General features: G+C 40.6%; 1 protein-coding gene across 1 annotated transcript; it reads left to right on the top strand.

Annotated features, from left to right (window-relative positions):
- Window positions 1–76,653: 76,653 nt before the first annotated feature.
- On the top strand, window positions 76,654–138,711 carry mphosph6 (M-phase phosphoprotein 6). The gene is made up of 5 exons (XM_063067490.1): window positions 76,654–76,814; window positions 89,990–90,102; window positions 113,736–113,826; window positions 120,269–120,366; window positions 136,331–138,711. The coding sequence occupies exons 1-5, from the start codon at window positions 76,764–76,766 to the stop codon at window positions 136,464–136,466; spliced, it is 489 nt and encodes a 162-aa protein (XP_062923560.1). The 5' UTR covers window positions 76,654–76,763; the 3' UTR covers window positions 136,467–138,711.
- The last annotated feature ends 5,468 nt before the right edge of the window (window positions 138,712–144,179 follow it).

Here is a 144,179-nt window from a genome sequence, read left to right as displayed (position 1 = left end):
TCAAATACTTCCAAACTTCAGGGTACTTTTAAAGTAACAGGACTTTTTTCAATATTTATCTACTGACACATTCATTCAATGAGTACCACAGTAGAGACTCTATTGGCAGCAATCCATTCATAATCTTTTTAGAAAAGACAGGGTTTGCAGCAATGCCAGCAGCTGCATTCCAGCATCATTTATTTCTGCTCTATTAATCATGCTGCTGGCACGAGATGACAATATTTTTTCAACAGAGTTGCTGTCTTGAGAATTCTTTATAACAATGGCATATTAAACAAAACATTATGTAGATTGTAACATATTTCAGTAAAATGAAACACCCTTGAGCCTCTTCCATTTAGTAATCTGGATGTCCATGTATAATGTCTCAGGGTCCCATGGGTGGCTATGGTTTGTCTATTCAGAGATTACATCCAAACAGATAACCCAGATGATGCTCAAGAACATCATCTCTCTGACTGGGTTAACTTTAGACAGCTGCCCATAACCAATTAAAGGGGTGGGTCTGAGATAGCTAACTGTGCGCAATATCTGGAGGCCATCAAAGCTATTATAGGAGAAGGCTTTGTCCCTTCATGAAGGAATACATCAATTGCCTGAATCCGCACCCAGGTGACTGCAAAAATAAAAGTGCAATTGTCTGCCTGTAGCCCTACTGCGTGCAGAATCTTCTTTCTCCTGAGGAACAGCAGTTGATCTTGGCTAGTGCTTAGAATCCATTAAGAGCAGCAACCTGTTCACATGTAGCACCTTTTAGCTCTGGGAAGGTGTGAAGTTTTATCATGGTGGCATTTCCCTGTTCCTTTGCAGTTTCAGGGCACTCCATGTTTCATGAATGAGATGTATTGTTTGGATTAATGTGAGAGTAGAATCTGAATCAGATTCTGATTCTAACCTAATTTTGATTTTAATCAGAATCTGGTTTAACATCACTGGCATACGTCATGACATTTGTTGTTTTGTGGCAGCTTTATAGTGCAATAGATAAAAAATACTACAAGTTACAATAAGAAAATTTAAAATAAGTAAATAATTAGTGCTTAAAAAGAGTGAAGTGGTGTTGATGGATCATGGACCATTCAGAAACCTGACAGTAGAGGGGAAGCTGTTCCTAAACTGGCTGAGTGTGGGCCTTCAGGCTACTGAACCTCCTCCCTAAATGTCCCTAATGATGGATGCCTCTTTTTTGAGTCATCACTTTTCGAAAATGTCCTTGATGGTGGGGAAGCTAGTGCCCACGATGGAGCTGGCTATGTTTACAGCGCTCTGCAGCTTTTTCTGATCGTGTACATTGGCACTTCCATACCAGATGGTAGTGCAACTAATCAGAATGCTCTCCATGGTACATCTGTCGGAAGTTGCTAGATTAGAAAGAAGCAAAAAGACTTCACATGGCCTTCACTGCAACCGTCAACTGAACCAATAGGCACTGTGTAGTGCAATTGAATCATACTTGTGGAGTTATGTCTCTTGGCTGTATAGAACCACATGGAGAAGGACCCCTTCATGTTCCATATTTCATGCATTCAGACGGGCAATGACAACACAGTGGCCATTTCAATGTATGTTTCGATCAGCTTTCACCTGAAGGCATACCAACATCATTTTCATCAGAGTTTTCTGTGGTTAGTGCCCATATACATAGACCTTTCCATCAGTCAGTCACAACACCAGATCCTGAGTGCCTGCCTGAGTATCAAGTGAAGAGCTCTGTAATCTGCCATGTTTTATATAATGTGCTTTATTTTATTTTTCCAACATTTACTATATTATACTCCATTGGTCACACTCATTTAATCTATCCAGATCCTTTCCTAATGTCCTCTTTACAACTTATTTTTCTGTCTTTCATTGTGTCAGCAGAACTTTAGCAAGCATTCTATCAGTGTCTATATCCAAGTCATTTATCAAACTTGTAAAAAAGTTCAATTCGCAGCACTAATCCCCATGGCACACCACTCAGAACATCTTGAAAACTGGGAAATAAAGACCAACTAATGCCTTATTTCTATCTTCTGATTGCCAGCCAATCCTCTATCTATGGCAGTGTGTTACTTTCTACAACACATTCTTATGTATTCCGTAATAAGCTTTGATGTGGCACTTTATCAAATATGGCTGGGAATCCAATTGCAGAAAATTCATTGGTTCCCCTTTAGATGAGCAGTTTCCTTCAGTATGCTGGTAGCATAGCAGTTACTACGACGCTATTGTAGCACCAGTGATCCAGGTTCAATTCCCATTGCTGCCTGTAACGAGTTTGTACATTGTCCTCGTGTCTGCATGGATTTCTTCCAGGTGATCCAGTTTCTTCCTACAACACAAGAATGTAGGTTAGTAGGCTAATTTGTTACATAGGTGTAATTGAGCAGTGTGGGCTCATTGGGATGGAAAAGATTGTTAATGTGCTGAATCTCTAAATAAATAAACAAACAAACAATGATCACCATTTTCTTCATCTTCCTCATCCTTCAATACCCCTTTCCTGATACCTCTTCAACTCCCTTCATTGTAGTTTCCACTCTTGCCCCTCTTGCTCCTCCTGCTCTCCCTTCCACAGTGCCTTCCTGTTTGGGAAAAGTAAAAAAAAATATGCCCTATCTAGCTATTTTGCAAAGGCAGAACAGAAAATAGTTACTTTAGTAAATTACCGCCAAAACACCTTCAGCAGCATAGACAGTAATGAAAGTGTCTATTGTTGATCAAAAAAAACTGAGGTGCAAAGGGACTTGAAGTATAGGATTCCCTAAATGTTAGTTTGCATCTGTATTGAGCCTGTGCTAAGGAAGGCAAATGCAACGTTACTATTCATTTCAAAAGGACTAGAATATAAAAGCAAGGATGAATCTATGGAATTCTTTGCCACAGGTGACTGTGGGGGCCAAGTCATTATGTATATTTAAGGCAGAGGTTGATAGATTTTTGATTGGTCAGGGCATGAAGGAATGTGGGGAGAAGGTAGGAAATTGGGGCTGAGAGGAAAATTAGATCAGCCATGGTGAAATGGCAGAGCAGATTTGATGGGCCAGATGACCCAACTCTGCTCCTATATCTTATGGTCTTAAATCAGGGGGATGTGATAATTATAACAAAAACATTAGTGCAGATAATTGAAAATGAACTGCACTTAAGTATAATTGCTTTAGAGTTGGTAATCTCTTCACCTAGCAACTGCAGGTTGGTCTCCTCCATATGCTTACAACATTACATTCTGGAAGGTCTCCTTTCTGTGTGAATGACCTCCCTCTTCTCTCCCTCCTTTTCCTGACACTGAAATGGAAAACATGAAGGAACTGAGTTGGTTTTTCAAGATCATTCCTTCAGAGGGAGTGAAAGTGAATAGTGGAGTAAAGCCAAGGTTGGTGTTGTGGAAGGTGGGTTATGCATGAACTTCTGATATATTAGCAATGTGTCTGTGTGTGCAAGTATGCATACGTATAATATTTGTGTGGGTGAGATCATGAAAATCATGTCTTTTATGTTGATCTACAGTGCCAAGCATTATTCCTCCTGACCAACACTACACTAGATTTCTGTTCCTTTCCTCTTTAAACAGTGGCTCTGTCAATTCTTCTGGTTCCTGACTCCTTCAGAACACTGGCTTTCACTCCAGGCTTCATTTTGTGCACCAGGATCTCCCTATCACACCAGGTGGAAAATTACACTCACCCCCTTTCCCTTGATGCCTCGTTCCCTTCAATGCCATACATAATGCTGTTGCCATTGTCTGGCTGTCCTGATTAGTGTACGGTGAAGGGCAAACATCTTTCTATGATTCTTGCATCACAAAACAACTTGGTAAGCAACCATCTGCACAGGTTCAGTTTCAGCACAAGACTCTGAAAGTAAAGAACCATTTATTCTGTTTCCGGTGTCCTTCTGATCAATTTCTCAATTTTTATTGGGAAACTGGCTCCACTTTAGCACATCAATAAAAAAGCGAATCTATTTTCTTAAAATGTTCCTCCTGTTGTTCCACATATAGTGGCATGCAAAAGTTTGGGCACCCCAGGTCAAAATTTCTGTTACTGTGAATAGCTAAGCGAGTAAAAGATGAACTGATTTCCAAAAGGCATAAAGTTAAAGATGACACATTTCTTTAATTTTTTAAGCAGGAAAACTTTTTTTATTTCCATCTTTTATAGTTTCAAAATAACAAGAAAGGAAAAGGGCCTGAAGCAAAAACCAGTTCTATCTAAAAGGTTCAAAGGAACATCTAAACAAACCTGATGCATTTTGGAAACAAGTCCTGTGGACTGATGAAGTTAAAATAGAACTTTTTGGCCGCAATGAGCAAAGGTATGTTTGGAGGAAAAAGGGTGCAGAATTTCATGACAAGAACACCTCTCCAACTGTTAAGCACGGGGGTGGATCGATCAAGCTTTGGGCTTGTGTTGCAGCCAGTGGCACGGGGAAGAATGAATTCAATTAAATACCAGCAAATTTTGGAAGCAAACATCACACCGTCTGTAAAAAAGCCGAAGATGAAAAGAGGATGGCTTCTACAACTGGATAATGAACCTAAGCACACCTCAAAATCCACAATGGACTACCTCAAGAGGTGCAAGCTGAAGGTTTTGCCATGGTCCTCACATTCCCCAACCTAAACATCATCAAGACTCTGTGGATAGACCTCAAAAGAGGAGCGCATGCAAGACGGCCCAAGAATCTCACAGAACTAGAAGCCTTTTTCAAGGAAGAATGGGTGAAAATCCCCCAAACAAGAATTGAAAGACTCTTAGCTGGCTACAAAAAGCATTTACAAGCTGTGATACTTGCCAAAGGGGCTGTTACTAAGTACTGCCATGCAGGGTGCCCAAACTTTTGCTTCGAGCCCTTTTCCTTTTTTGTTATTTTGAAATTGTAAAAGATGGAAATAAAAAAGTTTTCTTGCTTAAAATATTAAAGAAATGTGTCATCTTTAACTTAATGCCTTTTGGAAATCTGTTCATCTTTTACTGCTTAGCTATTCACAGTAACAGAAATTTTGAACAGGGGTGCCCAAACTTTTACCTGCCACCGTAACTTAAAATACTTAATATTAAAAACAATTAGGTGGCTCTTTGAGATAGTGCCTTAAGTTTCAAATACCCCTTAAGTCTTGATAACAAGAACAAAATAGAATGTAAGTATTGTCTAACCAGGACACTCAATTTCAGCACATTTCTTGGTCTTCCATTACTTTGTTTTTATTTTTCAGAACCAACTGCCATGTGTATTTCTGTGCCCATCCTTGTTTATAGGAAAATGTTGTCATTTGATCATAGGATCAGACTAGATACGTATGACTTTCCTCAACATTTTCCAGACATTCCTGAATGAAATTTGGCTGCATTATAAAGAATCAAACATTTTGTAGAAATTCTAATTAGAGTTGCATTGATCTGCCTCAGTGTTAAAATCAGCATAGCCATTTTATGTGAAGAAGAAGAAGAAGAAGAAGAAGAAGAAGAAGAAGAAGAAGAAGAAGAAGAAGAAGAAGAAGAAGAAGAAGAAGAAGAAGAAGAAGAAGAAGAAGAAGAAGAAGAAGAAGAAGAAGAAGAAGAAGAAGAAGAAGAAGAAGAAGAAGAAGAAGAAGAAGAAGAAGAAGAAGAAGAAGACGACGACGGCCCTTAACTCCGAGTGGAGTCATCGGGACGCCGTCATGACAACGTTTTTTTGGCAGGCTTTCTTACTTTTACGAGGCTGAGTTGCTAGCTTGACGCTCAACACAGCATGGATGGAAAGTGTGCAAGGGAGCCGGCTGGATTCAAACTCAGGAGCCTTTGCTCTGAAGTCCGGCGCTGATGCCACTACGCCACCGGCCGGCTCCATTTTATGTGAGGAGTCTATTTTTCCCTTGAGCTGCATAATTTGCTTATTCTTCTTTATATTTTTTTAAATGCCATGCACTCTATCCTTCTGAAGCATGGCAGAGATCTTGAAGGTTATGACGTTGCCAAATAACATCTGGCAAAATTCTTTTAGGTGTGACGAGAATACACATAAAAATTAAGATGTTTGCTGGCCTGGGTTAGCATCAGTGACATCAGCAAGTGGTCTGCCACCTGCCCTCAGGGGAAGGAGAGATAAGGAACAATGGAGCAGCGTCTGGAGATGTGTAATGAAGGGACGTGGGAGAGAGAGAGCTGTCTCTAGCGGCTCCCCCCTTTGAACCTTGAACTGTTTGAAGTGATGGACAGGCGATGCCCCAGCAGGGGGATAAAAAGGGACAGGTTCGCTAAGGCAGAAGACACACGCCACCCGAGGTAACGAGACCCTGGAAGCGGTACGCTTCTCACGAGTGGGTGAGAAGTACCAGACAACGGCCAGGGTGGAAAGGTACGATCGGCGGGAACCCGGTGTGTGTCCACCCTTGCCTGGGTGCCGGGTTCACTGCAGAAGATCGACCGCATCTGGAGGAGGGGTCACAGTCGGTGACCTCAGGTGACATCACCAAGGACCCGCCCAAAAGCTGCTTGTGAGCCATCTCGCCGGTCTGTGAGTGAAGCAGTGTCTGAATGATCAGTTGTTCCTGTTCTATCTCTCTCTTCCCCCACGTTGTCCATCCATGGCAATGATTACTGCGAACTGAACTACTAAACTGGACTGAACTTTGAGTCACTTTGAAATTTGGTCATTTACCCCTAGACAACGATAGAGCTTGATTGATGCTGTTATCTTAATTCTGTGCACATGTGTGGTTATCATTGCTGAACTGTTGCATTTATTATCCTTTCGATTACTGTGTTGCTTGTTTCTTTAATAAAACTTTCTTAGTTCTAGTAATCCAGACTCCAACTGAGTGATCCATTTCTGCTGGTTTGGCAACCCAGTTACGGGGTACGTAACATAGGTCTCATAAATAGCACTCACCAATAATGAAAAAAAAGATAAAATCATAAATACCATACGAGTTATTCAAGACCCAGGTGATAATGCTTACACATCATGATAAAGAGCCTTCACAATTAGCACAGTTTGTTTTTTCTTTAAAGAGATCAATTATTCATATACAATATGAGATGTGTTTAGTAGCTTGAATAGAAAGAAACATTATCCTGATTTAATCACTACAATAGCATTGTGTTCTGGAAAATTCATAGTAGGTTTGTAGGTTTTATAGAATTAAAGATTAATCCCTGGAGAATGCTCCAAGAAATGCAGGAAAAAGAAGTTTTTCTAAATTTTTTCAAAACATTAATTTATTAGCTACAAATATATGGGAGATGAGAATACAAACACTTCTGATTCAGAAGGAGTGATACTATAGTTGAGACATGGACAAGTGTTACATGGCTGTATAAAAGTATGCAAACGGTCTTGTATTCAGTTGAACATAAAAGCAGTAGGAAAGGTACTTAGTTAGGAAGTGCATGGAATAATACAGGTATATTGCAGGTAAATGGGTTTAGAACATAGAACATGGAAACCTACAGCACATTACAGATCCTTTGGCCCACAATGTTGTGCCAGCCATGTAACCTACTCCAGAAACCGCCTAGAATTTCCCTAGCGCATAGAAATTTCCCTAATGCATCAGTGCAAGATAGTTATCATTCTCATGATCAAGGTAGGCTTAAAGATTCTGTTTCTGTGCTGAACACTTCTACAACTCTAGCAAATGAAACTCTGAAGGTGAAACATTTAAGCTTCTTGTGTTCAGGCAATGTCAATAAAGAAATAAAAGTTAATTTCTTCAACTTATTTCTGTACAGACACTGACTGAACAGCAGAACAATTATTCATGTTATTTCAATTATAACCGAGACAAAACCTACAAGTTTGTTGATATAAACCAACTGTAGCAATTTTTACTCAGTATCACATATGTGACACATTTGTGGAGAAGTGAATCCGATATCAACTTACATGATAATGTTGCTTAAAGTATGACAATATTTGCTCCTTGTGGTGTTCTGAGTTTATAATTGTGCTCTTTACATGAATTGCTAATCTTTTTGAAGGCAGACCAACAAAATACCAGGTAAAATGAGGTCAAGTATGTTTCATAAAGCTCTTTTGTTTCACAGCAGTTGAAGATGTAGGGCAAGTGTTGGATTCAATTTATATAATAAGTATAAACTTCCTTCATTATGATTCCCCTGCATCAATGTGTCTTTGAAGAGTTCTGCTGAAGTCTAAACTCCTAAGCCAAGCAAAACTTTGCCCTTAACAGCTTAGTTTGTTTAAACTTTTTTTTTAAACAGCACCTTCTGTTCCCAAACCAGTGGCAGGGCCTGTGCCAGACAACCAGTTCAGTGTTCAAGTTGTTGTGTGAGGTAATTATTAAGTACCAAGATAGGCTAAGCAAATGTTTTGTGTTAGCAAGGCAACTATAATGATTAACAAAGTTAACTGTTTTATTATCAAAGACTTCTGCACATTTTGATTTAAATTTCAAATATTTACTTATAACTCATGTTTAAACACCTCCCCTTGGAAAATGGTCAAAAGCACAGAGTTATGATACCATTTCTACAGTCCTCTGACCTTTACTCATGGACAGCAGCCCCATAACAATTCATTGTGAAATGGTTTGCCAAATGAGGGCTTACTGCTGTGAATGCGTAAATACTTGACGAAATGAATGCTTCTGCACTGCTGGTGGCAACCTTTTACCTACAAACAGAGGAATAATTTAGTAAAGAATTAAATTAGTTTACAGCACTGAAATAGGTAATTGGCTCATCTGTTATGAGTTGGTTCTTTGGCTAAACAATGTTAAACTATCACTGCTACTTTACTGTTTTCTCATGGTTCTGCATTCTCTGTAGTATCAAATATTTATCCAATTTATCTTAAAAAGAATCAAAGCTTACCACAACTATTCCCTGTAATGATACATTCCCTGAAACAAGACGTTATTCAATTTTTCATAACCTCTGTCCTTCCTCTCATCAAGACCCTTCTTCAATGATTTCCAAATTGAGAAAAGAAGTATTTATTGTTCATTCTTTCACATCCCTAAAGATAGAACCATAGAACCATAGAAACTACAGCACAGAAACAGGCCCTTTGGCCCTTCTTCGCTGTGCCGAACCATTTTCTGCCTAGTCCCACTGACCTGCACGCGGACCATATCCCTCCATACACCTCCCATCCATGTATCTGTCCAATTTATTCTTAAATGTTAAAAAAGAACCCGCATTTACCACCTCGTCTGGCAGCTCATTCCATACTCCCACCACGCTCTGTGTGAAGAAGCCCCCCCTAATGTTCCCTTTAAACTTTTCCCCCCTCACCCTTAACCCATGTCCTCTGGTTTTTTTCTCCCCTTGCCTCAGTGGAAAAAGACTGCTTGCATTCACTCTATCTATACCCATCACAATTTTATATACCTCTATCAAATCTCCCCTCATTCTTCTACGCTCCAGGGAATAAAGTCCTAACCTCTCAACCTTTCTCTGTAACTGAGTTTCTCAAGTCCCAGCAACATCCTTGTAAACCTTCTCTGCACTCTTTCAACCTTATTTATATTCCTCCTGTAATTTGGTGACCAAAACTGAACACAATACTCCAGATTCGGCCTCACCAATGCCTTATACAACCTCATCATAACATTCCAGCTCTTATACTCAATACTTCGATTAATAAAGGCCAATGTACCAAAAGCTCTCTTTACAACCCTATCTACCTGTGACGACACTTTTAGGGAATTTTGTATCTGTATTCCCAGATCCCTCTGTTCCACTGCACTCCTCAGTGCTTTACCATTAACCCTGTATGTTCTACCTTGGTTTGTCCTTCCAACGTGCAATACCTCACACTTGTCAGTATTAAACTCCATCTGCCATTTTTCAGCCCATTTTTCCAGCTGGTCCAAGTCCCTCTGCAGGCTCTGAAAACCTTCCTCACTATCTACTACACCTCCAATCTTTGTATCATCAGCAAACTTGCTGATCCAATTTACCACATTATCATCTAGATCATTGATATAGATGACAAATAACAATAGACCCAGCACTGATCCCTGTGGCACACCACTAGTCACAGGCCTCCACTCAGAGAAGCAATTCTCTACCACCACTCACTGGCTTCTTCCATCAAGCCAATGTCTAATCCAATTTACCACCTCTCCATGTATACCTAGCGACTGAATTTTCCTAACTAACCTCCCATGCGGGACCTTGTCAAAGGCCTTACGGAAGTCCATGTAGACAATATCCACCGCCTTCCCTTCATCCACTTTCCTGGTAACCTTCTCGAAAAACTCCAACAGATTGGTCAAACATGACCTACCATGCACAAAGCCATGTTGACTCTCCCTAATAAGCCCCTGTCTATCCAAATGCTTGTAGATTCTGTCTCTTAGTACTCCCTCCAATAACTTACCTACTACTGACGTTAAACTCACTGGCCTATAATTTCCCGGATTACTTTTCGATCCTTTTTTAAACAACGGAACAACATGAGCCACTCTCCAATCCTCCGGCACTTCACCCGTAGACAGCAACATTTTAAATATTTCTGCCAGGGCCCCTGCAATTTCAACACTAGTCTCCTTCAAGGTCCGAGGGAACACTCTGTCAGGTCCCGGCGATTTATCCACTTTAATTTTCCTCAAGACAACAAGCACCTCCTCCTTTTCAATCTGTACAGTTTCCATGGTCTCACTACTTGATTCCCTCAATTCCATAGATTTCATGCCAGCTTCCTTAGTAAATACAGACGCAAAAAACCTATTTAACATCTCCCCCATTTCCTTTGGTTCCGCACAAAGCCGACCACTCTGATCTTCAAGAGGACCAATTTTATCCCTTACAATCCTTTTGCTCTTAATATACTTGTAAAAGCTCTTTGGATTATCCTTCACTTTGACTGCCAAGGCAACCTCATGTCTTCTTTTAGGCCTCCTGATTTCTTTCTTAAGTATTTTCTTGCACTTCTTATACTCCTCAAGCACCTGATTTACCCCCTGTTTCCTATACATTTCATACAACTCCCTCTTCTTCTTTATCAGAGTTGCAATATCCCTTGAGAACCAAGGTTCCTTATTCCTATTCAATTTGCCTTTAATCCTGACAGGAACATACAAACTCTGCACTCTCAAAATTTCCCCTTTGACGGCTTCCCACCTACCAATCACATCTTGGCCAGAGAACAACCTGTCCCAATCCACGCTTTTTAGATCCTTTCTCATTTCTTCAAATTTGGCCTTCTTCCAGTTCAGATAATTGAAATTTTCCATTTAATCCCTTCTTAACCTTTATTCTTTCATGACGCTATTCATAATATCTGCACTCTCCTCTCATAACTACAATTTTGTTCCCAAACATCACCTTGGTGAATCTGGAATATAATGTTTCTGTGACCTTAATCTCCTTTCTATTGTGAGAAGTCCAAAATAGCATAGTGAAGTCAGGCTTCCAATGCTCATCTAACATTTACTTCTTTACTTTGTTACTGTGTGCCTGCATCTATCAGATCCAAAATATTATTGGCCTTTTGCAGGCTCTATCTACCCATACGTAGAGGAAAACTTGGTACATGCCGAGATTTGCAACAAATTCATTGCCTCGGACATTGTAATTAAATGTGATCAGGAAAGCAAGAAATGAAAACAGCAATTTGATTGTGTAAAATGAACAGAAATCTGTTGTCATGTCAACACTGCAAGAAATGAAATGTAAAACTGTCTGTCAAGGTATGACTGTGCTTTGAGAAAAGGAAAGTGATACTGAATGATGCTTTTATTACTAAAACTAAGTCTCCAGAAGCAAGGATAGTGTTATGTTTTTTCTGCCTTTTCAAAACTTTAGATTTTTAATAATGCAGAATGAGTAATATTGGCAATAACAGCATTTTGTGCTCAATCCTAATTACCCTTGAGAAATGGAGGTGAGGCATCTTCTTGAATTTATGCTGATTTTATGGCAGAACATTGTTGGAATTCCTCAGAGACAGTGCAGTGGGCCCACGTATCTTAATCTCATTCCCCTTCATCATACGGTTGGAAGTGATGTTCAATACCATTTGCAGCTACCAGGGAAATAAAGCTTTCTGCAACTGTATGCAGCAAAATCTGAACATTCAGGCTAAGTGTTGCTGACTGAAAAATAATATGCGACACTAAAAGTACCAATGAATGTTCGTCTTCAAGAAGGAAATATCAAACTACCTAACTCTGAGAATAAACTCTTCTCGGGCTTCAAGCAGGATATAGGTATTGATTATATGATCATGATCATTCCTGAAGAAGATGGCAGGGTTTGTCATCAAAAAGTTGGTTACAATCAATACCTGTACCCGACATAGGCCTGAGACGAGTTTATTCGTTATATATGTCAGGAAAGCATGAGATCCTTTTTTTAAAAAAAAAACTACCTTTGATTTTCTATCGTCTTACCATCATGTGGAAATATCAGTATCACTTGTTCATTCACAATCAATGGTTGACATATTTAAATTTCCCATTCAGGAGCAAAGTGGGATTACTGTTATCTCAAGGATTGTAATGGATGAATAAGGAGACTCACACTGCCACCTTCTCATGGGCAATTAGGGATAGATGATAAATGTTGGTCTAGTAACTGGCTCCCATATTCAACTAAAGAAAAGCTGAGCGGCTCACTGGGCAATGTCAGAGTGTAGTCAATCATAGTGCTACGGGTACTGGGTCACAAAAGGCCAGAATTGATAAGGATGGCAGATTTCCTTCCCTAAATGTCATCTGAGAATTAGAAGGAGCTTGATGATACATCACCAGTTTCACTACTGTGGCAAGCCCTTGTTGTTCAGATTTTACGTTTCAAGACTAATGCTCTGTAATTTCCTGCCCAATGCCATAATTTGTGATCATAGGATTATACTGCTATTTGTCAATGAATAAAATCTGTTCCATTTAACCATCCGACTAATATTCTCCACCAACCCCTGGGATTGCATTTAACATTGAAATTGAGTGCTGATTAGATCATAAGACTATAAGACATCAAAGCAGAATTAGGCCATTTGGCCCATTGAATCTGCTCCACCATTCCATCATGGCTGATTTATTAAACCTCTCAATCCCATTTTCCGTTACCTTTGACGCTGTTATTAATCAAGAACCTATCAACCTCCTCTGTAAATATACCCAATAACTTAGCTTCCACAGCTGTCTGTAGCAATGAATTCCACAGATTCACCACACTCCGACTAAAGAAGTTCCTTCTCATCTCTGTTCCAATTGGATGCCCCTCTATTCTGAGGCTGTGCACTGTGGTTTTAGATTCACACATTATAGGAAACATCCTCTCCACATCCATTCTATCTAGGCCTTTCAAAATTTGATAGGTTTCAATGAGAACCCCCTTCATTCTTCCAAACTCCAGTGAGCACAGGCCCAGAGCCATCAAATGTTCCTCATACATTCACCTTTTTTTTCCCTGAATTACTCTCATGAACCTCCTCTGGGCCCTTTCCATTGCCAGCATGTCTTTTCTTGGACAATGGGCTCAGAACCACTCACAGTTCTCTGACCAAACCACCATAAATGATTAACATTACACCCTTGCTTTTACAATCTAGTCCTCTTGAAATGAATGCTAACATTGCATTTGCCTTCCTTACCACTGACTCAACTTGCAAGTTAACCTTTAGGAAATCCTGCACCAGGACTCTGAAGTCCCTTTGCATCTCTGATTTCTGAATTTTCTCTCCATTTAGAGAATAGTCTATGTCTTTATTCCTTCTACTGAAGCGCATGGCCATACACTTCCGAACTCTATATTCCATCTGCAACTTCTTTGTCCATTCTCCTAATCTATCTAAGTCCTTCTGCAGATTCCCTGCTTCAGATCAACCAATACAACTGAAAACTATTTTAACTATGTTACTGATGCTCTATTTATACTACGGTACCACTACAAATATAGACAAGAGTGAGTTACTCCCAACAAATCATGTTTATATTATGGATTACAGATTTGACTTCCCTGTCACTCCTAATCTAACCTGATGACTATTGCACATCTCTGGTGATAATCTATTTATTCTCATCATCTTATAATCGAAGGAACTTCCTCGAAATTTGAGATCATCCAAAAGTCATCTTCTTTTGAACCTAAAAGAAATCAGAGTCGTCGTGAGCTACATGCACTCAGCAGCCATTGTATTAGGTACCTCCTGTACCTAATGAAGTGGCCACTGAGTGCACATTCATGGACTTCTGCTGCTGCTGCTGCCCATCCACTGCAAGGTTTGACACGCTGTGTGTTCAGGAATGCTGTTCTGCACGCCACTGTTGCATCATGTGGTTACTTGAGTTACTGTTGCCTCCCTGTCAGCTTGAACCAGTCTGGCCATTCTCCTCTGCCCTCTCTCATTAACAAGGAGTTTTCACCCACAGAAGATGTTTTGCTTTTTGTTTTTTTTTTTGGTGCTATTCTCTGTAAACTCTAGTGACTGTTGTGTGTGAAAATCTCAGGAGATCATCAGTTTCTGAGATAGTCCAACCACCCCATCTGGCACCAACAATCATTCCACAGCTAAAAATCACTTGGATCACATTTCTTCTCCAATCTGATGTTTAGCCTGAACAACAATTGAACTTCTTGACCATGTCTGCATGCTTATATAAATTGATTGCTGCCACCTGATCAGCTGATTAGATATTTGTATTAACATGCAGGTGTACAGGTGTACCTAATAAAGTGGCAACTCAGTGTACTATATTCCCCTCTGCCGCGTCCATCATATAATCAGTGCATGTCTGATCAAATCTTGGCTTAAACTTCACTTTCCTAGTTGTTCCCCAATTATCCTTTGGACATTCAGAAAACAAAGTATGTCTGCCTCAGCCTAGATATCTCAACTTACCCATTTCTTTATGGAAGAATACTCTGTGAAAGTTCATAGACCCTTGAGAGAAGGGATTTCTCCTCATTTCTATGTTAAATGGAAAATATCTTCCTCTGGGTCTATACCCCTTTAGGTTAGATTCACCTATATAGAAAATCCTCTCATCATCTACTCTCTCAGGATCCCTGAGATTCATATGCATTTCAATGAGATCGGATCTCATTCATACAAGCTCCAATAACAGGCCTAGCCTGCTGCACCTTCTTGAAAATGTGATCCCTTCATAAGCAGAATTGAAGTACCTCCATTACAAGGAACTCCATCTAGGTCACAGAATCATGGAATTGTACACAACAGAAATAGACCCATTGGCCCACCATATCCCTGCTGAATTTTTGCCTATCTACACTCACCCCCTTTTCCCATATTAGGACCATATCTTACGTTTTGCTTATTTAAGTGCTTGTCTCAATGCCTCTCAAACATCATAATTGTATCTGATTCCATTGCCTCCTTTGGGCATGTGTTCCGGATAACAGCTGCTCTCCATGCAAAAAACTTATCCTCACGTTCCACTTTAAACCTCCTACCTCTCATTTTAAAACTACACACTCTTGTTTTCGACACTCTTACCATGGGAAAAAGATTTTGACTATCTATGCCTCTCATTATCTTATATATTTCTATTAAGTCACCCAGACTCATTTACTCCAAGGAAAACCAGCCCAGCCTATCCTACTTCCCTATCTCTGTGAGCTTCTCAGCTCTACAACCATTTATGATAGTATGATCTCTTTGTTCATCCTCTATCTTAGAACATTACAGTCTAGTACTTGCCCTTTGGTCCATGATACTGTGCTGACCTGTTAACCTACTCGAAGATCAAATCTAACTCAACTGTACTACATTACCCTCCATTTTCCTATCATCCATGTGCCTATCTAAGAGTTTTTTTAAACGTCCCTAATCTATCTGCCTCTACCACCACCTCTGGCTGGGCATTCTATGCACCCACTACTCTCTGTCTAAAGAATTTATGACTGACATCCATGCTATACTTTCCTCCAATCACCTTAAAATTACCATTTATTATCCATTTCAACCCTTGAAAAAAGTCTCTACCTATCCATTTATCCACTATGTCTCTTATCACCTTGGTAACCTTAATCATAACACTGCTGCAAAGACAAATCTCTGGAATTCCTTTCCTAGTCCTTAATCCCCCCTGTTAAAATGCTCCTTGAAACTGACTTTTGCACAAGTATTTACATTTTTCAAAAATGCTTTACGTAGGCACTATTTCAACGACGAATGATTGCTTTAACAAGACATAAAAGTATATTGAAGTATTTGGGGGGAAAACAACTATGACTTGGCAGGATGTCAGGCAAAAAGGATGAGGCAAAAATGAGAGATAATTGATCTGAAGTGTTAACCCTTCACAGATGCTGTATGGCCTGTGCTGTATTTCCAGCATTTTTTAGTTTTACTGCAGATTTACACAAGCTGCAGTATTTTGCTTTGGAGAAGGCAAATTGGTAAGGTTATGCTGTACAAGCATTTCTAATGAAACATGACTTGCTTTTTATTTTCAAAAAGGATTACATCTTCCTCCTTTTTCTTAAAGTTCCAAAGGTACTCAAGTCTGCAATATCCATTAGTGGGAGCAGCAATGCACGTATTGCATAAAACCTACTGTAATCTATTTTCTAAGTTTGCAAAGCCTAGCAGTACTTTATGTAATGGTACCTGGTCTGAAGAGTAATGTGCTTCTACTTACAGTCATTGCCACTCTATTTTTGCAGGAGAGAAACATCTTCCAAATCTACGCAGGCCAGAAGTATTGAATTATTTTTCAAAATAGAAAAGGCTGAAAAGAACTTGGAGTGAAAGCTCAACTTGTTGCCTTGATAAAGCATGATGGAAGTGAAATGCCTTTGCTAATTAGCATTATGGATTTATAAAAGTAACAAAGCATGTTTTCTTGTAAGGCACTAAGGCCAATAATTTAATCCTGTGCTCAAGTGGGCTGCCTTATGGTATTGGCTGACTGCATAATGGGGGAAAAAATCATATGTCCTGCTGTTATTGTGCTAAATATAGTATCTGTTCTGCTTCACCTGTGTGAGAAATAGTTTAGACCCAGATTTCATCTGAAGATATTTTTAAATCTACCCAGCACTATAATAGCTTTCTTCCAATTTTGTCCATATTCCTTCTGTAGCAAATGGGTGTAAGAGTGTAGGAGTGTAAAACTATTGCATTTTCATTAAGGTTTTGGCATATTATTTTTAAAAGGGTACAATTTCAAATCAGTTTAATTTTTTATGTTTTGATTTATTTGGGATCAATTCTTTTTGCTGGTTTTGGAGACACCTTAACTCTAGCATATAGAAACTGGTGTACACCTTCTTTTAGAGCACTAAACATGTGCTAATGCCCAATCCAACCTGAAACTATTTTCAAAAATGGGTAAAAATGCATTAACAGTCGTGCCCTAACATTTAACACAGATTCCAATCCAGAACTGAGTCCTGTTCCATTGGGTCCTCAATGCGTTGCCATGATAACTGTTTGGAGATCATCACTGAAAGATCTCCTCCCAACTGAACCAGTGGCAGAAAAGGCTGTTATGAATGTGGGAAGAAATGTTATCGAGGAGAGACACAGTCCTCTTCAAAGTTTCAGTGACCTCTCACATGATGATTGGGCTGACCAATTCATGATCCAAATAACCGCTAGCCACTGCTGATCAAAGCACTAAAGATTACAGCAAGCTGTTAACAGCTAGTAAACACAAGAGATTCTGCATGGAATCCAGCTGGAAATCCAGAGTAATGCATACAAAAATTTTGGAGAAACTGATGAAGAGTCTCAGCGCAGGTGTCCAACCTGGTGAGACGAAGGAGGGGCCAGGTCCGGAGTCACCCCATAGTGCCTGGAACCTCCAAGTGTTGCAAACTAATCCCTCTAACATGAAGTCTAACAGAAGGCAGATCAACTGGCCTGCAGCTAACATGACTTCACTGTGGAAGCAGTTTGATGAAGATGTTAACCAAATTCTGGAGGCAACGGCGAAGGGAGGGGTTGATAAGAAGCTGCAAGCCATGCCCAGTGGAGGTTGGTTGTAGGGGATTCGTAGCCCGTTCTTTAGTTAGAGCCTTCAGCATTTGGGCATCGAGGGAGAGAGGAAGAGGAGAGCCATCCGCAGTACCACTGATGCGGCAGAGAGGGCCTCAAGATGCCTGTGGCTCAAAAGAGGGGAGCCATGGAGTCATAAGTAGCCAGCCATCTAGACACAATCTGGGGTCTGATCAGCCCCAGCTGGGTCACCTGGAGGAAGTTGTATGATGTTGAAAGACCTGAAACACCCAACGATTCCAGGAACATCACTGAAAATGTGTCCAGAAGCATCAATACATGTATGTACACAGCCTGAAATGTCAATTCTTTATTCCTCTCCATAGATGCTGCCTAACCTACTGAGTTCCTGTAGTATTTTGTGAGTTAACAGATATTTAAAGACAGGACATAATCAACAGATGGAGCTCCAATGAATTGTCTAACAAATAGTCAGGCAGTGAGAAGGGAGAATGGCAAAAATGTGAGGGTGCACGTCTGAGAATTGCTGACACGTTCCTGAATGTAGAGCATTGTTCTTGTGAAGGAGCACTGGAGGTTGCAGGATTCTCCCCATCATTCTAATTTCTGCCAGAATATTGGAACTGAGCACTCTGTAGTCCATGATTCAAGAAAATGTCAGCTACACCAAGGGGAATTGTGCATGGAAATGCCCTGGCCAATCTCCTGATATTTGCTAAAAAGGTTCAGCATGTGTAAGGTACTGTAGTTATTTGTATTAGTTGTACACAAAAATAAATAAATTGGTGCCAATTTCTAGGCATACATATTTTCCTGGACCTAGCACACCAATAACTAGATTATGCATTCCTTCACACAGAATCCAAAACAAAAACACCTTGTTTTTTTTATTGAGGCACCTTATTGCCACAGCAAAGGCAATGTTGAGGTTAATACAACAGCCAAAAATTTTGGAGATGAAAGGGAGATTGATGTGCTGTGTTTGTTTGCAGAAACATAATACCCAATGGTTTTATTTTGAGGAGAGGATGATGCTGCCAATTTTGAAGTGGAAGGTCAGTGCCTTGAAAAAAAATCTGTGTTGTTAACTGACCTGGAGCCAAGAAAACAAATTGGATAGTCAGAAGTTTGGTGTGAATAGCTTAGAAGAAAAAAAATGATAAATGCATAAAAGAAATAAGAAAACGCTAAGGAAAGATTGGATTTCAGATCAAGGATGGAAACAAGGAAGGACATTTGATTTTCTCATGAAAGTAAAAGAATGCTAAGTGGATCTTTGCAATCGTAACAGAAGTCTGTGAACACCTTATGCATGATTGCAGTTGTTACTGTAAGAGAATGGGCTAAATGTTTAAAGTTTTTTTATTAATGGAATCAATATGTTGGCTAATTATGCTTTCCAGATTATCTGAAATAGTGGTTCATTTGGATGGAATAGATAGTGATCAGATGTCTGAATGGACAATGAACCCATGAACACTTGTTCAGTATTTTCCCCCTCTTATTGTAAGATACAGTCTTTATTGCTACGTACCGCAATGTATTGCTGGCACAAAGCAACAAATTTCACAACATATGCTGGTGATATTAAACCTGATCCTGAGATCTGATAGTGCTGAATATGGTCATGCCAAAGCTGGATTGTACAACTAAATAAGCGTTTAAACAGAAAGCCAGGTCTTGTGTGTGTGTCTAGTTACCTCTTAAAGATTGATGTCATATCTGCTTCTAAAACCTCCCATGGCAGCATTTTCCAGGCACCTATCACTCTCTGTGTAATAAATAAATAAATAAATAAATAGATAGATAGATAGATAGATAGATAGATTCCTCACAAATCACCTCAGAATTTCCTCCCTCGCCTATAGTTCGTGTATTGTCATTCATCCGTATACATGCATGCCACCAAATGAAACAACATTCCTCCAGACCAAGGTACACAACACAGTACATATAACTCACCCACAACACAAAGTAATATTATTACAAATAAAAGAATATATTCCAGAAGATAAACAATTAGCATAAGATGTATTTATGCGTGTAAAGGGTTTCTTCTTTTATATTGCTAAGGCTAATAAAATGGCTTCTTTGTTATGTTAAAAATAAAATGGCTTCTCTGTGATGTGAACTGCTGAGACAGCAGTTCTCTCTCTAGCAGCTTGTTTGGGTTATAATTACTGATAACGAGAATTATATTCATTTGCTAACCAATTGGGATAGATGTTATTCTTTCTTGTGCGTCTGTAAGCTATTGTTTTCGCGGACTTTGGGGAGAAGGCGCGGTGGGGACAGAGAGAAGAGATGCGATGCTGTAAGCTGGGCGAGGATTCGACCCAAGAGGGAGTCCGAGGCCCAGGGCTTTTTGGGAGGAGAACTGAAGAGGAAGGACATGCTGGACGCGCTCTGGTCGACCACCGTGGTTGGTCCCAGGCGGCAGTTTGAGGAGGTCGGAGGGGATCGAACGGTGGAAAGAAGACTCCGTTAATTGAGCTCTAATGGTTGTGCATGAAGTGGTTGAACTTGTCTGGCGCATTTTACTTTCCTTTTATATTGTATCTCTATTAATTACATAGTTCCAGTAAGATCTATAAAGTGTAATCATTTAATCGCATATGGTGTACTGTCTGTTATTTGGCGTGGTGGGGTACATCACACAGCATCTACACAAACTTGATTACCCAGTTTGGCGGGGCCGAAGGCTGCTCCCACTAGACAAAAGCGAGCTGAGCGAGCCTGAGGCTTACCAGGGGGCTACGCGTGTAAGTCAAAAAGTAAACATTATAATGCTACTGGTGCTTCATAAGTGATGAGATTTGATTGGTGACAGGAATATACTCTGAGTTTGAATATTTTCACATTACAATAAAGATTCTGACTCTAACAATTGCACTATAATTTTATATACTTCTATCAGGTCACCCCTTTGTCTCCAGTGCCCCAGAGAAAACAATAAACAGAAGAGATTCTGCAGATGGTGGAAATCCAGAGCAACATACACAAAAAGCCTTAGGAACTTAGCAAGTCAGGCAGCAGCTATGGAAATGACCAAAACATGAACTACTTATTTCTTTCTGTAGGTGTTGGCTGACCTGCTGAGTTCCTTTAGCACTTTGTGTATGTCACACCAGAAAAAAGCAATCCAAGATTGTCTAACCTGTCCTTATAACTAATACACTCCATTCCATGCAAACGTCTTTTACATCTTTTTCAAAGCCTCTGTATTCTTCCTATAGTGTGACAAACAAAACTGTGCACAATACTCTAAATTTGGCTTAACCAAGGCTTTTATTTTTACAGTTGTGGCATAACCTGCCAACTTAAATACTCAACACCTGATTGATGAAGGTAAGCACTAAAGTATATTCCTTTTGTATGTGCAGTTAGCTTAAAAATCCCGGCTGGATAGCCGATCTTTGACAAAGGCAGGTTTATATTTGAATGTGTATAATTCCAGACAATCAAAAATGTTTTTGTGATTGCCTATGTAGCTCAGACCTGGTGAACAACAGTGCAAATTTCTTGTCCAGTGTCTGAGCTGAAAGTTTTTTTTTGGAGAAACAAGACCATGTTCATAGAATCTCTCAACACAGAAGGAGGTCATTTTGTCTAACATACCTGTGCTCGCTTTTTCAAAGAGCTGTCAAACTTGGGCATATGCTATGGCATAGCCCTCCAAAATATTTCCTTCAAAGAGTACATACAATTGCTTTTTACAAGTTGCCACTGTATTCATCCTTTCAAGTTACCTTATGTTCTGTGTAAAGCAAATTATTTTCATTTCTCCTCTAGTGATTTTGCAAATTATTTCAAATCTACCGTTACCAATCTGCACTGAGAATATTCGATACATGTCATGGTACACTCACGAAGGACAGGACCCAGGTGAAGAGGAACAGCAAGATCCCCAGGAAGAGATGGAAGCAAAAAGTTAAACATTGGAATCAGAGCCTCAGAGACAGAACTGAGCAACAGCACAAGAATTCATCCTCTCCAACACAATGACCCCACTAAGGCACCGACTGAGAGTCCTCTTTAAATAATCATAGACTGCGGGAAACCTGTGCCAGTCACAATTAACTTGGCAAGGTTTAGCCGAAAACACAAGGGCCTAACAACTCTAATTGAGATAGTGATTAGTAAATACAGGTACTCAAAAACCCTAGAAGTTCAATGCTGTATGGCAAGTCAGAAGCATCATGACAGTACAAACTCTCTGTATGCTCTATTAAAACTTCTTATAACTTTAAGTAGCTGTATTGGTAGACAACTTTCACAGGAAGTTCCTCATTCTTACTATCACACTGGTAAGTCTCATCTTCATCCTCTCTAGGGCATTGATCTGCTTCCCAACGTGCACTGCTCAGAAATTATACAATATTCTAGGTGATCTATATGACTTCCTTGTGATTGAAATTATCATGTGCTCTTCCTAGTGATGCATCTAAGGAACAAGTTTATGTAGCTCAGGATGAAACAAGGATAAGAAAGGTGAACAGGATTCATACTACAGCATTGGCATTTACTCCTACCAATGAACGAGCACAACTGCCTCGGCCTCCAAATGTACCAATAGTGTAACTTTGTCACTTGACGCAGCTGAAAGTCAGCCTCAGTGATGAGCCAGCTCTGCATTGAATTGTTATGCTTGTGTTCTCTAATACTTCACAATTGTGCCATGTACTTAGATAAGTCATTGTGTCCTTGAATTTATTTTCCAAGCCCACTATAAAGGTGTCCAACATACTACATTGGTAATTGGTAGCTAGTTTCTTAAAAAAGGTCTTCTTAGTCATAAAGAAGGCAAGACAGCAGCTATACTTTATTAAGACTTTGAAGAGATTTGGCATGTCAACAATTACATTGAAAAACTTTTATAGTTGTACTGTGGAGAGCATTCTGACAGGCTACATCACTGTCTGGTACAGAGGGGTTACTGCACAGGACCGAAAGAAGCTGCAGAAGGTTGTAAACCTAGTTAGCTCCATCTTGGGCACTAGCCTACAAAGTACCCAGGACATCTTTAGGGAGCGGTGTCTCCGAAAGGCAACGTCCATTATTAAGGACCTCCAGCACCCCGGGCATCCACTTTCCTCACTGTTACCATCAGGTAGGAGATACAGAAGCCTGAAGGCACACACTCAGCGATTCAGGAACAGTTTCTTCCCCTCTACCATCTGATTTCTAAATGGACATTGAAGCTTTGGACACTACCTCACTTTTTTTAAATATGCAGTATTTCTGTTTTTGCACATTTTTTAAAAATCTATTCCATATATGTAATTGATTTACTTGTTTATTTATTATGTTTTATTTTATTTATTATTATTATTATTATTACTTTTCTCTCTCTCTCTGCTAGATTATGCATTGCATTGAACTGCTGCTGCTAAGTTAACAAATTTCACATCACATGCTGGTGATAATAAACTTGATTCTGATTCTTATTGCTACATAAATCTGTCGTACAGTGAAAATCTTTGTTTTGCATACAGACCATTTCATCACATCAGTTCAAGGCAGTACAAGGGAAAAGCAATAACAGAATGCAGAATAAAGTGTTACGGTTACAGAGAAAGTGTACTGCAGGCAGACAATAATGTGCAAGACCATGGTGAGATAGACTGTGAGGTCAGGAGTGTACCCTATGTACAAGAGGTCTGTTCAATAACATGGAGAAAAAAATTGTCCTGAGCCTGGTTGCATGTGATTTTTGTCTCCTGCCCAAAGGCAGGAGGGTGAAGGGAGAATGTCTAGCATGTGAGGAGTCTGGAAGCACAGCAGATGAAATGATGGGATGGGAAGGAAAGCTGCTCTTCCTGCCAGCATCATCAGAGGAACCCAGATAGCAGCATTAGTAACTGTCATAGAGTAATGGGGCAGACTTCCTGTCATCCACTTTTTGCCTGGGCCCTCCTATGTTCCAATCCCCAGGAAAACATAACAGCAGACTTCTGAGACTGGATTGTCAGATGGTTTAAATGTTTCACAATGCACAATTAAGTATGTGGTGAATTATATATAAGGATCTTTATACAGAGGGACTCTACAATGTGGCCCAGGGTGTTCTTAGAATGAGAAATCTATAGCATAGAGATATGCTGATCAGGTCATCATGTCCCCACCAAATGAAAGACAGCTGCTCAGGTAAATTTCAACTTCCAACTTTTAATCCATAAACTGCAGCTTACTATATCCAGCGCTCATCCAAATTTTAAGTTTGATGACCATTCCTGGCTCCACCATTCTTTAAGGAGGGAAGTTCCTGACCTCAAATATCCTTTTGAGTGATTTTGTTTTTCTGTTTAATTCTTCCTCCTTAGGTCTATGGCCATGATTAGGTAAGCATTCCGCTAAAGGAAATTGGTCCTTCCTCCGTCGCTTATCTAGGCCTTTAATCATTTTAAAAACCCATGGTTAAATCTCCCTTTGGCCTCTTCTGCTCTGCCTTTGCAACATCCTGATAAATCTCCCCTCAATTATCTCTAATGCTGTCACATCCTTCCTTAAATGCTGGAACCTAACTGTACATAGTCTACTAGCTGCAATCTAGCGAATGTTTTCTACAGTTCCACCCAGACTCTGTTAAAACTTGATCCAAAATTTAACATCAGTCACTGAAGTACATTCTAGTAGCTGTCTAGCCCTGCCACTGAGTCCTTCCTCAGAAACAGATATCTGATTAACGCTGTGTTGATATTCATGCAGCAATATATAACACATGTACTACATGAAGTTCTTAACAATGCCTAAATACTCAAAGAATTTCCATTGGTTTCTCTGCATTTAGTGGTATTTCCTTACTTGGCATGCTGGAAATATATTGGAATGCCTTTTGCCACTTCACAAGAAGTTGTCATTGGTCCTTCTGAGTACACGATCTTGTCCATCTTGGGGAATGTTGGCAGTTAATTTAACACGCCCAGACACTGTACCAGCTTTCTGAGTTCCTACACAGACCTGCTTAATGTTATCGGTGTGAACAGCCGCTGGTTGTACGTTGATAGCATGGCAACCCTTTCCATCTCCAAATGCTGCCAACTCACGTTCCATTGCGTACGATGAGGCTCCTGTAACGAGGAAAGTCAGACACTGAAGCAAAGCCATTGAGTCCTCCAAGAGTCCTGGTCCACTCCTGGTGGCTATGCTTTCACCTACCTAAATTCAAAACATCCAAATTTTACTTTGAATCCAACATTTAAAAATATAACATATAATTCTGAGATTAGAATTTTCAAGTTAAATCAAGATCTGGATCTTGGAAAGCTAAAATATATTCAGAAAACATGGTAAATACTTAATAAATCAGACATGAAGTACTATGCAGCAAATCAAAACTCCTACCTTAGAGATAAACTGGATATGCTCTAATCTGTGTAACACTGTAACAGGTATCCCTAGGCTACAGGGGTCAGAAAACTGGGTGACTGGCAGGAGAGGGAAGGAAAATGCCCGGATAGTGGAGAACACCTGTGGCTGCCCCCCTTGGCAACAAGTATCTTGTTTTGGATGCTTTTGAGGGGGATGACCTGACAGGGGACAGCCACGGTGACTGGGTCTCTGGCACTGAGCCTGGTGCTGTTGTGCAGGAGGGAAGGGGCAGAAGAGGAATGCGGTAGTCATAGGGGATTCCATAGTCAGGGGAACAGGCAGGAAGTTCTGTGAGCCTGATAGAGATACCCGCATGGTGTGTTGCCTCCCAGGTGCCAGGGTACAGGATGTCTCGGATCGGGTCCAGAATATTCTGAAGGGAGAAGGCGAGCAGCAAGCCGTCTTGGTACATGTTGGTACCAATGACATAGATAGGAAAAGGGAGGAGGTCCTGCAGAGAGACTTCTGGGAGTTAGGAAAGAAGCTGAGAAGCAGGACCTCCAGGGTAAAAATTTCAGGATTGCTACCTGTGCCACGTGCTAGCGAGGGCAAGAATAGTAGGATCAGGCAGATGAATGCGTGGCTGAGAGACTGGTGCAGGGGGCAGGGCTTCAGATTCTTGGATCATTGTGATCTCTTCTAGGGAAATTATGACCGGTTCAAAAAGGACGGGTTACTCCTGAACCCGAAGGGGACCAATATCCTGGCGGGAAGGTTTCATAGAACTGTTAGGGAGGGTTTAAATTAATTTGGCAGGGGCATGGGAACCTGAATAATAGAACAGAGGAGGGGGAAAACAGAAATAAATCTAAGATAGTGAGCAGTAAAGATGTCAGGAAGGACAGGCAGGTGATGGGGCAAATTTGCAGCCATTGGGATAGGTTGCAGTGCAATCAAAGGAAAAAGTATCAAATACTGGACTTAAGGTGTTATACTTAAATGCACCCAGCACAAGGAATAAGGTGGATGATCTTGTCGTACAGCTACAGATGGCAGGTATGATATTGTGGCCATCACTGAGACGTGACTAAAGGATGCATGTCTCTGGGAGCTGAACATCCAAGGATACACGGTGTATCGGAAGGATAGGAAGGTAGGCAGAAGGGGTGGCGTAGCTTTATTGGTAAGAAATGATATTAAATCATTAGAAAGAGGTGGCATAGGATCGGAAGGTGCAGAATCTTTATGGGTTGAACTAAGAAATCGCAGGGGTAAAAGGACCCTGATGGCAGTTATATACAGGCCTCTTAACAGCTGCAGTGATGTGGACTACAAATTACAACAGGAAATAGAAAAGGCTTGTCAGAAGGGCAGTGTTATGATAATTGTGGGGGATTTTAACATGTGAGTGGATTGGGAAAATCAGGTCGGCACTGGATCTCTAGAGAGAGAATTTGTAGAATGTCTACAAGATGGCTTTTTGGAACAGTTTGTTGTTGAGCTCACTAGGGGATCGGCTGTACTGGATTGGGTATTGTGTAATGAACCAGAGGTGATTAGAGAGATTGAAGTGAAGGAACCCTTAGGTGGCAGTGATCATAACATGATTGAGTTCACTGTGAAATTTGAGAAAGAGAAGCCGAAATCCGATGTGTCGGTATTTCAGTGAAATAAAGGAAATTACAGTGGCATGAGAGAAGAACCGGCCAAAGTTGACTGGAAAGGGACACTAGCAGGAATAATGGCAGAGCAGCAGTGGCTGGAGTTTATGCGAGAAGTGAGGAGGGTGCAAGACAGATATATTCCAAAAAAGAAGAAATTTTCAAATGGAGAAAGGATGCAAACGTGGCTGACAAGAGAAGTCAAAGCCAAGCTTAAAGCAAAGGAGAGGGCATACAAGGAAGCAAAAATTAGTGGGAAGGCATAGGATTGGGAAGTTTTTAAAAGCTTACAAAAGGAAACTAAGAAGGTCATTAAGAGGGAAAAGATGAACTGTGAAAGGAAGCTAGCAAATAATATCAAAGAGGATACCAAAAGCTTTTTCAAGTATATAAAGAGTAAAAGACAGGTGAGAGTAGATACAGGACAGATAGAAAATGATGCTGGAGAAATTGTAATGGGAGATAAGGAGATGGCAGAAGAACTGAACGAGTATTTTGCATCAGTCTTCACTGAAGAAGAAATCAGCAGTATACTGACACTCAAGGGTGTCAGGGAAGAGAAGTATGCACAGTCACAATTACGACAGAAAAAGTACTCAGGAAGCTGAATAGTTTAAGGGTAGATAAATCTCCCAGACCAGATGGAATGCACCCTCGTGTACTGAAGGAAGTAGCTGTAGATATTGCAGAGGCATTAGCAATGATCTTTCAAAAGTCGACAGATTCTAGCATGGTTCTGGAGGACTGGAAGATTGCAAATGTCACTCCGCTATTTAAGAAGGGGGCAAGGAAGCAAAAAGGAAATTATAGACCTGTTAGCTTGACATCGGAGGTTGAGAAGTTGAGTTGATTGTCAAGGATGAGGTTACGGAGTACCTGGAGGCATATGACAAGATAGGCAGAACTCAGCATGGTTTCCTTAAAGGAAAATCCTATTGCAATTTTTTGAGGAAATTACAAGTAGGCTAGACAAGGGAGATAGAAACATAGAAACATAGAAAATAGGTGCAGGAGTAGGCCATTCGGCCCTTCGAGCCTGCACCGCCATTTATTATGATCATGGCTGATCATCCAACTCAGAACCCAGCCTTCCCTCCATACCCCCTGACCCCTGTAGCCACAAGGGCCATATCTAACTTCCTTTTAAACATAGCTAATGAACTGGCCTCAACAGTTTGCTGTGGCAGAGAATTCCACAGATTCACCACTCTCTGTGTGAAGAAGTTTTTCCTAACCTCGGTCCTAAAAGGCTTCCCCTCTATCCTCAAACTGTGACCCCTCGTTCTAGACCTCCCCAACATCGGGAACAATCTTCCTGCATCTAGCCTGTCCAATCCCTTTAGGATCTTATACGTTTCAATCAGATCCCCCCTCAATCTTCTAAATTCCAACGAGTACAAGCCCAGTTCATCCAGTCTTTCTTCATATGAAAGACCTGCCATCCCAGGAATCAATCTGGTGAACCTTCTTTGTACTCCCTCTATGGCAAAGATGTCTTTCCTCAGATTAGGGGACCAAAACTGCACACAATACTCCAGGTGTGGTCTCACCAAGGCCTTGTACAACTGCAGTAGTACCTCCCTGCTCCTGTACTCGAATCCTCTCGCTATAAATGCCAGCATACCGTTCGCCTTTTTCACCGCCTGCTGTACCTGCATGCCCACTTTCAATGACTGGTGTATAATGACACCCAGGTCTCGTTGCACCTCCCCTTTTCCTAATCGGCCACCATTCAGATAATAATCTGTTTTCCTATTTTTGCCACCAAAGTGGATAACTTCACATTTATCCACATTAAATTGCATCTGCCATGAGTTTGCCCACTCACCCAACCTATCCAAGTCACCCTGCATCCTCTTAGCATCCTCCTCACTGCTAACACTGCCACCCAGCTTCGGTGGATGTAGTGTATTTGGATTTTCAGAAGGCCTTTGACAAGGTGCCACACATAAGGCTACTTAACAAGATAAGAGCCCATGGAATTACAGGAAAGTTACAGACGTGGATAGAGCGTTGGCTGATTGGCAGGAAAAAGAGAGTGGGAATAAAGGGATCCTATTTTGGTTGGCTGCCGGTTACTGGTGGTGTTCCACAGGGGTCCGTGTTGGGGCTGCTTCTTTTTAGGTTGTATATCAATGATTTAGATTATGGAATAGATGGCTTTGTGGCTAAGTTTGCTGATGATACAAAGATAGGTGGAGGGGCCAGTAGTGCTGAGGAAACAGAGAATCTGCAGAGAGACTTGGATAGATTGGAAGAATGGGCAGAGAAGTGGCAAATGAAATACAATGTTGGAAAGTGTATGGTTATGCACTTTAGTAGCAGAAATAAACAGGTAGACTATTATTTAAATGGGGAGAGAATCCAAAGTTCTGAGATGCAACAGGACTTGGGAGTCCTTGTGCAGGATACCCTTAAGGTTAACCTTCAGGTTGAGTCGGTGGTGAAGTAGACAAATGCAATGTTGGCATTCATTTCCAGAGGAATAGAGTATAGGAGCAGGGATGTGATGTTGAGGCTCTACAAGGCACCGGGAAGACCTCACTTGGAGTACTGTGGGCAGTTTTGGGCTCCTTATTTAAGAAAGGATGTGCTGATGTTGGAGCGGGTTCAGAGAAGATTCACTAGAGTGATTCCAAGTATGAGAGGGTTAACATATGAGGAACGTTTGACCGCTCTTGGACTGTACTCGTTGGAGTTTAGAAGAATGAGGGGGGACCTCATAGAAACATTTCGAATGTTGAAAGGCATGTACAGAGTGGATGTGGCAAAGTTGTTTCCCATGGTGGGGGAGTCTAGTACGAGAGGGCATGACTTAAAGATTGAAGGGTACCCATTCAGAACAGAGATGCAAAGAAATTTTTTTAGCCAGAGGGTGGTGAATCTATGGAATTTGTTGCCACAGGAGGCAGTGGGGGTCAAGTCATTGGATGTATTTAAGGCAGAGATTGATAGGTATCTGAGTAGCCAGGGCATCAAAGGTTATGGTGAGAAGACAGGGGAGTGGGACTAAATGGGAGAATGGATTGGCTCATAATAAAATGGCGGAGCAGACTTGATGGGCTGAATGGCCACCTTCTGCTCCTTTGTCTTATGGTCTTATGGTAACACCAGCTATGATTTCTTTAGCTCTTCACTCTGCCCTGAAACATCAGGACAGCAGGAATTCCTATGTCAGAGTGCTGTTCATCAACTACAGCTTGGCATTGAACACAATACTGGCAGCTAAATAGGACCCTGGTCAGACCCCACTTGGAGTACTGTGCTCAGTTCTGGTCACCTCACTACAGGAAGGATCTGTAAACCATAGAAACAGTGCAGAGGAGATTTACGACGATGTTGCCTGGATTCGGGAGCATGCCTCATGAAAACCGGTTGAGTGAACTCGGCCTTTTCTCCTTGGAGCGACGAAAGATGAGAGGTGACCTGATCGAGGTGTATAAGATGATGAGAGGCATTGATTGTGTGGATAGTCAGAGGCTTTTTCCCAGGGCTGAAATGGTTGCCACAAGAGGACACAGGTTTAAGGTCCTGGGGAGTAGGTACAGAGGAGATGTCAGGGGTAAGTTTTTTACATAGAGAGTGGTGAGTGCATGGAATGGGCTGCTGGCAACTGTGGTGGAGGCGGATCATTTAAGAGACTTTTGGATAGGTACATGGAGCTTAGATAAATAGAGGGTTATGGGTAAGCCTAGTAAACTCTAAGTTTCAGCACAACTTTGTGGGCCAAAGGGCCTGTATTGTGCTGTAGGTTTTCTATGTTTCTATGTTCCTACAATTATCCTATTCAAACTCATCATCAGGCTTGGCCACCTAACCTCCTTCTGCCACTGGCTACTCGTTTTCCTCATTGGCGGACCTCATTCAGCACGAATTGGCAACAACACCTCCTACTTGTTGCTGATCATCAACATAGGGGCACCTCAAGTCTGTGTGTGCAGATTACACTGATCCTGGCTCCTGGGTGCCAGGGTCTGGGACATCTCGGATTAAGTCCTCAGCATTCTTCAGTGGAGGGTGAGCCACCAGAGGTTGTGGTCCATGTAGGTACCAATGACATAGGTAAGAAGAGCGACGAGGTTCTGCAAAATAAATTCAGGGAATTAGGCGCTAACTTAAAGGGTAGGACCTCCAGATTAGTGATTGCCGGATTGCTACGTGTACCACGTACCACTGGGGCCAGAAAAAGGAAAATCATACAGCTTAACACATGGCTAAGAAGTTGGTGTAGAAGGGAGAGTATCAGATTTTTGGATCATTGGGCACTCTTCCAGGGATGGTGGGACTTGCACAGAAGAGATTGTTTGCACCTGAACTGGAGGAGGCAAAAAATTTGCTATTGCTGCATGGGTTGGGTGGAGGGGGGTGGGTTAAACTAGATTTGCAGATGGATGGGAACCAGAGTACCAGAATAGATAGTAGAGAGGTTGTGGAGCCAGATGTTGTTAAGGCCTCAGACAAAGCCAGGAGTCAAAAGGTTGAGCATGGTGCGACTAATGTCCTAAGCTGTGTAGTTGTCAATTCAAGGAGTACTATAGAAAAAGCATAGATCAACAACTGGAATTATGGTATTGTAACCATTAGTGAGACTTTATTGCAGGAGGTGCAGGGCTGGTAGCTCGATATTATGGGGATCCATTGTTTTAGATGCAATAGAGTGGGAGAGTTTAAAGGAGGAGAGGTAGCATTATGAATCAGGAAAAATGTCACAGCAGTGCTCAGTCAGAAAGACTGCAGACCTCATCTAGTGAGGCTGCATGGGTGGAACTGAGAAGTAAGAAAGCTGTGGCCATGTTAATCGGGCTATATTTTTCACCATCCAACAGCCCATGGGATTTAGAGGAATAAATTTATAGAGATATCACTGACTGTTGCAAGAAGCATAAGGTTCTTATTGCTGGTGATCTTAAGTTTTCATATGTTGTCTGGGACTCCCATACTGTGAAGGGACTAGATGGGATAGAGCTTGTCAAATGTGTTCAGGAAAGTTTCTTTAATCAGTGCATAAAAGTCCCAATGAGAGGGTGTGAGATACTTGATCTGCTATTTGAGAATGACACAGGGCAGGTGACAGAAGTTTGTGTAGGGGAACACTGTGCATCTAGCCATCATAATGCTGTTAGTTTCAAAGTAAATATGGGGAAAAAGATAGGTCTGGTCTGATCCATGGACTGAGATTCTAAATTGGAGAAAGACCAATTTTCATGGTATCAGAAAGGATCTGGCAAGTGTGGATTGGGGCAGGCTGTTTTCTGGCAAAGGCGTACTTGACAAGTGGGAGGCCTTCAAAAGTGAAATTTTGGGAGTACAAAGCTTGTATGTGCCTGTCAGAATAAAAGATAAAGATAACAGGTTTAGGGAACCTTGGTTTTTAAGAGATATTGTGGCCCTGGTTATGAGTTAGAAGGAGGGGCATAGTAAGTATTGGAAGGTAGGAACAAATGAGGTGCTTATGGAGAATAAGAAATGTAAGAGAACACAAGAAAGAAATCAGGAAGGCTTAAAGAAGCTATGAGGTTTCCTGAGCAGACAAAGTCAAGGAGAATCTTAAGGGATTCTACAGATTATTTTAAGAGCAAAAGGATTGCAACGGACAAAATTGGTCCTCTGGTAGATCAGAATGATAATTTAAGTGTAGAGCCAAAAGAGTTGGTGGAGAGCTTTAATGGAGTTTTTTTGCATCTATACTTACTCAAAAGACAGACACAGAGTCTATAGAAGTGGGACAAAGCAGCAGCAAAGTCATGAACCCTGTACAGATTACAGAGGAAGAGGTGTTTGCTATCCTGGTGAATAAATCCCTTGGGCCTGACAGGGTGATCCCTCAGACCTGTGGGAGGCAAGTGCAGAAACTGCAGGGGTCTTAGCAGAGAAATGTAGATTATCCTTAGTGACAGGGGAGGTACCGGAGGTTTGCAAGATAGCTAATTTTGCTATGTTGTTTCAGAAAGACTCTAAAGTTAAACCAGTAAATTATAGGCCAGTAAGCCTGACATCAGTGGTAGGAAAATTATTGGATTGTATTTTAAGGGATCAGATATATGAGTATTTGGATAGATGTGAACTGATTAGGGATCGTCAGCACAGCATTGTGTGAGGTAGGTCATCTCTAACCAATCTTATAGACCTTTTCCAGGAAGTTACCTAGAACGTTGATGCAGTCAAAGCAGTGGACTTTAGCAAAGCATTTGACAAGGTCCTTCATAGGAGGTTGGTTAAGAAGGTTCAGTCACTTGGCATTCAAGATGAGGTAATAAATTGGATAAGACATTGGTTTTGTTGGAGAAGTCAGAGAGTAGATGGTTGCCTCTCTGACTGTAGGTCTGTGAATAGTGGTGTACTATAGGTCCATTGTTGTTGATTATCTTTATGAATGATCTGGATGTTAATGTGTTTAACTGGATCTACAAATTTGTGGATGACATCAAAATTGGTGGTGTAGAGGACAGGGAAGAAGGCTACCAGAGCTTGCAGTGGGATCTGGACCAGCTGGAAAAATGTGCTGATGAATGGCAGATGGAACTTAATGCAAACAAGTGTGAGGTGTTGCACTTCAGTAGTACCAACCAGGGTAAGTCTTACACAGTGAACCATAGAGCACTGAGGAATGTGGTAGAACCAAAAGATCTGGGAATACAGGTCCGTAATTCATTGAACATAGGGGCGCAGATAGATAAGGTCATAAAGAAAACCTTTAGCACATTGGCCTACATAAATCGAAGTAATGATTACAGGAAAGGGGATGTTATGTTGAAGATGTATAAGATATTGGTGAGGCTTAATTGGGAGTATAGTGTGCTGTTTTAGTCACCTACCTACAGGAAAGATGTAAATAAGGTCGAAAGAGTGCAGAGAAAATTTACAAAATATTGCTGGGACTGGAGGATCAGAGTTAAAAGGAAAGCTTGGAAAGGTATGGACTTCATTCCTTGGAATACAGAAGGTTGAAGGGTGCGTTGATAGAGGTATACAAAATTATCAGGGGTATTCCCTTGCCTTGCCTTGCCTTGCATCCTTAACTCCTGGTGGAGCCGTCGGGGCACCATCATGACAAGCTTCGCACCAGTCTGTTCTATCTGCAAGTAGGCATTTTTCCATTGAAGATGGGTAGGACTACAACTAGAGGTTATGGGTTAAGGGTGAAAGGTAACAAATTTAAGGGGAACATGAGGGGAAACATTTTCACTCAGAGGGTTGTGAGAGTGTGGAATGAGCTGCCAGAGCATGTAATGCATGTCAGCACAATTTCAATGTTTAAGAGAAGTTTGGGATAGTTACATTGATAGTAGGGGTATGGAGGCCTATGGTCAGTATGCAGGTTAATGCTATAGGCTCCTTAAATGGTTAGGCACAGACTAGATAGGTGGTTCTGTTACTGCTCTGCTCTCTGTGTAACTGTGTTGTTAAGCACAGCTACAATGCCATCTTCAAATCTGCCACTACTGTTGTTGGACAAATCACAGTTGGCGATGAGTCAGCTTAGCAGAGTGAGATAGAACACCTGGTTGAGTGGTGCCATAATAAATACATCTCACTCAATGTCAGCAAAATAAAGAGCTGATTGATAATTCAGGAAGAGGAAGGAGGGCAAAAATCATTGAGTCTACAGTGGGTGAATCCAAGGTAGAGAGACTCAACAGCTTTAAATTTCTGGATGTTAACCTATCGGATGATCTGTCCTGGGCCCAAGACATACTCTAAATAGAATCATAAGGAAAGTGTACTAATGCCTTCACTTTCTGAAGAGGTTAAGAAGGTTCAGCTTGTCAACAAAAACTTAAACAAATTTCTACAGATTATTGTTGAAATTGTCCAGACTGGTTGTATCATTGTAACTCAGTGTCCTCCAGCAGTTCTCTTCTGCCTTAACAAGGAGCATCTTAAACTAATCAGATGGTTTCAGAATGTGTTTACTTTCATCATTTTAGCTTCCTTCAATTCAGACTGAATTGATGAGTCTTTCTTGTTATACCATTTCATGTTATTTATACCTAAATTGTGAGTTATGTCTCCTTTAAGAAAAGGTTATGTTTTGTAACTCCAAAATATAAAACTAATCAAAAGAAAACCATGGGAAAACTGGGATGAATGTGCATTCTGCTGCATTCTATACATTTGCGAGACGTAATGGCATAATGACGTATGCCATTAACGTAATTTTGCACATAACCTATAATGGATTATGTCTGCTTAATCAAACAATATATTTACAATATTACTCGAATATTACTGAAATATTAAATACACAATACTCCTTGCTTAGCTATATAGAACACTTCTCAACATACACTATATACAGTATATAGTCATTGTATAGTATATATACAACTACTAAATAGACATCCACAGCATACTAAATTTTAAATAATCCCATTAAGGCCTAAAGATTTAATTGCTGTGGAGGATTTGTTACTCTTGTAGGGTGTCTTTCCTAACAACAGGTGTCACTCTGTTTGTCAGGTGAGACTTGTGTCTGTAAAATAATCTTGGGTTCTGGAACCTCATAGGAGTTGACTCTGAAATGGCAAGAAGTGGTCCTGACAGCTCTGACCACCTTTCTTCTTTGTTCTCCAAGATGCTCTGGACGAGATGGCATCCCAAACAGTTCTGATCTATCCCAGGCCAACAGACAAGGCTTTGAGCCAACGCTTTCATTTCGGCATGTACCTTCTCCAACACTTTAGTTCTCAGCTTGGATGGTACAACAACTCTCAATCCCCACATAAGGCAACCCTCATCAATGGCAAGTACATCTCGGTGCTGGTAAAAATGGGCTAGTTGAATTCCTGTTGCACATTCCAGCCACGTTGGATGGTCATGTAGACCTGAAACCAGAAAATATCAATGTCAGCGTTGCTATTGTTAATTGTCCTCCTGAGTTCGATCCTGTAATTGTGTCCTCCAAGGAATAGAACCCATTTCTGTATGTGTACTGTTACTGTTAGTGGGACACCCTACTGTGGATTGAAAATGGACATGAGTGTTTAATGATCAGTAATGAGGGTAAACTCTCTCCCATACATGTACTTGTTGAAATATTTTACACCCCAATCCGGACTCAAGGACTCTCTGTAAATCTGTGCATATTTTTTCTCTGCAGCAATAAGGGAATGAGATGCAAAGGCTATTGGGCATTCATTTCCATCACTCACAACATGTAACATGACTGCAGCTATAGTGTAAGGTGAGGCATGACAGGCAAGCTTCACTGGACGATGTGGATCATAATTTGTGAGTACAGTGTTTGACGTCAACAGTTCATCTACCTTTTTGGAAAGCTACCTCACATTGCTTTGTCCATTGTCACTTCTTCCTGATCCATAGTAATGAGTTGAAAGGGTGGAGCTCAGCAGCCAGATTTGGCAGGAACCTATTATAGTATTTGACAAGTCCTGAAAAGGACCACAACAGAGACGTGTACTTTGGCCTTGGAGCAGCCACCACTACCTGAATTTTCTTTGCATACTTGTGTAATCCTTGTGCACCAATGGTGTGACCACAGTAAGTGATGCTTACTTTAAAGAATTCACACTTGTTACATCGTGTTCTGAGCCCATAATCTTCTAATTGTTTTAACACTGTCTTGAGGACTCGAAAATTTTCCTTATCATCCTTACCAGTAAGAATGATGTCATCCTGGTAACACTAAGTGCCTGGACAGCCTTGCAGCACTTGGTCCATAGCTTTCTGCCAGAGTGCGGGTGTAGATTCTACTCCAAAATAAGCCTATTACAGTGAAAAAGCCATTTGTGAGTATTTATGGTGAAAAACAGTTTGGACTCTTCTTCTATCTTCATCTGTAGGTAGGCCTCAGCTAAGTCCACTTTAGTGAAGTGATCTATTTTCAGTACTGGGTTGATGGTGACCTTGAAATCACCCCAGATCCTGACAGGCACATTCTTCTTGGCTGCTGGAACTATTACCATTGCCCATGGGCTCCACTCAACCGTGGAAAGAATTCCTTCAGCCTCCATGCAATCTAGCTCACTGACTACTTTATCACGGATAGTATAAGGAACTGGGTGGGCTTTGCAAAACTTGGGTGTGGCATTTTCATTTAACACTATTTTACTCTTTGCCTTTGATATGTTTGAGGTTTTCAATGCCATCCTTGAACACTGTTGTGGCATCATCCAATATCTTTCTTAATTCACTTCCAATTGACTCTATTACAAGGGGTGTGGCATGCAAATGGTGGATGGATCTCCAATCAAGAAGAGCTGCCTCAGCCAATCACAACCCCACAATGTTGGTGCTCCTGTTTTTACCACATACAAGCCCAATATGGCTTGTTGATTGTTGTACTGTATTTCACTATCACAAATGTCATTCCCACGGGAGTTTATCTTTTCTCCAGTATAAGTTCTTAGTTGGATCTCTACAGGCTTCAGTTCAGTATCTTTGAAATGTTGTTTAAACTCATTTCGTGGAATGACAAAAACAGCCAAGCCAGTGTCCAATTCCATTTTAATTAATTTGCCATTCACTTCTGGTGTATGCCATATTGCTTATTTATTGTTAGTTTTCATATTGTAACTCTCAAGGTTTTTCATCAACAGCATGCAAATTAGTGCTCTTTTTGAAACTGCATCTTGATTCATTATCTTTGTCTCCTCCCTGTGTGGTCCATTCATTTTTGTCTATCCAACATGCTCCTCGTATGTATTCTACTTTGTTCCATGTTCTGCAAGTTTCACCCTTAGATCTGCATTGGTCTGATGTACATGAGCCCCTGCGACAATTTGTTAAGCCAGGCCAGCTTCCGTTTAGACATTGCAAATTTGTTCATGCTCACTTTCATTCCTGACTGCAACTCAATTGCATCTCTGTATGCTGTTTCCATTGATACAATGATTTCAATTGCTTTCTTAAATTTGAGTTGTGCTTCAATTTGGAGCCATTTTTGAAAGCTTGCTTGTAAAATTCCAAAAACTAAATGATCTCACAGTGCATCATTAATCCTATTACTGAACTGGCAGTACTCAGATAATCCCTTCAATTAGTCCACGTATGCTGACATGAATTCTGCTGCCTTTTGATTCTGCTTATGAAACCTAAAGTATTCTGCAAATAATAATGGTCTCAGTTCTAAATGTTCCTGCATTACTTTCATAATATCTAAAAAGCTAACTTTTGCTGGTTTGGTTGGAGCAGTCAAACTTTTAAGTAATTTGTGTGCTTTCAACCTATTACACTCAGCAAACTATCATTCATTTCTCATTGTCTATTACATGTTCTTCAAAATATTGTTCAATTTGCTCAGTATACAAAACAGCTATATGTTGTGCAATCAAACATGTCTATCCTTCTGATATAGCCAGTCATTTCTGCTTCTTTTTATTTATTACTATTATCATCACCAAGTACTCACTATTTATAATGAACTTCGTCAACTTTTTGCCTTTTTTAATTCGACCATCTTTCACTACCCTTTGAGAAGAAATATATGTGATGCACATTTTAACTCGAATGCCTTGCTGTACTTCAACAGGTACTGTAGGTGGTCATCTTGGTTTCATTTTAAAATTTCCTCATCACCACTGTTATGTTTTGTAACACCAAAACATAAAACTACTTAAAAGAAAAAACACAAAAAGATCAGGATAAACATGTCCTCTACATCAGTCTGGACTTTGGCAATATGCACTCTTATGAAATAATGATATGCCATTCACATACTTATACATAGAACATGTAATGAATTATGTAAACAGCAAAGAATGCATAATTAAACATTAGATCTACAATAATAAATACAGAACAGAAAATTAATGTGAATTCCTAGGGACGGATTTGCCCAGTTCTGTGATTTCCACACAATTGTGAAAATATAGAACCCCATCATGTAACAATAAGAATGTATCAGAAGTCTCTCCTTGCATTTATTCTATATATTGGAATCATTTTTATAGTGCTTTGGTACTCAATGTTTCTCCCCTAAGGAAGGAGCTCCAAAAATTATTTAAAGCCCGACTTATTTTGTCATTATGTCACATTCCTATTTTGCTACTAAAAACAGTCACTTCATTTTGAGTTAGGTAGCTCCACTGCCATATTAGCCGCAATGATTTAGCCCATTTCATCTTGAGTCATGCCTATCATTGAGTGCTCACAGCACCCAGCCTGTTTCAGACTAAATGGAAATCCATGACATAAACAAGAATCCAATCGCCATTTTTTGGAAGACAAGTGGAATTCAGACTCTTTAGCTGGAGGGATAATGTATGAAAACGGAGAGTTCTTGCCAAATGTACAGGTCTTTGTGAAACAACATCTCGAGTATGGTCCCTGAAGGGTATATTTGTTTTGGAGTCAGTACAGAGAAGCTTATCAAATTGATTTCTCAGAAAAACTGTTGTTCTTATAAGGTTAAATAGTTTTGCTTATACTCTGAGGCTAGGAAGAAGAAAAAAGACATTATTGGAATACATAGGAATCTGAAGAGTAAATGCTGTTTGGATGATTTTTCCCGATAAATGTTTCTAGAACTGTGGTTGGGAAGAGGCATAGTTCAGTAATACAGTAATAGGTAAGACATAAAAGACCAGGACTAGGAAAAACATCTGCTCCGAGAAGATTGAGCACCTTTAAAATTCTCTATGCCAGAGAGTTGTGGATGCTGTTATGTACCCCGTAACGGGTTAAAGAACCAGCAGAAATGGAACACACCTGGAGTCTGGTTTGGCTGCTAACTAATTCAATTTTATTAGTAACTACGTAATAAAGTAACATAAAACCAGATAAATCAAACAGGTTAGCAGAGTTTATGCATATATAGATGTGTGAATATAAAACCCAAACTTCTTCAAACTTAGGTGGTAATTGATATGGTCTTAGGATGGTATGTAAAAAAAAAAGTACAGTTCAGATGAACAGGTTGGTTAATGCAAGATGTTTGTAATCCAAAGGCGAATGATGTGAGAAGGCAATTACGTCGATATTCCACAGATTTCACGACAGCAATACAAAATAACAATAGTAATAGGTTTTATCTCCGCCACACACGAAATATCACCGACAGTGATCTTCAATGAATATCCTTTCAACACAAGTGGCACCACACCCGAATTCAGCTACAGAACATCTCAAAGTGGTGGCCACAGGATACTCCAACAGAATCCACGTATGGATTATCACCGACAGTAGCCTATCACTAAGGGGACCCTCTTCAAGGGAACCACCATCCAGGTAAGGGTCGACACGCCGGTAGATTCCACAAGGTTACCCCAAACACACAACGTGATAGCCACTTATCCAGTTCCATGACATATGAAGTAACTCTAACAGTGATTTATCACATGGGTGCCTTTCTTCAGTGAACTACCACACCCAAAGGGTAAATACATATGTGGTATTCACAAAGGTTTTCCCCTCACCAGAGAACCAACTCCTGTGGATTAACTAAGTGATAATCACACTTTTGAAGTCGAATGGAAACAAACTCACCCTCATGGACTACTTAGAGAGTGAGTCCAAACAGTGATCTTTTTGTCACTAGGTTTCTTCTGTTTCAAACCTATCTCTCCTCTTTTCCTGCAAACTTGTTCTAGTTGCAGAAAACTTGTGAGAGTCATTTATCAATACTCAGGATCAAATTCAACTCACCCCTTTTGGGATACTGAAAGTTTAAAGCAGCGACCGATTCACTGGTGTCTTCCATTGACCGAATCCATTTTGACTCAAACTGTGTGTGTTTGTGTGTCCTTGTATATTCAAAACAAGCTGTGGAGAAACCATAACATCGATTGCCCATCAAATAACTCCATCGCTCTTGCTCTCTCCCTGGAGCAAGCTCAAACAGTGTCCAAAAGTCAGTCTCATTCTCCTGGCATTTTAAAGTGAGAGTCCACAGAAAATACGACCCCTAGGGGTACATAACAATGCTGAGTCAGTATGTATATTCAAAGTTAAGACAGGTAGATTTTTGGATGACAGGAGAATCAAATGTAATTGAGAGTAGGCAGATAAGAAGAGTGGAGGTTAATGATCAGATTGACCATGTTCCTGTTGAATGGCGGAAGGGACTTTTAAAATATTTCTGTTTTTTTTTGGTTTATTTTTTTATATTTAGATTGGAACAGGTTGGAGATATTGTTGGCTCACAATGCATTTAGGATGTACAGTAGAAGAATAATCTAGTACTGTTAAACAGTGGAAAGATGGATGGCATTTGAATCCATAAAGTAATCGATTGATAACAGCAAAAATCATTGCTAGTCTTAGAAGAAATTTTGTGTTGAATTCAGTGCTGAGGAAACCAACAACTGGTATGGAAGTAGTTCAGCTTGTCTGCAATTCAGTAAATTGCAAAGCAAACTGCAGTCTTGAATAGCTGACCTTTAAGTGAGAGGAAAAATGTTATGTTTAAAAAATATACTTGTCATCGCTTAAGGCTGACAGTTATCTTACGATTGTACTAAGAAAGTCTGAGTAAGATATTGTACCTCCCTCTATTACAAGTCCCTTAGTTCCCATCAAAGTGGAGAAATGCCATGGGTCTAACACTTGTTACAGCATCTCTCAATTCCAAACACCAAGACACAATATAATTGTTTATGACAAAGCTATTCTTCAAACTTAATGTGTATCTGTATCATGCACTGTGTATTTTATTCATATTAAAAACAAATAAGTACATTTAATATGCAATCTACACAGTTTTAATTATGTATATCTTTTCATTATAAGTACTAATTGAAGTTCTGTTCCAATAAATTTTACTTTCACATTCCCTGGCAAGAAGGCATGTCAATTTCTTGACTTGAAGGTTGTCATGATGTGATTGGAATGTAATGGGCATCAAATCTCATTCATTGTAACTCCATTTAATAACAATCAAAGCAAATGAAACTGGAGTCATTTTTTAAAAAGTCTCAAATAACCTGTTCATGAGATTGCTGCTTGTACAACAACTTTAATAGTTCATTTATGGTTGATTAAGCATAAAGTTATGGAAGGCTCTGCATTATTAAAAATGTGATCTGATTACTTAAATCTGATTCTGAACTATGAAAAGAAACGTTGACTTTGTGACAAAGTGTTTCGTAAGTAAAAATTTGTTGTGCTTAAAAGAGCTGAATCACTGTCACAATAATAACATCATATATGATTACTGCACATGAACAATGTGGGTTATCCACCATATCTGTGTATTTAAAAAGCAGCTGTATTTGATTTGTAAATTAGAGTCATGGGAATAGTTTGACAAGAAACATAGAAACAAACCTAATTGTCATTTTAGGTTGGAACAAATCAATTGGATTATGCCAATCACAATATGAATGGAATATGACTTATATAAATCCAGGATGTAATAATTTGCTGAAAACATTATCAACTATTTCCACTATCAAGAGAGGCCTTCCATGGCATTTAGCAGTTGTATTGGAACAGCTTGCCTTTTATTGAGTTCTGTGTGTAGTGAAACAAACTGCAGATATTGAAGAAGTAACCTTTAAGTTAGTACAGTGCTTTGCAAGAGTCTTAGACACACACACACACACACACACACACGCACGCACGCACGCACACACACACACACACACACATACAGTATATATTTATAAATTCACTTTCCACTCCACATTGACAAATATAATACTGTGCAAAAGTATTAGGCACTGTAGTGTATAGGGTGCTGTATTTGGCAATGTGAAGCGGAGAGTGAGTTTGTAAATCTCTCAGGAGCAAAGGATGTTGGGAATGGCGAGGGTGGAGTGCCACGGGAGGGGTTGGGACAGGTGGCAGAGAAGAAATGCCAGCGGCAGGGGAATGCACAGATGCAGATACACACAGTCCTGAGACACCAGGCAAGGCCATTTGATTCCAAACAATTGGTTTATTAAACATTACAGAATGTCTCTCTGGTGCTTCCTGCTCCCTCTTCCCTTTTTCCCAACCATGATTCTCTTCTCCCAACCCCCTTCCCACTCTCAGTTCACAATAGCGACCCATATCAGAATCACAAGTCATGAAATATTTTATTTTTGCAGCAGCAGTACAGTGTAATAAATAAAATTGCTACAGTACTGTGCAAACATCAGAGGCACCCAAGATATATATATATGTGCCTCAGACTTTTGCACAGTACTTCATGAAGCATCTTATGTCCTAAAAAGTTACCCATCATTTAACGATTATCTTGACAACATTTGATGGTTGTAGAGTCAAACAGCATGAACAGGCTCTTTGGCATACCAAGTCCATGCAGACCATCAATAATCCATTTATTCTATCCTACATTAATCCCAAATTGATTCTACCCACATCAACTCTCCTAATTTTCTCCCGTTTGTCTACCTACTTTAGGACAATTTACAATCGCTAATTAACTTACCAACCTGCATGTCTTTGAGATGTGAGAGGAAATCAACGCAGTCACAGGGAGAACAGGCAGATTCCATGCAGGCAACATCAGGGTTCATGTCCCTGATGCAATAAGGCAGTGACTCTACTTTGTTGTGCTTGTGCACCATGCAGTGTTCACAGAATCCAGAGGAATACTGAGTCCCTGTTGTATCCTATGCGAAAGCTAAACGTGGTGAGGAATTGGGGTATTGCACAATTCTGTAAAAGTTTGAATGGGATACCAAGGAGTTAACAGGTTCAAAGGTTTACTTACTATCAAAGCATACAATTCTGAATTTTTTATTCTCCCAATCGCCACAAAACCAAGTGTGAGGGGATCCAGGAGTGTCCCTATTAAAAATTTGAAGAGAGACAGAGAGAGAGTTATTTACCACCGATATGTTGCTTTAGAAAAGAAAGAGAGAGAGAGAGACGAAGATTAACGGTTGGACTGTCACTTTAACTTTGGAAGTAACTTTGGATTTTTACTAAGTTTGGAGCTGGAGACAGCACCGAGCAGCTCGAAAGTTGCTATGGCGACCGAAGGCGGTGTTATTTAATGGACACACAATGTTATGAGTTTCAGCAGATTGTTGATATTTCTTCAATGACTTGTTGCCTGCTTGTGCATTTCCTTTACAGACAAAGGAAGGAGCGACTCTTTGAATGACAGGTGATGCTCAGCCTGGTGAGATAAATAGGAGGTCAGATGATACAGACCTCAGACACATGATCTGGACACTGAGTGAACATTGTGGTGCCCGCAGAGAAAGTGGGTTTTGGAGGATCGATCAGGCCGATCGATCCAAATTGCTATTCCAGTTTGAAGAGAAGGGGTTGACTGGTGGGGAGTTGTCTCTGTGTCCACCCTCGCCTGGGTGATAACTCCACCACAGAAGACCGGTCCCCCTGGTTAAATTCACAGTCGGTGACTTGTAAAGGATTTCAGAGGACGACGAGAAGATCGACAGCATCAGCTCACCTGAGGACTCATCTCTATCTCTATCTCTCTCTCTCTCTCCTCTCTCTCTCTCTCTCTCTCTCTCTTCTCTCTCTCTCTCTCTCTCTCTCTGTCTCTCTCTCTCCCCATCACTACTCCACTAAATACCACGAACTGAACTGAACTTTACTCAACATCGTAAGACTGTATCTTTTTACCCCTAGACTTAAAGAAGCTTGGTTTTTCATACATATATATTCCACACTTACTTTTATATATAATCATTGCTAACCTGTTTAATTTATCTACACTTATATTACTGTATTGCGTAGTTACTAATAAATATTAGTAGTTTATAGCAATACTGGACTCCAAAGTGGTTTCTATTTCTGCTGGTTTCTTTATCCCTGTCATGGGGTACGTGACACAAGAAAGAAAAGAACAGCAGCACCACCATCAACACCTAAATCCCTCTTCCCCACACAAAAAAAAACAAACAAAAATGGAACAGGCACTTTGACCCCTAAATCTCCCTCCCCTGCACACAAAAACCGAGAAAGATTAGGCAAAAACACAGAATACAAAAAACCGTAAGACTAAAAAACAGTCCAGTCCATGTCCACATCCAAAATGTAGAAAACCAGGGCAACGGTCTCCCTCTCTTTAGCAGAGTGATCTCACCAGTGATAAAAAGGCAGTCTCCCCCTCCGTAGCAGCACAGCCTCATCAGAGCTAAAAAGACAGTCTCCCTCCCTACAGCAGCAGAGTGATCCCCCAGTAATAAAAAGGCAGACAGCCTGCGTTTTAGCCTCCTGCACTGTTGTAATCAGTGAACAATGGAAACTTCAATTGGTGATATGGAGTTGAAGATCGACTTGCAGCCTTCTCGCTATGAGGTTCTCACATGCTGCCTCTGCCTCCCAGAATCCCCTTGGAGACTGCAGGGTGTTGAAACACCCAAACGACCTCCAAACTGCAAATCATAGTCTCCAACACTTCCAAATTCACATTCAAGAGGTAAAACAAATGTAAAAGGTATAAAAGAAGTGAAATATATGGTTTCATGATCTATCCAGAGATGTCGACTGAAGGAGCATTGTACGCAGGCACCATCTTGCCTAGAAGCACCAATACAGTATCACATTTTCTTTTCATGAGGTGTAATTATCCCATATCCATATAAAATGACATTTAAACATAATATTGAAAAGAGATAATTATATTATTACAAAAAAAATTCTGAACCCACTACCAGAAAAAACAGCTGTTAGGTTAAAAAAAAGGAAAAGATTCTTAACATATAGTAGAACATATTGTTTGCCAACATCTGTGCTTAATAGCAAATCAAAGATTATGAAAATAATTCAAACAAGGTTCCCATTATGTTAAAAAATCTTTCTAGGTTCAGAAATTGAACAACGAATCTTCTCTAAATTTTAGCAAGACGTGACATCATGTAACCAATGAGTAGGAGTAGGCGGAGTGGCATCCTTCCACTTCAGCAACAATGCCTTCCTGGTTATAAGAGAAAGCAAGGCCAAAATATGCAGATCTTGTTTCTCCAAAATAATATAATTTCCTCCAACAATACCAAATAAGGCCGTCAAAGGATTAGGTTTAAAATTTACTTTAAAAAGCACCGAAAAAGTTTGAAATACTTCCTTCCAATATTTTTCAAGACTCGGACAAGTCCAAAGCATACAGATTAATGAAGCTTCTCCGCTAATACATCTATCACAAAAGGAAGATATATCCGAATAAAGACGAGACAGCTTATCTTTAAACATATGGGCCCTATGAACCATTTTAAATTGTAGAAGGGAATGACGGGCATATAACGAAGAAGTATTAACCAGTTTAAAAATTTCATTCCAAGTGTCCTCGGAAATTGAAATCTGTAAATCTTGTTCCCAAAGATTTTTAATGTTATCTAAAGGAATATTTCTCATTCCCAACAACATAGCATAAATATTAGAAGTAGATTCATTTTGGAAGGGTTTCCAATTAAAAATTATATCAAGTAAATTTTTATCTGGACTTTTAGGAAATGTATGAACTTGAGAACGCAAAAAGTTTCTAATTTGTAAATATCGACAAAAGGGAGTTCTCGGTCGGCTATACTTAACTGACAGTTGTTCAAATGAAGACAGAGTACCTTCAACAAACAAATCATAAAAACATTTAATACCCAATCTATTCCACTCTTTAAAAACTACATCAGACATAGACGGTTTTAAAAAATAGTTAGAAAAAATGGGACTGAAAAGTGAAAAACTCAATAAACCAAAATATTTTCTAAATTGTACCCAAATCCTCAAAGTGTGTTTAACTACAAAATTATCAGTTAAATTACTTAAAGATAAAGGAATTGAGGATCCGAGAAGAGAAATAATAGAGAATTTATCAACAGAATTAGCTTCCAAAGAAACCCAGATCGGACAGTCCTCTTGATTTATATAATGTAACCAAAACTTAAGATGTCGTATATTGACTGCCCAGTAATTAAACCTGAAATTGGATCAGGCTAGACTTCCTTTCTTTTCAGCTTTTTGAAGATAAACTTTATTTAACCGAGAAATGTTATTCTTCTGTATATAAGAAGATACAATAGAATCCAAAGAATCAAAAAAGGATTTAATTATAAAAACAGGTATGGCCTGAAATAAATATAAAAATTTAGGCAAAATATTCATTTTAATAGAATTAATTCGGCAATGAATGATAGAGAGAGGGGTGACCAATTTGAAAGTGTCTTCTTAATTCAAAAGGGCAAAAAAATTTTCCTTAATAAGGAATTTATAATTCCTCATAATTGTTATGCCCAAATAAGTAAATAGATTCCTTACAATTTTAAAAGGAAGATTAGTATTAACTAATACCAAATTATTCAAAGGAAAAAGTTCACTCTTATGGAAGTTAAGTTTAAATCCAGAGAACTGACTAAAGCAAGAAAGTAAAGGAGGTAGAGAAGATAAAGAAGACTCCACATTAGAAATGTACAGCAAAAGGTCATCAGCATAAAGCAAAACCTTATGGGTAATACCCCTCCTTAAAATACCAGTGATATCATTAGATTCCTGGAAAGCAATAGCTAAAGGTTCTAAGACCAAATCAAAACGCAAAGGACTCAAGTGACAACCTTGTCTAGTTCCGTGATAAAGTTTAAATGGTTTAGAGTACTGAGAGTTAGTAAGAACCTGAGCGGAAGGAGATAAATAAAGTAATTTAATCCCATTGAATAAAGTCAGGCCCAAAGTTAAATTTTTCTAACGTTTTAAATAAATAATTCCATTCAACCTGATCAAAGGCTTTTTCAGCACTTAAGGATATCACACATTCCGAAATCTCTTAAGAAGGGGAATAAATAACATTCAATAAATGACAAATATTAAAATGGGAGTATCGATTTTTGATAAATCCATTCTGATCATCAGAGATGGCAAAATATTTTCAATCCTATGAGCCAAAAGTTTAGATAAAATTTTAGTATCAACTTTAGGTAAGGAAATAGGTCTATAAGAAGAACATTAAATTGGGTCCTTATTCTTTTTAAGAATAGGCGAAATAGAGGCTTCATAAAAAGATTGTGGCAACTTAACTAATTTAAAAGAGTCGGAAAGGACAGAATAAAAACAAGGTATAAGCAAAGAGGAAAAAGCCTTATAAAACTCTCCAGAAAATCCAACAGGACCTGGCGCCTTCCCCGAGTGCAAAGAATGAACAACCTTGGCAATTTCCTCATAGGAAATAGGTTGATACAACAATTTTTGAATATCATCAGAAAGTGTAGGGATGTTTAATTGATCTAAAAAAAATTCATTGGAGTATTATCTTTAGGAGGATCAGAACTATAAAGTTTAGAGTAGAATTCTCTAAAAGCACCATTTATTTCTAAATGATCAGATGTTTTATCACCATTAGCCTCACAAATTACTTAAATTTGATGTTTAACTATAAAGGTCTTTAATTGGTTAGCTAATAGTTTACCCATTTTATCTCCCTGAACATAAAACTGACTTTTATCTTTTAAAAGTTGCATTTCAATTGGATAAGTTAAAAGCAGATCGTATTTAGTTTTAATTTCAACACGTCTTTTATGTAAAACAGGATCTGCAGCCAAAGCATATTTTTGGTCTAATTGTTAGCTAATTCAATTCTCTTCTTATAAGCTTTTTTCCTAACACTAGCAGTAAAAGAAATAAATTGACCTCTAATATAAGCCTTAAAAGCATCACAAAAATAAGACTAGAAGTCTCTTCTAGCATATTCTCTTCAAAAAATAGAATAATGTGTCTCTCCAAAAATTTTTAAAAATCTTTATCTGATAACAGAGTTGAATTAAGACACCAGAATCTATTTATTTGGGAGATACCTGGAAGATTTGAAGATAAAAACACATGAGCATGATCTGAAACAGCAATTTCTTTATATTCACAGGATCAAACTAATGGAATCAATTGGCTATCAACAAAAAAATAATCAATCCTGGAATAAGTATGATGAACATGAGAAAAAAATGTGTACTCTTTATCTGTTAGAAGTAGAAAACACCAAACATCAACAAGATCATATTTCATTGGAGGCAGATCTATTACAAGTAAATTGTTTAGAAGAAGAACGATCTAAAATAGGATCTAAACAACAGTTGAAGTCTCCTCCTAAAATCAAAGAATATAAACTTAAATTTGGTAAAAACGAAAAAAAAATGTTCAAAAAAGCCTAGATAATCTATATTCGGGGCATACAAATTAGCAAAAACTATTAATTTATTATCTAATTTCCCTGAGACTATAACAAAACGCCCTTTGGTATCAGACACTACATTATGTTGAATGAAAGAAACCGAATTGTCTATAAAAATCTACAGTCCTCTTGCCTTAGCCTGAAAGGAGGAATGGAAAGATAAACCCTTCCACTGTCTGAAAAAAGGTAAATTATCACATTTACAAACATGTGTTTTTTGTAAAAAAAAAATTGAGACATTCAATTTCTTAATATAATTAAATATCTTATTACATTTCACAGGATGGTTTAATCCTTTCACATTAAAACTAAGTAAATTAGAAATCTGGTCCATTTTAAATATTGCTTAAAGGAGATGTTTGAATAAAAACTGCTGGAATATATATTAAATCCAAACAATGAGCTTTAAGAAAAAGTAACCAAGCAACAAATGAATCTAAGAGAACCAAACAGCTGATTGAAAAGAAGAAAACCTCCTCCCACCCCCCTGCTCAAAGAGAGAAAATAGACCAAAGGGCAGTCGACAACTAAACCTATCATCCCACCCAAAACAATCTACTGGCTGAGCTCCAAAAAAAATTTCAAGGCAAAACTGCTTCCAACAAGACATAGCAAAAAACAGAGCAAAATTTCATATATTAAACAAAACCTCGTGAAGAATTAGAGTATAAAAATATTAGAAAGGAATATGAAAGTTCAAAACATATTAACTTAGAAAACATTAACACAAAGAAAACTTACTAATACTAAATCCTTAATTTTCTAAGCAAGGAGATAAAAATACAAAAATAATTATATACGAATGTATACCAAGAGTGGAAAAAGCAATTGTTCATAAAAGAAAGTAACGAGCAGTTAAACTGCTGACTTTAAAAAAGGATTCATCAGGCAGACACAACATAAATTTGTGTAAAGAGTTATTGAACAGTTAAACTTCTGAAATCGATTCGGCACTCAAGAAATCCTGCACTTCTTCGGTCAAACGAAACAATCTGTGAGAGCCATTTTTCAAAATGATTCTAAGACAAGCGGGGTATCGAAGAGAGGGTTTTAAATCCTGTATTATACAGCTCAGGCATGACTTTTTAAAATTTGAAGCGCTCATTCAACACCTCGGGTGAAAAATCTTCCACAATTCTGAACTTGTGGTCTTCATAATCAATCATACCTTTCCAATGAGATTTATGAATTAAAAGTTCCTTTGTTTGAAAGTCATGAAGACAAATTATCACTGAACGAGGGCATCCTTCTGGAGGATGTCTTAGTAAAGGCGACCTGTGAGCTCGGTCTATCATAGGTGGAGATTATAAATATTCGGAAATAACTTAGCCAAAGGGTTTCCAAAAAATTCCGAAAGCTGATTACCTTCAAATGACTCATTAAAACACAGAATACGTAGATTATTCTCTCTGTTTCTATCTTCTAAGTAGATAGTCTTCTGTCTTAATGCTTCATTAACCTTTAACTGTTTATAACAGATCTGTTCCAGGTCATCAACCTTCGTGTTGAACATCGTCAGAATGTCTTTGTTCTCTTTTATCCATTTATTGTGTTCAATTAAAGTTTTTTGAATAGAATCCAATTTTCCATCCATCCATTTAAATTCAGCACTGAGTTGCTGGAACACCTCCAAAAGTTCATTTTTGTGCTTCCGAAGTGTCACCATAATCGATTCCAAAGTTACAGGAGGGTCCCAGGAGGGTCCTCTTAATTTTTACTAACTTTAGTACGACTCATCATAAAGCAATATTGCATTTAAAAGTAAGTTTTCAAAACAAGTTAGAGCAGTAAATTACAAAGAGGAGGAGCACCTATAAAAGCGCTGGTACTCCATCAACAGCCAGTAGAGAAGTCACAGTATCACTTTTTAACAATTTATTCTGAAGTTTGGGGTATTCCAGATTCTTTGTGGATATCCACATTATGTGCTATGTAATTTTATTTTGCTATTTGGTATACTATCTGTGAATATAGAAATGATATAGGAATGTTGAAATAACATGAACAAGCTTCATCCTGATAAGTTATATTCTTATATTACCACTACAGGGAAGAAGTGCATCTTCTTGGTCATAATATGTCACCTTGCTGTTAGGATTTATTTTATATAGGCATCTGTTAGTCTCGTGAGACAATGGATTTGCACCTTGTAGGGTTTCCAGGGTGCAGGCCTGGGCAAGGTTGTATGGAAGACCGGCAGTTGCCTATGCTGTAAGTTTCCCCTCTCCAAGTCACCAACGTTGTCCAAGGGAAGGGCATTAAGGCCAATACAGCTCGGCACCAGTGTCGTCGCAGAGCAATGTGTGGTTAAGTGCCTTGCTCAAGGACACACCCGCTGCTTCAGCTGAGGCTCAAACTAGTGACCTTCAGATCACTAGACCGACGCCTTAACTAACTTGGCCACGCACCAACTGTTGGGTTGTGATAACATCAGTTTCATCCTTTGTCATTGTGTTTCCTTGCAAACATAAATATAAACTCTAGGTTATAAATATTTCTGGACTGGGCACTAAAATGATATGTTCATGAAACTGTGTTTGGAATAAAAACTTATTTTTTATATCGAATGAACTGGTGCAAATTTGATTTCCTCCTCCCATTTATTAGCCAATTTAAAGTTTTCCTTCAGAAACTTTAACTTCTTGTCACTATTAAGGAACTTGTTTCTAATTTGAAAGGTTTGCATCATTCACATGACAATAATATCATATCTGAACTGCATAGAAACTTTACTTGCTTCACTGTTACATATTCAAAAACAATTTTAATCAGATACATTCATCACACTGAACGTAGAACAGCACAGTACCAGCCCTTTGGCCCACAATGTTGTGCTGAACGTTTAACCAACTCTAAAATCAATATTATCCATCCCTTCTACAGTGGTCTCCATTTTCCTATCATCCACGTGCCTATCTAAGAGTCTCTTAAATGTCCCTGATGCCACTTCTTTCAAACTGCAGAACTGATTTATAAAAAGATCGATACCAATTCAAGGATTATTGAAATAAATTGCCATGTCAGCCAAAATCAACCAAAACAACTTTGATAGTTTCATTTTAGGATATATAAGCAATAACAAAACCTCAACAAGATTGTGATACTCCAGAGCTTAAAATATTCAGTTTAGGGCAAGCTATCGTTGTCCTTCATATCCATAGGCTCAAATGACACCACAGATAATAATTTCTGTGAACACACTATATGAAATGGAATGGTCACACAAAATTGTTGCTTTGGGGTTTAAATCCAATGCAGCATCTCTCCTAACAAACAGTTCAATTGATCAAAAACACAAGACATCAACCTGCCATATTCAACAGAAAGGAACGTGCTAAATAAGGCTATAGGTCAGAGATCAACGGGTAAACTTGATTTATACGTACATACATATATATATATACACACACACATACATATATATAGCCTATTAAAGTGAAGAGAGCTGAAATAAAATTGATTTTGAAAGCTAAAAGTAAAAATCAATGTGTAAGATTAGCAGAAAATGAGACAATAATATGCTCTTCAGAAAGTGAATGATAAAGAATTTCAAACAATTATCTTCAAAAAGACTGAATGCAAAATTTTACCAAAGTAAGACCGTGCACATAATGGAAAAGCACGTGCACACCTAAGAAGACAGAAGAAAATTGTGAGATAGGACAGTAAAAAAATCTTCTACAATGAAGAGAAGCCAAATAAATAGAACAGTTGAGAAAATGTCAAAGATAAAAGCAATTATCAAAGGAAAAGGAAGAAATTATAATTGGAACTTGAACTTGAACTTCTGCAACTCCTTTAGTGTGGTTAAACTTACCAAAATGTTCAGTAAGCAGGTGTGAAAAAGATATACTGCCAAGCAGTGATATTGGGTTACACAAACTTTCTTATACTCAGTTAGGAGTGCATTTATTTCGGCACTCTTAAACAGTATCATGTTTAGCACTAAAGCCCAGTCGGGCTCCCAGAAAAAAAGAAGTCATAATATTAACTACATTTCAGTTTGCAGTGTTGTCTCAGAGGTTTATAGACTTAAACAACATGGTAAAACAAACAAATGGTAACATAGTGATCAGCACAATGCTTTTACAGCTCAGGGCATTGGAGTTTGGTGTTCTATCCTGGCATCCTCTGTACATCCTCCCTGTGGAATGCATGAGTCTTTTTCCAGGCGCTCCTGTTTCCTTCCACAGTCAAAAAATATACCAGGTAGATTTATTGGCCATTGTAAATTGTTAAGAGTTAAATTGGAGTTCTTGGGCACCTCTGGGTGGTGTGTTTCAAAGGGCCAGAAGGACCTATTCAGCACCGTATCTCGAATAAGTAAATAAACAAGTGCAGAAATAGAACCTGCCAAATTCCGAATGTGACCTCAGTAAGCTTTGCTCACATTCTGACATCCTGCTACACGGAAACTGAAGAAAGCAATGAGACACTTATTACAGAGAAATCAGGTGCATTGATGATTATTACCAGGTTCTCAAAATAAGGGGTTGGTCATTCAGTACAGAGCTAAGGTGACAGTATTTTTTCATTTTTCTCAATACAAGTGGGCTGTGGAGGCTCACTCACTAAGAATATTGAAAGCAAAAACATAGAATTCTGCATATTAAGGTAATCAATGGTAATGAGATTCATCTGAAGAGATGAAAGATCAACCATGAACTTATTGATTGGTGGAGCAAGAGCAGGCAACAGATGGCCTACTCCTGATTGTTTTTCTTATGCTTTTAAACAAACATCATAGCAACCACACAACGGTAACCAACACTATGCTGTAATGGAGGACACAGGGGCTTCAGGAGATAGGGAGAGATGCCCTGATTCACTGAGGCAACCATTTGACAGGAAGGTCATATTGCCAGGAGACCAGAGACTTGCCAGACCCGGGAAAGAAGCGTCAACAACACTCTCCTCCTGGAATGAGATAATAATAAAATAATGTTGGTTAAAATAAATTTGAGATCTCACATGACATTTCAAGGTGATGTGTACATTATACCACCATTAGAGTGGAGCTTTGCATAGAAAATGCACTCTTTGCAGAGCTCCGAGTTCTTTGTTGCACTCATGAGGAGATATCAAATATTCAAGTACCTTTGTAAATGGAAAAGGCATTCATTCAATGTAATATTCGGTGTGGGTGACAGATCTCAGTGTGAGGAGATTTTATATATCCCCCATTCTAGAAAGATGGTGCCAGTAACTGGCGACTTTGCACGTGCTCTCCCGAGCAAACTGCCCTCTCCACTATCCTATACCCGAGGAACCCTTCTAAACCTCCAATCTAGCAAGATCAAGATCAACAACACCCTGGTGAATCTACTGACCCAGCTGGAGACCACCGCGCCAGAATTGCTTCTTAAACTCCAGACCGCACCTGGACCCGACCAGCGAGGCCCACTACGTTCCCGGAGACCTGCGGTCTACTACCATGCCGGAGCGCTTGGAAACACGGCCCATTCCGACCAGCACCTCTCCAGAGCGGACGGCCACACAGAAGTGACGGCGGAGACCTCAAGGTGCCCCAGATGCTTCCCCGGAGCAACCACCATAAAGCCCCATTGGTGGATAATAATGAGTTATGATAATGATAATGATAATGATAATGATTATGATAATGGCCATCCACAGCTGCCGGAAGTGAGGCCTCCGCCACTGACCTCGGAAATCGAGCCCGAGGCTCGGCTGGAGCGGAGGCCTCCGCAACCGTGACTCGGCTTACGGATTCGTTTCAGCCCGGAGCCTGGCCATCTGGGATTAAGTGTCGGCTTCGGGGCCTGACCCAATCAACAGCCCGGGCCCCCAGCAGCTGGAAGTAGCAGCGGAGCCTCCCCCATTACTCGGCCCGACCCGGAGCGTCCAACAACACGACCCGCCGATTTATCCCCACGGGATGCATCCACCAACCTCAAAGAGCTGCCAACAACACACTGCATTGATGGAGACCTGGAAAGATGAACTATTTACCGAAGAAGCGTGGGAAAAGAGCTGGGCTGCTGGTCAGATTGAAGCTGAGAGGCTTCAGTGTCCCTATGCCCACAATCCTACTAGCTAATGTGCAAGCCACAGAGAACAAGATGGATGATCTTAAAGGGAATGATGAGTTTGAATACAGAGAGGAAATTAAGAACCTGGTGGCATGGTGCGAAGACAATAACCTATCCCTCAACGTCAGCAAGACAAAGGAATTGGTTGTTGCTTCAGAAGGAGTAGCGGACCGCACGACCCAATTTACATCGGTGGTGCGCAAGTGGAACAGGTCAAAAGCTTTAAGTTCCTCGGGGTCAATATCACAAATGACCTGACTTGGTCCAACCGAGCAGAGTTCATTGCCAAGAAGGCCCACCAGCGTCTTTACTTCCTGAGAAAACTAAAGAAATTTGGCCTGTCCCCTAAAACCCTCACTAATTTTTATAGATGCATCGTAGAAAGCATTCTTCCAGGGTGTATCACAACCTGGTATGGAAGTTGTCCTGTCCAAGACCGAAAGAAGCTGCAGAAGATCGTGAACACGGTGCAGCACATCACACAAACCAATCTTCCGTCCTTGGACTCACTTTACACTGCACGCTGTCAGAGCAGTGCTGCCAGGATAATCAAGGACACGACCCATCCAGCCAACACACTTTTCGTCCCTCTTCCCTCTGGGAGAAGGCTCAGGAGCTTGAAGACTCATACGGTCAGATTTGGGAACAGCTTCTTTCCAATTGTGATAAGACTGCTGAACGGATCCTGACCCAGATCTGGGCTGTGCCCTCCAAATATCCGGACCTGCCCCTCGGTTTTTTTGCACTACCTTACTTTCCATTTTTCTATTTTCTATTTATGATTTATAATTTAAATGTTTAATATTTACTAATTTTTACTATACTTAATATTTGTAATCCAGGGAGCGAGAAGCGTAGAATCAAATATCGCTGTGATGATTGTACATTCTAGTACCAATTGTTTGGCGACAACAAAGTATAACGTATAATGTATAAAGTACGAAGTACTAACCCAAATGATTGTTGCTGTATCATCTCGGATGTTGAAGGTTTGCAGGGAGGGGTGGGCGAAGGGGGAAATTGTCTGATTTGCCTGGGGTATTTTCATTTCCCAGCTTCCTTTGGGAAATCCCTTACAAATCCACGTGACCAATGCCAGCATCCTTTCCTAAGCTCGGAGAGGAGACTGAATAGAGATGTGCCCTGGGTAGACCTCTTGTTTTCTCTTGCCCTCTTACATCTTCATGTGAGTTATGAATGGGTTATCATATGAGGAATGTTTGATGGCCTGCGTCTGTACTCTTTGCAATTTAGAAGGATGAGGGGAGATCTTATTGAAACCTTTCAAATGCTGAAACGCCTAGACAGAGTGGATGTGAAAAGCATCACTGGGTTGAAAAGTTGAAGGGTCGAAGAAATTAAAGATGGGGAGCAGTGAGAGATGTGGATGTGGAAAGGATGGTTCCCATGGTGGGGGAGTCTAGGACAAGAGAGCACTGCCTCAGGATAGAGGAGTGTCCATTTAAAACAGAGATGCGGTGAAATTTCTTTAGCCAGATAGAGAAACATAGAAACATAGAAACATAGAAAAAATACAGCACAGTACAGGCCCTTCGGCCCTCAAAGCTGTTCCAAACATGTCCCTACCTACCTACGCTTTACCCATAGCCCTCTATTCTTCTAAACTCCATGTAGCCATCCAGGAGTCCCTTAAAAGACCCTATCGTTTCCGCCTCCACCACCTCCACCGGCAGCCCATTCCACGCACTCATGACTCTCTGCATAAAAAACTTACACCTGACATCTCCTCTGTACCTACTTCCAAGCACCTTAAAACTATGCCCTCTCATGTTAACCATTTCAGCCCATGGAAAAAGCCACTGACTATCCACACAATTAATTCCTCTCATTATCTTGTACACCTCTATCAAGTCACCTCTCATTCTCCATCGCTCCAAGGAGAAAAGACCGAGTTCACTCAACCTATTCTCATAAGGCATTCTCCCCAATCCAGGCAACAGCCTTGCAAATCTCCTCTGCACCCTTTCTATGGTTTCCACATCCTTCCTATAGTGAGGTGACCAGAATTGAGCAAGTGGGGTCTGACCAGGGTCCTTTCTAGTGGCAACATTACCTCTCAGCTCTTAAACTCAATCCCACGATTGATCAAGGACAATGCACAATATGCCATCTTAACCACAGAGTGAACCTCCACAGCAGCTTTGAGTGTCCTATGGACTCGGACCCCAAGATCCCTCTGATCCTCCACATTACCATTAATCCTATATTCTGCCATTATATTTGACCTACCAAAATGGACCACCTCACACTTATTTAGGTTGAACTCCATCTGCCACTTCTCAGCCCAGTTTTGCATCCTATCAATGTCCTGTTGTAACCTCTGACAGCCCTCCATACTATCCAGAACACACCCAACCTTTGTGTCATCATCAAATTTACTAACCCATCCCTCCACTTCCTCATCCAGGTGTTACGTACCCCGTAATTGGGTTGCCAAACCAGCAGAAATGGATCACTCAGTTGGAGTCTGGACTACTAGAACTAAGAAAGTTTTATTAAAGAAACAAGCAACACAGTACTCTAATCAAAAAGATAATAAATGCAACAGTTCAGTAATGATAAACACCGATGTACACAGAATTAAGATAACAGGATCAATCAAGCTCTATCGTCGTCTAGGGGTAAATGACCAGTTTCAAAGTGACACAAAGTTCAGTTCAATTGAATTCAGTTCAGTTCGCAGTAATCACTGCCGTGGGAGATGGACAGTGTGGGGGAAGGAGAGAGAGAGCAAAACGAATGAATATTCAAACGGCTTCCACACAGACCTTCGATATTCTTCGCAGTCAGCTTTCGGGCGAGCCCTTTGTGATGTCTTCTGAGGTCACCGACCGTGACCCCTCCGTTTCCGGATACGATCGTTTCTCTGCTGTGAACCTGGCACCCAGGCAAGGGCGGACACACACCAGGTTCCCGCTGATCGTGCCTTTCCACCCTGTGCGTCTATGGCTTGGTCCTGCGACCAGCCTTCCAAAACTTCCCACCGACTTGTGGGAGACGCACCGCTTCCAGGGTCTCGTTACCTCGGGGTGTCGTGTGTGTCTTGCCTAAGCGAACCTGTCCCTTTTTATCCCCCTGCTGGGGTATCGCCTGTCCATCACTTCAAACAGTTCAGGGTTCAAAGGGGGAGCCGATCTTGACAGCTCTCCTTCCGTTAAACTCTCCCATCCCTTCATTAACATCTCCAAATGCTGCTCCATTGTCTTCCTTATCTCTCTTTCTCCTGAAGACAGGTGGCAGACCAACTGCTGATCCCACTGGTGCCAGCACAGGCCAGTTAACATCTTAATCTATGTGTATTCTCATCACACAGGTCATTTATAAAAATCACAAAGAGTAGGGGTCCCAGAACAGATCCCTGAGGCACTCCACTGGTCACTGACCTCCATACAGAATATGACCCGTCTACAACCACTCTTTGCATTCTGTGGGCAATCCAGTTCTGGATCCACAAAGCAATGCCCCCTTGGATCCCATGCCTCCTTACTTTCTCCATAAGCCTTCCATGGGGTACCTTATCAAATGCCTTGCTAAAATCCATAGACACTACATCCACGGCTCTGCCTTCATTAATGTGCTTAGCCACATCCTCAAAAAATTCAATCAGGCTCATAAGGCACAACCTGCCTTTGACAAAGCCATGCTGACTATTCCTAATCATATTATGCCTCTCCAAATGTTCATAAATCCTGCCTTTCAGGATCTTCTCCATCAACTTACTAACCACTGAAGTAAGACTCACTGGTCTATAATTTCCTGGTCTATCCCTACTCCTTTTCTTGAATAAGGGAACAACATCCGCAACCCTCCAATCCTCCAGAACCTCTCCCATCCTCATTGATGAAGCAACGATCATTGCCAGAGGCTCAACAATCTCCTCCCTCACTTCCCACAGTAGCCTGGGGTACAACCCGTCCGGTCCCAGTGACTTATCCAACTTGATGCTTTCCAAAAGCTCCAGCACATCCTCTTTCTTAATATCTACATTCTCAAGCTTTTCAGTCCACTGCAAGTCATCCCTACAATCGCCAAGATCCTTTTCCATAGTGAATACTGAAGCAAAGTATTCATTAAGTACCTTCACTATTTCCTCCAGTTCCGTACATTCTTTTCCATTGTCACACTCGATTGGTCCTATTCTCTCACGTCTTATCCTCTTGCTCTTCACATACTGGTAGAATGCCTTGGGGTTTTCCTTAATCCTGTCCACCAAGGCCTTCTCATGGCCCCTTCTGGCTCTCCTAATTTCATTCTTAAACTCCTTCCTGCTAGCCTTATAATCTTCTAGATTCATATCATTACCTAATTTTTGAACCTTTCATACGCTCTTCTTTTCTTCTTGACTAGATTTACAACAGCCTTTGTGCACCACGGATCTTGTACCCTACCATCTTTTCCATGTCTCATTGGAACGTACCTACTCAGAACCTCACGCAAATATCCCCTGAACACTTGCTACATTTCTTCCGTACATTTCCCTGAGAACATCTGTTTCCAATTTATGCTTCCAAGTTCCTGCCTGATAGCCTCCTAGTTTCAATTATACGTTTCCCTAACTTGTCTGTTCCTATCCCTCTCCAATGCTATGGTAAAGGAGAAATAGAATTATGATCACTCTCCCACTGCGAGACCTGACACCTGACCAGGTTCATTTGCCAATCCCAGATCAAGTACAGTCTCTCCTCTTGTAGGCTTATCTACATATTGTGTCAAGAAACCTTCCTAAACGCACCTAACAAACTCCACCCCATCTAAACCCCTCACTCTAGAGAGATGCCAATCAATATTTGGGAAATTAAAATCTCCCACCACAAAATCTCCTGTTGTTATTACTCCTTTCCAGAATTTGTCTCCCTATCTTCTCCTCGATGTCCCTGTTACTTCTGGCGGTGAATGTGTAGAATTTGTTACCACGGCCAGTGTGGAGGCCAGGTCGTTGGCTGTATGTAAGGCAGAGATTGATAGGTTCTTGATTAGACACATCATCAAAGGTTGCGGGGAGAAGGCCAGGGAGTGGGATTGTGGAGGGACAAAAGGGATCAGCCATGATTGAATGGCAGAGCAGACTCAATGGACCAAATGGCCTAATTCTGCTCCTATGTCTTATGGCCTTATGCTCTGCTTCATGCTCCTCAGGATCAAGGTCTCCATGTTGTTCTTCCTCTGCCAAATGCAGCTGACTTCAATTGGCACATTGATGCAGCATGCAACAGGTAATGAGGAAGTCACATCAGCTCTTTAGCATGTATTAATTGGAGCCTGGACTGATGCAAGCAACAACGTTTCATCTATGGAAATACTAGGGCATTTCCACTATGACCAGGCATGTGCGTGGCTTTAAATGTCTGTGCTCCGTTCCCATGGGTTAACAGCACAAACTGTGAGTATTCAGAAGTACATCTTGCTGTCCATGACCCATCCCAATGCAGTAAAGGTCACACAGTATAGACTCGATTTCAGTGGAATGATCATTTATACTTCCTGGAAGCATAGCATACAACAGGATGAAGTCATCTCATAATCCAGCATGGTCTGCACATTGAGAGAATAGAAACCAGTGCTTCTCATGAAACAGATCCAGGCTATTAAGGGGAGCTCATATGCACATGTGAATGCCGTCACTGGCCGCCTGCCATCATGAGAAACATGCAGTGCTGGCAAATAATGAGAGGCATTGGTTGTGTGGATAGTCAGAGGCTTTTTCCCCATGCTGAAATGGCTAGCACGAGAGGCCATAGTTTGAAGGTGCTTGGAAGCAGGTACAGAGGAGATGTCAGGGCTAAGGTTTTTACGCAGAGAGTGGTGAGTGCATGGAATGGGCTGCCAGCGACGGTGGTGGAGGCGGAAACAATAGGGTCTTTTAAGAGACTCCTGGATAGGAGCTTAGAAAAATAGAGGGCTATGGGTAAGCCTAGATAATTCTAAGGTAAGGATATGTTTGGCATAGCTTTGTGGACCGAAGGGCCTTATTGTGCTGTACGTTTTCTATGTTTCTATGTTCCTAAATCCATGTGTCTGAGATGCCATCGATACTCCACTGATTCTCAAGGAGGTAAAAAAAACCTTTAGACTAACACTGATTGAGTGGCTTCCACTGAGCAGCCATGAGCAGCAATCAGTAAAGATAGCAGAGATCTGCTGTGACAGTGTAAGCATACCCTGTGTCTAAGAGGCTGAGAGATACCATGGTCTTCACTACAAGAGTTATCCAGGAATGAGAGTTGCCTGAGGTTTTCCTGCAGAATATTGTGTGCTGTATCTCAGTGATAAAAACCTTAGCCCATGGATATATTGTTCATCTGAGAGTCCAGTTAGGTAGATAACTTTTTTTAATTAAGTTGACTTAATTTCTTACATCCTTCACATACATAAGGAGTAAAAATCTTAACGTTACATCTCAGTCTGAATGTGCAATGTGCAAATTATAGTAATTTGTAATAAATAGTATGCACAGTAAGATATACAACAGAACAGTCAATATAGCTTAGAAATACAATTGTGTCAGTGTGAATTAATCAGCCTGTTGGCCTGGTGGAAGGAGCTGTCCCGGAGCCTATTGGTCCTGGATTTAATGCTGCGGTATTATTTCCCGGATGGTAGCAGCTGGAAAAGTTTGTGGTTGGGGTAACTCGAGTCCCCAGTGATCCTTCAGGCCCTTTTTATGCACCTGTCACTGTACACGTACTGAGTAGTCAGAACTTCACATCTACAGATGTGCTGGGCTGTCCACACCACTGTCTGCAGAGTCATGCGACCGAGGGAAGTACAGTTTCCATACCAGGCAGTGATACAGCCAGTCAGGATGCTCTCAATTGTGCCCTGTAAAAGGTCCTTAGGATTTGAGGACTCATGCCGAACTTCTTCAACCGTCTGAGGTGAAAGAGGCACTGTTGTGCTTTTCTCACCACACAGCCGGTACATACAGACCAAGTGAGGTCCTCAGTGATGTGTATACCGAGGAACTTAAAGCTGTTCACCCTCTCGCCCCAGATCCATTGATGTCAATAGAGGTTAGCCTGGTCACGATTCTCCTGTAGTCCACAACCAGCTCCTTTGTTTTGGCAACATTGAGGGAGAGGTTGTTTTCTTGACACTACTGTGTCAGAGTGATCACTTCTTCTCTGCAGGCGGCCTCGTTATTATCTGAGGTAAGGCCAATCAATGTGGTATCGTCAGCACATTTAATTAGCAGATTGGAGCTGTGGGCAATGGGTGCACAGAGAGTAAAGAAGGGGGCTTAGGACACAGCTCTGGGGGGTTCGTGTGTTGAGGGTCAGAGGGGCAGAGGTGAGGGAGCCCACTCTTACTACCTGCCAGCGATCTGATAGTAAGTCCAGGATCCAGCTGCAGAAGGCAGGGTGAAAGTTCAGGTCTCTGAGCTTCTTGTTGAGCCTGGAGGGAATTATGGTGTTGAATGCTGAACTGTAGTCCAAGAACAGCATTCTCACATAACCATCCCTCTTCTCCAGGTGTGTAAGGATGGTGTGTAAAGCTGTGGCTATTGCATCATCTGTCAATCAGTTGTGTCGGTAGGTGAATTGTAGGGGGTCCAGTGTGGGTCATAGCAAGCTGCAGATATAGTCCTTAACCAGCCTCTCAAAGCATTTGCTTATTATGGAGGTGAGTGCAACAGGACGCCAGTCATTCAGACATGTTACATTGGTCTTTTTAGGTACAGGGACAATGTGGTATCACTTGTGTGTGAGTCAGCTCTTAGCTTAAGGACATATTTTTGCATTCTGCCACAAGATCGTGGACCCACTCAGAGTGACCAAACATGGCCATAATACAGAATTGCCAGCATTAGTACCTCAATAGCTAATTGGATGGGGAAAACAGTCCCTAACCCTTCTGCACATTCTCTAGGCTTTGGAAAGTAATTGAAAAGTATTTGGAAAGTAACCTCATCCAATTACTGCTATCTTTGGACTACCAATGATAGACTTAAATAATTTAACCTCTTCATCACGAAGGATGATTGCATTTCTTACTTTAATAGCTAGAAGGTCCATTTTGCTGAATTGGAAAGAGATCAACCCTCCTACTGTATTTCATTGGTTTTCACAAACTATGGTGTGTTTGAATTTGGAGAAAATTAGAAGTGCAGTTTATGACCCTTCTATTAAGTTTGAAAAACTTGGAGGCCATTCATTCAGCATTTTCATTTGATGTAATTTGATCATTTCCAAACTTGTTTTATCTCCCTGTACTGTTGTTGGAGGGGATTGGAGTCATCGACACTAAGGTTTTCTTCTTTTCCATTTTTAAGTTGTTAGTTTTGCCCAAGTCTTTTAGGTTAGTTGATTAATTTTGTTTTCTTTGGGGATGGGTTTTTTTTGGTTTTGTTTTTTTTTTCTTTTTCATTTTTCTTCCAGTTTTTTTTTATTTTGTATTATCCGTGGTTAGTTCTACATGTTTGGGAGCTTTGTTAATTTCCACTACTTGGTTTTGCAATTAATTTTTTTATGTGTAACATTACATCTCCTTCTATTTGTATTATGGTTATGTTCTGTTTCTGTATTTTGAAATCAATAAAAAGATTGAAAAAGAAAGGAAAGTAATTGAGCACACTATGCTCACCTCTGAAGATGCCTAATCAGATATCCCAATACCAATGGAATGGCCCTTTAGGTAACATAAAAAGCAATGATGTGTCATGAGCACTTTGGATCAGTAGGAGGAGCCTGAAGGCACCAGACTTCAGTATTCTACTTTACCTGAATATCATTAATTTACCTAATTGTAGCTTGATTTACCTGTTAATTGCTCCCTGAAGTTTTATCTTGCTATTTATTGGTAACAATGGGTGTCTCATTCAGTCTTGTGCTATTAAGTGACCTCAGTGTTGAATTAGCCTTCCATAGCGACATCCATTCTGTGTGATCTGTGTTGTCTTCATTGATTTTTCAGTGAATAAACTCTAATTTGTGTTTTATACTCGGACTTCGTGCCGGGGTGCGCTAGCCTGAGTTCATCATTTTATAATGTGTTTCTAATCCTACTGACACTATTTCACAACAGTCCAACAATGGAGCTTTTTTTTTATTTCAATTTATAACCAAATGGTTAAAATGTGCAATATGCATAATATAATGGAAAAATACAGAACCAATGTTCTAACATAGATAATACAATCTAATTTCGAACCTAGTGCAATGTTAACTTCAAATGTCCTACAGTACAATCTACTCCAATTAAAGTTAAAACTGGATGGCATTGTAATATATTAAATGGCATTTTCAAGAAGCGTTGAGGGTGGAGGCTTTAGACTAGAATTCCAAACAATGGTCCTTGTTTTACATTTATGTAGTAGCCAGTGATTAAATAATTAGAATCAGAAATGTAGAAATTGCTTGAATTGGTGGGTTTAACATTTGGTATTATAGGGCTGGAGAAGGTTACAAAATTGGAAAACATACAAAACCGTTGTGTGAATTGTGAAGAAGAATATGAATTTTAAAACTAAGGTTTTACAAAGCCAGTTGCACATTGGAGAATGATTGTAAGGCATGAACCAGACAGTGTGCTTTAGGATATAGTCTGGCAGAGATTTAAATTAACTTAAATTTGGAATCAGAATCAAGTTTATTAAGATCAGCATGTGTGGTGAAATTTGTTAATTTAGCAGCAGCAGTTCAATGCAATATATGATAATATGGAAAGAAAATAATAAATAAGTACATCAATTACAGTAAGAATATTTATGTATATTGAATAGATTAAAATTGTGCAAAAACAGAAATAATATATATTTCTTAAAAAGTAAGGTCATGCTCATGGGTTCAATGGCCATTTAGGAATCATATGGCAGAGAGGAAGAAGTCGTTTCTGAGACTCCTGATTGTCTGCCTTTAAGGTTTTGTACCTCCTTCCTGGCAGTAACAATGATAAGAGGGCATGCGCTGGGTGATGGGGGTCCTTAATGATGGGCATCGCCTTTCTGTGGCACCACTCCTTGAAGATGTCTTGGGAACAATGGAGGCTAGTACCCAAGATGGAGTTGACCATTGATTCGAGGTGGTTTGTCAATCGGGAGTGTACTGGAATAATAATGTTTAGAGAGAATGGAGGTTTCAATAAGGCAGCAGCAGATAAAGTAAGCAAGACGATGATAACTGTTCTGGATATGGAAGTACTATTCATGGTAATGGAAGGAATATGTCTCGAGCTCAGTTCAGGGACAAGTTGGACGCTTCAGGATATGATATTATTGTCATGTGAATGACGCAAACCTTTCAAATTAGAAACAAGTTCTTTAATAGTGACAAGGGTCCTGACGAAGGGTCTCGGCCTGAAACGTCGACTGTACCTCTTCCTAGAGATGCTGCCTGGCCTGCTGCGTTCACCAGCAACTTTGATGTGTGTTGCATAAACAAAATAGCTTTGATTTTCCCAATACTTAATTGGAATAAATCTATGCTTATCTAACCTTAGACATGCAGAATGAGAACTCAGAGGCAGTGGTGAGTTTGAAAGGGCTGTGATAAGAAATAGCTGAGTGTCTTCAGTATATGCATGGAACTTGATGATTTTTTTTGGATAATGTAAATAAGGGCCCACAGAAAGAGAGAGGATGTGATTCAATAAATTTACTGTGAGATTTTGTAATCAAATCAACATTGCAGCAGGTGTTGCAAATTCTTCATTGACTGCAGAAGACCTCATAACATTCTATGAAGTGCCAGAAATAAAAAGTCATTTCTAAATATAACATGCCTAGAATCATTTTTTATCCTGAAGGAAGGTAATGCACATAATTATTTTTTTAAGTAATTGAATAAGTAGCCTAGTCACTTACTCATTCTTTTTAATACAGATGGAGTCATACAAACACTGATTGTAAAAAACATGTTCTCTTCAAACGGCTTTCCTGCAAATCTCTTATGAGCTATTTAATCATATTAATTGTTGGATATTTTCCACGTTCAGTAATTCCTTGATGCTTTATTTTAAAATGTACAATAAAAGTAACTCTTCTGATCACAGAATAACTATTAAATATGGCACATTAGGGGTTATTTGGGACTCAAATACACACCATTTTTCATCAGCTAAATGGAGCATGATTACCCGCATTGTCAGTCATAACATTCAAAGTGGAAACAATGAATAAGAACACACATCTCAACAATTTTGAAACCAGTAAATTAGTAAATCATATATGGAATATAACAGAGCACCAGTTGAGTCTTAAACTTAATTTCACATCTGAGAATTGGATCAAGTTTTGTCATCTACGTTCAAGGATGATTAGTTAACTGAAGTCTTCCCTCCAAACAGTATTACATTATCTATTCTGAACCACATTGACATGAGAGCACAAAAGAAAGCAACAATCTAGGAGGCTGCCTTATTGAATTAATCACAGCCTCATTTACTTAATATCATGAGATACACCAATCTATGAACTAATACATTAAATTAGGAAAGGTGGATGAAGCCAGGGTGAAGTTTATATGCTGGCTATAAATTATTATGGATGTTTCTTATAACTCTTTACCATCCACTACCTTTCCTAACTCAGTGAGGAAACTTTTCCTAATTTAATGAGGAACGATGAGCATAAAAATAGAGCAACAGTAATCTATGAACTAATACATCAAATTAGGAAATGTGGACTTTTAGCCATTCTATGCAATCGATCCATCGTTAGCTCAGACTTTCAGCTCCCATTTTGTCCAATTGTTATGCTCTCTCTTGCCTTCACACCAAATACTTAACCCTCCTCTCAATATTCTACTAAAATCAAATTGTTATTACTTCTCAAGTTCAATTTATCATCCAAATGAAAATAAAACAACTATCACTTAACAAAAATGGATGAAATAAACCAATCAGTTGCTGAATAAATCTCAATTACAAAGTCTTCATGATTCACACACATTGCTCTGAAATGGAAACTGTAAATGCTGCTACATAAAGAAGATAAAACTTAAGTATGATCACAGTACAGCACTGAAGCCTACATACGGAAATAGCTTGGATATTAAAAATGAAGGATGAGAATAAGAAAACAGAGTAACAGAAGGGAAGGAGCTGGGAGAGAAGAGGAAGGTCTAAGTAGAAGCAGGTAGAGGGCAAGGCAAAAAAAATATATGACAGAGAAAAGGACTAAGCAAAATAAGCAGAAGCAATAAAGGGTGAAACAAAGCAGCAACAAATGAAGAGAAAACAACAAATTTACCAGCTTTCCACTTCATTATTATCCATTCAAATGGAACACAAACAAAACTAGAATTTGATCCGGCACCACATTTGGGTAAGATCATCACTGATCTTCTTCAATAGTACTCTCCCAAAGTCCCTTTCCCTTTTGATTTCCCTAAATTCAAAAATACTATCATTATAAACTTTAAACATATGTGACAATGGAACATCCACAGCCTCTGGAATGGAGAAAGCTAAGGCGTCATAACCTTTGAGTGAAGATGTTCTAACTGCCTTCCATCCTAAATGGCCAACACCTTGTCCGAAGACTGTTCTCTCTCTAGTTTTAAATTCTCCAGGAAAATAAAACGTTCAACAATCACCCTGTCAAGCCAATTCAGAATCTTCGATGATTCAATGGGATAACCTCTGATTCGGTCAGTCCTAGGAGTTTATTCCATAGAATACATTATTCAATATTTCTGCATGGGAACAGACTTTGCATCCCAGGGATCAAGTGAGCAAAGCTTAATTGCACTGGCTCTAAAGCAAGCACATTCTTCCAAAGATAAGGAGATGAAAAACAATTAATAGTGCTCCAGAAGTTTTCTCACCAAAGCTGCTTACAATTGCAACAAGTTCCCCAATCTTGTATCCCAAAATTGCTTGTGATATTCACATACTAACATCCTGTATTTCTTTTGAATTCCTGACTGTAAAATGTAAAATCTAATAATAACTGACTGAAGGAGAACATTTTATCCATTTATTGAGTGAGGTCCTACTGGGACAGTAAGGGGTTTCAGTGAAACATCTTTTCTAGCACTATCCAACCTTAAATCTCCATGGATAAAAATGACATACTTGATTAGAGTCAATAGAGAGCAGCTTCAACAAATTCTTTCTGAATGAGGGTCTGTTCCTTTGAAGAGAGAGATTGTGTTATATCTGCCTATACTCAATTGGCCTTAGAATAATCAGAGTTGAGAGTCACACGACCTATGGACTCATTTTCAGATTCACAATATTTATTGTTTATTTATTTATTATTATTTGTATTTTTTCTCTGCTCACCTGGTAAAACCTGAGGTATGGGTATAGCCAAGAACTCCTATTTGTCAAATGCTAGGAACATTCAAACAATTCTAGTGGTGTTTAGTATTGTGGCTTTCTGAAGATTTGCATAGATATTATTGTGTAGCCCTAATTGTTTAATTCACGCTCATAGGACTAGATGTTTCAATCCCTTTAATAAACAGATTCTAACTCGGGTCATAGCATTGAGATCTTGAGGTGGGGCTTGGTGGGTGGCAGATGCTTCCCAGGGGTCATTAGGATGCTATTGTTTAGAGCCTTGGGATGACACCAGTTGTATGCCTTGCTTGTTTCTCCTGTATCATTATATCCAGATGGTTATTATGGATTGCCCTCTCTATAGTAACTGATAGGTCATAATATTATATATGGTATTCTGACTCTAAAACTGGATCAGTCTTGTATTTATGGTAAGGTGTGATTTCATTTATGAGTTTGTATTTTAAAGCAAGCTTCTGATGAATTATTATATCTTTTTTTGTATTTGCACCTTTTGTTTGTTGTCTTTTGCACACTGGTCTCTGTCTTGTTGGTGAGGTCTTTCATTGATTCTATTATGGTTATTTGGACTTATTGGGTATGCCAGCAAGAAAATGAATCTCAGGGTCGTATATGGTGGCATAAATGTACTTTGAACTTTGAACTGAAGTTCTGAGGCTGATTAACGGGATAGACACAGAAATGGTTTCACTAAGTACTAAATCCAGAGAAGCAAAGTTTCTAGGTAAGGGCTGATCATTTACATATACAATGAAGAGAAATTTCTTTATAAAAGAGATTGAAAGTCTTTGTTCTTCTCTGCCCTGAAGGCATACTCAGACATTCAATATATTCAGGGATTAGATCAACAGATTTTTTTCAACACCAAAGGAATCAAATAAAATAGAATGTGGGAGGGGAAGTGGCAGAAATGAAGAAAACAGGACTAGTTGTGCTCTTAATGAATGACAAAGCAGGTTCAAAAGGTAACTTGCCCGTTTCATATTTTATACCCTAACTTCTAATGTTCCACAAACAAAGTAGATTTAAGAATGTAGGGATCATTTTGGACTTGAACTTTTACGAAGAATGTCTTTTTTTATTATGTTTTTATTTTAACATTGCAGTTTGGGAGCAGCCTTTTAACTGGTAAGAGGTGTTAACAAGGACCCTGCCAATAGATCTTCCATGAACCAGACAGCAGGGAAACCTCTTTCTAGTTATCACAGGAAAACTTGCCAACTTTCATAACTGTACTCACAATTATGCCATATCTGAAGTGTCCCAATACAATCTTCTCTTCAGTTTGGACAATGAGATTAGGAATTCTTGACTGAATGCTTTTATCACTTTGTTTTAGTACTTTAGTGGGGATACTGAATGCTCCTTGCGATAAACATTTATTGACTTCATGCTGTTCAAGAATGGCAGCAAGACAGGGCCAAATAGTCTGCTACGGAATTAAGTCAAGGGCATTCATATCAATGACAGAGTCATGACTGAGGAGTTTTTCAAAGCTTTCCTTCCAGCAGGCATTGATGACTGTCTCTGTCATTTATGAGTTCACCTCCTTTCTTGGCTCTCAGTGGGGTGGTAGCTTGGCTGTTTGGGTTGAAGATGGTCTGTAGCTTTGAAGAAACCATACATATCATAGCGGTCAGGGAGATGTTGAGCCTCCTCCATCCACCACCTGTTCTTTAGGATATGTGGATTCTGATGAATCTCTCCCTTCAGTTGTCCAGGGGACTGTTTATCACTCCTTAAGGAAAGACGGAGCTTCCAATCCAGTCTCACTCTTCCTTCAGTTAGTCCTGACGAAGGGTCTCGGCCTGAAACGTCGACTGCACCTCTTCCTACAGATGCTGCTTGGCCTGCTGCGTTCACCAGCAACTTTGATGTATGTTGCTTCCAATCCAGTAATGTTTTTCTTTTGTATTAATTTGCTCCTCATTCCTCGAGTCATTCTTATCAATGAAGTCCTGGTTTTTGGGAGAGGGGTCAAAAGTTTTATTGCAGGTGCTGATTTTGGCCTCGGGCTACGTAGGCTGGGAGTGGATAGGTTGTCTGTGAGGAACCGACTGAAAAGAGCCATCTTTGTTTTCTTGAAAGCTTCAATGTCCATCTTTTTCGCAGTGTTTTAGGGTAATTTTCATTGGGGTAATGAAGTGAATTACATAGTAATCAGTCCAGCAGTCAGTACCTGCAATGGCATGGATGATGTGGTGATCTTTGTAGCCCCTTATTTGGGCAACTATATTATTTTAATAGCATCATGGCTCAGAGTGGAAAGTACTGGTATTCAGTATGTGCTTATTTCTCTGATAAAGCTATGAATCCCTTGAATGCAGACTAGAATTTATCAAAGTCATTTCTCCAGAGACATGATCTTCATTGAACAACAACTCCACAAGAAATGCAGAAACGTTGGCCTCTGTCAACCTCACGAAAGTCCTTGATGCCATCCACCAAGTATTGTGGAATGCACTGCTCAAATTTGGATGCCCACAGAAATGTGTCTCTTTAACGTTTGCTTATGATGGCATATGAGTCATGATCCTAACAACCGATTCACAAGAGAGCTAATCTTGGCTAGGACAATGCTATTACCGCACCAGTGACCTAGATACAATTCCATCTGTAAGGAACTTGTACATTCTCTCTGTGACTGTGTGGATTTCCTCCGAGTACTCCAGTTTCCCCCACGTTCCAAAGATGTACGGGTTAGGGTTAGTAAGTTGTGGTCGTGCTATGTTGGTACAGAAAGCATGGCAAGATTTGCGGTCTGCCCCAACACATCCTCGGACTGTGTTGGCCATTAACTCAAATGACACATTTCAATGCACGTTTCAATGTGACAAATAAAGCTAATCTTTTTCATCTTTAATTTCAGTAACACTGCTATCAAATAAGGCTGTGCCATCATTGAAATACTTTCTCAATCATTCACAAAACAAGTTTACTACCAAAGTACACCCAACTTTAAGGTCACTATGAGACCCTGGAAAATCTGGACCACTTCCTCTATCTCAGGAATCATCTCCTACCAAAGGGAGGCACTGATGGTGAAATTCACAACTGCCTTCGATGCACCAGCACAACATTGGTTAATTGAGGAACATGCAATTTGAAGATAAAGATCTCAGACTGAGCATAAAGGTCATGGTCTACTAGTCAGTAGTGATGTACGCCCTCCTGTATGCATATGATATCTGAACTAAAGACACATCAACAATGCATTTTTCACTGCAAATTCCACTGGATAAGAAAACCAAGATCAATGTCTTCTTCCAGCCCAAGATATCCACTTCTGTCACGCTGATTATATTCAGTTGACTACGTTGGGCAGGCCTTGTCATGACTCCTGAAATAAATATTATTTAAACCCTGCCAGGGTAACAGATTATTTCTTTAATCTTCAAAGTTTAAAGGAAATTTTTCAAAGATGCGCTCAAAGCTTCTTTGAAGTAACGTAACATCCTTACTGACATTTGGGAATCTCAGAGTGGAAAAGGTACATACAGGATTAGTTAGAAGATAGGTATGCTGAAGTGAGTGACTCCCCTTCCCTACACTCCAAAGCCATTCCACTACCCATAAGAAACAGCAGGAACATGTTGGAATGCACTCCATCAGCCTAGACAAAATAATCTCCGACAACACTCAAGCAGATCAACATCATCCTAGGCAAACAATCCACAGTATTTATGTGGCTGCATTTATCCATTTTGGACAACGGATTTTCAGACACTGGTGTTCGACAGGATATTGATAATAAGGGATTTGGCAATGTTAATGCCTTTGGATAAAAGGGTAGATAACTAGATTACCCCAAGTATAATTGCCTATCAATTTTGTGTCTTAAGTGTTACTTACCACTTCTCAGTCATGCCTGACCTGTACAAAAAGGACAGGTTACACTTGAATCCTAGGGGGACCAATATCCTGGCAGGGAGATTAGCGAGGGCTACTGAGGTGACTTTAAACTAGAATGGTTGGGGGGTGGGAATCAAATTAAAGAGGCTAGGCGAGAGGAGGTTAGTTCACAACAAGGGGATGGGAACCAATGCAGAGAGACAGTGGGGTGTAAAGTGAGGGTAGAAGCAAAAAGTACTAAGGAGAAAAGTAAAAGTGGTAGGCCGACAAATCCAGGGCAAGCATTAAAAAGGGCCACTTTTCAACATAATTGTATAAGGGCTAAGAGAGTTGTAAAAGAGCGCCTGAAGGCTTTGTGTGTCAATGCAAGGAGCATTCGTAATAAGGTGGATGAATTGAAAGTGCAGATTGTTATTAATGATCATGATATAGTTGGGATCACAGAGACATGGCTCCAGGGTGACCAAGGATGGGAACTCAACGTTCAGGGATATTCAATATTCAGGAGGGATAGACATGAAGGAAGGGGAGGTGGGGTGGCATTGCTGGTTAAAGAAGAGATTAACGCAATAGAAAGGAAGGACATAAGCCGGGAAGATGTGGAATCGATATGGGTAGAGCTGTGTAACACTAAGGGGCAGAAGATGCTGGTGGGAGTTGTGTACAGGCCACCTAACAGTAGTAGTGAGGTCGGAGATGGTATTAAACAGGAAATTAGAAATGTGTGCAATAAAGGAACAGCAGTTATAATGGGTGACTTCAATCTATATGTAGATTGGGTGAACCAAATTGGTAAAGGTGCTGAGGAAGAGGATTTCTTGGAATGTACGCGGGATGGTTTTTTGAACCGACATGTCGAGGAACCAACTGGAGAGCAAGCTATTCTGGACTGGGTTTTGAGCAATGAGGAAGGGTTAATTAGCAATCTTGTCGTGAGAGGCCCCTTGGGTAAGAGTGACCATAATATGGTGGAATTCTTCATTAAGATGGAGAGTGACATAGTTAATTCAGAAACAAAGGTTCTGAACTTAAAGAGGGGTAACTTTGAAGGTATGAGACGTGAATTAGCTAAGATAGACTGGCAAATGACACTTAAAGGATTGATGGTGGATATGCAATGGCAAGCATTTAAAGGTTGCATGGATGAACTACAACAATTGTTCATCCCAGTTTGGCAAAAGAATAAATCAAGGAAGGTAGTGCACCTGTGGCTGACAAGAGAAATTAGGGATAGTATCAATTCCAAAGAAGAAGCATACAAATTAGCCAGAGAAAGTGGCTCACCTGAGGACTGGGAGAAATTCAGAGTTCAGCAGAGGAGGACAAAGGGCTTAATTAGGAAGGGGAAAAAAGATTATGAGAGAAAACTGGTAGGGAACATAAAAACTGACTGTAAAAGCTTTTATAGATATGTAAAAAGGAAAAGACTGGTAAAAACAAATGTAGGTCCCCTACAGATAGAAACAGGTGAATTGATTATGGGAAGCAAGGACATGGCAGACCAATTGAATAATTACTTTGGTTCTGTCTTCACTAAGGAGGACATAAATAATCTTCCAGAAATAGTAGGGAACAGAGGGTCCAGTGAGATGGAGGAACTGAGCGAAATACATGTTAGTAGGGAAGTGGTGTTAGGTAAGTTGAAGGGATTGAAGGCAGATAAATCCCCAGGGCCAGATGGTCTGCATCCTAGAGTGCTTAAGGAAGTAGCCCAAGAAATAGTGGATGCATTAGTGATAATTTTTCAAAACTCGTTAGATTCTGGACTAGTTCCTGAGGATTGGAGGGTGGCTAATGTAACCCCACTTTTTAAAAAAGGAGGGAGAGAGAAACCGCGGAATTATAGACCGGTTAGCCTAACGTCGGTGGTGGGGAAACTGCTGGAGTCAGTTATCAAAGATGTGATAACAGCACATTTGGAAAGCGGTGAAATCATCGGACAAAGTCAGCATGGATTTGTGAAAGGAAAATCATGTCTGACGAATCTCATAGAATTTTTTGAGGATGTAACTAGTAGAGTGGACAGTGGATGTGGTATATTTGGATTTTCAAAAGGCTTTTGACAAGGTCCCACACAGGAGATTAGTGTGCAAACTTAAAGCATACGGTATTGGGGGTAAGGTATTGATGTGGATGGAGAATTGGTTAGCAGACAGGAAGCAAAGAGTGGGAATAAACGGGACCTTTTCAGAATGGCAGGCAGTGACTAGTGGGGTACCGCAAGGCTCAGTGCTGGGACCCCAGTTGTTTACAATATATATTAATGACTTGGATGAGGGAATTAAATGCAGCATCTCCAAATTTGCGGATGACACGAAGCTGGGTGGCAGTGTTAGCTGTGAGGAGGATGCTAAGAGGATGCAGAGTGACTTGGATAGGTTGGATGAGTGGGCAATTTCATGGCAGATGCAATTTAATGTGGATAAATGTGAAGTTATCCACTTTGGTGGCAAAAATAGGAAAACAGATTATTATCTGAATGGTGGCCGATTAGGAACAGGAGAGGTGCAACGAGACCTGGGTGTCATTATACACCAGTCATTGAAAGTGGGCATGCAGGTACAGCAGGCAGTGAAAAAGGCGAATGGTATGCTGGCATTTATAGTGAGAGGATTCGAGTACAGGAGCAGGGAGGTACTACTGCAGTTGTACAAGGCCTTGGTGAGACCACACATGGAGTATTGTGTGCAGTTTTGGTCCCCTAATCTGAGGAAAGACATCCTTGCCATAGAGGAAGTACAAAGAAGGTTCACCAGATTGATTCCTGGGATGGCAGGACTTTCATATGAAGAAAGATTGGATGAACTGGGCTTGTACTCGTTGGAATTTAGAAGATTGAGGGGGGATCTGATTGAAACGTATAAAATCCTAAAGGGATTGGACAGGCTAGATGCAGGAAGATTGTTCCCGATGTTGGGGAAGTCCAGAACGAGGGGTCACAGTTTGAGGATAAAGGGGAAGCCTTTTAGGACGGAATTAGGAAAAACTTCTTCACACAGAGAGTGGTGAATCTGTGGAATTCTCTGCCACAGGAAACAGTTGAGGCCAGTTCATTGGCTATATTTAAGAGGGAGTTAGATATGGCCCTTGTGGCTACGGGGATCAGGGGGTATGGAGGGAAGGCTGGGGCGGAGTTCTGAGTTGGATGATCAGCCATGATCATAATAAATGGCAGTGCAGGCTTGAAGGGCCGAATGGCCTACTCCTGCATCTATTTTCTATGTTTCTATGTTTCTATGAATGTTGCCTTGGTCTGGCTGCACAGAAGCATAATTGTCTCACTTGCTGAGGAGCTGCCGATGGAGTTATACATTGTGCAAACATCTCCACTTCTGTTTTTATAACTGAAGAAAGATCGTTCGAAGTAAGTGCAAATTGTTGTTGAAAATTTGAAAAAAAAATATCCAGGTTTGCTATGAAATTTTCAGAGGCGAGCAGTGTATTTCCCAGTCTTCTGTGTATCATGAACTTCATCACTATGAATCACTAACTTTTGAAACTAACCTCCCCTGGGATAAAGTAAATAGTGGGTTAAGTATTTCTAAGATCTTCTCAAGATATCATTCTAGTTCTATGTTAAAAGTGCCAAATTATTGCAAAATCTATTGTGGTGTGTTTGAGTCTTATTAGTATGTCCACCATTCTAAATCAAAGAGTCATACAGCATGGAAACAGGTCCTTCAACCCAACTTGTCCAGACCAACTGTGTTGCTAGTCCCACCTGTCTGCATTTGGTCCATAGCTCTCTAAACATCTCTAATGTTTGTTTTTCAATATCAAAACATTTTCCTCTAATGCAATACCAGTATAGATAAATACTTTATTTCTTCAATCCGTCATTACCAGTCATCGGGTGTATTTAAGGCAGAGATAGGTAGGTTCTTGGTTAGCCAGGGCATCAAAGGGTATGGGGAGAAGGCAGGGGAGTGGACTGGAAGAATTGGATCAGCTCATGATTGAATGGCGGAGCAGACTCGATGGGCTGAAAAGCCTACTCTGCTCCTATATCTTATGGTCAGTCCTGGCAATGGGAGTACCTTCGTCAGATGTACGGCAATTCAGAATTCATCACCAGCTTCTCAAGGGCAAAAAGCCTGGCTTTATCCTTATAGATATATACACACACATGTATTGTCTTCACTTGAAAGGAAAAAGGGGAGCCCTACATATTAGGACATCAGATATCAAAGATATCACTGGACTGCTCCTGTGGCACCTTTATGCTGTTGGATAATAGCTGATCTTGGACAGAGATTATTCATTAGACCACCGATAGTTGGCACTAACTCAGTGGTTCGTGGCAGACCGAACATTATTTGATTAAGTAAATCAACCTCTAACGCAGCAGATGCAAAAACATTTTTTAAAGTAAAGCAATATACTATGGATGTTGAAATTATTATGGTCAAGGAGAGGAGTCGAGTGTGTTTCAAGTAAAAGATCTTTAAATTTTTTATTTACTTTATTTTGGAAGTACGCTTTGAATTTAGGATTAAAAGTGATAGGAAGTGTGTATTCTGATTACCTGCGTTGCTCCTCTCAGAGGGACTGTCCATTTCCACTCCAACACTCTCATCTTCTGCGATCGATGTCTCGGGCTCGGCTGTTGCCGCTCGAGTGTTCGGCGAATCAATAGGTTGCGCCTGTTGCCAGCGTGTTGCCGAGGAGAGTGAAATTCGGTTTGGTTTCATCTGACTTCGGCGCAGTCTCTCTTACTTTTTATGAAAAATGGCGAGAGAAAACACAATGAAACTGTCAAAGAACCTGCTGAGAATGAAGGTACAGTGTTGCCTAAAGGCTCGGGAGGCCAGGCCGGTTTACAACCTGAGTGTCTGTAGGCCCGGACCCCGCACATTCGGCACATCACTGGGCCGCGGCCGGGAGCTTCAGACCTTACGGGGAATCGCACTCACTCATGGAGCACCTTAACGAATAGCGAATTGAGCTCCTTGTCTCATTAAACAGCAAGCATGATCTCTACATACAATAGCGTGTAATATCAAATATTTTTTCACATTTCAACAACTTGCACAACTGTCCATTTCTTAGAAATAAGAGTAGAACGTGGCCATACCTCTACCGTGGGTGAACATAGAACATTACAGCACAAAAACTGGCCTTTCGGCCCTTCTTGGCTGTGCCGAACTATTTTTCTGCCTCGTCCCACTGACCTGCACCTGGACCATATCCTTCCATACACCTCTCATCCATGTACCTGTCCAAGTTTTTCTTAAATGTTAAAAGTGAGCCCGCATTTACCACTTCATCTGGCAGCTCATTCCACACTCCCACCACTCTCTGTGTGAAGAAGCCCCTTCTAATATTCACTTTAAACTTTTCCCCCCTTCACCCTTAACCCATGTTCTCTGTTTTTTTTCTCCCCCAGCCTCAGTGGAAAAAGCCTGCTTGCATTCACTCTATCTATACCCATGATAATTTTATATACATCTATTAAATCTCCCCTCATTCTTCTACACTCCAGGGAATAAAGTCCTAACCTATTCAACCTTTCTCTGTAACTCATCCTTTCCTAACTTTTAAAAAAATATCTTTTTCCAAGTTCTGATGATGGATCTTTTATCTGAAACGTTAACTGTTGATTCCCTGCTGTGTGCACTCTTGTTTTTACTCCATCTGCAGTAATTTACAAATCTAAACTTTATTCTGTGCATAATGAACAAAACATATTATTGCAATTCCATAGAGCACATAACATTTTTTCTCTTACAGTTCCGGACTATATGGATAGTGGAACTTCTCGGAATGTACCAGCATAGCACCGGTACTTTTGCACCAAGTCCTACCAACTGGGCAGTTGCAAAAGTTTTTTGTAAAGTAGCCACAATCCCATTTCATTATGCAAGCTGTGCCCATTATTGCCGTTTTCTATCAGTGTATTAAGCTGACTGGTATTTCTTCTGTAAGGTAAAGTGTTAGAAGCTGTTTGTATCCTGCAAAAGATTGAGGAGATTTTGATGGTAAGGTTAATAGAGTAAATTAAAGATTTGATCAGAAATAAAGCATGTTTTGAGTGAGTAATTTGAAGGACTGTAGAAGAGAAAAGAAGCTAGGAAGGCAAAAGGATGACATGAAATGACCTTGGCAAGCAGGATTGAGGAGAATTCCAGAACATTTTTTATTAGTATATTAAAAGCAAATAGATAGCTTGGCCATATCAGATGGAGTTCTACGTGTAGAGCCATGAGATATGAATGGGATCGTAATTAAATACTTCTCATTGGTATTCACTAGGGAAAAGGATAGAAAGTTTGGGGAGGGGTATGCTGATATTCTAAAACATGTTTGAGCCATGAAGGAGGAAGTGTAATGCCTTTGGTACACATATTAAGGTGAATAAATCCCCAGAGTCTTTTGCTGTATAAGGAAGACAATATTTTGGAGTTCTGAAGATTTTCTGAAGTTACAGAAGGATTTGGACAGATTGGTAGAAGAAATGAAAGGGTTGACTATTTTCTAAATGGAGAGGAAGTACAAGAAAACTGAAGTGCAAAGGGACTTGGGAGTCCTTGTGCAGGATTATCTACAGGTTAATTTGCAGTGATGAGGAAGGCAAATGCAATGTTGGCAATCATTTTAAGAGGACTAGATTATAAAAGCAAGGGTGTAATGTTGAGACTTTATAAAGCACTGTTGGAGTACTCTGAGCAGTTTTGGAGCCGTTGTTTTAGAAAGGATATGTTGAAACTGGAGGGAGTTCAAAGGAGGTTCACGGAAATGATTCCAGGATTGAATGGCTTGTCATATGATGAGCGTTTGATGGTTCTGGGCCTTTGATGATGATGATTATGAAGACACATAGTCCTCTTTTATTATCATTTAGTAATGCATGCATTAAGAAATGAAACATTATTTCCTCCAGTGTGATACCACAAAACACAGGACAAACCAAGACTGAAAAAACTGACAAAACCACATAATTATAACATATAGTTACAAACAGTGTAACAATACCATAACTTGAAGAAGTCCATGAGCACAGTAAAGTTCAAAGTTTCTCAAATGTCCCACATCTCACGCAGACGGGAGAAGGAAGAAAAAGTCTCCCTGCCATGCCGATCACAATCTGACGCTGTGTCATCTGAAAACTTCGAGCTCTGATCAGCTCTCCGACACCGAGTACTGAGTGCCATCTCTGTCCGAACGATTCGACCTCTTCTCGGTCGCCAAAAGCAGGCAAGGCCGGGGCTTTTGAGGCCTACCCTCCGAGAGATTCACGACCACACAGTAACGACAGCAGCTAATGGGCGTTTCAGAAATTTCTTCAGATGTTCCTCTGTGCTTTTATGTCCATTCTCCATCAAATCAGAATTGTCCACAGCCCCTCTTTAACAGATACGATATCATTTTTCACCAGAGGGCTGCGCACGTGCGGTGCGCTGCCATCTTCTCCTCCCGCTATTATTCATGAGAATTCAGAAGAATGAGGGTGACCTCATTGAAATCTATCTAATGATGAAAGGCCTTGATAGAATGGATTTGTAGAGGATGGGAGAGTCCAAGACCAGGGGACACAGCTTCAGAATGGAGGTTCATCCTTTTAGAATGGAGATGAGGGATTCTTTAGCCAGAGAGTGGTGAATCTGGAATTTTTTGCCACGGGCAGTTGTGGAGTCACATCTTTATGTACATATTTAAGGTAGAGGTTGATAGATTCTTGATTGGTCAGGGCATGAAATGACACGGGGAGAAGGTAGGAGACTGGGCTGAGAGGAAAATTGGATCAGCCATGATGAAGTAGTGGAGCAGACTTGATGAGCCAAATGGCCTAATTCTGTTCCTATATCTTACGGTCTTATACTCAATTTCCAGCAGGTGTTGGCCAATTGCCTTCAGTGAAGTCATCATGACTTCAGTGTTTGACTTGATTTTTATTAGTAGGCTTCCATTTTCTTGTGCAGTGATGGACAAAAAAAAGTCCCTTGAACTGCAATCCCTCCCTTTAGCATAGGCTTCTAATTGTTTGTTGCACTAGTCATTGCCAGGAGGTTGTTTGAACTGTAATTCTCAACTATTGGCTTATCCAAATAACATCAAAAAGAATAATTCTTTAAAAAGGGATCAGGTAGAGCCAGAGAAGAATGTTATTGGCATAGTTTTACTGCAAGCCAGATAGACTGCAGATTTCATTATGTGGATACTGCTTGATAGATTATGAGTAATTGAAAAGGCCATATATACTAGTGTATGGTTCAATATTTTGTACAATTTTGGTCTGCTTACCTAACAATCTTCTTGCCAGGGAGGGAATACAGCAAAGATTAATTAAATTGGTTCCAGGGTTGGTGGGTCTGCTATGAGGTGGAGATGAGTAGAATGGGACTACTCTCTAGAGTGGGGTTTTCCAACCATTTTATGCCATGGACCCCTACCATTATCCAAGGAGTCTGTAGACCCTAGGTTTGGAACCCCTGCTGTAGAGTTTAGAAAAATGAGAGATCTCATTGAAACAAAAAAAAATCAGAAGATTTAATGAGCTGGACTCTAGTTGGATGTTTCCCTAGCTGAGAACTAGAGAGAGCACGGTTTTGAGAATTAGACTGATTAAAAAATGTCTTTAACTCAGTGTGGTGAACCTTTACCCTTCAGAGCTGTGGAAGCTCAGTTATTGTGTTCATTCAAAATAGACACCTGATTATTAAAGATATCAAAAGGTATGATGAGAATGCTGAAAAATGGTACTGAGATAGAAGTCAACTGTGATCCTGATGGTTTTAATGTCTGTTTTCTCGTGTGACTGCTGTGAATATAATGTTGTTTCTTTGTCTTTTTGCTGGAAGTGGGTTTTTCATTGCACCTGTGCAAATATGCACTGGTGCATGTCACAATAAACTCAACTTTAAATGGCAGAGCAGACCTGGAAAGCCATTTGGCCTATCTTTTCAGCAGATTTGTTTGAGAAAAATATGAGTTCTCAGTGGAGCTTCACTTTAAAAAAAATTGCTAAGTGAATTTGTTGACAGTGGCACCTCACACAAAATGCTGGAGGAACTCAACAAGTCAGGTAGCATCTATGGAGGGGTACAGACAGTCAACATTTCAGGTTGAGACCTCCTTCAGGACTGGAAGGAAGGGGGCAGAAGCTAGAATAAAAAGATCAGGGGAAGGGAAAGAGTAAAAGCTAACAGGTGAGACCGGGTGACGGGAATGGTGGGCATACCATTGCTACTTGTTACTAAAGTACAGAAAAACACTGCACCTAACTTTTCTGGAATTCCTGGTGTTAACTTGCTCTTGGACAAGCTCAAGATCCTGTATGATGATTATGGGGCTGCACAAAGAAATGCCATCACATTAACAGGTTGGAATATATATCAGCAATAAAATAGCCAGGAAAAAAAAGCTGCTGACAAGGTCTTTGAACATTTCTGAATGCATTAATCAGACTGCACTATGAGTACCGTGTGCAGTCGAATTGTTGAATTTATTTAAATTTTACATCCATCCCGTAACGTGAGGGAGTACAAAACTGTTATGACACCATCACAATGTACAGGCGTGTGAATTTATAAGTCTAATGGCTTGTAGAAAGAAGCTGTCCCGTAGCCTGTTATGATGGAAACAGCTTATGGTTGGGGTGACTGGTGACCCTGATGATCTTCCAGGTCTTCTTTGCGCACCTGCTGTTGTAAATATCCTCAATGGAGGGAAGTTCACATCCACAGATGCGCTGGGCTGTCCATACCTCTCTCTGCAATGCCCGGCGATCAAGATTGGTGCAGTTCCCATACCAGGCAGTGATACAGCCAGTCAGGATGCTAGCAATGGTGCCCCTGTAGAAGGTCTTGAGAACTTGGGGGCTCATGCCAAACTTCTTCGGTCACCTATGGTGGAAGAGACAGTGTTGTGCTTTTTTTGCCACGCAGCTGATGTGTACAGTCCATTTGAGATCTTCAGCGATGTACATACAGAAGAACTTGAAACTACTTATCCTCTCAACTGCAGTCCCATTGATGTTGATTGGGACAAGCCTGTCTCCACTCCTCCTATAATCCACGCTCAGCTCTTTTGTTTTTTGGACATTGAGAGAGAGGCTGTTATCCTGGCACACTGTCAGGGTGTTAACCTCTCCTCTGTAGGCTGTCTCATCACTGCTAAAAATAAGGCTGATCAGTGTCGCCTCATCTACAAATTTGATCAGCAGGTTGAAACTGTGTGGCAGCACAGTCATAGGTGTAAAGGGAGTAGAAGAGGGGACTCAGGGCACAAGGGTCGGGGGGGGTGGGTTACCTGTGTTGAGTGGCAGAGGTGAGGGAACCCATCCTTATCACCTATCGACGATCTGATAGGAAGTCTAGGATCCAGCTAGCTGTACAAGGTGGGGTGCAGATCAAGGTCTCTGAGCTTCCTGTTGAGGCTGGTGGGAATTGTGTTGAATGCTGAACTGTCGTCCAGAAATAGCATTCTAGCGTATGCATCCCTCTTCTCCAGATGAGTGAGGACGGTGTGTCGTGCTGTGGCTATGGCGTCATTGGTACACTGGTTCCATCAGTAGGTGAATTGTAGGATGTAGTCTGGATGCATTTAAAGATTATTGATAATTGAGATAATTTAACAATATTTTAAAAATTTATAAATCAAATTATAATTTGTGTGTTACTCAATTGAAGATAAATAGAAGTAATTCGGAACAATTAACCAAACACAATTTTTAAAAAGTGTCACCTTATACCTAACCAACTTAAATAAAAATAAATAGTTTAGTAACTCTTATGCCATGCTTAACTTGGTACAGTTCAATACACAGATTCCCCAGAATAAATGGTGAAGAAATTACCAAATTTGTGATTTGCCACTGAGTTCCTGAAAGTACGGCATTACAGCACCGTCAGGAAACTGCTGCTAGAGTTGGGTCAGCAAGTTCTGGAATCTCGTGTGTGCACGGGATCCAAAACCTGTCTGTCTGTCTGTATCTTGTTTTACGGCGGTTGGCATCCAGCTTAATGATGCATTACCGCCACCCTCTGCTCCAGAATGTGCACTAGACATACATTCTAAATCACTCACACACACACACACACACACACACACACACACACACACACACACACACCCCTACACTTCACCCTCCCATCTTTGACCATCCTAGTATCCTATTCCTGTTTATTCGTCATATTCTATAAAAAACCCCTGTACCCCTTAAAAACGCTAAAAATACCCGGACTTGTGCTCTCTCACCCATGCCCAGCAACCCTTTTAATGTGAATTCCTGCATCCCCAACTCCCTTAGTTTAATTCTCATCATCTCTCTCTGTATCCCATACTTCCTGCAACTCAGAACTACATGTTCTACTGACTCCTCTTCCTGACATTCCTCACGCAATCCTGTCTGGTGTTTCCCTATCATTTTCAATGTTTTGTTTAATGCAGTGTCCCAGCCTTAACCTAGTCCACACAGTCTCCTCTCTTCTGTTTCCATTACTTACCCTAGTAACTGCAACACTCTTTTGTATTTGATATAGATGCCTCCCTTTCCCCTCCCTGTCCCATCTTTCTTGCCACATTCGGTTGACTTTTTCCCAGATTACACACTTAACCTCTGCTTTACTGATACTAATGTGCATTTCCACATTTTCTTTCTTTAACACCCTCTTTGCCAACTCATCCACCCTCTCATTCCCCTTCACCCCTACATGTGCTGGAACCCATAGAAATTTTACCTGACCTCCCTGATTTGGGTCCAAAACCTGCTATTACTCAGGAGTAAATACCGACACTTTACCAGGCACAATTGGCATTTCTCACTGAGTTGTGTATTGACGAAGCAGGTGTTTCCCAGTCTAAGAAAGCAACTGAATTGGCTGCATTGATGTCTTAATTAGCACATTAATTGCATGCAGCAGTAGGAAAACAAGTGCAACATTGTTTGAAAAACAAAGGCATAGAATGCAAGTTAATCAGCATCTGTGGACTGAACTGACAATTTCCTCTTTTAGGGATGTGGTCCTTTAATCAAAATGCTAATTTAATTTATATTTCCATGATTTTAATGTATTCTCTGCATTTTATGTTGCTCTAACATAAGAAATTTCATTTGGATAATGTAGATTCAGTGTCCTCTATGGGTAATCTCAAGGATTGAGGTTGTTAATGGAGCATTTGATTCCAAATTCTTGTACTTTCATCAAAAGACGAGAATTATTTTGTAGTTTAAAATCTTGTGCATTAAGGATGAATCATGGTTATTCACCTTTGAGAACCGAAAATGAACACAAGAAAACAAGAGAAAAGGAGGTTATGATGGAGGCAAGTTGCTGGCAAAATATAAATGACAGTGAATTGTACAAATTATGCTACATTCTGAGCTTTTGTTGTCCTGCAAAATTCATTTCTGGAATCACTTATAGGAGTTGAAAGTATGCTGTATTTGAATGGAAAGACAGAAAGTCTGATCAATGGAATGGTTATCATTTTGTCTGCTTGTTTTATTTGTCACTCCTGGATCACTCAAAGCAATATGAATCCAATAGATGTTTGATTACTTTAAGCAATATATTCATTCTTTGTGGACGTCTAACCAAGCTAACTCTTTAAAAAGTGACATTTGATGAATACGTTTTAAATATATGCTTCGTCGCTCAGTAATTGATTTGTCTTAAAGTTTGTCTTAAACATATGAGGCATTTTCAAAGCTAACGTTGCTTGGCAAAAATTGTAAAACCATCGGCATTTCATTGCATTTGAATCATCAGTCCTCGGTATGCATCAGAAAGCCATACAATTTATCATTCCACTTATTTTTGATCATATAGATGCAACATGATTAAATAGCAGATTTGGAAAAATAATTATTTTTTGATTTGTTATAGAATGAATCTATTTAATACTAAAAAATTACAATTTCTTTTATAATTTCATGGCAATAATTTTTGTCTATAGTTGTTACCTCTGTATTTTAGAGATACTTTTCAATCGAGAACAGTTTCAGTGAACATATCCCGCCACTCAAGTATCATTTAACTTAGCTATATTGCAAGCAGTTTTTCAGGAGCTTAGCTGTGAAAGCCCAATCATACTATGTTAAGATCTTTTACTTATTCTATTTCTGCCATTTCCAGTTCTATTTTTGGAAGTATTAGCCTGTTACCTATTAAGATTGTAAACATAGCCTGTAGTTTGCAGATAAAAGTGCCACTGCATCTCACATTTTGTGTCATCTTCCTAAATGTTAGTGTATTAGCTACAGCTTTTCCACTTATTTCCTAATCTGCTTGAGCTAAACTACATGATTGTGTGTGTTATTCCACTGAAGATAAATGAACCAATTCTTAAAAATATGTTTTATAAAATATTACGTATTCTTTAATTTAGGAAAGGAAATACAGGCAATGCACTTCTATGGGATTATTTATTGTATATTTTTATATTATCTGCTGGCATAATAACAAAAACTTTACCAGTTCAAGGACTCTAGAAAGTTGTAGCTTGATTAAGCAATTGATTTGAAATAAATATTTTATTGTAAAATGGCATGCAAGAGATTTAGATCCTTGTGTTTTACATGACCTGCTATCACTGAGAAACTTCAAAGTTGCTGTATTGTCAGAGTGATGTAAATTTGGCAAAATTAGAAGAATTTCTCATTGTGACGAGGTATACAGGGGTGAGATAGATCAGCTGGTTGAATGATGTTGCATAGAGTCATTGAAAAGTACAGCGTAGAAACAGGTTGTTCGGCTCATCTAGTCCGTGCCGAACCATTTAAACTGCCTCCTCCTATCAGCCTGCTCTGGGATTGTAGCGCTCCATACCCTGCCATTCATGTTGAGAGCAAAGATTTGGCACTCAACATCAGGAAGACCAAGGATTTTTTTCGTGGACTTCAGGAAGGGAAGTCGTTGGAACGCACACCAGTCCTCAATGAGGGATCCAAAGTGGAAAGGGTGAGCAGTTTCAAGTACCTGGGTGTCAGAATCTCTCAGGATCTATCCTGGGCCTGACACATTTATGCAATTACAAAGAAAGCACAACAGCAGCTATATGTCATTAGGAATTTAAGGAAGTTTGGTAAGTCACCAAAGACACTCGCAACTTTCTACAGATATACCATGGAGAGCATTGTCTGGCATGGAGAAGTCACTGCACAGGATCGGAAAAAACTGCAGGAAGTTGTATACTCAGCCAACTCAATCATGGGCACTAGCCTCCCCAGCATCTCGGACACCTTCAAAAGGGGACACCCGTCATTAAAGACCTCCCTCACCCAGCAGATGCCCTCTTCCCATCGAGGAGGTACAGGAGCTGGAAGACACACACTCAATGTTTCAGGAACTATCAGAAGTCTGAATGGACAACGAACCTATGAACATTTCCTCAGTACATTTTTCCTCCTTTTTGCATTGCTTATTTAATTGATCTTGTGTACTTTTTATTATAATTTATCATTTTTATTGCTGTGTATTACATTGTACTGCTGCTGCAAAACAACAAATATCATGACATATAGTGGTGATATTAAATCTGATTCTGCTTTCTTGCTTTTTGTATTTTGTGGGTGATTGCAAATTTCCGCAAGAAATTTGCTGTCAGATTTTTTGTTAGATTAAAATTGTAAGTACAGTTCAGGAAAAGGTAAATTGTATTTTTTATACTTTACCTAATCATCAAAGATATCAGTATAACTGCATTTATGAAGAATTCCCCTCCCCCACTCCTCAACTGTTAATACCACTTTAAACAAAATCACCTACCATTACAGAGTTGACATTATGAGCATAATATAATTAAGTTTTTATGGTGTAATGGATCATTGATTCATATATATGCTATTTTAAGTATGCTTTTGAAAAATATGCTGAGTAGGGAAAACAAATTTACTTTAGGCATTGCAGAATAGAGAAAAGATCATTTCAAATCTGAAGTGGTAATCTAAATGTAAGAGATTGAGATTACATTGGTTTAATCCAAAAAAAATCAGTTGGTATTATTTTTTTGAACAGGATTACACTTTGACAAACATGGGACTGTTAAGGAAGGAAAATGAAGTATTTTATTTTAAATAACTTAGGTTTTCATCATCATCATCATCAGGTGTCATGCCCAGATTGAGCTTTGACTGTCATGGCCCACACATTCCTGTTTCGGGTCAAGTGGATCAATTCATTGGTATTCATTTCCAGTTCTCTGGCTGCTGTCTCCATCATCATTTGTCTTTGTCTTCATCTTGCTTTCTTCCCTTCAATCTTCCCCATAAATACCATGCATTCTAACTCCTCTTTCTTAATCACATGTCCAGTGAAGTTACATTGCCTTTTCATGATCTCATACGTTATTTCTCTTTTTGTGCTTGCTCTGTTCATGACATCCTCTTTAGATATTCATTTCATTCATGTTCTTTGTATCCTCCTCAAAAATCATATCTCTGCTGCTTCAACTCGTTTCCTCATGTTACTAGATATTGTTCAACATTCTGATCCATATAACATAACTGGATAAACGTAACATTTCAGTACTCTGAGGCAGGTTGTCATGCCTAGTTTATTGTCATTATACTCTTCATTCTCGTAAAGGTGTCTTTGCCATCCCTATTCTTCTTTTGATGTCCATGTCGCACCTACCATCTGATATCACCCAGCTTCCTAGGTGGCAAAAGTTCTGTAGTTGTTTTATGTCTTTCCCGTTTATTTTCAGCCTGCAGATAGGATTGTCCTTCTTTTTGGATATCACCATACATTCTGTCTTTTTGCGATTGATAGATAGCCCCATTTTTGCACTTTCTTCAACAACTATATCAATTAAGTTTTGTAGTTCTTCTTCCGTACTTGCAATTAACACAGTGTCATCCTCATATCTGAAATTATTGATGTTTTCACCGCCAACTTTGATTCCCTTGATTAGGTTTTCAGAACTATCAAAAGACTTGACTGGGAAAGCATTACTATAGTAAAGTACTCTTTGCCATTTTATAGGCATGTGCAGTGACCACCACTTTATGCATGACCAAATCTCTCAAATAGCAACAAAATAGGGTGATTGTTAGTTAGGTCTCTGAAGGACTTGGTTTCTCCTCTATGCTGTGCTGTGAGGTCTTTAACTTGGTGTTAACTAGTTCATATTTCTTGGTTTTGTTTTCAGTATCTGTGATTTTGTTGCAGATTTCCTGTAATTTAATTCAAATTCCATTTGGGAAAAGACTGAGGAGGTTGAGGAAAAAGAATCATTATCTTTGAATTGCCAGTTTGTTCTTCTGTTTAGTTGTGATATTTTATTTAAATCACTAGTAGAAATAAATAATGTCAACATAATTTCTGAAGAATCGCAGTTCTTTCAGAGAAAAACAAAAAGCTCTTTTGTAAGGTCCTACAAAGCAGACCTGCAATAATTTAACCAAGATGACATGGGGAAAAACATAGAATAAACAAATGTTAATTTCTTGTATATAAGAAATAATGATATTTGTGACCATGTGTTAAAGTGTTGCGGATTCTGTGATTAATATTGCAACTCAACTACCAGTAGACTGGGTCAGAGAACAAAATATAGTGTTACATTTGCAGAGAAATTGTAGTACAGGTAGACAATAAATAGTGAATACAGCCCATTTCATTACAGAGAAAGCCCTCCCACAATTGAGCACATCTGCATGGAGCGCTGCTGCACTAAAGCAGCATCCATGGTCAAGGACCCCCCACAATCCAGGTCATGCTCTCTTCTCGCTGCTGTCATCAGAAAGGAGGTACAGGAGGCTCAGGACTCACACCACCAGGTTCAGGAACAGTATTACCCCATAACCATCAGGCTCTTGCACCAGAGAGGTTAACTTCACTCACTCCATCACTTAACTGTTCCCACAGCCTATGGATTCACTTTCAAGGACTTTTCATTTCATGTTCTTGATATTTTTGGTTATTTATTATTTTTTTTCTCTATTTTTGCATTTACATAGTTTTGTTATAATTTGTATACTGGTTGTTTGTCCTGTTGGGTTTGGGCTTTCATTGATTCTATTCTGTTTCTTGTACTTACTCTGAATGCCCACAAGAAATGAACCTCAGGGTTGTATATGGTGATGTAAATGTACGTTGGTAATAAGTTTACTTTGAGCTATGAACCATGTCCACCACTGCAGTTTCTTGCTGTCGTAGCAGATCAGCCATGATGCATCCATTCTTTGGTGCATCATTAAATATTGGTGAGGGTGAAATTGGACATGCCAAATTTCTTTAGCCTCCTGAGGAAGTAGATGTGTTGATGAGCTTTCTGGGCTGAGGTTGGACCAGGACAGACTATCGATGATGTTCACTCCTAGGAACTTAAAGTTCTCGACCTCAACACTGTTTCCTAACCAGTTTCCACATCCAATGTCTAGTTCACTTCCAGATTCTTCTTCTTTCTTCTGTGTCCCTCGGGGCCTTGTTATTTGCCCACCCATTCCAAGACTACAGACTAAGAATTTAGAGAAGCGATCTTCACAAGTAGAGCCCGTTAATCAAACTCAGTTCACTGAGTTACCGTGGTAAACTGCACTGCACCAGAGACTTGTATTAAAAGGATAGTTATTTGAGTGCAATCATGTTACTGAAGTAATTTAATCACATGATTGAAGTGTTTTAAAATACATATAAAAAGGCACTTATGTGGTTTAAAGGTACTTTTCTCCTAGAAATGAATGTTTACTAATGTTTGCAAATTACTGTTAGTGATGAAATTATATAGTGCTCTTTTCTCCCTTTACCTGTTGTGTGAGCAACCTGTCTGCAACTTTTTTTAACATTCATCTGAAATTTAGGTAAGGCCTAAGTAATGTTCTCAGAAACTATAGCCTTATATATTTTAATTATGCTTATTATCCTTTTATATCAAATTCATCATTGTTATATTGCCACATAACTGGAATATGTGAGACTCTGTGGTTGATTAAGTCAATAATTTATTGCTTTGTTTAAGTAGGTTCTTTTGAAGAAGTCATAATAATACTTGATTTTGTTTTGTTTCAGTTTATGCAGAGGAGTTTGGATACAGAGACGAAGCAGCAATTGGAAGAGGAGGAGAAAAAGATAATTAGTGACGAGCACTGGTATTTGGACTTGCCAGAACTGAAAGAAAAAGAGTAAGTGAGCATAACTTTTTGAAGATTAACTAGTCAGTCAGTTAACATTTTCCTTCCTGAAAAATCTCGTTAGTTATTGAGATTCAGAATTTTTAATAAACACAGCATTGAAATAAAATTAACAAAGACTTGATTTAGAAAGCAAAACAAATATATTTAAAATGATGTCCATGGCTTCAGATTTTGTAGAACTGTTGCACCATTGAATATTCATTCTTCTACTTACACTTTATTTGCATGTGATCCTTTCTGACGTCTTGCTGCATCACTCAGTGCATTTGATGAACAGTTTACAAGTTTATCAAATAACTATGTATTATTTTTCAAGATTTTAGGCAAGTGAATAGTTAATTGAAGCAAGTTTAGGTTGTACATTTTTGAATTTAGCATTCAGAAATGTTTTTGAATTACTCTTTTAAATTTTTTATTTAATAAGAATTTTTATTATTTCATTTATGTTTTATTTATGTTTAATTTTATTTTGCCATCCTTAACAGTTCTATAGGATTAACTAAAGATAAACGTGAATCTTATTTTATGTAGTGGCTGAAAGTATGCTTGTCTATTTTAAAACCTCTGTGCCGTGCACACCTGCTTAAGAGTCATACAGAATAGAAACCTGCCATTGGGCTTCATGTCCATGCTATCGAGTTCTGCCTAAATTAATCTTGTATATTAGCACTTGATACATAGTTTACTCTGCCTTGGTGATTGAAATGCTTTTCTGTTTCCTCTGTAATTACCACCTTCTCAAGCACACTTCTGGATGAGTCTTCCTCGGATCCCTACTAAACTTCTAATTTCACTCCTTAAGTTATGACCTCTGGTCTTAGACACTGCTACCATCTGTGCTTGTCATAGTTTTGTATAAATCTATCAAAATCCTCCTCTTTCCCACGGAAAACAAGCCCAGCCAGCTCAATTTCTCCTTTTAACTGAAGCATTAAATTCCCAGACAACATCCAGTGCTCACTCTGCACACTCTCCAATGCCGTCACATCAGAACTGAAAAACAAAGAATGACTAAGATATTAATAAGGAATGGAAGAGTCGAGTATTGAATAAATCTAACTGAAAATGTAAGTGTTTTCATAGATTTTTAAAAAGATAGCTTATGAGTCCTATAGAAGTTGAGCCATGAATTACTGAAAAATTGGGACTTAGCAGACATTTATTAGTCTGCATTCTGGACTTCAGATTTGTCTACTAAGCAAGAGTGATTTCTGTTCGTGAATTCGTTGGGCAGGCCTTGTCATCCGCATGCTCTAATCCAGATTGCTAAAACTGATTCTCTTCTGTGTTGCATCATGGAGAAAATTATCAGGTGAATAAAGAAAAAAAAGCATGTTTTTGCTCAAAACTTAAGAAGAAATGTAATATCCCCATTCACTCTTGGAAAGCTCAAGCCAATAACTTTTCAAAGTGATAACGAAGCATTTGGGATGGTATTGAGAATGTCAAGGTCATTCCTTGGGAACACAGAAAAAGACCTGCCTGGAAGGACTGCAGCACCTCACAAACTACCCACTTACCTACCCCATCAGTTATTTCCTACCCCAAGTGTGGAAGAGTCTGCATTTCTCATCTTGGCCCATTATACAGATCAGAATCCATTGAATCAGAATGGAAGCAATTTGCCCTTAATTCCAAGGGACTGTGTATGAACAGGAAAGCTGTTTATTGTTGTTTATTGTTAGAAAAAATAAATATTAAGTGGTGAGTTATGCTTCAGCTATATATACAGCCTTGGTGGGATCACATGTGGAGTGCAGTGTACAGTTTTGTTCTCTTCATTGAATAAAGGATATTACAGCATTGGAAGCAGTTCAAAGAAAATTTAGAGATGCAAAAAAATGCAGATGCTGGAATATGGAGCAAATATCAAACTGCCTGATGATCTCAGTGGGTAAAATGGCATCTATGGAGCCAGAGGAATGTTTAGCGTTTCGGGTCGAGACCCTGCATTAGGTTGTCTTATGAAGAGTGGTTGAATGCTTACATTTGCTGGAGCTTAACAGAGTAAAAGGGGACTTAATTGAAACATTAGGTCTTGAAGTTTTTGTTCACTGTTTAAAAAAAAATAAGTATTCACCCCTTTAAAAAAGAATGAGTAATTTATTTATTTGGCTGCCTCTATGAAAGGGAATGAACAGTCGACATTTCAAGCCTCCAGTATCCCTTTACCTCTTCGGGAACAGGGACCGGAATGGAAACTTTTTCCTCAGAGAGCATAGTTTGTATATGGTAAGAGTTGTCAGAACAAACTGTAGATGTAGGTATAATTACAAGGTTTAAAAGACATTTAGACTTCTACATGGACAGAAAAGGTTTATGGACTAAATGGAGGCAAGTGGGACCTAAACTCAGCGTAGATGAGATGGGCTGAAGTGCCAGTTTTAATGTTGTATAAGCTTATGCCTCTAGCTTCAACCCTGCATTCTCAGTATAACTATACAACTTATCTTAGCAAGAATCCATCAACTATTCATAGAGACTACTTCCACTGTTGTTTGAGGAAGAATGTACCAAAGATTCATGGCTGTCAAAGTGTGGTCTCAACAACAAGTAATACTGTTGCAACATGACATCCCAATTCTTGTACTCAGGAAACTGACCAACGAAGGCAGTCATGCCAAATGCCTTCTTCACAATACTACCTGTGTCACTCTTTTCAGGGAAATACATACATTTATCCCAGGTCTCTTTTTACTGCAATAGTCCTCAAAGCCCTGCAATGTACTTTCTAAGTCCTACCATAATGTGTTTGTTCATGAGACAAGGGCAGATAATCAAAGTGAACAGCATTACCTGCAAATTTCCTTCCACGTCATACGCTATATCTTGATTTGTTCATACATGCCAGGCTTAAATCCTGGAATTCCTCTTCCATAATGTTGTGTGAGTGCCATACCAGAAGCACTGCAATGGTTCAACATAATTTATCACCTCTTTTTAAAACCTCTTTGGATGGCGGGTTTACCCTGCCATCCAAAGGTAGAGCGTTCCTATGAAACGGTTCGTAAGCTAAAATGTCGTAAAGTGAAGAAGCAATTACCATTTATTTATATGGGAAAATTTTGTGAGTGTTCGCAGACCCAAAAATAACCTACCAAATCATGCCAAATAACACAGAAAACCTAAAATAGCAGTAACATATAGTAAAAGCAGGAATAATATGATAAATACACAGCCTATATAAAGTAGAAATACTTTTCCACAATCATTGCCGGCACTGTTCGCCGAACTCGGCAGAAAATCTCACGCAAGCGTTGTTGGCAAAAACACGGCGCAAGCGCTGTCGAGTAACCTTTAAGCTATGAAGCCGCCAAATCATACCAAATAACACGTGAAAATACACAGCCGATATAAAGTAGAAATAATGTATGTACAGTGTAGTATCACTTACCGGAATTGGGAAGACAGTGCCGAGCACACTGTTGATGGTGTGTTAGACTGAGTTGTCGCAGGCTGGGGTGGTGCAATGGCCCCAACCTTCCAGGCCGCCGACCGATACATTTCTGCGAAGCATGCAGGGGTCCAGCGGTAGCCAGAAGGCACACAGCACATCTTTAAGAAAAAAGCCGAAATAAACATGCTAACAACAGGAATTCTGCAGATGCTGGAAATTCAAGCAACACACATCAAAGTTGCTGGTGAACGCAGCAGGCCAAGCAGCATCTATAGGAAGAGGCGCAGTCGACGTTTCAGGCTGAGACCCTTCGTCAGGACCCTTCCCTACCCGAAGGGTCTCGGCCTGAAACGTCGACTGCGCCTCTTTCTATAGATGCTGCTTGGCCTGCTGCGTTCACCAGCAACTTTGATGTGTGTTGCCTGAAATAAACATGCTAATTAATTAGGTGCCGCCCAACACATAATTGTTGGCCCAGATCATTGCCGATTGCATCGCCTCTGATCTGGGCTGGCATTTACGTGTGGGGCGGCACCTAATTAATTAGCATGTTTATTTTGGCTTTTCTCTTAAAGATGTGCTATATGCCTTCCGGCTACTGCTGCATTCTCCGCGAATCGGTATCTGTCCGTGGCCTGGGGGTTGGGGTGGTGGGACACTGGGGTGTTATCTCGTCGTCTGTTTCATTTAGAGCACGCGGCTCATCTTCTCCTATGGCTGCCCGCCTCAATGTCGAAGGTCGAGGTTCGTCGTCTGCTGTGGCTGATGTGGAAGGCTTGCTTGACTGCTGAGCCTCGCGCATTTTTCTATCATACAGTTCTTTGTAAGGACTCAAACCATCTTGCAAATATCCCCTAAACCTATGTACCCTTTCAAAATTAAAGTCGTACTTTATCATTGTAGCGAAAATCTCACGCAGTTGCTTCACGTTCATTTCGCTACTGCATTCGGTTTCGATTGTTATCCTTTCCTCTTCCAATTGCATCAGCTCTTCATCTATCAGTTCTTGGTCATGGGATGCCAAAACCTCTTCAACATCATCTTCATCAGCTTCCATAAGCCAAACTCACGTTGTCCTTACTTCATTCACCATGATCGAAATGCTTAATTATGTCTAGTTTTACGCTAAGTGTAACACCCTTACAAGCTCTTTCAGACTTTTCCAATACCTCAGAACTCATCTTGCAAATGGCTGCTCACAGGCACGTGTTAAAGCAATGCAGTTCCGAATCCAGGAGAGCGCAGCTGTTGGGGGCGCGCGCTGCCTTTTATCACGCGCTGATTTTTTTCGCGTGCTGATTTTTTTATCGCGCGCTGATTTTTTCCATAACAGTGAAAGCACCTTCTGAAAGCAAAAACAGGGTACTAATGTAGGTCTTTCGTAACAGTGAGGTTTCGTAAAGCGAACGTTCGAAAAGCGGGGGACACCTGTATTTATGGATGGGCCATAAATGCTGCCATTGTCAGTCAAAACTGTAGCCCTAAGAAAGGAATTTAAAAATACCAGATCATGCAGTTTCATAGCAGATGGTTCATTTCACTCTTAGTCTGTCAACCTTTCCCAATGCTCCACTTCTATTTTCATTCATTATTTGCTCTATTTGCTGCAGATTTTTCAGAATGCCAAGCAGTGATACCCATATAGTAGCTTTTTCCAGGAACTAGTAATGTTCTAGATCACTGTGTGCAAACATGCTTTACACGTTGTCAGTATGTCAAGTCTAAATTCATGCCATGCATTAATTCCCTAATATCTTGCTTTTTTTTTCAGTTGTATGCATTCCTGTATTGGATTTTGTTAACTTGTTTTAAAGACATGTTTTGTTTGCCGCAAAAAAGTGATCAGTTTTCCATATTGATACTTGCATTGATGCATCAATAGCTACAATGTCATCACAGCAGCAGCTTGATCAGATAATTATCAGTGGGATGTAAGATTAATTCCCAGTTTATTACTAGGAAATAATATTCATTGTATTATGTGTTCATTGTGGCATAGAACAAATCATTATTATCTCCCTATGCAGTAAGAGGTGCACAGTTCTTCAGAAAGGAAAAAAAAAATCACACGAGATAAACAGTATGGATGTTCATAATTTAAATAATAGTTTCTCCCTTGTTCTAATTCCATCCTTAGTGTCCATGTAAACTACATTTGTATTTTGTTGCTTCTGGTGGTTATATTGGGCCCCAATCAAACTTCAAAGTACATTTAGTATCAAAGTATATGTAGCCTCCTGGTAAGCCTTAGGCTTGCTCAGCTCGCTTTCGTCTAGGGGGAGCAGCCATCGGCCCCGCCAAACTGGGTAATCAAGTTTGTGTGGATGCCGTGTGATGTACCCCACACTGCCAATTAACAGACAGCACACAATGTATGATTTACAGATTACACTTTATAGATCTTAGTGGAACTAATTAATTAATAGAGATACAATATAAAAGCAAAGTAAAAGGCGCCAGACTTATCAAAGTTCAACCACATCGTGCACAACTGTTGGAGCTCAATTAATGGAGCCTTCTTTCCACCATTCGATCCCCTCTGACCTCCTCGATCTGCCGCCTGGGACCAACCACAGTGGTCGACCAGAGCACGTCCCTCCTCTTCGGTTCTCCTCCAGAAAAGCCCAGGGCCTTGAACTCCCCTCTTGGGTCCGATCCTCGCCCAGCTTACAGCATTTCTCTCATCGCGTCTCCTCTGTCTGTCCCCATCGCGCCTCTGCCCCAAAGCCCACGAAAACAGTAGCTTACAGACACACAAGAAAGAATAACATCTATCCCAATTGGTTAGCAAATGAATACTATTCCTGTCATCAGTAATTATATCCCAAACAAGCTGCTACAGTTAACATTACAGAGAAGCCATTTTATTATAATATAACAAAGAAGCCATTTTATTACCCTTACACTCTCCCCCCCCCATGAAATTTAGTCATGTCCTCATGAAAGAAGAAACCCTTGCGCATATGTATATATGTCACCAAGTACATTTTTTGCAGGCATACTCGATAAATCCAGTAACTAAAATAGAATCAATCAAAGACTGCAACAATAGGGCAGACAACCTGTGTGCAAAAAGCAATAAACTGAAAATACAAAAAGAAAGAAATATCTCGCTCTCTCGCTCTCTACCAATATCTGTTTTTTATATAATATAATATGAAACCCCCAGTTTCCTTGGCTATGCAAGTCTACGGGAAACACTCTCTGGTCCCGCCAAACTCATGGGACTGAGACGGCTCTCCTGCACCAAACCCCGGTTTGTGTGGGTGCTGTGTAATTTGCTACCCTATTGCAAATTAGTGCCATAAAATAACAGACAGTACACTGCATACGATTAAAGGGATTATATTAATGAATCTTAACTAAAAGGATAGTTTAAAAAAAAACAAAAAGAAAAGGGCCTATTTTAGTTATAGAGTCATATGTGCACAAGTTGGTGGTCATCTTGAACTTCTTACTCATGAGCTGGGCCCTCAGTCAGCATGAAACAACACACCACCTTCCCAACGTTGCGTGCAATCCATCTTGAACAACCGGGTCTCCCACCGGATCGTATCCTACGACCAGCTCTCCCCCGTGCCTTCTCTCTTCATCTCCTGCCGAACCAAAAAAAACCTCCCGTCAGCTCTGCCATCCTAATTGGATGGTACACATTTTTTTCCTCTTTAGTAACCCAAGCAAGCTGAAAACAAGCTGCACTTACAGAACTGCTAAATGAAATACATGCAGCATAACAGTAAAAAATATGAACCAGGGCTTTACACTTATGAGTTGAAGAGTCCTTGAAAATGAGTCCATAGGTTATGGGAACAGTTCAGTGATAGGGCAAGTAAAGTTCAGTGAAGTTATCCCCTCTAGTTTAAAAGCCTGATGTTTGAGGCATAATAATTGTTCCTGAACCTGGTGGTGTGAGTCCTGAGGCTCTTGTATCACCTTCCTGATGGCAGCAACATGAGAGCATGACATGTGTGATTCCCCAATGATGGATGCTACTTTCCTGCATTATTGCTTCATGTGGATGTGCTCAATGGTGAGGAGGGCTTTAGCAGTAATGGACTGAGCCTTATCCACTATATTTTGTGGGATTTTCCATTCAACGGCATTGGTGTTTTCATATCAGGCTATGATGCAATTATTCAGTATACTCTCCACCACACATCTATAAAAATTTGTTAATTTTAGGTGTCATGCCAAATCTTTGCAACTCCTAAGGAGGCGGTGCCGTGCTGTTTTCATAATTGCACTTGCTGCACATGCTGGGCCCAAGAGAGGCCCTTTGAAATGATAACACCAAGGAATTTAAAGTTGCTGATCCTCTCCCTGACGTCAATAATCAGCTAACATTGAATAAGAGGTTGTGGCACTATTTGGCCAGATTTTCAATTTCCTTCCTATATACTGGTTCACCACCACCTTTGATTCAGCCTTTGATGTGAACATATTTGAGAAATTTGGGAAATGTTAACTGATTTTCCTTTTCCACAGATGTGGTCTGATCTGCTGAGTGTTTCTAGCATATTCTGTTGTTTTGTTTTAAATCATGTTTATACCGTTATTTTTAAATCTCCATTTGCACGGGTTTCCATCATGTTTAGGATTCAGTCTCTCAGCCTGACTAGTTGATTCAGTTGCCACAGAAACCAAGAATCTCTTTGATGCATAATGTATGCTTCATAAATTTATTAAAATTATGGATAAACCTGAAAGTAAATTGCCATTGTGGTGAAGCTATGACTGGTCCGTACTGAACAGCAAAATTATATGCAACTGGAAAAAGCTATGTGATCTCACAACTAGCAGATCAGATTAAAATCTTGCTGTTGTGCCACATCTGGTCATGAGCTGTGGTGGGCAATTGTAGCTGACAGGATGCTCCAAGAATATCGCCATAATCAAAAAATGGTGAGGCCCAACACGCAAGTCTCAACAACAAGGTAGAAGCATTAGTAACCATATTTAGGCAGAAGTGTCAAGTGGATCCATCTCAGCTTCCTCACAAGATCACCACCATCTAAAGGCTAGACATAAACCAATTCAACTTAGCCCATATAACTGCAAGAAATAACTGAAAGCAATGAATATAGCAAAGCCAAAAGGACCAGACAACGTTCCAGCTCCAGTACTAGAAACCTGACCTTGTCTTAGCTAAGATGTTCCAGAAATTACAATACAAATGTCTACCCAGTTGTCCAAGTATGTCCTGTTCAGAAAAATCAGGATAAATCTAATCAGGCTTACTATTGTCCAATCAATTTTCTGAACCATCAGCAAAATGATAGAATATGTCATAGGCAGTGCATTCATGAGGCACTTCCTTGCCACTGTCATACTTGTACTTATTTTGTAATTTGTTTAGATCTCTCTGTTCTAATCTAAGAGAGCCTTAGTGTGCATGAAAGAGGTGAATTCCTGAGGTGAGAGTGACTATCTCTTATGTAGAAGAAACATTTGATTGAATAGGAGGAGGAGAAGATGGCAGCGCGATGCATTGTGTGCAGCTTCTCCAATGAATGGTACAGGTTTCCCCCGCCATCCGAAGGTAGAGCGTTCCTATGAAACGGTTCATAAAATGAAGAAGCAATTACCATTTATTTATATGGGAAAAATTTGTGAGCGTTCGCAGACCCAAAAATAACCTACCAAATCATGCCAAATAACACATAAAACCTAAAATAACAGTAACATATAGTAAAAACAGGAATGATAAGATAAATACGCAGCCTATATAAAGTAGGATTACTTCTCTCCAATCATTGCCGCACTGTTCTCCATAGCGAAAATCTCACATAAGCGCTCTCCGCAGAAACACTCTCTCCAGTAACCTTTAAGCTATGACGCTGCTAAATCATACCAAATAAAACATAAAAATACACAGCCTATATAAAGTAGAAATAATGTATGTACAGTGTAGTATCCCTTACCGGAATTCGGAAGACAGCACCGAGCACACTGATGATACTGTGTTAGGCTGAGTTGTCGGAGGTTGGGGTGGTGCAATGGACCGAACCGATACTGATCCGCGAACAATGCAGGGGTACAGCGGTGGCTGGGACGCACCCAGCTCATCTTTAAGAAAAAAGCTGAAATAAACAAGCTAATTAATTAAAACAACAGGAATTCTGCAGATGCTGGAAATTCAAGCAACACACATCAAAGTTGCTGGTGAACGCAGCAGGCCAAGCAGCATCTATAGGAAGAGGCGCAGTCGACGTTTCAGGCCGAGACCCTTCGTCAGGACTCACTGAAGGAAGAGTGAGTAAGGGATTTGAAAGCTGGAGGGGGAGGGGGAGATGCAAAATGATAGGAGAAGACAGGAGGGGGAGGGATAGAGCCGAGAGCTGGACAGGTGATAGGCAAAAGGGGATACGAGAGGATCATGGGACAGGAGGTCCGGGAAGAAAGATGGGGGGGGGTGACCCAGAGGATGGGCAAGAGGTATATTCAGAGGGACAGAGGGAGAAAAAGGAGAGTGAGAGAAAGTGTGCATAAAAATGAGTAACAGATGGGGTACGAGGGGGAGGTGGGGCCTAGCGGAAGTTAGAGAAGTCAATGTTCATGCCATCAGGTTGGAGGCTACCCAGACGGAATATAAGGTGTTGTTCCTCCAACCTGAGTGTGGCTTCATCTTTACAGTAGAGGAGGCCGTGGATAGACATGTCAGAATGGGAATGGGATGTGGAATTAAAATGTGTGGCCACTGGGAGATCCTGCTTTCTCTGGCGGACAGAGCGTAGATGTTCAGCAAAGCGGTCTCCCAGTCTGCGTCGGGTCTCACCAATATATAAAAGGCCACATCGGGAGCACCGGACGCAGTATATCACCCCAGTCGACTCACAGGTGAAGTGATGCCTCACCTGGAAGGACTGTTTGGGGCCCTGAATGGTGGTAAGGGAGGAAGTGTAAGGGCACGTGTAGCACTTGTTCCGCTTACACAGATAAGTACCAGGAGGGACCTATGTTCGTGACACTTCTCACACTCTTAAACTTTTCGATGATTTTAAGTTCCCTGGCCCCCACCGCTTTATTTTCACCATGGATGTCCAGTCCCTATATACTTCCATCCCCCATCAGGAAGGTCTCAAAGCTCTACGCTTCTTTTTGGATTCCAGACCTAATCAGTTCCCCTCTACCACCACTCTGCTCCGTCTAGCAGAATTAGTCCTTACTCTTAATAATTTCTCCTTTTGCTCCTCCCATTTCCTCCAAACTAAAGGTGTAGCTATGGGCACCCGTATGGGTCCTAGCTATGCCTGCCTTTTTGTTGGGTTTGTGGAACAATCTATGTTCCGTGCCTATTCTGGTATCTGTCCCCCACTTTTCCTTCGCTACATCGACGACTGCATTGGCGCTGCTTCCTGCACGCATGCAGAACTCGTTGACTTTATTAACTTTGCCTCCAACTTTCACCCTGCCCTCAAGTTTACCTGGTCCATTTCCGACACCTCCCTCCCCTTTCTAGATCTTTCTGTCTCTGTCTCTGGAGACAGCTTATCCACTGATGTCTACTATAAGCCTACTGACTCTCACAGCTATCTGGACTATTCCTCTTCTCACCCTGTCTCTTGCAAAAACGCCATCCCCTTCTCGCAATTCCTCCGTCTCCGTCGCATCTGCTCTCAGGATGAGGCTTTTCATTCTAGGACGAGGGAGATGTCTTCATTTTTTAAAGAAAGGAGCTTCCCTTCCTCCACTATCAACTCTGCTCTTAAACGCATCTCCCCCATTTCACGTACATCTGCTCTCACTCCATCCTCCCACCACCCCACTAGGAATAGGGTTCCCCTGGTCCTCACCTACCACCCCACCAGCCTCCGGGTCCAACATATTATTCTCCGTAACTTCCGCCACCTCCAACGGGATCCCACCACTAAGCACATCTTTCCCTCCCCCCCTCTCTCTGCATTCCGCAGGGATCGCTCCCTACAAAACTCCCTTGTCCATTCGTCCCCCCCATCCCTCCCCACTGATCTCCCTCCTGGCACTTATCCGTGTAAGCGGAACAAGTGCTACACATGCCCTTACACTTCCTCCCTTACCACCATTCAGGGCCCCAAACAGTCCTTCCAGGTGAGGCATCACTTCACCTGTGAGTCGACTGGGGTGATATACTGCGTCCGGTGCTCCCGATGTGGCCTTTTATATATTGGTGAGACCCGACGCAGACTGGGAGACCGCTTTGCTGAACATCTACGCTCTGTCCGCCAGAGAAAGCAGGATCTCCCAGTGGCCACACATTTTAATTCCACATCCCATTCCCATTCTGACATGTCTATCCACGGCCTCCTCTACTGTAAAGATGAAGCCACACTCAGGTTGGAGGAACAACACCTTATATTCCGTCTGGGTAGCCTCCAACCTGATGGCATGAACATTGACTTCTCTAACTTCCGCTAGGCCCCACCTCCCCCTCGTACCCCATCTGTTACTCATTTTTATGCACACATTCTTTCTCTCTCCTTTTTCTCCCTCTGTCCCTCTGAATATACCTCTTGCCCATCCTCTGGGTCACCCCCCCCCCGTCTTTCTTCCCGGACCTCCTGTCCCATGATCCTCTCGTATCCCCTTTTGCCTATCACCTGTCCAGCTCTCGGCTCTATCCCTCCCCCTCCTGTCTTCTCCTATCATTTTGCATCTCCCCCTCCCCCTCCAGCTTTCAAATCCCTTACTCACTCTTCCTTCAGTTAGTCCTGACGAAGGGTCTCGGCCTGAAACGTCGACTGCGCCTCTTCCTATAGATGCTGCTTGGCCTGCTGCGTTCACCAGCAACTTTGATGTGTGAAGCTAATTAATTAGGTGCCGCCCGGCACGTAAATGTCGGCCCAGATCAGAGGCGACGCAATCGGCTCTGATTTGGGCCGACATTTACGTGTTGGGTGGCACCTAATTAATTAGCTTGTTTGTTTCGGCTTTTTTTTATTAAAGATGCGCTAGGTGCCTCCCGGCTACCACTGCATTCTCTGCAGCAATGTATCGGTCCGCGGCCCGGTGGTTGGGGTGGTGGGACACTGTGGTGTCATCTCATTGTCGTCTGTTTCCATTAGGGCAGGCAGGTCATCTTCTTCTATGTCTGCCTGCCTCGATGTCGAAGGTCGAGGTTCGTCATCTGCTGTGGCTGATGTGGAAGGAAGGCTTGAAAAATGACTATGCTTGACTGCTTAGCCTGGCATGTTTTTCCATCATACAGTTCTTTGTAAGCACTCAAACCATCTTGCAAATATGCCCTAAACCTATGTACCCTTTCAAAATTGAAGTCGTACTTTGTCATTGCAGCGAAAATTCACACAGTTGCTTCATGTTCAGATCCTGGATGACTTCACTTTCGGTCCGTTCGCTACTGCATTCAGTTTCGATTGTTATCCTTTCCTCTTCCAATTACATCAGCTCTTAACCTATCAGTTCTTAGTCATGGGATGCCAAAACCTCTTCAACATCATCTTCGTCAGCTTCCACAAACCAAACTCACTTTGTCCTTACTTTGTTCACCACGATCGAAAGGCTTAATTATGTCTAGTTTTACGCTAAGTGTAACACCCTTATGAGCTCTTTTAGGCTTTTCTGATACCTTAGAACTCATCTTGCAAACAGCTGCTCACAGGCACGTGTTTAAGCAATGCCAGCTAGAATGCAGTTCCGAATCTGGGGGAGGAGCGGCTGCTTGGGACGCACACTGCTTTTTTTTTTGACCGCTGCTTTTTTTCGTAGCAGTGAAAACACCTTCTGTTAGTGAAAGCAGGTAACTAATGTAGGTCTTTCGTAACAGTGAGGTTTCGTAAAGCGAACGTTCGAAAAGCGGGGGACACCTGTATCTGTAATCTGTCAATTAGGGGACCGTGCACAATTCTGATTTGATGGAGACAGACGTGAGAGTACGGAGGAACATCTGGAGAAACCTCTGAAGTGCCCGCTTCGCTGCTGCTGCTACTGTATGGTAATCGGAATCTTTGGAGCAGAAGGCCCCGAATTCTTGGCTTTGCTTGTTTCGGCGGCCGGGACTAAGTTGAAGGCGCTCGGGAGGCTGTATCGGATTGGCTGGTCGGAGGCTCGAAGTTTTCGGATGGACAGACTCGGTGTCGGCTATGGTCGGCTGCTTCCAAGGCATCGGCAGTTGTCGGTGCTTTGGAGGTTTATGGCAGGGAGTTCCTCCCTTTTGCCGCCTGCTATCAGGGACTTGGGAGTTGATCGACTCGGGACTTTGAGACTTTTTTTTACCGTGCCCATGGTCTGTTCTTTATCAAATTATGGTATTGTTTTGCACTGTTGTAATTATATGTTATAATTATGTGGTTCTGTCATGTTAGTCTTCGGTTTGTCCAGTTTTCTGTGATATCACTCTGGAGGAACATTGTATCATTTCTTAATGCATGTATGCATTTCTAAATGACAATAAAAGAGGACTGAGTGTTCTCATAATCTGATCTAGTATGAGGTCAGGAGCCAAAATAAAAGTGCTGTCACTGGTTCAACATACTCAGTGGGTTAAGTAGCATCTAACGTTGCAAGAAAAAGTTCGTGAACCCTTTGCAATTACCTGATTGTGTGTATTAATTACACATAAAATGTCTGATCTTCAATGAAGTGGCAATAATAGACAAGCACAATCTGCCTAAGCTAATAAGCAAGCCAACCTCTCCAAATATATATTCATATCACCACCAACACAAGTTGGCTACAGAGCATATCATTTGCTTTGCACTGCATTTACTTTCCTAGGCTACTCAGACAGCACCTCTCAACCCTGGGTTCTCTAACACCAACAACAAGGGCAGCAAGCACATGAAATGCCAAAGCTTGGATGTATCCCTCCTAGTCACCAATTATAAGACATAGGAGCAGAATTAGGCTATTCGGCCCATAAAGTCTTCTCCACCATTCCATCATGTCATGGCTGATTTATTATCTCTCTCAATCCCATTCTCCTGGCTTCTCCCCATAACCTTTAATGCTGACTAATCAAGAACCTATCAACCTCCACTTTAAATGTACTCAATGACTTGGCCCCTCAGTCATCTGAGCAATGAATTCCACAGATGCACTATCTTCTGGCTGAAGAAATTCCTCCTAATCTCTATTATAAATGGATGTCTCTAGATTCTGAGGCAGAGTCCTCTGGTTGCCAAGGAACTTTCATGCTACAACATCGACATCGCAGCCCTAAGTGAAACCAGGCTTGCGGAGGTAGGATCCCTGACTGAATCCACCAGCAGCTACACTTTCTTTTGGAAAGGAAAAGCGCAAGTTGAAGAGAGGATTCATGGAGTTGGATTTGCAGTCAAGTCCAGCTTCCTGAAATAATTCTCCGACCTGCCCATGGGAATCAACGAAAGGCTTATGTGGTTACGTCTGCCCCTCAGCCACAAACGTCACGCAACAGTCATCAGCACTTATACCCCCACCATGATCAGCAAATACGAGACCATTGAACAGTTCTATGCCAAGCTTAGCTCTGTTCTGTGCTCAGTCCTGCCAACAACAAACTAATCCTGCTTGGTGACTTCATGCCCGAGTAGGCTGCGATCACAGTTGCTGGGAAGGGGTTCTAGGCAAACATGGTATTGGCAATATGAACAGCAACGGCCTCTTGCTCCTTAGCAAATGTGCAGAATATGACCTCCTCATCACAAACACAGTGTTCAGGCTGATGAACAAGTACAAGACAACATGGATGGACCCAAGGTCCAAACATTGGCACATGATCGACTACATTATAGTACATCGCCGAGGCATCCGGGACGTCCTCATCACCAGAGCCATGCGAGGAGCGGAGTGCTGGACTGACCACAGGCTTGTCCGCACCACAGTGTAGCTACGTATTGCTCCCCACCATCCTAAGCGCCCTAAGTTCATCAGAACAGCTTTTAACACCGCCACGAGCTGCTGTATCTTGGAGAAGAAGATGGCGGCGTGACGGCAGCGCGTGCAGCCTCTCCGGTGAACGAATGATATCCGTAATCTGTCAAGTAGGGGACCGTGCACAATTCTGATTTGATGGAGTCAGACGTGAGAGTACGGAGGAACATCTGGAGAAAGTTCTGAAATGCCCGCTTCGCTGCCGCTGCTACTGTGTGGTAGCCGGAATCTCTGGAGCAGAAGGCCCAGAATCCTCGGCTTTGCAAGTTTCAGCGGCCAGGGTGAGGTTGAAGGCGCTCGGCAGAGGATGGCGCTCGGGAGTCTGTATCGGAGCGGCTGCTCAGAAGCTCGGAGTTTTCGGATGGATGGACTCAGTGTCGGCTGTGGTCGGCTGCTTCCAAGGCATTGGCAAGTTGACGGTGCCTGGAGGTTTATGGCAGGGAGTTTCTCCTTTTTGCCGCCTGCTGTCGGGGACTCGGGAGTCGATCGACTCGGGGACTTTGAGACTATTTTTTACCATGCCCATGGTTTGTTCTTCATAAAATTATGTATTGTTTTGCACTGCTGAAACTATATTATAATTATGTGGTTCTGTCAGTGTTAGTCTTTGGTTTGTCCTGTATTCTGTGATATCACTCTGGAGAAACATTGTATCATTTCTTAATGCATGTATGCATTTCTAAATTACAATAAAAGAGGACTGAGTGTTCTCATAATCTAATCTAATCTAATCTAATCTTCGCAAGTTCCAGACTACCCTTGATGAGAAGCTGTCTGCCAATGGACCACTAACTGGTGGGCCAACCCAGAAGTGGAATCAGTTTAGAGAGACGGTGACAGAGACAGCAAAATCAGCCCTCAGCCCCAAGGACCGGAACCACCAAGATTGGTTCGATGCGAATGACAGTGCCATCAAAGATCTCCTGGACAGGAAGAACAAAGCATTCATGGAGTGGCAAAACGACCCAAGCTCCATTCCCAAAATAGACCGATTCAAGTCCCTTCAGGCCCATGCCCAGTGGGAAATTCGCAAGATGCATGACCTGTGGTGGGATAGGAAAGCTGGAGGTGTGCAACGCTTCACCGATAACAACTCGAAGCTGCTCTTCAACTCCATCAAGATGATCTTCGGCTCTTCAAGATCTGGCTCATCTCCACTGTTGTCCGCTGATGGAACCACACTGCTAAAGGACAAAGAGAGCATCCAACACAGATGGGAAGAGCATTTCAGCCAGCTCCTGAACTGTCCTTCATCGGTCCACAAGTCTGCTCTGGACCAAATCCCCCAACAGTCTATTCACGAAGAACTAAATTATCCTCCCTCGATAGATGAAGTCAAGAAAGCTATGAAGTCAAGAGCAGTGGCAAGGTGCCCGGCAATACCAGCTGAACTGTACAAGGCACTCAGCAAGGAATCATTTGAGGCTTTCTACAGCACCCTGACTAGCATTTGGGAAGAAGAAGAGATGCCCCCTGACCTCAGAGACGCAACGATAATCGTTCTCGACAAAAATAAAGGTTCAAGGACCAATTGCGGGAACTACAGAGACATCTCACTACTTTCCTTTGCCGGAAAAATCCTCGCTCGCATCATCCTCAACAGACTGATTCCTACAGTGTCAGAAGAGAACCTTCCCGAGTCGCAATGTGGCTTTCGTCCCGAACGCAGCGCTGTCGACATGATATTCGCGGTGAGACAGATACAGGAGAAGTGCGTGGAACAGAACATGACATTATACTCTATCTTCATTGATCTGACAAAGGTGTTTGACGCAGTCAACAGAAATGCGCTGTGGATCATCCTTAGAAAGCTTAGCTGCCCACAGAAATTCACTGCACTCATCCGCCTGCTCCACAATGGCGTGACAGGAGAAGTGTTCTCCGATGGTTCCTCATCTGAGACTTTCAACATCCCAAATGGCGTGAAGCAAGGGTGCATTCTAGCACCAGTGCTCTTCGACCTCTTCTTCACCCAAATGCTGAAGCATGCTGTTAAGGACCTAGACCTTTTTTTTTAGATTAGATTATGAGAACACTCAGTCCTCTTTTATTGTCATTTAGAAATGCATACGTGCATTAAGAAATGACACAATGTTTCTCCGGAGTGATATCTCAGAAAACAGGACAAACCAAAGACTAACACTGACAGAACCACATAATTATAACATATAGTTACAGCAGTGCAAAACAATACCATAAGAAGAACAAACCATGGGCACAGTAAATAAAGTCTCAAAAGTCCCCGAGTCGATCGACTCCCAAGTCCCCAATAGCAGGCGGCAAAAGGGAGAAACTCCCTTCCATAAACCTCCAGGCACCGTCAACTTGCCAATGCCTTGGAAGCAGCTGACCGCAGCCAACACTGAGTCCATCCGTCCGAAAACCGAGCTTCCAACCAGCCTCTCCGAGGTAAATTCTTGGGTACTTACATAAGATATTGCCTAGACGGATCGATGTTTGACCTGAGACGCCTTGCTGCAAAGACCAAAATATTGAGGAGGCTCATCACTGAAGCCCTGTTTGCTGATGACTGGGCCCTCATGGCCCACCAGGAGAACCACCTGCAGACAATTGTGGACAAGTTCTCCGCAGCCTCAAAGCTGCTCGGCTTGACAATCAGTCTCGGTAAGGGAGAAGTTCTCCTACAACCTGCACCAAACGGTCACCCTCCTCAGCCATGCATCACCATCAATGGCACTGTCCTGAAGACTGTGGAGAGCTTCTAGTATCCAGGAAGCACCATCTCCTGTGATGGATCCCTTTACAAAGAGATTATAGCAAGGATCCAGAAAGCCAGCCAGGCACTTGGGAAACTCTGTGTCAAAGTTCTGGAGCACAAGGACATTCAGCTTTCAACCAAGCTCAAGGTGTACAAGGCTGTGGTCCTCACCTCTCTCTTGTATGGCTGCGAAACCTGGACCCTGTACTGCAGGCACATCAAACAGCTGGAGCAGTTTCACATGCGCTCTCTGCGGTCGATCATGAGGATTCGATGGCAGGACCGAATCACCAACCAGGAAGTCCTTGACAGAGCCAACAGCACAAGCATTGAGGCAAGGATCCTCCAGGCCCAGCTACGCTGGACTGGCCATGTAATCTGCATGGGTGAAACGAGAATCCCCAGGCAGCTGCTCTACGGTGAGCTTAAGCATGATAGTCACAATCAGGGCCGCCCCAAAAGAAGATTCAAAGACAGTCTGAAATCTTACATCAAATTAGCAGGCCTCCAGCCTCGGCAACTTGAGAAGTCCGCAGCCGACAGGGCTGCATGGCATGCCCTGACCAGAAAAGCTGCATCTGACTTTGAGGATGACGGAAATCAGCACCTTGCAGCAGCACGAGACCGTCGCCACAAAGCTGTGTATTGACCTGTTCTAACAACCGCCATTCCATGTCCAACCTGCAACCGCATGTGTGCTTTGGCCTTTGGCCTCCGAAGCCACATGCATATCCACAGATGACTGCACAATGGACCCCAAGAGACAACCACTACCAGTCTCATGAGTGGGGCCATGATAAAGATGAAGAGAATAATTTATGTATTCTTGCTTATTTCATGGCATTTTGTAGCTTGGGACTGGCGGAAGTCGTATCTTTGGCTGACCGCTGAGGTAACACTGAATAGTGCATAGCTTACATTTAGGTATACTTAAGTTTCTTTGCTTCAAGATTGTGTGTTTGCTTATTTCTAATGACGGATTTGACTTTTGGAGCAATCTTTGGAGATGAAAGCGTGCCATGCAAATATAACAACTCCAGCTGTCACAGGCTAGCAGCATTTGTTTTGGTCTTTGGTTTAGTTTTGCCTCTACACTGTATATACACATCATTGAACCCAAATCTCTGCATCCTAAGTCATGTACATAAAATTCCATCTACCGATTCCACTATGTCAGAGGCATCTATTGGCTCCACATTTGATATCATGTCTTTCTATTCTATACCTTAATTAAAAAATCTTTTCCAAGCCATATACCCTATCTTTAGAACCTAAGTATTCAGATAAACATGAACCAAAAATGTGGGGCATTTCAGTTCGCGTAATGTTTCATAGCACACAAGTTTAAGATCAGAGTTCAATTCCTGCTACTGTCTGCAAGGAGTTTGTATGTTTCCTTTGTAACCTTGTGGGTTTTCTCCGAGTACTGTGGTTCCTCTCACATTCCAAAGACCTCTGAGTTAGTGTTAGTGAGTTGTGGGCATGCATTGTTGGTGCTGAAGGCGTGGCAACACTTGCGGGCTGCCTCCAGCACATCCTTAACGCAAGTGATGCATTTCACTGTATGTTTCGATGTAGATGTGACAAATAAAGCTAATCTTTTATCTTTTTTTTAAAGCATGGTATGTATGGATTCTGTAGATTGCTGTGATGGCAGGCTACAGCTTAAGTACCCGTGGATTTGCCCCACTGAGAGCCGAAAATGTAATAGAAGCAGAGGCTTCTACTGGAAGGAGCATTTTGAAGAACTCCATTATTCTAATACATGCATCAAGACCACATACAATTTTCCCACCTCCTATAGGGATGCAGGTTAATTAATGAGTGCTGGAATTTAGTGTGTGGGGTGGGAATTTGGATGAAAATATTGGAAGAATAAAAATGGGATTGGTGAAAGGTTAGTGTGATGGTCAATGTGAACTTGGAGGGCCTTCTTCCAAACTGTGGCATTATGACTGAAAATTGTTAATGCTGATTTTCACTTCACTCCTGCTGATACTGAATTTCTTGTTTCCTGACACAGAAATTATGATCTGCACTGTCTTTTGTCCAATTCATGTTATCTCGGGTCATCCAGTTGTCTAATTTTGCTGTTCGGAAGTCTCTTCAGTGATGTCCATTTGACATAAGGACTTTAGTAGAAAATTAATAAAACTTTTGTCTGCAAAGACTACATTTGTTACTCCTAAAAGTTAGCCCATAGACCTGGAAATGACATTTTAAGAAAACTAATAATTGCTAAAGCAATTTCAGTACAGCAGTCTTGTCTGTCTTGTTTTGTGTATGCTTCTGATTAGCATGCAAAATACTGACACTGAATAATTTTAACTGTCAGAAGTAATTTCGTACATTTCTTTAGATTATATATATTTGAAATCATTTCTTTGAGCTCCCTTAAATAACAATTGATTTGGTAGGTAATTTATAAATTCTGTAAATCATGATTTCATTTTAGGACTAATGTCTAAATAAATGTTAATGCAATGTTACATATTTGGCTTGAAGAAAGGAATTGTAAATGCCTTATAAATTTGTGTTTTCGAAAGTGTAATTTATGAAGTAATTAACTGTATGCCAGATGATCTATCGCCTTGCCCTTAATCAGTGTATGAAAATGATTAATGAATAACCTAATTACATGAAAACTTAAGAAACGGAAACAGGGGTAGGCCTTTGTGTCTGACCAACATGAAGTAAGATCATAGCTGATCTTTTCGCTCAGTTTTAGCATTATACTAAAACTAAAATATATCAGACTCTAGTATACCTAGTCATTGGATCTCTTGGGTAGAGAATTTCAAAGATTTTCTGGGTGAGGAAAATCCTCCTGTCTGTGACCCTTATTTTGAAGTTGTGATCCCTACTTTTAAATACATTTCCCTGTCTCTATTTAAAAATTATTTTGCTTTTTTTATTTCATGACCACAGTACATGACCTCATGGTTTCAATATTTTATTCTAATTCTACCTTGTCCTCTCCAGTCACTTTGTATGTGTATGCTGAAGGCCCTCTATATCCTTCTCACAATGACAGTGCCTTCTAGGCGTGGATTGTGAATAGCTGATACCCTTTTTATGTTTCTTTAAGCTAATCTGAGTTCATGTCAATATATTACTCCCATTCCCCTGTGCTCTAATTTTGAATAATAATCTTTACAAAGGCCCTTGAGAGTCAAGATACATCACATCTATTTACTCCTTCCCGACTAATTTAGCTGCAACCTCAAATATGATGTCATAATTCCTTGTTGCCAGTCATATGCTCTTATTTCTTTTATTCTTCCTGCTACAGTCATGAGGCCAGTAAGTTTGAAATTCCCATTTTTTTTCTCTCCTTAAATGAGTTGCATTTACTACCTCACAATTGATAGGGACCATTTTAGAATTTTGGAAAATGACAACAAAGTCAATCACTGTGTAGCGATTTTGTTTATTAAATATCTGGATGCTATCATCAGGTCCATTTATCTTTGGCCATAAACACTCTCTGAGGTGTTTACATCTCTGAACATCTTGTAACCATGACTCTGTAAAGGCTGATAGATCGCATTAATTTATTTCATCTTACCCTATTAATTTTCCTATTGTGTTAGGAATGCAAAATGCACACATATAATGAGGCTTTATGTACTTAATATTTCAGAGATATTTGAGTAATATTGTAAATATATTGCATGATTAAGCTTTCCTTGTTTAAATAATTCATTATGGGTTACGTGTAATTGTATATGAATGGCATATGTCATCAGACTGCCATGTCATATGTATCTCCCGGGTTCTTGTTTTGTTTTCAATTAGTTTTAATACTTTAAGGTAACAAAACATATGTCTTTGTTTTGCCTCTTTGTCATTATTCTGCTCTGACTTCCATTTGGTGATGTACATTTATGTTTGTATGCTCTATACCTTCCTTACACTTGGTATCGTTACCGATTTCACTACTCTCAACCCTTAGGCCTATTCATTTTTCCAACATTTTAAATCTGCCCTCAGCTGCATCTTCCCCTACCACCACCTCCACACAGACAGTATTTTGTTTAAAAATCTACTTGTGTAATCTTTGTTATTCAGTTTACTACAGGATAATACAAATGAGCCCATACTACTGGAACAGCACCTTCTTTCTCAGTACAGGTACCAATGCCTGATGAATTGAAATTAATTTAATTCTTAATTCAGCTGTTGGCTGAATGCCAAATTGTACATGGCTCAAGTGGTTGTACTTATTAAATTGCTCTCTTGGCTTTCATTCATCTTCAGCAGCATTTCTTGCTTTATCCTTTGATGTTGGTTGCTATGTGGATCCACAAGAACTAGGTATCTTCCCTTCTATTCTAAGTTCCTCACCATCCCCAAGGTGATGGTCTAACCCCTGGTGCTACATAAGGCAACAGTTTTCGACAGTTGCACATGCAGTTGGAGAATAAAATTGGCCCTCCCCCTCACTATACCTGCTCTATGCCACTAAATTCTTTATAATTTTCCCAATATGAATCTCTTCTTGTATCATCATAAAGCAGTCTCTGTTTACATTCAAAAAGGTTGCAGAACTTGTATACCTTTTTGTGAAGTACTGGGACTGAGGCTCTTCCAGTATTGTCTTCAGCATCATCATATCTGCCACACCCATTGTCAAAGTCCCCCATCTCTTGATAGACTAGTTTTGCAGTAATTAAACCCTCACTACTTAGGTATTTCATTTTAACATTTTTATTATGGTTTAGGACAGAGAAACAAAATTGGTTAATTGATGTATGATAAATGTTTGTGTTTATCAGCTGAAGATTTATGTTTGAGACCTGAATTTAGGGGGAGAGAATACATCTTAAGTAAGATTTTGGTGCAAAAGCATTGGGTAGATGGTACTTGATCCTGCCTGTATCCTCTCCTTTCCAGCAGGATCGCAGCACTCACTAGTTTCTGTGGCCGCACAACTCTAAATGTTCTGAACATATCAATGCCACAAATTGGCAACTAAGCCTCAGAGAACAGATCCCCAGCTGTCCTCTTAGCCTTCCAACAGTTCATGGTATCATATTGCCTTTTCTATTATTTCTGACTGTCTCCTGTGATTGGTGGGAGGCATGTTTAAATAGTTGAAACATAATTACATAGTTAAAAGCTGTTTTAAATGAAAAGATTTATTAAAATATATTTACCTTGGATATCAAAATTTTAAACAAAAGAAATCAACTAAGCTTTGCTTTTTCATGAAGTCATTGACTCCATTCAAATGTTAGCTATGGGTTATTTAGTGGGAGTCCCGACACTAAGCATATCCAACCCCTATAGCTCAGTAAAGCTGGAGGTTGGATGTAGTACCATATAACTTACAGCACCTTTGGAACATGTGTGCTGCAGTGCAGAGAAGCCCAGGGCACATTTATACACAGACTGCGGCTAGCCTGCTATTCATTACCTATTAGGAACTCATCTCTGGGTGAAAGATCAGTAGAAGCAGGTCCAATGAATAACGTTAAATATATTGGTTAGAGTAGAATATGAATTTATGAATATGAAGAGTTTCTGTTGCTGAATAATCTGCTCATTCTTTTTCAAAATAGAAAAAATATTTATATTGGTAAATATTTATGTTTTGTATTGATGTTTTTCTATTTTTCCTAACAGTAATGTTGTCAATATATTTATTTGTTTTAGAAATCATATTATTGAAGAAAAAAGTTTTGTGCCATGTGAAGAGCTGCTGTTTGGCCGAATGTCCTTTAAAGGTTTTAACCCTGAGATTGAGGTAGGGTGGTGTTTTCAGTTTGGAGTGCTAAATTACTTTATTGGACTTGTATACTCCAACATATGTTCTGAGCATCATTAATTAAATAAACATCATAAGATGTGTTGCTGGATATCTAGTCTTAAAATATTATAATTCGGCATTATTCTTGTTCTCACCTAACACCCACAAGCCTTTGCATCCAATACCCTGTCGTCCACAACTTGTGCCATCTTCAACAGGATCCTGCTACCTCCAAACACATACTTCCCCCATTCCCCCCTCCCCCAACTCGCTGTCCATTCTTCCCTTCCCACTAATCTCTCTTCTGGCACTTATCTCTGCAGGTGACAGAAATATTACACTTGGTCCATTCACCTTCACTCTCACAACTGTTCTGGGCCCCAAATAATCCTTCCAGGTGAGGCAACATTTCACCCGCGAATCTCTTAGGGTCGTCTGTTGTAATCTACAATGGTGAGACTCGACATAAGTTGGGTTACCACTTTGTCAAGTACCTCTGCTCCATCCTGCAAAAGTGGAACTTCGCAGTGGCCAACCATTTTAATTCCTATCCCTATTCCTGTCTGACATGTTGGTCCATGGCCTTCTCTTCTACCATGATAAGGTCACCATCAGTGTAGAGGAGCAACACCTCATATTCCGTCTAGGTAGCTTCGGCATGTACAATGATTTGTCGGATAACCATAGAATTTTGTATAATCACAGAATGGTGGAGAAGCATATAAAAATATTAAATTTAAAAGGGATTCGATTATGTCAAGAGACCATAAGACATAGAAGTAGAATTAGGTCACTAGGCCCATCAAGTCTGCTCCGCCACTCCATGGCTGATTTATTATCCCGGTCAACCCTGTTTTCCTGCCTTTTCACTAACCTTTCATGCCCTGACTAGTCAAGAACCTATCAACCTTCGCTTTAAAAGGTAATCGGTGACTTAGCCTCCACAGCCATCTGTCGCATTGAATTCCACAGATTCACTACCATCTGTCTGGCTAAAGAAATTCCTTCTCATCTCTGTTACAAATTGACGTCCCTGTATTCTGAGACTGTGCTCCCTGGACCGAGACTCACCCACTATAGAAAACATCCTCTCCACAACCACTCTATGCAGGCCTTTCAGTATTCAATAGATTTCATTGAGATCCCCCCCTGCCCCCACCACCCATTCTTCTAAACGCCAGATGCTCCTCATACTATCAAGTTATCAGATGTTCCTGATTTAACTCTTTCATTCCCAGATTCATTCTTTTGAACCTCCTCTGGTTCTTCTCCAGCGTCCACACATTTTTTTCTTAGGTAAAGGGTCCAAAACTGCTCTCAGTACACCAAGTGCAGTCTGACCAATGTCTTGTAAAACCTCAGCATTACATCCTTGTTCTTATATTCTAGTCTCTCAAAGTGAATGCTAACATTCCATCTGCCACTTCTTTGCCCATTCTCCCAACCTATTTAAGTCCTTCTGTAGACTCCCTGCTTCCTCAACACTACCTGCTCCTCCACTTATCTTTGTGTCATCTGCAAACTTAGCCACAAAGCCATCAATTCTGTCATCCAAGTCATTGACGTATAACATGAAAAGAAGTGGTCCCAATACTGACCTCTGCAGAACACCACTAGTCATCGGCAGCCAACCAGAATAGACCCTCTTTATTCTGACTCTTTGCCTCCTGCCGGTCAGCCAAAGCCAGTCTTCTATACATGCTAGTACCTTTGTTGTAATGCCATGGGGTCTTTCTTTGTTAAGCAGCCTCATGTGTGGCATCTGTCAAGGGCCTGAAAAGCCAAGTAAACAGCATTCACTGATTCTCCTTTATTTTGCCTGTTATTTCCTCAAAGAATTCCAACAGGTTTTTCAAGCAAGCTTTCCCATAAGGAAACCATGCTGACTTCGGCCTACTTTATCATGTGCCTTCAAGTATTCTGAAGCCTCAGCCTTGATAATGGACTCCAACATCTATCCAACCACTGAAATCAGGCTAACTGGCCTATAATTTCCTTTCTTCTGCCTCCCTCCATTAAAAAGTGACATTAGCAATTTTCCACCCCTTCAGAACCATTCCAGAAATCTAGTGATTTTTGAAAGATCATTGCCAATATCTCCACAGTCTCTTCAGCTACCTCTTTCAGAACCCTGGGATGTAGTCAGTCTCATCCAAGTGAATCATCTACCTCAGACCATTCAGCTTACCGAGCACGTTCTCCTTAGAACTATACTCACTTTTGCCCCTGACACTCAAATTTTTGGCATACTGCGAGTGTCTTCCATAGTAAAGACTGATGCAAAATATTTATTAAGTTATCCACCATTTCTTTGTCATCATCTTCATTGTCATCTTCCAGAGGTCCAATATCCACTCTGGTCTCTCTTTCACTCTTTATCTGAAAAAAGGTTTAGTATCGTTGATATTATTGGCTAGCTTACCTTCGTATTTCATCTTTTCTCTTTTTATAATTTTTTAAAATTGCCTTCTGTTGGTTTTTAAAAGGTTCCCAATCCTCTAACTTCCCACTATTTTGACCTATACTATATGCCCTGTTTTTTTGTTTTTATGCTATTTTTGACTTCCTTTGTTGACCACAATTGCCTTATTCTCCCTTTAGAATACTTCACCTTCAGGATGTATCTATCCAGCAACTTCCAAATTATCCCAGAAACTCCAACCATTGCAGTTCTGTCATCATCCCTGATAGTATCCCCTTCCAATCAACTTTGGCGAGATCCAGTTTAATACTGATACTTTTAACTTTACCTTCTCTCTCAAAAATTCAAAGGCTCATTTATTATCAAAGTATGCAACTCTGAAATTCTTTTTTTCTGGGTAGCCATAAAACCAAGAATGAAAAGAAAGGCAGCACGATCATCAACCCGGCACCAAAAAAGTGAAGAAAAACCAAATTCAGAACAGGCATATCAGCCCCAAATCCTTCCTCCTGCTCAAAAAAATGAACAAAATTGGAATAGACGCATCAACCCCTAAAAACCCCCTCCCCGCACAAATGAAACAAGGAAGATTGGGCAAAAACACAGAATAACTGTTCTACAACAGGAATTCTGCAGATGCTGGAAATTCAAGCAACACACATAAAAGTTGCTGGTGAACGCAGCAGGCCAGGCAGCATCTCTAGGAAGGTGCAGGACCTGACGAAGGGTCTCGGCCTGGAACGTCGACTGCACCTCTTCCTAGAGATGCTGCCTGGCCTGCTGCGTTCACCAGCAACTTTTATGAATAACTGTTCTAGCAACCCATCTCATAAGCAATCTATAAAATCCCCCTCTTGGTATCCAGCATCAACCTGATTTTCCCAATCTACCTGCATATTGAAATTTTCCATGACTGTCATAACATTGCCTTTATTACGTGCTTTTTCAATCTCCCATTGTAAATTCATATTCCACATCCTGGCTACTGCTCGGTGGCCTGTATTTAACTCCCATCAGGGCCTTTTTTCCCTTGCAGTTTCTTAGTTCTTCCCACAAGGATTCTATTTCTTCCGATCCTATGTCACCTCCTTCTAAGGATTTGATTTCATTTTTTACCAACAGAGCCACCCCACCCCCTCCACCTACCTGCTGTCCTTTTGATACAGTGTGTATCCTCAGATGTTAAGCTCTCAACTATGATCTTCTTTCTGCACTCTAGCTGTGACCACCTCAGTAGAAGTCTCAACTGTGAAGTCTGCATGATCTCGAGTGCTCTAGTTCCTTGACCTTGTGTCAGTCTGGAGCTAAAGTTGAGTGTATTTCCTGCAGATGTAGTCATCAGGCAGACTATTAGGTACCCTGAAATACCACATCTTACAGGAGTAGCATTCTGCTACCTGAACTACCTTCCTGCCTACCCTTGATATGCCTCTTAACTTCTCAAGCTTAAGTTCTAGCCTGCGCTTGTTGAGTTAAAGCCTGACCACTATAACATTGGCCCTCCAGCAATAGCCGATCCACTTAAACCTCACTTCTTTTTATTGGCCCTACGTCCGAACAGGTCCTGCTTGCTTTTTACAACTGGCGCAGGAAGTCCACAAGGAACTGTTTCTAACTCATTCTGCAATCTCCCGTTCTAGAGGAAAGGAATGGATTGATTGAAAATCTTATTTAAAAAGCCAATAGTGACATGTAGAATTATGTTGAGTTCTCCTGTGTTGTGAAATGCTGTGTTTAGTTGAATGCCCTCAAAAAGACTTTTGCTTAAGTCTTGATGGTGCTTATGGTGGACTGCCAATGGAAAGTGACTGAGTTAAAACAGCTACTGGTGAATTTGAGGGACCACATCTTAGCAGCACCAAGTGACCATATTGGAAATAGAATCAAGAGAGATTAAATAGAATCATGTGGTGGGAGGTACGGGAGCCAGTCAGTAAACATGTTGGACATAACAAGACTTGGAAAATAGTGCAAATTAATGTTCTGTGGTTCTGTGATTGACATGAGCATACATTAGACCCCATGTCATGGCCATTCGGTTAACAGAAATTTGGCCATAATGAAATTCACAAATCAAACCCAAAGATTTGTGATGCAAAGGTTGCTCTCACAGAATTAATAAGCAAAGAAACACAAAATTAATCTTTTTTCAACTTCCATTTCTTTACACATGTACAGATGAAGTGACTTTGCGATTCTGATGGTTGCAATGTAGACCATTTTCTAATAATACAAACAAACCCCATTCCCCACCCTTCTCCCATAATGGTGGGGGTATCCATGGGGGTAAAGGTAAGCATAAAATTAGACATGAGGTAGTCGAATACTTTTGATACATGTTGAGGTCACCACCAGTTGTGCAAGAGATGAAGCAGAAATGAAAGGGTTGGAAGAGTCTGCAGTCCTTGCTGAGTGGGATTTAAACAGAAGTCTGTAGAATCGAAAACATTTGTCATTAGTTTTTCTCCTTATTGTGTATTTTTAGAAAATTGGGTTGTACACAGAGTAACAAAATATTAGGGTTGCACCTACAATGTATGTATAATACAACTGCTATAAATAGGAACACTACCAGTGACACACTTGAAAGTTGCTAGTGAACGCAGCAGGCCAGGCAACATCTCTAGGAAGAGATACAGTTGACGATTTGGGCCGAGACTCTTCGTCAGGACTAACTGAAAGAAGAGCTAGTAAGAGATTTGAAAGTGGGAGGGGGAAGGGGAGATCGAAAATGATAGGAGAAGACAGGAGGGGGAGGGATGGAGCCAAAAGCTGGACAGTTGATTGGCAGAAGGCATATGAGAGGATCATGGGACAGGAGGCCTAGGGAGAAAGAAAGGGGGAGGGGAGAAGCCCAGAGGATGGGCAATAACGGATGGGGTACGAGGGGGAGGTGGGGCATTAACGCCATCAGGTTGGAGGCTACCCAGACGGAATATAAGGTGTCGTTCCTCCAACCTGAGTGTGGCTTCATCTTTACAGTAGAGGAGGCCGTGGATAGACATATTAGAATGGGAATGAGACATGGAATTAAAATGTGTGGCCACTGGAAGATCCTGCTTTCTCTGGCGGACAGAGCGCAGGTGTTCAGCGAAACGGTCTCCCAGTCTGCGTCGGGTCTCGCCAATATATAAAAGGCCACATCGGGAGCACCGGACGCAGTATATCACCCCAGCCGACTCACAGGTGAAGTGTCGCCTCACCTGGAAGGACTGTCTGGGGCCCTGAATGGTAGTGAGGGAGGAAGTGTAAGGGCATGTGTAGTACTTGTTCCGCTTACACGGGTAAGTGCCGGGAGAGAGATCGGTGGGGAGGGATGGGGGGATGAATGGACAAGGGAGTCGCGTAGGGAGCGATCCCTGCGGAAAGCAGAGAGGGGGAGGGAAAGATGTGCTTAGTGGTGGGATCCTGTTGGAGGTGGTGGAAGTTACGGAGAATAATATGTTGGACCCGGAGGCTGGTGGGGTGAAATAAACCAATTTGTGGGTCTAGCCTACTCTAAAATAAAATTCAGATTTAACTGTTGATACAGCACTCAGATGGAAAAATCAGTGGTCGTGAATTAAAATTACACCATAGGCACTTCTGGAGTTGAAATTGAAGTCAATATATTTGCCAATGTATGAACAACTTGCTATTTATTGAAATAAAATGCTCACTTGGCTCATTAATGGCCTTAAAAAAGCCTAGTCTTCAATCTCACAATATACTTTACTGTTAATGTCATCTAAAACAGCCTAGCAACCTCTGAAATGTAAAGCAATCAATATCTGTCTTTGTCATCTTGATTATTGACAAAGATTTGTCAATGCTGCACACTCCTAAGGGAAAAATGCCTAAAAACATCCTATTCATTTTAATGTTCTTCAAATACCAGCAAATTACATCTCAACAGCTAAGCCGCTTCTTAATTTTAAATTCAGAAAGTAAACCACCATGAAATTTGAACGATTTGTTTAAGACGACCAACTATAACTACATTCAGAAAAAGGCTGAATATCAAATAATGTATTACAGAAACTGGTGGCACAGATGTATTCCAAGAATGAAAATGAAGAGCCTGAAGATCGAAGCAAGATGGACGTAGATGTTTCAGATGAAGAAATGGCTAGGAGGTAAGTTGCTACATTCTAAGACCTATGGTTCAACACATTAGGTTGAATTCATCAATCAGACCTGGAATATAGAATGTATTTAATAACTTCAATTTGAAGATGAAATACATATTTGAAGACAAATGATGGATGTTAAGATTGCAACTATTTTTGAGGTGTTGCAATACATCATTGACAAATGTGTAATTTTCCTCCATTACAAAAATCGTAAAGCATGAAAATAGTGCTAAAGTTTAAGTAGCAAAGAATTAGAGAGCCAGTGAACTTTAAATGGAATAAATGATCCAAACTTTTAAGGGAATACAGGTGGATTAATAGATTTATTGGTGTCATTACTTTGATATCAAACAAGAGCACTGTACAAAATAATTACATGCTAGGACATTCATTACTTAACATCATCCCTGTCTCTCTTCACACACACAAAATTTCTCAGTTTTTGAATTTGTGCCAAAATAGCATTATTGTACCAGTTTCTTTTTTCTGTTTTTTTCCCTTTCTGGATTGTTTACTCCAAGAGGCAATTACTCATCCAGGAGGTAGTCAGTACTTGTTGACTTGTTCTGCAGTCAAAGAATAAAACAAACTTCTGGTGATAATAAATGTTTGGGCAGCATCTCTGGTGAGACAAGCTGATTTACCACAATATTTCAAATCGATAAACTTTCATCAAAATCATGATAAAAGGTCAGTGATCTAATCTGTTAACTTCATTTTTCTGTCCAATAATTACATAGAACAGAACAGCACTGGACAAGAGTCCTTTGGACCACCACGTATGCACTGACCATGACACTTGTCTACCTGTACCTGATCAATATCCCTCTACAAAATGTCAACACTTTTTCTCACCTACAATTCCTTTTCAACCTGTTGAGCTCCTCCAGTATATTGTTTCTTGCTCCAGATTCCAACATTTGCTCTTTCTTGTACCCTCTACTCAGAACTCTCCTCAGAGCTCTTTTTGCTGTGTACTTTCCTCTTGCATTTGACCTCCTAAAATGCATCTCCTTGCAGTTGTCCAGATTAAAACTCAACTGGCATTTCTCCACCCAAACTCGCAACTGATTTATATCTAGTTTTAATGTTTGACAACTTTCATCACTATCTGTAAACCACCAACTTTTGTGTGATCTGTACACCAACTGATCAGACCATCCACAGTTTCATTCTATTCATAATACAGGTTTCCCCCACCATCCGAAGGTAGAGCGTTCCTCTGAAACGGTTCGTAAGCCGGAATGTCGTAAAGCGAAGAAGCAAATCATACCAAATAACGCATAAAAATACACAGCCTATATAAAGTAGAAATGATGTGTGTACAATGTAGTATCACTTACCGGAATTGGGAAGACAGCGCCCAGCACACTGATGATGGTGTGTTAGGCTGAGTCGTCGGAGGTTGGGGTGGTGCAGTGGTTCCCACCCTCCAGGCAGCAAACCGATACCGATCCGCGAAGAATGCAGTGGTACAGTGGTAGCCAGAAGGCACCCAGCACATCTTTAAGAAAAAAAGCCGAAGTAAACAAGCTAGTTAATTAGGTGCTGCCCGGCATGTAAATGTCGGCCCAGATCAGAGGCGACACAAATCAGCAATCGCCTCTAATCTGAGCCGATATTTATGTGCCAGGCAGCATCTAATTAATTAGCTTGTTTACTTCGGCTTTTTTTCTTAAAAGATGTGCTGGGTGCCTCCCGGCTACCACTGCATTCTCCGCAGCAATGTATCGGTCCGCGGCCCGGTGGTTGGGGTGGTGGGACTCTGTGGTGTCATCTCATTGTCGTCTGTTTCCATTAGGGCAGGCAGGTCATCTTCTTCTATGTCTGCCTGCCTCGATGTCGAAGGTCGAGGTTCGTCATCTGCTGTGACTGATGTGGAAGGCTTGAAAAATGACTCTGCTTGACTGCTTAGCCTTGCACATTTTTCCATCATGCAGTTCTTTGTAAGCACTCAAACCATCTTGCAAATATGCCCTAAACTTAAGTACCCTTTCAAAATTAAAGTCGTACTTTATCATTGCAGCGAAAATCTCACACAGTTCAGTTCCTGGACGACTTCACTTTTGGTCCATTCGCTACTTCATTCGGTTTCGATTGTTATCCTTTCCTCTTCCAATTGCATCAGCTCTTCATCTATCAGTTCTTGGTCATGGGATGCCAAATCCTCTTCAACATCATCTTCGTCAACTTACACAAGCCAAACTCACTTTGTCCTTACTTCGTTCACCACGATCGAAACACTTAATTATGTCTAGTTTTACGCTAAGTGTAACACCCTTATGAGCTCTTTTAGGCTTTTCTGATACCTTAGAACTCATCTTGCAAACAGATGCTCACAGGCACATGGTTAAACAATGCCGGCTAGAATGCAGTTCCGGGGGAGAAGCTTGGCTGCTTTTTTTTGCGCGCTGCCTTTTTTCATAACAGTGAAAACACCATCTGTTAGTGAAAACAGATAACTAATGTAGGTCTTTCGTAACAGTGAGGTTTCGTAAAGCGAACGTTCGAAAAGCGGGGGACACCTGTGTTTGTATATATGTGTGTGTGTGTGTATGTATATATATTGCAAACAACTGAAGTCCCAGTGCTGATCCTTGGAGAACACCACTAATCACCGTCAACAAATATTCTCTGTCTTCTATTGCTAAGCCAGTTCTAGATCCAGTTTACTAACTTGCCATGGATCCCATCTGGTTTAAGCTTCCAAACCAGCCTATTATGAAAGACTTTCCCAAATATTTTACTAGTGTCATGTGAGCAACATTCCTACTCTACCATTGACAACCATTTTCATGACCTATTCAAAAAAAAATCACATCAGATTTGTTAGACAAGAACTCCTCTGCACAGAGCCGTGATCCCTCATCAGTCCATAATTTTCTATAATTCCAGAGTAATTCCGAATTGTTTTTTTTCTTGGATTTTGATTATTTTTATATTGCTATACTAATCATTACTAAGGGATTATTCTACAGATCCATTCATAAGCATCCTACCTACTTTCACCTGAAGATATAGAAATGGTTTTGGGTTTTAAAAAAAATAAGGAATGGAAGCTCAGTGGTTTTTGGAGACACAAGACTGTGGATGCTTTAATCTAGAGCAGTAGACAAAAATGTTGGAAGAACTCAGTAGTTCGGGCATCATCTGTGGAAGTGCAGTCCGGATGCAGGATCTCAACCTGAAATGTTAACCATCCCTCTGCTCCACAGATGCTGGCTGATCTGCTGAGTTCCTCCAGAAGTTTGTTTTCTGTTCTTTCATAATACAGGATTGTTAAGACCAATTATCAGCCTCTTACTAGAGATAAACCTGGATCATCCAACTGACCACACAACTGGACATAGCAAACATAGCTTTTAGTAAAGATTGGCTAGTCCTGGGGTAAAACTATAATAATTACTATTGTCCATTTTCAAAAACTTTGAATTGCCTCGGTTGTTCTATTAAAAATAGACTTGTACTGTTTCTACCTTATTCCTTCTGTGATAGGACTGTATAATGAATTATTTTGATTTTAGTCACTTTTGTATAGTAAATAATTCATAATTAGCTCCCATAACAATAGTGTGACTTGGACTAGATTATCATAATTTAGTTAAGTAGCCAGGCCAGCAAGGATAACTTTCTTGCCTTCTTCAAAATGGTAGTATGATAATCATTTATATCCACCTGAAAAAAGTGCTTTCATTCAAGACTCCACTTCCCAATGGTAATGAATTGAAGTATCAGCTCTGAATTTTCTGCCTGAGTCCTTGGAAGGAGACTAGACACTAGAATCTTATGAAGCTGAGACAAAAGTGTTGCCAGATTCACAGCTGAAGATGTGATTTTAATGAGCAGATGGTATAACATCATGGTAGCTTTTTTATCCCCGGAAAAAGGCCAAAAATAAAGTGATTCCTCTATTTTACTGATATCAATGACTAAAACTACTGGAATATTTCACTTCATGTCATAACCTGATTATGATGAGTCCTTAATCATTTTTCTCTTTTTTTTTTCCATAAATGGACCACTTCTCATTTCCTTTATTGCTGGGGAAGTATGTTATTTCAAAATATTTTATGTAACAGATTTTTAAAAGATTTACCCTAATCATCCAGAAATTCTATAGATGATTAGAATGCTTTCAAAAGGAAAGCAAGAAAACCATTCTGTCTTTAATTCTTTCTTTATCCTTCTCTCTGATTTGGTTCTGAGTACAAAATAAAATTCTTATTTATTGGATAAGAATCTAGTTCTTTATGCTCCAGGTGCCATAATCAGTTTATCTGTACAGTCGTGTTAATGACTTGGGAAAAATAAACATATTCATGGAGAACAGATTGATTAATTCTCTATCAGTCAATTCTTCACGATAATACAAACCGTTATACATATGCTCAGATATTAAAGTAAGAGATTTTTTAAAAATTAGATCATGTGGTAGAGAATGCAAGATTTTAAATTGTGCTTATTGTAGCACACTCATGCTAATTTCTACTTTCCATTGAAGCATCTTATATTGCTCAGTACATATAGGTTTAGCTTGCATTGCAAATCATGCTGCACATTCATAAATAATTATTGAATCTTAAAATGTAATTATTTAGAAGTGTCATTTTTTTCAGTAGAGAATCCTTTTGGTACTCTTGAGTTTTTTTGAAATGCTGAAGTACTATTATACTACTTGTTATTGAGAGGTTATTAGATATCTGACCATTAATCTTTATTTCTGAAATAGTTTTTTGCTGATAAGGTAGTCTCTTGAAATGGATATCTCAGTTTTCTGGCAAATGTGCTTCTTTTACATTATGAAATTTTCATAGTTCATTGCGGTAAATCTTGCTAAGAAAAGCCATGTTGACAGAAGTGAATTGCTGGCTTCTCAGTTTCTGTTACGCTGTAGAATAAATCCTATTTCTCAACAATTTTGTGTTTTCCTGTGAAATTCATCATTTTCTTTTGAATGACATCTGTTATCTGTTTGCTTCTTATGGTTGCCAACTTCACTCATCCTTCATAGGTCTCCAGAGTTTCTTTACTAGATTGGATTGGACTAGAGTCCTCAATCTCTTGTTGCTTCTGATCACACAAAATGCTGGAGGAACTCAGGTCAGGCAGCAACTATGGAGAGGAATAAAGAGCCAACATCGAGAGCTTCTGATCTTAACTTTCACTGAAATTGTGGGCTTAGCTGCTGTTGGTCCTTGTATTTGATTCCCAGTGCTCTTTATTAAATTGAATGTACCGATGGATGTAGCAGATGCCACGATGCACCTTTGCTGGTTCATGATCATTATCCTTTTTCATTTCTCTTCCACTGATGACTTCAAGCAAAGCATCCACTGATGGTTTACCTTTTTTTGAATAGCTCTTTGAATTGGTCCCTCTCTATTAGTTTAAATAGACCAAAGTATTAGTTTAAAAATTTAACCTCATCTACAAATCACTTTCATCTTGTCACATATTCTCAGTCTTGAATATTGTACTATTATTACATAATCTCATGTCTAAGATGTATATATAATTAGAATGGGATTGTTACTTTGTGATTTGAATTTCCCTGTTTATTTACTTGTACATTTTGGCTACAAGTCCCTACCTGAGCCCATCTTAATTTGTATCCCTGTCGAGCATATTAACCTCTATCAGTACTACCCTCAATCGCAGGACACTGCAAAGAATGGTGTTGACAGCCCAGCACATCCGTGGATGTGAACTTTCCTCTATTCAGGACATTTACAGCAGCAGATGCGTAAAAAGGGCCCAGGGATCATCAGGGACTCCAGCCACCCCAACCAGAAACTGCTTCAGCTGCTTCCGTATGGCAAACAGTACCATAGCATTAAGACTGGACCAACAGGCTCCGGGGACAGCTGCTTTCACCAGGCCATCAGATTTATCAATACACATTGATCTGTTTGCATATCTGACTGTACATACATGTATACAAAACAATTAATGTATACAATCCTAGTGCTTGGACAATATCCTCCCACATTTTCCTTCCTTATTGCTTGCACATAGCAACAGAGATGCAACAAAAAGATTTTTGCTCCCTCATATTGTGAGATGGATGTAAGAAATAAAATTCTAATTCTTATTCTATCATGCAACCTACCTCTTTCCAGTGTTGAACTCATCCATACTAGTGATAGTCCACAATGATCTGTATAAATAACCTGGATGAAAAGATCAAGTCAAGTCACTTTTTATTGTCATTTCGACTATAACTGCTGGTACAGTACACAGTAAAAATGCAACAGTGTTTTTCAGGACCATGGTGCTACATGAAACAGTACAAAAACTACACTGAACTATGTACAATGACACAAAAACTACCCTAGACTACAGACCTACCCAGGACTGCATAAAGTGCACAAAACAGTGCAGGCATTACAATAAATAATAAGACAATAAGCACAGTAGAGGGCAGTAGGTTGGTGTCAGTCCAGGCCCTGGGTATTAAGGAGTCTGATGGCTTGGGGGAAGAAACTGTTACATAGTCTGGTCGTGAAAGCCTGAATGCTTCGGTGCCTTTTGCCAAATGGCAGAAGGGAGAAGAGTTTGTATGAGGGGTGCGTGGAGTCCTTCATAATGTTGTTTGCTTTACGAATGTAGCGTGTGGTATAAACGTCTGTAATGGCGGGAAGAGAGACCCCGATGATCTTCTCAGCTGACTTCACTATCTGCTGTATCTGCTGCAGGGTCTTGCGATCCGAGATGGTGCCATTTCAGAACCAGGCAGTGATGCAGCTGCTCAGGATGCTCTCAATACAACCTCTGTAGAATGTGGTGAGGATGGGGGGTGGGAGATGGACTTCTCTCAGCCTTTGCAGAAAGTAGAGACGCTGCTGGACTTGCTTTGCTATGGAGCTGGTGTTGAGGGAGCAGGTGAGATTCTCCGCCTGGTGAACACCAAGAAATTTGGTGCTGTTAACGATCTGTACAGAGGAGTCGTCAATGTTCAGTGGAGAGTGGTCATTCCGTGTCCTCCTGAAGTCAACAAACCATCTCTTTTGTTTTGTTCACATTCAGAGACAGGTTGTTGGCTCTGCACCAGTCCGTTAGCCGCTGCACCTCCTCTCCGTATACTGACTCATCGTTCTTGCTGATGAGACCCACCACAGTTGTGTCATCGGCAAACTTGATGATGTGATTCGAGCTGTGTGTTGCAGCACAGTTGTGGTCAACAGAGTGAACAGCAGTGGACTGAGTACACAGCCCTGGGGGGGGCCCCCGTGCTCAGTGTGAGGCCTCCCAGTCAGGAAGTCTGGGATCCAGTTGCAGAGGGAGGTGTTCAAGCCCAGTAGGCTCAGCTTTCCGATCGGTTTCTGAGGAATGATTGTGTTGAATGCTGAACTGAAGTCTATGAACAGCTTTCGAACATACATGTCTTTTTTGTCCAGGTGGAGGGTGATGGCAATGGCGTTGTCTGTTGAATGGTTGGGATGGTACGCGAACTGCAGGGGGTCCAGTGAGGGGGGCAGCAGGGTCTTGATGTGCCTCATGACGAGTGTCTCAAAACACTTCATGATGATGGATGTGAGTGCAACGGGACGGTAGTCATTGAGGCAGGACACTGAAGACTTCTTTGGCACGGGGATGATGGTGGCGGCCTTGAAGCACGTAGGAACGACGGCACTGCTCGGGGCTGTTGAAGATGTCAGTGAGAATCTGTTAGCTGGTCTGCACATCCTCTAAGCACTCTGCCAGGCATATCTTCTGGTCCAGCAGCCTTCTGTGGGTAAACCCTGCACAGGGTTCTCCACACATCGGCCACAGTAAGATACAGCACCTGGTCATTTGGAGGAGGAGGGGTGGTCTTCCTCACCGCCACGTCATTTTCCGCCTCAAAACGAGCGTAGAAGTTGTTCAACGCATCTGGGAGGGAGGCATCACTAGCACAGGCAGGTGGTGGTGTCTTGTAGTTGGTGATGTCCTGAATGCCCTTCCACATGCACCACGTGGCGCCGCTATCCTGGAAGTGGCTGTGGATTCGCTGGGATGTGCACGCTTTGCCGCTCTGATGGCCTGGGACAGTTTGGCCCTTGCTGTTGTTAGGGCTGCCTTGTCGCCTGCTCTGAAGGCGGAGTCACAGGTCCTGAGCAGCGCACGCACCTCCGCGGTCATCCATGCCTTATGGTTAGCACGTGTATTGATGGTCTTGGCCACAGTGATGTCATCGATGCACTTGCTGATGTAGCTAGTCACTAATGCCATGTACTCCTCTAAGTTGGTAGAGTCGCCATCGGTTGCAGCCTCCCTGAACATGTGCCAGTCAGTGTTCTCAAAGCAGTCTTGAAGAGCAGAGATGGTTCCTGCTGACCAGGTTTTCACCTGCTTCTGAGCTGGTCTGGAGTGCCTGATGAACAGCCTGCTGGGATTAGCATAACAGAGTTGTAGTCTGAGTAACTGAGGTGGGGGCGGGGCTGCACCCAATATGCGTCGGGAATGTTTATGTAAACATGGTCCAATGTGTTCTCCCCTCTCGTTGCAAAGTCCACATTCTGATGGAATCTGGTGTCACGTACCCCGTGACGGGTTAAAGATCCAGCAGAAATGGAAAACACCTTGGAGTCCAGTATTGCTATTAACTAATGGTATTTATTAGTAACTACACAATACAGTAATACAAATGCAGATATATCAGATAGGTTAGCAATGATTATATATATAAGTAAGTGTGGAAATATATGAAAACCAAGCTTCTTCAAGTCTTGGGGTAAATAGATACATATGATGATGAGTAAAGTTCAGTTCAGTTCATGGTATTGAGTTGAGTAGTGATGGAGAGAGAGAGGGAGAGATTTGAGTCTTCAAGTGAGCTGACGCCGTCGATTTTCCTGTTGGCCTCCGAATTCCTTTAGAAGTCACCAACTGTGACCACAACAAAGGGGACTGTTCTTCTGTGGTGGAATTATCAACCCAGGCGAGGGTTGGACACACGAATAACTCCCCACCGGTCACACCCTTTTCACACTGCAAGAGCTGCTGATCGATCTTCCAAAACCCACTTTTTCTGTGGGCACAATAAAGCTCATTCCGTGTCCAAAACCATGTGTCTATAGATCTATCATCTGACCTTCTATTTATCTCACCGTGCTGAATACCAGCTGTCTCTTAAGTAGCTCCTCCCTTCTCTCTCTGTAAGATCTTACAAGCAGGCAGCGTCCTTATAGAAAGTATAAACAAACTGTGAGCAGTCTTTGCCTCTCTCTCTCTTTTAAAAGCACAGTTCATAGGAGTAATTCAGGACCCCGTCACACTGACTTAAGGTTCGTGTGGTTAAAATCTCCGGTGACAATAAACAGTCTATCAGAGTGTGCGTTCTGCAGTTTGCTAATAGCCCCAAAAAGTTCACAGGACGCTTCTTTAACATTAGCGCTGGGGGGAATGTAGACACCGACTATTAAGACAGTGGTGAATTCCCGTGGTAAATAAAATGGTCTGCATCTAACAGTCACAAACTCCACCAGCGATGAGCAGTATCTGGAAACCAGCACAGAGTTCTTGCACCATTCCGTATTGTTGTAAACACACAAGCCACCACTGCGAGTCTTACCGGAAAGAGCTGCATCTCCGCGCAAAACGATGAGCCCGTCCTGCTGAATAGTGGTGTCCAGGATTCCATTGCTGAGCCATGTTTCCATGAAAACATACGCACAGCAGACTCTGTACTCCCACCAAGTATTTTGTTGGAGTCGGATGAAGTCCAATTTATTGTCCAGGGAGTGGACATTGGAGAGCAGAATGGACAAGAGAGCCGGCTGGCTAGGGTTTGCTTTTTGCCTGGCACGGACTCCTGCCCGCTTACCTTGCTTCTGCTTCCTGGCACACCGCTTATGATGTCCCCACCTCCAGCCACTGGCATCAGGCGACTTAGAGGACTGTAGGCCCGATCCCCTCAGCAAGCCGAGGTCGCGTAATTTAACCAGCAGATCTTCATGAAGGTTTGTTTTTGGGCAGTTTCTGTATTGTAGCAGTATCTGGTGATGGTAGATAGTCACTTCGTTATCCATGTGACCTAATCAAAAATTGTGCCTTAAATTAAAAAATTAAGTTAAAGTAATACCAGATCCGAAAGACCACTGCTGCCGTGCCGCGCCACCTTATTAATGGAGTTAGTAAGTTTGCAGATGGTACGAAGATTGGTGGTATCAGTTGCAGATATGGGCAGAGAAGTTTCAGCAGAAATTTAGTCCAGTCAAATGTGAGGTGTTGCACTTTGGGAGAACAAATGTAAAGGGAGAGTACATTTTTAATGCCAAGACATTCCGTAACTTTACCTTTCATGAACCGATAATTTCTCATCCTTGCTATTTCTGACGAACTGTGATTCCATTGTCTCAGTCTTGAAAAGATCACTTATTAGCAGCCATCTCCCTGATCCAGTTCCAGAGATGTTGGCCTTTGAGGAAATTCCCAAGTACTAGCACTTCGCCATTGACAAAGATTCATTACCATCTTGATGAAATATTTACTTAAGCATCATGATTGTTTTGCCCTGGAATGATCCCAGCCTTAGTTCTTCAGATCCACCAAGTTTGTTGATGTGTTTGTATCCAGTTCAAATCTCTCAACTTTGGGATCATCATCATAAACAGAAGGAACTGGGCAAGTCAGGCAACATCCATGGAGAGGATTAAACAGTCTTCAGGTAATCCTGATGAGGGGTCTTTTGTTTACTTCCCACCATAGATGTTGCCTGACTTCCTGCATTCCTTCAGCATTTAGTGTGTGTGCTCAAGATTTCCAGCATCTGCAGAATCTCTTTGTGTTTATCACTGACAGAAAAATGGCTACACTCTGGGGAACCAGAGTGTAGGAACAGATGTAGGGGAGAAGGAAGAAAAAGAAGATAGTAAAGTTTTTTGCACTGTTAGTGATAAACAGAGAGTAAGAGGTGGAAAATTTCTTAAATGCATTTACTTTAATGCTAGGAGCATAGTAAGAAAGGTGGATGAGCTTAGAGCGTGGATTGACACCTGGAAGTATGATGTTGTAGCTAATAGTGAAACATGGTTGCAGGAGGGATGTGATTGGCAACTAAATATTCCTGGATTTCATTGCTTCAGGTGTGATAGAATCAGAGGGACAAGAGGGGGAGGTGTTGCATTGCTTGTGAGAGAAAATATTACAACGGCAGGATAGATTAGAGGGCTCGTCTAATGAGGCTATTAGGGTGGAATTGAGGAATGGGCAAGGTGTAGTAACACTTATAGGGGTGTACTATAGATCACCTAATGGGGAGTGAGAATTGGAGAAGCAAATTTGTAAGGAAATAGCAGATATTTGTAGTAAGCACAAGGTTGTGATTGTGAGAGATTTTAATTTTCCACACATAGACTGGGAAGCCCATTCTGTAAAAGGGCTGGATGGTTTGGAGTTTGTAAAATGTGTGCAGGATAGTTTTTTGCAGCAATTCATAAAGGTACCAATTAGAGAAGGGGCAGTGTTGTATCTCCTGTTAGGGAATCAGATAGGTCAGGTGACGGAGGTATGTGTTGGGGAGCACTTCGGATCCAGTGATCACAATGCGACTAGTTTCAATATAATTATAGAGAAGGATAGGTCTGGACCCACGGTGGAGATTTTTGATTGAAGAAAGGCTAACTTTGAGGAGATGCGAAACGATTTAGAAAGAGTGGATGGGGACAATTTGTTTTATGGGAAGGTTGTAATAGAGAAATGGAGATCATTTAAAGGTGAAATTTTGAGGGTACAGAATCTTTATGTTCCTGTTAGGTTGAAAGGAAAGGTTAAAAGTTTGAGAAAGCGATGGTTTTCAAGGATATTGCGAAGTTGGTTCAGAAAAAGAGATATCTACAATAAATATAGGCAGCATGGAGTAAATAAGGTGCTCGAGGAATATAAAGAATGTAAAAAGAATCTTAAAGAAATTAGAAAAGCTAAACGAGGTTGCTTTGGCAAGTAAGGTGAAAATAAATCCAAAGGGTTTCTACAGTTATATTAATAGCAAAAGGATAGTGAGGGATAAAATTGGTCCCTTAGAGAATCAGAGTGGACAGCTATGTGTGGAACCAAAAGAGATGGGGGAGATTTTGAACAATTTCTTTTCTTCAGTAGTCACTAAGAAGAAGGATATTGAATTGTGTAAGGTAAGGGAAACAGGTAGGGAAGTTATGGGAACTATGATGATTAAAGAAGAGGAAGTACTGGTGCTTCTAAGGAATATAAAAGTGGATAAGTCTCCAGGTCCTGACGGGATATTCCCTGGACCTTGAGGGAAGTTGGTGTAGAAATAGCAGGGGCTCTGACAGAATTATTTCAAATGTCATTAGAAACGGGGATGGTGCTGGAGGATTGGCGTATTGCTCATGTTGTTCCATTGTTTAAAAAGGGTTCTAAGAGTAAACCTAGGAATTATCAGCTAGTGAGTTTGACGTCAGTGGTGGGTAAATTGATGGAAAGTAACCTTAGAGATGGTATATATAATTATCTGGATAGACAGGGTCTGATTAGGAACAGTCAACGTGGATTGTGCGTGGAAGGTCATGTTTGACAAATCTTATTGAATTTTTTGAAGGGGTTACTAGGAAAGTTGACGAGGGTAAAGTGGTGGATGTTGTCTATATGGACTTCAGTAAGGCCTTTGACAGGGCCCCACACGGAAGGTTGTTTAGGAAGGTTCAATCGTTAGGTATTAACATTGAAGTAGTAAAATGGATTCAACAGTGGCTGGATGGGAGATGCCAGAGAGTAGTAGTGGATAACTGTTTGTCAGATTGGAGGCCAGTGACTAGTGGTGTGCCTCAGGGATCTGTACTGGGTCCACTGTTGTTTGTCATATACATTAATGATCTGGATGATGGGGTGGTAAATTGGATCAGTAAGTATGCAGATGATACTAAGATAGGTGGCATTGTGGATAATGAAGTAGGTTTTCAAAGCTTGCAGAAAGATTTAGGCCAGTTAGAAGAGTGGGGTGAAAGATGGCAAATGGAGTTTAATGCTGATAAATGTGAGCTGCTACATTTTGCTAGGACTAATCAAGATAGGACATACATGATAAATGGTAGGGCATTGAAGAATGCAGTAGAACAGATGGATCTAGGAATAATGCTGCATAGTTCCCTGAAGGTGGAATCTCAGGTGAATAGGGTGGTGAAGAAAGCCTTTGGTATGCTAGCCTTTATTAATCAGAGCATTGAGTATAGGAGTTGGGATGTAATGTTGAAATTGTACAAGGCATTGGTAGTGCCAAATTTGGAGTATTGTGTACAGTTTTGGTCACCGAATTATAGGAAAGATATCAACAAAATAGAGTAGAGAAGATTTACTAGAATGTTACCTGGGTACCATCACCTAAGTTACAGAGAAGGCTTGAACAAGTTGAGTCTTTATTCCTTGGAGCGTAGAAGATTGAGGGGGGACTTGATAGAGGTATTTAGAATTATGAGGGGATAGATAGAGTTGACGTGGATAAGCTTTTTCCATTGAGAGTGGGGGAGATTCAAACAAGAGGACATGAGTTGAGAGTTAAGGGCAAAAGTTTAGGGGTAACATGAGGGGGAGCTTCTTTACTCAGAGAGTGGTAGCTGTGTGGAACGAGCTTCCAGCAGAAGTGGTTGAGGCAGGTTCAATGTTGTCGTTTAAAGTTAAGTTGGATTGATATATGGACAGGAAAGGAATGGAGGGTTATGGGCTGAGTGCAGGCTGGTGGGACTAGGTGAGAGTAAGCATTTGGAACGGACTAAAGGGCCGAGATGGCCTGTTTCCATGCTGTAATTGTTATATGGTTATATAGATAAATCTTTCTGAAGCCTCATCTCTGAACCTTCTCAGCTTTGAAATTCTTTGAGATCTCTTTCACTGGTCCCTCTAAGCTGCACAGATGCGCGGCCATGCTGTAATTAAAATGCTTCTGCCTATGTAGCCTTTGTTGTTGCACAGCTGGGATTTTCTTTTATATAATGTTAATATAATTTTGAAATCTATAATGATATAATTATGAAATACTTTGTAATTGTTTTAATGAATATAGTCCATAAATTTTCTAAATAATAAATGTACCACAACGTTTACTTTGAAACATTTTAGAGCTTCAGTGTATGTAATACTCATGTAAACCTAGAAACAGACGAGAAGTGGATGATGTAATGACGATTAAGACGTATCTTTCATCTGGATACAAAATTAATCTGGACTGTGTTTATAGACAAAAGGATTGTAATACAGACAGATGAGAAAAAGATTACAAAATGTGAAAACTATTTTTTGTATTTCATTACACCCTTCAATCAATAACTAAAATTAAAAGTGTGATTTTTTCAAATTTCATTTTAAATATTCAAAGTAGGTATATTACAAAAAAAAAATTGAAGTGCTGCACAATGTTCAGGCCATGTTAAAATTTCCTGCTCAAAGTAATAGTTCATCTGTGCAGCTATAAAAAAAATTACAGGGAACCTTGATCTCTGCATTCCTACAGTTCTTTTGGCAGCTGTTTGTGAAGTGTGCCTTGCAGTAGATTTTAAACTTTTAAATTTTCACACTAAAATTCCATTTCTCTTCCTTTAAGACTTACTGCTTCAGAAAGAGATTTGGTTATCTTTCATAATTTTATTTTGTGGTTCAGTATCAAGTTTTCTGATGACTTTGCCATAGTTGGATGCATCAGCAAGGGAGATGAGGCTGAGTACAGGGCTATGGTAGGAAACTTTGTCACATGGTGTGAGCAGAATTATCTGCAGCTTAATGGGAAAAGACTAAGAAGCTGGTGGTAGACCTGAGGAGGGCTAAGGTACCGGTGACCCCTGTTTCCATCCAGGGGGTCAGTGTGGACATGGTGGATGATTACAAATACCTGGGGATACGAATTGACAATAAACTGGCCTGGTCAAAGAACACTGAGACTGTCTACAAGAAGGGTCAGAGCCGCCTCTATTTCCTGAGGAGACTAAGGTCCTTTAACATTTGCCGGACGATGCTGAGGATGTTCTACGAGTCGGTGATGGCCAGTGCGATCATGTTTGCTGTTGTGTGCTGGGACAGCAGGTTGAGGGTAACAGACACCAACAGAAAAAAACAAACTCATTCGTAAGTTCAAGATGTTGTGGGGTTGGAACTGGACTCTGACGGTTGTGTCTGAAAAGAGGATGCTGTCCAAGTTGCATGCCATCTTGGACAATGTCTCCCATCCACTACATAATGTACTGGTTGGGCACAGGAGTACATTCAGCCAGAGACTCATTCCACCGAGATGCAACACAGAGCATCATAGGAAGTCATTCCTGCCTGTGGCCATCAAACTTTACAACTCCTCCCTTGGATGGTCAGACACCCTGAGCCTATAGGCTGGTCCTGGACTTATTTCCTGGCATATTTTACATATTACTGTTTAATTATTTATGGTTTTATTACTATTTAATTATGGTGCAACTGTAACAAAAACCAATTTCTCCCGGGATCAATAAAGTTTGACTATGACTAAGTGTTCCATCACTCTTTGAAGTACTTTGGGACTGTTTATTTAAGAGTGCCAGTTTTTTTTTGACAATGAATTCCACATTATTCCTTCTGGTTTTTCTTAATATCTTCAACACCATTCCCTTCCTTGCCACATAATTATAGTAGCTCTGTTGAAAGGCACAAACTATGTTGTTTTATCTTGATACTAATGCACAATCTCTGCTTCTGGATTTTTGGTGTGGTTTTCAGTGCTCCTTCAAAGTCTATCCTCCATTATCCAGCGCTTTTGTTACATCACTGCAAGTTAATTCAGTTCTCTGCATTACTCTGCCTGTTTGTGGCCTGGACTAGAACCAGCACTTGAACCATAACAATTTACGATTTATTGTATCACTATCTCAGGAGTTCCTTGTACCTGTAGTGTGGATCATTCTCTGAACATAGCTATAAAGGAGTTCAGCACACAACTGTGGTAATTTCCTTTAGAACTCATACAGTGTTGATGTTGCAATTAGTGAAGCTTTATCAAATCTTTTTTTTCCAGGTATGAAAGCTTAGTGGGATCTATAAAAAGGAAATTTACCAAAAAACGAGATCGATCTGCTGTTCAAAATGAAGAAACAGAAGGCAACACTAGAGGTGGTAAAGTCAAGAAGACATTCATTAAACCTCAAGAATAAATTGCAAAAGTATAATTTTGAATGTTTTCATAAACAATGGGATGAACTTCCTGTCTGAAACTCTGCAGCAGCTGGCTGCTTGTTGTTAATTAAGGAAATATATGGATTGTCTGTATCCTAAGTTTGGAGCTGGAAAGTTTTGCAGCTTGTTGCATAGAGTATTTTGCGAAGAGAAACGATTTTGCTGTTTCGTTGTATTTAAAGGTTGTTCTCTTTGCAATCCAGCAGTATATTACACCACCTGCTCAAGTGATCAGTTCAATTATGTTTAATATTGACTTTAAGGGAAAGCTATCTTGAGACAGAACAATATCAAACTCCATATTAATATATATGGTTTTACAGTTTTCTCTTCCTGTGGGATTTTCTACTGATGTTAACTTAAAATGGTGCCACGGTAGTGTAGTCGTTAGCATACGGTATTATAAATCAGGGCATTTTAGAGTTCAATTCTGGCACCATTCTGGAAGGAGTCTCTATACATCCTCCCCATGGACTGTGTGGGTTTTCTCTGGGTCCTGTGGTTTCCTCTCACAGTGCAAAGACCTACTGGGTAGGTTAATTGATCATTGTCCCGAAATTAGGTTAGGCTTAATCAGAGTTGTGTGGTTGCTGAGGTGGTGTGCCTCGAAGGGCCGAAGGACCTGCTCTGCACTGTATCGCCAAATAAACAGAATGAAATACTAAAAGTATAAATATTCTGTGATAGAGATGTTCAGGTTTTTTATTCTGTAAGATGTATTTATAATATGAATTAGGAAGCCAAAATCAATTATGTAAGGATTTGAAGTCGTTGATATCTAAGCTAGATTCCATAACAATCCAGACATTAACTTTGTACATGATATCATCTAGTCTGTCATTCTCTACAAAAGGGTGGTAGTGTGATTTCTCAATTTTAGCTCTGAACTACTGAAATCATTTAGTCATGATAAATTGGAAAGTCACTTGAGATGTAAAACAGAATCATTACATCATTTAACATGCAATGTATCATACAACATATTTGAGCATCATGTGGAATTACAACTTGTTCTGAAAAATTAAAGTACATTTTAAAATCAGAATTTTGAATGCCTTTATATACAAAAAGTGATAGATATTAGTTTAAAAATATTACTGTTTATTAAACTTGTATATCTTGAATTAAAAGATGTATTTTTGATGAGTAAATTGAAATGTCCATATTTGAATGCACATCCATGGAAGTCCCAGATTCTCTGTTTGAAGCAGCAGGAGTTTACCAGCAAAATCTGGACCTTTGGGATTCAATCATGCAGTGAGTACATAAAGGTAACATTCAACTAAGTACTGATATCATGCTGAGAGTATATAGGTTTAGGGGAGAAGAAATTTCAACAAGGGTAATATCAGTTTTGTTTTGTGAGTATTTATTAACCATAATTTCTTTTATTTCACTATGTAGCAACATAGCTATGAGAAGAAAAATCAGGAAAGGACAGAGTAAATTGACTGGCTTTTGTTTTAACAGCTTCTTTTTCACTGCTGAGGTGAGGTGAGAGCAGCTTAACTGAAGATTGTTAGTTCAAAATGGAATGCTTTGTATATCTGAATAAATTTAATGGGATCAAAATGGATGACTTGACAAATTGCAATAACTTCAAATATCCAGGAAGTTTGGCTACTTTTGCTTCATGCTCCAACCACATTTATTGTTTACAAGATTTTTTATTTTATATCACCATATTTGGTTGAAGTCAAATCCAGATTGTTGGAATAAAAAATTCTATGCTGGAATTAAGGCTCTCGTATATGATGCCTTTGGATAGTCTATGTATTTGCCACTGCATAGGTCTGCATTAGTCAATCTATGCAGAGAGCCTGATAGTTATTTTGTATTGGAAACTAAAACTGTTATGTTGTACAATAAGGAACAACCTTTCATAGATTAGAGTCCAGACATGTTGAAATGTGGAAGCAGAGTTTTCTTCTCCCATCATTGCAATAGGTAAGAATTCATGAAACTAACATATCCTTGAAAATTCTCCAGCAATAGGCCTCACTCACCATGATCACAAATATCTTAAAACAAGCACGTCCATTTTATGTAGGATCCATGCTAAACAACACGCAGAATTTCGTCTGGAATCTACGTACATCAATTTTTCCTCACGCTTTCCTCTCTGGAATCTATCCTATTACAATACATGGTACTCTGAAAATAATATTCCTTTTCATTCATTATGTGCCAGTTGTTGGTGTAGATTACTTTGGTCAGCATAGATCTTAATTTAAATAATAAACCACTTTAAATAAAAGTGTTTAAAAAGATAACCAATTAGTTTGCTGCTTCTGTATTATCATGGTCATCAATGACTACAAGAGCTAACCTGACAACATGAAATTAGTAATACAGTGTATTCCAGTTAATTGGGACACATCGAGGCCAGTACATTTTGGCCTAATTAAGTGGCTGTCCCAGTTAACCAAGATACACTGTATATAACTTTCAATCTCATTTTGATGAAATGGGGCATTTTCTTAGTATCTATGAATATTTGCTGGCTCATCTATAGGTGAGCTGTACATTCGAGAATGTAAGGATCTAAGATTGTGAAGAGCTGCAATGTCTATAAATCTGAATGCAGTACAACACTATTGAAGTTGGACTACATTAAGTATTATTAGTATTTTGATATACAATGGTCAACACACCTGAAGAGCTATTCGGGTACTGTAGCACTGTAGGAATAACGGAGCATTTCTGCATTGCAAATGCAGCAAGGACTATATTGATTTTCATTGTCAACATCTCATAGAACACTTGGGAACTTTGTAAGAAAAACCAGTGGATCGCTTTGTAAAGACTGAACTTTAAATTTGGAGCTTATAAAGTGTGATGTGAAAAATATTGGTTATGTATTTTTAAGAGCATTTTCCATATTATTATTTTTCTTCTATATCATGTATTGCATTGAACTACTAAGTTAACAAATTTCTGGAGCAAAGGCAGTTTTACTACTCAGGGTAAAAGAGAGGCAGGACTGCGTGACGTCAGCCAGTAAAGCAGGAAAAGTTTAAAAAGAAGACCGCCATATCCAGCGGGCAGCGTTCAGAGCGGGTAGCAGAGTGATAGGGCTTTGGCTCAACGGGCTTAGGCAGTAATGAGGCGAGGTAGGTTTACGTGTGTTAATTGCAGAAAGGAAGTACTATATGTGTGAGGCCGGTTTTCTGTGCTCGGTGTCAGATATGGGAGGTCCTGGAGTCTCCCAGCCTCCTGGACAGCCATATCTGCACCCAGTGTGTTGAGCTTCAGCTCCTAAGGGACCACGTTAGGGAACTGCAGATGTAGCTCGATGACCTTCGTCTGGTCAGGGGGAGCGAGGAGGTGATGGGAGTTATAGGCAGGTGGTCACACTGGCGCCGTGGGAGACAGACAAGTGGGTCACAGTCAGGAGGGGGAAGGCCAAGAGTCAGGTACTAGAGAGTACCTCTGTGGCTGTACCTCTTGATAATAAGTACTCCTGTTTGAGTACTGTTTGGGTTGGGGGGGAGAACAGCCTATTTGGGGGAAGCAACAGTGGCCATGCCTCTGGCACAGAGTCCGGCCCTGCGGCTCAAAAGTGTAGGGAAAGGAAGAGGAAGGCAGTAATGATAGGGGACTATCACTGGTGATGATCTTTGCATCATCAATGGAGACGGGAGAGAGGTTCTGGAGGATAGGAGGGTTGTGGATGTTGTTCCTTTATTCAAGAAAGGGAGTAGAGATAGCCCACGAAATTATGGACCAGCGAGTCTTACTTCAGCGGTTGATAAGTTGATGGAGAAGATCCTGAGAGGCAGGAGTTATGAACATTTGGAGAGGTATAATATGATTAGGAATAGTCAGCAAGGCTTTGTCAAGGGCAAGTCATGCCTTACGAGCCTGATTGAATTTTTTGAGGATGTGACTAAACACATGACTGATGAAAGAAGAGCAGTATATGGATTTCAGCAAGGCATTTGATAAGGTACCCCATGCAAGGCTTATTGAGAAAGTAAGGAGGCATGGGATCCAAGGGGACATTGCTTTGTGGATCCAGAACTGGCTTGCCCACAGAAGGCAAAGAGTGGTTGTAGACAGGTCATATTCTGCATGGAGGTCTGTGACCAGTGATGTGCCTCAGGGATCTGTTCTAGGACCCTTACTCTTTGTGATTTTTATAAATGACCTGGATGAGGAAATGGAGGGATGGGTTAGTAAGTTTGCTGATGACACAAAGGTTGGAGGTATTATGGATAGTATGGAGGGCTGTCAGAGGTTACAGCAGGACATTAATAGGGTGCAAAACTGGGCTGAGAAGTGGCAGATGGTATTCAACCCAAATAAGTGTGAGGTAGTTCATTTTGATAAGTGAAATATGGCAGAATATAGTATTAATGGTAAGACTCTTGGGAGTGTGGAGGATCAGAGGGATCTTGGGGTCCGAGTCCATAGAACGCTCAAAGCAGCTGCCCAGGTTGACCCTGTGGTCAAGAAGGCATATGGTGTATTGACCTTCATTAATCATGGAATTGAATTTAGGAGCCAAAAGGTAATGTTGCAGCTATATAGGACCCTGGCCAGACCCACTTGGAGTATTGTGCTCAGTTCTGGTCGCCTCACTACAGGAAGGATGTGGAAACCATAGAAAGGGTACAGAGGAGATTTACAATAATGTTGCCTGGATTGGGGAGCATACCTTATGAAAACAGGTTGAGTGAACTCAGCCTTTTCTCCTTGGAGCGAAGGAGTATGAGAGGTGACCTGATAGAGGTGTATAAGATAATGAGAGGCATTGATATGTGTGGATAGTCAAGAGGCTTTTTCCCAGGGCTGAAATGGTTGCCACAAGAGGACACAGGTTTAAGGTCCTGGGGAATACGTAAAGAGGAGGTGTCATGGGTAAGTTTTTTTTACACAGAGAGTGGTGAGTGCGTGGAATGGGCTGCCGGCAACAGTGGTGGAGGCGGATATGATAGGGTCTTTTAAGAGACTTTTGGATAGGTACATGGAGCTTAGAAAAATAGAGGGCTATGGGTAAGCCTAGTAATTTCTAAGGTAGGGACATGTTTGGCACAACTTTGTGGGCCGAATGGCCTGTATTGTGCTGTAGGTTTTCTACGTTTCTGCATGCCAGTGATAATAAACCTGATTTTGATTCTGATAATTGTCAGTGTAGTTATACCCATTTGTCACAAAAGGAAGCATTCCTTTGTTGCGGGGTACCACTTTTACCCCAGACTTTCTGGCTTTATTGATCTGAGCCAAAGCTCCAGTTACCTAGTGTCACATATTGTAGTTTCAGATTAGAGTGGAAAATGCTGAAGATCTGAGCAATTTGCAATCCTCTTGTATTATGCCCAGTGATATATCTTTAAAAATAAATTGGTTATTCTCATTGCTGACAAGTTCTGTGACCTCCTTGTTTATCACATTTGTCATCCTGCTAAATATCATTTGAGATAAATAGCATACACTAAGTAAATGCGTACCTTTCAAATAGCATGGAAGTTGTACAGGTCTGTAAAGTGTATCTGAATTTTTCAATTTGTGACTGCATTAAGGAATGTAAAGCTTCATTTGGGCTTTTGTTATTTCTGCACAACAATGCACTTGGGGGCCAGCTTATGAGGTACACTGTACACGTGTTCTTAATGCAAATATCTTAATCAGGCAGGCGATGCATAAAACCATACAGACGTTGTCAAGATGGTCTATTGTTGTTTAAACCAAACATCAAAATGGGGAAGAAATGTGATTTAAGTGACCTTGACCATGGAATCAGAATCAGAATTAGGTTTATTATCATCAGCATGTGTCGTGCAATTTCTTAACTTAGCAGCAGTTCAATGCAGTACATAATATAGAAGAAAGGGGGAAAAAAATAAATCAATTGCAGTATATGTATTTTGAATAGATTAAGAATCATGCAAAAAAGCGGAAATAATATACTGTATATTAAAAAAGTGAGGTAGTGTTCACAGGTTCAATGTCCATTTAGGTATCGGATGGCAGAGGGGAAGAAGCTGTTCCTGAATCACTGAGTGTGTGCCTTCAGGCTTCTGTACCTCCTACCTGATGGTAACAGTGAGAAAAGGACATGCTCTGGTTGCTGGAGGTCCTTAATAATGGATACTGCCTTTCTGGAGATACCACTCCTTGAAGATGTCCTGGGTACTTTGTAGGTTAGTACCCAAGATGGAGCCAAATAAATTTACAATCCTCTGCAGCTGCTTTCAGTCCCATGCAGTTGCAACCGCCCCCGCCGTACCAGACAGTGATGCAGCCTGTCATAATGCTCTCCACGGTACATTTATAGAAGTTTTTGAGGGTATTTGTTGACATGCCAAATCTCTTCAAACTTATAGTCGCTGTCCTGACTTCTTTATAACTGCATTGATATGTTGGGACCTGGTTAGGTCCTTAGAGATTTTGACACCCAGGAACTTGACACTGCTCACTCTCTCCACTCTCTATAAGGATTGGTATGTGTTTTTTCATCTTACCCTTCCTGAAGTCCACAACCAGCTCTTTCATCTTACTGACATTGAGTGCAAGGTTGTCGCTGCGAGACCACTCCACTAGTTGGCATATCTCACTCCTGTACACCCTCTCATCTCCATCTGAGATTTAACCAACAATGGTTGTATTTATAGATGGTATTTGAGCTATGCCTAGCCAGTCATGGGTATAAAGAGAGTGGAGTAGTGGGCTAAGCACATATCCCTGAGGTGCACCAGTGTTGATCGTCAGCGAGGAGGAGGTATTATCACCGATCCACACAGATTGTGATCTTCTGGTTAGGAAGTTGAGCATCCAATTGCAGAGGGAGGTACAGAGGCCCAGGTTCTGTAATTTCTCAATCAGGATTGTGGGAATGATGATGCTGAATGCTGAGCTGTAGTCGATAAACAGCTATCTGACATAGGTGTTTGTATTATCCAGGTGGTCTAAGGCTGTGTGAAGAGCGATTGACCTACTGTGATGATGGGCAAATTGCAGTGGGTCCAGGTCCTTGCTGAGGCCAGAGTTTTGTTATAACCAACCTCTCAAAGCTTTTCATCACTGTAGATGTGAATGTTACTGGGCGATAGTCATTAAGGCAGCTGACATTCTTCTTAGGCACTGGTATAATTGTTGCCTTTTTGAAGCAAGTACAGCCAGGTGATCAGACTTCCCAAAGTGAGGGTGTGGAATAGCACGATAGACATTCTTAATGGTGGTGTAACAGTGGTCCAGTATGTTGTTTCCTCTGGTATTGCAAGTGATCTGTTGATGATAATTGCTTAGTAATTTTTTTCACTCTGGCTTGGTTAAACTCCTCCAAAATGATGGTGAAGGCATTAGGGTGTGTTGTTTGTGCATGTTGATCCCATTGTTCAGATCACCTAAAGCCTGATTGACATTGGCCCGAGGTGGAATGTTTACCGCTACCAAAATGATCCCGGAAATCTCCCGTGGTAGGTAAAATAGATTGCATGGAGTGATTGTTGGTAACAGACAGAGAGGTTTGAGTATCTCTGAAACTGCTGATCTCTTGGGATTTTCACACACAGCTGTCTTCCAGAGTTTACAGAGATTGGTGTGAAAAAAAAACAAAAGAAATTCAGTGAGCAACAGTTCTGTGGGTGTAAATGCCTTGTTAAGAGGTCAGAGGAAAATGGGCAGACTGGTTCAAGCTGGCAGGAAGGTGACAGTAACTCAAATAACCACACATTGCAATAGTGGTG

Source organism: Mobula hypostoma, chromosome 14 (genome assembly GCF_963921235.1).
Source record: "Mobula hypostoma chromosome 14, sMobHyp1.1, whole genome shotgun sequence".
NCBI lineage: Eukaryota > Metazoa > Chordata > Chondrichthyes > Myliobatiformes > Myliobatidae > Mobula > Mobula hypostoma.
Note: the sequence above shows the minus strand (reverse complement) of the source record. Positions and strands in the feature narration are given on the sequence as shown.

Bases quoted from the DNA above. Each gene is read 5' to 3' on its own strand.
- mphosph6 (XM_063067490.1), top strand. From the start codon at position 76,764: ATGGCGAGAGAAAACACAATGAAACTGTCAAAGAACCTGCTGAGAATG. The intron at 90,103-113,735 runs GTAAGTGAGCAT...TATTTGTTTTAG, and splicing joins CCAGAACTGAAAGAAAAAGA to AAATCATATTATTGAAGAAA. The intron at 120,367-136,330 runs GTAAGTTGCTAC...TTTTTTTTCCAG, and splicing joins GATGAAGAAATGGCTAGGAG to GTATGAAAGCTTAGTGGGAT.